The 144179-nt window shown below is 37.9% G+C and overlaps 4 protein-coding genes across 5 annotated transcripts; 3 read left to right on the plus strand and 1 right to left on the minus strand.

The window, feature by feature from the left end:
• The first annotated feature begins 18240 nt into the window (after positions 1–18240).
• On the plus strand, positions 18241–52440 carry LOC127806240 (DExH-box ATP-dependent RNA helicase DExH1). Of its 2 annotated transcripts, XM_052343392.1 has the most exons (16): positions 18241–18519; positions 18650–18795; positions 19306–19405; positions 19499–19714; positions 19829–19924; positions 32036–32311; positions 32545–32748; positions 32845–33000; positions 47340–47432; positions 47886–48100; positions 50241–50400; positions 50526–50799; positions 50882–51074; positions 51181–51367; positions 51560–51928; positions 52063–52440. In XM_052343392.1, the coding sequence occupies exons 1-16, from the start codon at positions 18241–18243 to the stop codon at positions 52192–52194; spliced, it is 3096 nt and encodes a 1031-aa protein (XP_052199352.1). In that variant the 3' UTR covers positions 52195–52440. The 2 variants fall into 2 exon arrangements, with proteins under 2 accessions (XP_052199352.1, XP_052199353.1); XM_052343393.1 differs by lacking the exon at positions 18241–18519 and having other exon boundaries at positions 18651–18795; positions 19302–19405.
• A 2241-nt stretch (positions 52441–54681) lies between these two features.
• LOC127806975 (protein virilizer homolog) lies at positions 54682–109638 on the plus strand. Its single transcript, XM_052344618.1, has 28 exons — positions 54682–55013; positions 55942–56030; positions 68581–68704; positions 71518–72180; positions 72347–72715; positions 72806–72910; positions 73020–73202; positions 80317–80458; positions 80552–80733; positions 80868–80953; positions 81044–81092; positions 81321–81387; positions 81479–81960; positions 82038–82137; positions 84332–84465; positions 86196–86263; positions 86346–86562; positions 86704–86919; positions 87837–87992; positions 88086–88139; positions 88245–88459; positions 88954–89023; positions 102050–102372; positions 105050–105233; positions 105816–107192; positions 107286–108116; positions 108207–108278; positions 108917–109638. Exons 1-28 carry the CDS (start codon positions 54939–54941, stop codon positions 108935–108937), a joined length of 6654 nt encoding a protein of 2217 aa, XP_052200578.1. The 5' UTR covers positions 54682–54938; the 3' UTR covers positions 108938–109638.
• Positions 109639–110520: 882 nt separating this feature from the next.
• Positions 110521–111776, plus strand: LOC127806826 (dof zinc finger protein DOF3.2-like). Its single transcript, XM_052344358.1, has one exon. It carries the CDS (start codon positions 110644–110646, stop codon positions 111481–111483), a length of 840 nt encoding a protein of 279 aa, XP_052200318.1. The 5' UTR covers positions 110521–110643; the 3' UTR covers positions 111484–111776.
• Positions 111777–122189: 10413 nt separating this feature from the next.
• On the minus strand, positions 122190–123918 carry LOC127805848 (E3 ubiquitin-protein ligase PUB23-like). Its single transcript, XM_052342656.1, has one exon. The coding sequence runs from the start codon at positions 123633–123635 to the stop codon at positions 122397–122399; it is 1239 nt and encodes a 412-aa protein (XP_052198616.1). The 5' UTR covers positions 123636–123918; the 3' UTR covers positions 122190–122396.
• Positions 123919–144179: the final 20261 nt, after the last annotated feature.

The following is a 144179-nucleotide window of genomic DNA, read 5'->3' on the forward strand; positions in this document are numbered from 1 at the left end:
TGATGACATCTCTTCTTTTTATATCAATTAGCTTTCTCCAGAGTCAATGTATATTCTGATATCTGATCTACTGATACACTACCTCTCTTTACTTTCTTACTCACTTGATCATTGGAGTGCTTACAGGTGTCAGCCTCCCCCCGGACGGACCCGTCGCCGGAACCCATGCCTCGCCTCCGATCATCCTCCTTTGGTCAGGAAAGAACATAAGGTATGCATAAATCGAAACATTACTTTAACACTTTATTTTAATATTTAGAGTAATATTTATATATTAATATATTATATTAATACAAAATGTTATTTTAAATGCCATGATTAAGTATCTAAATAGCATTTCATAAATTAAGCTCATGTCTTATTCACTATTTCTCCTTGCTACCTTATTCTCGTTTTCTTGTTATCTCCTTTCGTGTTACAAAAAATTATAAAAAATAAAAAAATAAAAATTTATGGGGCCACCATCACCAATGAAGCAAGCAAACCTCGTTCTACCATGCCTGGTCTTTATTTCTTTATGTTTTTTTTTACTAAATAAATATAATGCAAAGGTAGAGACAAATAAATTGATGCATGGATATAAAATAATTAATTATTATTCAATTAAATAATTTAAAGAAAACATTATTTGTTTTGGTTGGATTCAGCTATAGTATAACTTGGTTGTGGGTTCATCGCATTGTTTGTTGTGAACAAATCAAAAGAGAAATAAATAGATTGACAGAGATAAATGAAATGCACTAACGCAGCTATCATTATTATTGTAATAAATATATTGATAAATCATAAAAGTGAGATTGGAATAGACAGAGATAGAAGATATAATGATGAATGTCAAGGAGATATTTGGTATTTTATAAAATCTAGAGGGGGTTTATTAGGGAAATTCTATTTGCAATCATAAGTTTTGCTCTTTACAACCACTACAATTAAAATATTAAATTTTACTATTTGTAACCACATTTATTACTTTGTGCAACTATTTATATTCCAAATATACGCTCCAAACACTCATCCTAAAAAAACACACCCCACACGCGTCAAATCCTGTTCTCCTTCTTCTTATTCTTCAGACCACTCGTCGCAGACCACCGTCGACCTCTCGTTGTCGCCTACTTCACTTGTCTCGCCCACCATCTTCTTTGGAGTCCCCCGGAATCGTAGAACCAGGAAATAATTTTATTTAATCCGGTCTAATTTGATTTCATGGCAGAGGCGATAGAATCGCCAACGTTCGAAGGAGTGATCGCCTCCTTAGAGTTCCCCGAACTCCCGTACCACCAGAACATGGGCTTTCAGGAAGGGGGGGTAAGGGGTTCCCCGAATCTCACCCTTTGGGGGGTAACGAGGAGCCCCTCACTTTAGTCATTCCCCAAGGGTTTGTCTTTAGTCATCCCCTTGGAGTCTCTCGCTTTCTCATTATAATTGCATAAGCCAGGTAAGAAAATTTGAAGATTTAATTTGATAATGACAGAGGCGTTCAACCACCAACGTTCGGAGGCATCGAAAGCCACATTAATTCAAGAAAAAATGAAACTAAAAAAATATAAATTGATGATGTGTTTTAATTAGTTAATGAGCATATATTTTACATTTAGAAAAGGGAAAAGAAATAAGGTGGTGATGGTGGTTGCTTATAATTATAATATATAACTAGTTAGTTAATCACCATTTAGTGAATTGAATTCAGATATATATATATATATATGAAGTTAGTAGTTATAATGAATGTAAATGTGTTGAATGGTGACAAGAGAAGGAATGCCAAAATCATATGTTCACAAACAACTGCAACGTGGCAAATGTGTAGAGAATGTGGCCATGCATATGTAGTGGAAGGGATGGAGAGAATTAATTTGAACCCCAGGATTGCCCGAACCCTAAGGTTCGGGAAAGCCGAATGTGCCTGAACCCCGAAGTTCGAGCAAATTCGAACACCCCAAATCTTAGGATTTGGGGGGTTTGGAAAACCCCGAACTTGGGGATTCAAGGCATCCCCGAAATTTTGAATTTCTCGGTTCGGAGGCTGAAGGAGTCCCTGAATCCAACGATTCGAGACATATCGACTCCCTCGAATCCAAGGCTTTGGGACCCAATGATTCCCTCAAACTCGAGGTTTGGGTGACTCAAATGCCCTAACACTCAACCTGTATCGCTGGTTGAATCAATGTGATTAGATAAAAAAAAAAAAAATAGAGAGATACAAACAAAATTCAAATACGTCAAACACTTCATCTTCAGTTGATTTGTGTTGTTTCTTGTCGGAACATGAATACTTGTTGTCTTCTTCCTCAAACTTTGGCGTAAACATTTGCGTATAATAATCTTTCATGGCTGACAGTAACTAGTAATTGGCAATGACAAAGAGAACTGGGTTGAGCAATGTTTGATGTTGAATAATAGTGACTGCGTAATGCTTGGTATTAAATAACAGTGGTTGTGCGATCTTCAGTTATGGGTGAGTAGAGTGGCTGTAGTGATGGTGGGTGAGAAAGTGGATGCACGCGATTGAGAAGTAATGGTGGGTGATTGAGCGTTAAAAATTTAAATGAAGGGCAAATATGAGTTTTCATCTTAAGGTATCTTAGGAATATTAAAAGTGGGTTGTGAAAAGCAAAACATGTGGTTGCAAATAGAATTTTTCGATTTATTAATGACAATGATTAAATTGTTATAACTTTTTTACTCTATAATGTCTTTCGAATATCTCAAAATAAATTAAATGTCTTTTGAATTTAGTCTCATGTTATGGTATCATTGGGCATTGTATCGTGAGTAATGTATATAGTTTTTTATAAAATTGCACGTATGTAAATGCCTTCGTAAAATTTTAAATATGGATGAAATCGAGTATTGATCTTGAACTTAACTCAATTTTTGAGTATGATAAAATTATAAATAAATGAGTTTGAGCTTTTACCACTCATTTAATTCCAGTATTAACTATATTCATAAAAAACTATCTTTTGTCAAGCTTTATCTTAAATTTGGAATTGCGTATTATATCAAACATTACAATTTAATAATTGTTACAGGCATTTTTTGGACTGCTTTGGGCTATTGTCTATACTGCTTTGGGCTAGGAATAGCCTAATGATTAGGCCCAACATCTCAAAACCCAATGGACCAAAGGCCGAAGACATCTTAGCGAGATCGCATAATTGCTAAAGTACGAGCTTTGACTAGAATAGCAAGCGAGCTCCTAGCAATGCCTCTAGCTCGTTGGCTGACCCGATTAGCTCACAAAAATAACCATAAAGCAGGATAACTGGAGATAATGTCCACATATTTTATCCGTGGTAAATCAGGTCCTAGATAATTCGAAACTTTTTCTCCTGATTTTATGGAGATGACAAGGACAATTTATCCCTCACGATGTGACCCCCACAGATTTGAACTTTGTATAAATTGCAAACACCCTTATGCTATAAATAAGGGTCAAAAACCATTATATAGAGAAGACAAAATGCATATTGTTATTCTGCCAAAATTATAAGAGAATAGTTGTGGACTGGGCATCATTCTGATTAAACCACGTAAAAACTCTCGCGTGTATTGTCTGTTGATTGCGTTATTGTTTTCTTCCTCTCATGTTCGTGATTGTTCGATCAGTACGGGCCGACGAATCACAATCGACCAATTATGAACATCGACAATAACCAAATTAATTATTAACTTATCGTCTAATCAATTCAATAAATAACGTTCATAAACTAAACTATAGTACTGAACAACAATGACGAGTGGTTTTAAGAGTTTATGGTTTGAATCAATATGAGATGCATTTTCATAAAAAAAAACATATATAATAATTACAATCATGCTATAAAATAAGCAGATTTCATCGTGTAATGCTGAATAGATCTTAAAATACATTAAATGACATTGTACTACAATAGGAACAAACTTTTTCCAACAATATTAGTTGAAATATATGGTAAGAAAAACAAAGCTAAAGATACAAATTTAGATTACAAAAATAGTCACATATCAACAAAATTAAGAGTGTTTAAATTCTTACAGTGTTTGGTTTGGTTTATAATTAACCATACATTAGTCAACTTATTAATTTTAACCAAATGTTCAGTCTAATTTGATTTGGGAATGGTCAAAGTTTGAAAACAAGTTGAAAATTATTAGTGATGAATAATAACACAATATATATATATATATATTTTTAAAAATATATTAAACTAATAAAATTTAATGATTGGTTAGGAGTTAACCTTAATTGGTTTGACATTTGGTTCGGGATTCTAAGGAATTTAGGTTATGGTAGAGATGTCAAAAGGGCCGACCCGAGTCGGCTCACGGGCTTTTTAAACGGGTCGGGCCGGCCCTTTTACTAAAAGGGTCGGGCCGGGCTCGGGCCCATTTTCCATGGATAGGGCCCGGCCTGCCCCACGGCCCCCCTACAAAAGGGTTGGGCCAGCCCGTGGGATAGAGGACCGAGTCGGGCCCTTAGCCCATAGGGCCTAGCGGGCCGGGCCCAGCCCTTTTTTTTTTAAATAATACATATATAAATATCAAAATAATACATATATAAAAATTAGTTTTTTCTTTTTAAAACATTTTCTATCTTAATTCTTAAGTTTTAAATATTATTTCATCATTTTTTATTTCAAAATTCTATATGCCTTATAAATTTTCTTGTGAATTGATATGAAAAATAATGTATATATAAAAAGGAGAATGTTTATTTATAATTTAAATATATAAAAAATTTAACTTAAAATTTTGAAATAAATTGATGGTTATTATTTATATATATTGCGAAATTAAATTTTTGATATCCAATATTAATAATTACTAAAGAATAACAAAAAATAAATAAATAAATAAGTAAGGGCCTTACTGGCCCATAAGGGCCCAAAGGGCCACGGCCAAGGCCGTGGGCCCAATTTCTTTGGCCTAGCCCGGCCCGTCCCGAGGTGGGCCGGGCAGCCCGCGGGCTGCCTGGCCCATTTGACACCTCTAGGTTATGGTCCAAGACTAGACTCGATTGATAGTTAGTACAAAATTATTAAGAACTTCGATTTTAGGGTGTGCTTGATAGTATTTAGTTGAAAAATATTTTATTTTTTAATTTTCATAAAAAACAAAAACCACCAATCCTCTAGATAAAATTTGTCATGGAAAGTAGGCAAAAATATGTTTTAAATTGTTGTACCATGTAATTAAATTTTATAAAAAATAAGGGTGTGTTTGATAGCATTTAGAGTGTGTTTGATTGCACACATTTACTATAAAAATGTATAATTATTACACATATTTTATATGAAAATAATCAAACACTCTTAACTTTTCTATGAAAAAATATGCATGGTACGAGCATTTAAAATTTCTTTTCATGAAATTCATTTTCCAAGGAGGTGGGATGATTTTTGTTTTTTAGTCAATCATTAGCTAAAATTAAATTATAGGTAATGCAATCAAACACACTCTTACCATGGAAATTAGAGTGTGTTTGATTGCACATATTTACCGTGAAAAATATGTAATTATTACACATTTTCTATGGAAAACAATCAAACACTATTAATTTTTCTATGGAAAAATATGTATAGTACAAGCATTTAAAGATTATTTCCATGGAATTCATTTTCCATGGGGGTGGGGTGGTTTTTGTTTTCTAGACAATATTACCTATAATTTAATTTTAGGTAATGCAATCAAACAGACCTTTAGTTGAAAAGGAAAACATTTTTCAACTTGCATGAAAAACAAAAACTATTTCCCCCTATATTGAATTTTCTATAGAAATAAGCAAAAACATATTTTAATAGTTGTACTATGGAATTCAATTCCATGGAAAATGTAACGTGTCAAATAGCAAATATGAAATTCAATTCCTTAGATGTGACATTTTATATGCTATTAAACACACCTTGAGTGTGTCAAATAACAAAAATGGAATTTAATTCATCGTAAGTGATAATTTTCATGAAATTTTCATGTTATTTAACGCACCCTTGGTCTAAAGTCAATCTAATATTGTACTTGACCTTAAAATTTCAATCCCAATTCGATCCGATAAAAAATAAAACTAATTCCACACTATACTCAAATTGACGAGTAATGTTATTAATTTTTAGTAGAGATAAATAACGGTGATCTGACAACTTAGATGAACTATATGTGTTGGACAATAACTATATATCCACGTCCCTGTGTATCAATAGATAGAGTTAATATAAATTGTCACATCACTGCTATTTATTTTTGTTAAAAATTGAATAACATTATTTCAAATTGATAGATGGCACTAGAGCTATAAAAAAAGAAAAGTAATATTGATATATTACTGTGTACATATTGGGTTACATAATGATGTTAAAATGTCCATTAGCCAAGGTAGTAGATGAGACGGTAAGGCGCATAATTAAAATATTATTAATCTAAATTGATGAGGCAAAGCGATGAGGTGTGGGATATTTTTGTTATTTATGATGTATTATGTAGTTTAAAGTGCACATATACCTGTCGACGTTTGATTTCGGCCGACCGTGATTCGTTTTGGGCCGCGGTGAGTCAATCCAAAAATACCGAGAAGGAAGGAAGAAAACCCCTCCCCCGATGTTCCAAGCGTGTACACCAGAGTCTTTTACGTGGTTTGGCCAGAACGATGCCTAATCCACGGCCGCCCTCTGATTATTCTCCCAGAGTGGCGGTATCTGATTATATTTTTCTTGTCCCCCTTCCTTGCCCCTCATGGCCTCCTTTATTTCCATTTTTCTTGAGGGGCTTTTAGAATCTAGATAATATATAAAAATACAGTGTTTGTATAATGGGGGACAAATAGTTCTTACCGCCTTCGCAAGACCGGGAGTGGGATCCTCATTACGAGGGGCATGTGCTGTTACAGATAAAGTGATCGGACCCTACCTCTGACTTCTCAGCAGCTTTGCCGCTCATGCGAGCTGGAGGTTTTAGGCGAGCGACCTGGATGGTCCAGCGATCTGGAGGATATTTCAGGAGCTCGTTAGTCGATTGCTCCGAGCTCGTTGGGGGATTGCCGGGAGCTCGCTATACGCTCGCTTTACGAGTTCCGGATCTTTGGTGGAGGCTGGACCTTCCTTGACGAGGTCGTCCGGGCCTTCTTGGCCTTGGGTGATTGGGCCGGTCTATCGGACCGAGTCTAGCCCATGCGGGGTGATGCGGGAAATACATATAACATAAGCCCCTCAGTTCACGGCACGATCTTCGTGCTGGGAACTGACGCGTGCCAGCTGTTCTTCCATCCCTCCGACTTCTGTCCAATCACCTTAAGTCTCGTCGTTCCACGCAGCACGCTTTGTCGGCAGCGCATTTAATGCGCGCCCCCTCCCCATTTCTGCGCATGATTACACTCGTGGGACCCACAAGCTGTTGTGTGGCCGTTGGATGCGGAGCATGTTATAAGTCGTCATTCGATCCGACGGTTGGGATGGACCAGGCCGTCAGTACAAATAGTGGGGAGTGTCCACCCGCTTCTTCTTTCACGCTATTTTGAAACTCCCTCAAACCTTTGCCTCCTTGCTTTCTTTTTTTCTCTCTTGAGGCCTCCGTTATCACCGTGCTTTCAGACGTCTGCCGTTCTCGTCCGGTGCATGGTACGAGTCCCCATTCAGTCGTCAAGCGCAGCTTTTAGGTAAGTTTGTCGTGACTTTCTTCTTCTTCTTGTGAGGCCGTCCACCGTTGGTTAGCCGTCGGTGGTTTCTCTGGCTTCGTCGATCGATGTCGTTCTCATTTTTGGAGAAACGACATGATTCGGTTTTACGTTTGCTGGGCCTTTGGGTCTAATGACCTTAGGATTAGCTTTTCATGGAACACCGGGCTTGCGGCTGCAGCCCCTCCGCCCTAGGCGGCACCCCTTTTGCGAAGCGCTCGGCCTGGAAGACCTAGGGGATGTTTTAGGGTTTTTCTTCTAGTTTCTTGAGGTCTGGTTCGCGACTTGCGACCTGACTGTTCTCTCTTTTCCTTTGTAGATGTCCGACCAACACCGTGGAAATTCAGGTCAAAAGCGCTGCAATTATATCGTAGGAGAAAACGACACTTCGAGCTCCGAAGATTGTCTCATTATGGAGGGCCAAAATCTTGGGGGTGCGAGCTCGGGGTGCAGGGAGGTCGCCGTCCCGACCTCTCGGGAAACCGAGCTGAAGGTTCAAGATCAGATCGCTGGTGGGAGTGCTGATCTTGCGGTCTTCAAGAGATTCTCGTCCAAGGCCAAGCTTCACGAGGTGATGACTTGTGCTCAGGAGTTTCGTCTCCCCAGGACCTGCCGAGTATACATCCCTGCATCGAGCTCCCATGCAGCCTACCCGCCAGCCAATTTCATAGCTATTAGCCCCCAACACCTCGAGTCTGGCTTTAGGTTCCCAATAGCCCCGTACCTTCTCGCCCTCTTGAACGACGTCAAGCTCGCCCCCTTCCAACTAACACCGAATTCGTATGCCCAACTTACTTCTTTGGCCGTTTTATTCCTTATAAACAAACTTCCTCTCCCTTCGCCAAAACTGATAAGATTTTTATTTTCTTTCAAAAATGCCAAGGACGGGCTGTATTACCTGGCGGCTCGTCCTTCTCCGTACAAGGCCGCCCTTCCTCAGGGTAAAGCAAAGGGGAAGTCCAACGTGGGCGATTACAAATCCAGTTGGTTCTTCGTGTCTTGCCCTTCCCTTTCTCTACTTAGGAATTGTAGCTTCGCACTGACCCCTGGTAAGAGAATATGAGCTCTCACAAATCTTTCCTTTGTTCCGAGAGTGCTTGCTTTAACTTGCTCATGCTTTGATGCAGATTTTGGGGGGAAGAAACCGATTTTATCGGCCGAGGAGACTGATATCCTTGGCAAACTTGTGGCTGCGGAGTCGAGCTCGGAGATTCTTGAACTTTCGGACGAGCTACTTCGCGAATACGAGCTCGCCCCCCCTCTTGGCACTGAGACTATCGAGGGAGATCATTTCAGGGACTTGGGTGCGGAGATTCTCCCTTCCGGCTTACAGCTCGCTGAGACGAACAGTTCAAGAGGGGAAGCCGACCAAGACGATAATATGGTTGATCTCGAGCTCCTCCAACCTAAGCGTCATAGGGCGAGGTCGAGCACTACGTCCTCCATAACCCCGAGCTATAGCTCGCGGGATGGCAAGTCGGAGCAGCAGCAGCCGCAATCACGCCCTCAGCAGCAGCAAACCCAACAGTCGCGGGGGGGGCAACAGGAGCAGCGGCAAAGAACACTGCCCCGTCAGCCCCAACAGTCAAAGCAAGCTCATCTGCAGCTGGGGCATCGGCCCCCTGCCTCCCGAGACCATGGTTCGAGTGGAGCCCGTGGGAAGGAGGTCGCAGTGGAGGTTCGAAACGAAGATCGGACCAGCTGCAATAGGGGGAGGATATCAGGGCCAAACGGGTCAGGGTCCGTGAGAAGGAGCTGGCCGTGGAGGCCCTGCCAGGAGGGGTCTTTGTTGGTCCCCTCCTGGATTCCGTGCCCGACTTCCTGGGTCCGAACTCGAAGCCCTTCGACGACCCGAAGTTAAAGAGAATCCCCCTTTGTGATTTTGTCGCCCGTCATAGCCTGGTGGTAAGTAAGAATTCTTCGTACCTCGGTTTCTTAGCCTACTTTTTTAATGAGCTAACATTTCTTCTTTTGCAGACTTCTCTCGCTGCCGTGAAGCTCCGAGCTCAGTACAAAGATTTTGAGGAGCAGCTTCAGTCGGTGAGCATGTCCCGTCAGGCCGAAATAGCGAAGCTTGAGGACGAGAAGAACGCCCAAAAGGCCGAAATAACGAAGCTATCGGGCGAGAAGAAAGATCTCCAGGTCGAGCTCCTTGCCACTCAAAAGGAGGTGGAGGGTTGCTTGACGCGTCTGAGGATGGAGATCCAGAAGAATAAAGATCTCGACGAGGAGCTTCGCAGGTCGAAGAACATGTGGGAGCAAGCCAACTCCGGGCTCACCGGCGAGCTAAATGGAGCGAAGGCGGAGTTGCGGAGGGCTGAGGAGCGACTCAAATCAACCGAGGCAGAGCTTAGGGCGGCTAAGGAGGAGCGGACACGGGCGGATGATCGTGCCGTCCGATGCGAGGAGCTTGCCAAGAGGACCATTGACGATATAAGGTCGGAGGTCGGAGAGCGGATGGACGCGGCGTGTAGGGAGACCAGATCCGACACCTGCTCGGCATTTCTGTACACCCTTTGGGTGAACCATCCTGATATGGATTTCTCCTTCTTTGGTGCGCAGGCTGTCGAGGAGGTGGCTCGGTATGCTGCCGAGGCCGCGGAGGATGCTGAGGATGCCAGTCCCCTTGACTCGTTTTTGGTCGCAACGCAAGCCCCTCAGGTCGGGGCCGAGCTATCCGGGGTCGCCGTGGCTCAGCCTGGTGAGACTGCCAAGGAGCCTCCTGTGGAGGTTGCCGAGGTTTGCCCAGCCGGGACTGTCGAGGTCGATCTCCAGCCAACCCTACCTACTGAAGCTCGCCTTGTCGAGGTTGATCCTCAGATTTCTTCGCGAATTCAAGTTAACTCTGACGAGGCTTTGGCATGACGATTCTTGAATCATGACTTGAAAGTAACTTCTTCGTGGTATAACTTGAAAATTTCTTCAACAAAGCTCCCGTATTTTTGAAAGGTTCACTGATAAGAAACTTTTGAGTATGTAACTTAATAATAAACTGTTCGAACATAGGTCCAGGTAGATCCGGAGTTTTATCAGCTCGCAGACTAACGCTCTTTAACTAACTCGTTGATGATAGTTGTAATAATCAGCGCGAACACTCATACTTAGGCAATTTTCAGGAAACCCCGTTCGGCATATTTTGACGAAATAATGAGAGCCTTTCCGAGATATATGTAAAGTCGGATGGCCTTGTGATCTTGTCTAACATGTGGTGGCTGAGAAGCTCGCTACAGGGCGCGTGCCTGATAGGTCGCGAGTGCTTTATTTTTAGCCAAGTTAAGACGGACCTCAGCTGATAGGGTCCAATACGCAAAGTTTGCTAGGGTATGAGATTATACCATGACCTCGGCCGGCATGTTGAGGATTTAATAAGTTTTCAATAAATTGGGAGCGAACACTCAGGTAGGTCGCAGACCATGGCTTTAACCCAAGATAGGAGGACCCCAGCTAGTGAAAGTGTAGCCTGTACCACCAAGTTATATGTTCAGGCGGGTCATAGAGTGACCCCAGCTAACACACCATGGCTTGTTATTTCGTTAGACTTGTATGGCCCGGATATGTGTCCAGGTAGGTCGCGTTACGGCCTCAGCTAACACCCAGTGGCTTCTACAAGTTTTATTTGAACTGAGAGGGAACACCCAGGTAGGTCGCAGACCATGGCTTTAAGCCAAGATAAAAGGACCTTGGCTAGCGAACCCAAGCTCGGGGTTACTTGTGGAAGTGGTTGCTCAGTAGGTTCCAAACCATGACATAAAGTCAAGATGATTGGTTCTCAGCTCGCGAACCACGACCTGAGGGAGGGACCAAGGTGAATGCTCGGTTAAGCCGTTGACCGTAGCGCCGCAGCTAGGTTATTTAGGCCTCAGCTCGCAAACCATGGCTTCTCGACCCCTCGTTACGGGGGCATTCAATCGAATACCAATAAGAATAAAGTGCAATGAAAGTTCATAAATTCTGACCAGAATCATGAAAGTCATTCGTAATGAAAAAGACGGAACATAGGCAAGAACGATTACATTTATCTGAAGTAAGGACGAAGGTGTTCTGCGTTCCAAGCTCGTGGGAGAGGGAGACCGTCCATGTTTGCCAGATGATATGCTCCGTTATTCAAATTTTCTTTGATGATAAATGGACCTTCCCAGTTAGGACCTAAGGTGCCATCGCTTGCCGCCCGTGCTCTTGGCAGTACTAGGCGTAGTACCGGATCTCCGACGTTGTAACGTCGGATTCGGACCTTCCTGTTATAGTATCGTGCCACCCTTTGTTGATAAATGGCGATCCTCACGCGAGCTACATCTCTTGATTCCTCGAGCAGGTCCAGATTAGCCGCCAGTAGCTCGTTATTGCGATATGGGCTGAAGGTGGCCCTTCGGTGGCTGGCCACTTTATTCTCAGCGGGGATCATAGCCTCCGACCCATACGCCATTGAGAATGGGGTTTCTCCAGTGCTGCTTCGGGCTGTTGTCCGATAGGTCCATAGAACTGTTTACAGTTCATCCACCCAAGCCCCATTTCTAGCCTCAAGCTTTGTCTTCAGGGTCTGCTTGATTATTTTGTTGACTGCTTCGACCTGCCCATTGGCCTGGGGGTGATCAACGGTCGTGAAACTCTTTTGAATCCCCATTGATTCGCAGAATTGGATGAATTGCTCGCTGGTAAATTGGGTTCAGTTGTCCGTTACTATTTGCTGTGGCACTCCGAATCTGCAGATTATGTTATCCCATGTAAAAGCTTGTGTCTTCGCACTGGTGATCTGTGCGAGCTCTTTGGCCTCTGCCCATTTGGTGAAGTAGTCAACTGCCACTATGGCATGTTTGCATCCTCCGCGAGCCGTGGGCAGCGGCCCGATTAGATCCATGCCCCAAATGGCAAAGGGCCAAGGGCTGCTCATCTGTTGCAGGTAAGCCGGCGGAGCTCGCGGAACCTTGGCGAACCTTTGGCACTTCTCGCATTTCTTGACCGTCTCTATGGCATCTTGCTTCACGGTGGGCCAATAAAACCCTTGTCGGAGGGCCTTTTGTGCCAGAGAGAGTGCCCCTGCATGATTACCGCAGTGGCCTGCATGAATTTCTTCTAGCACAGACTGGCAATCGGTGCCGTCAATGCACCTCAGGAGTGGGGCTGAGAATCCCCTCTTGTACAGTCTTTCATCGTAGATGCAATATCGGGCGGCTTGAGCTCGCAGGCGACGTGCTTCCAGCTTGTCTTCCGGTAGTTTCCCGTCTTGCAGATATTCCAAGATGGGGGTCATCCATGAGTTTTGGGGCACCGTGATCAGTAGCATTTCATCTCGTTGTTCTGTGCTCGGGGTGGCCAAAAAATCGACAGGTATGTCCCCCAAGAATTCTGCGTCCCGGGCAGTTGCTAGGCGAGCCAGAGCGTCCGCATGAGAGTTCTGGGAACGGGGGATTTGATGCATTTCATATTTTTCGAAAGTGGCTAAAAGTTCGCGTGCCTTCTGTAAGTATGCTGCCATCTTCGTGTCTCTGGCCTGGTATTCTCCCCGCACCTGGTTGACAACTAGTTGAGAGTCGCTGAAGATCTCCAAGAATTCAGCTCGTATTTCCTTTGCCAGGCGGAGTCTTGCTAATAAGGCTTCATACTCGGATTCATTATTGGTGGCTAAAAAACCGAACCTCAGGGCGCAGAGGATTTTGTGACCTTCGGGGCTTATTAGCATAACCCCGGCTCCCGCTCCTTGTTCGTTCGATGATCCATCGACGTATAGTTCCCAGGACGGTCCTTTCAGGTTTTCCGGCTCTTCGTCAATTGGCCTAGTAAACTCGGCAATGAAGTCTGCCAACGCTTGACCCTTTATCGCCGTCCTTGGTTTGTACTTTATGTCGAACTGAGCGAGCTCAATAGACCATTTTAGTAAACGGCCTGAGGTATCCGGTTTTTGGAGGATTTGTTTCAATGGGTATTTGGTCAGGACTTCGATCTCATGAGCTTGAAAAGAGGGTCGCAGCTTCCTTGATGCCACTATTAGACAATAAGCTAATTTTTCGATTGGTGCGTACCTTGTTTCTGCATCGATTAGGCTTTTGGAGACGTAATAAATGGGGTGCTGCACCCCTTCTTCCCCCCGAACGAGGGCCGCGCTGAGAGCCTGTTGGGATACTCCTAAGTACAAGGTCAACCTCTCTCCCTCCTTAGGTTTGGCGAGCAGTGGGGCCCGTCCCATGTACTCCTTTAGTTGTTGGAATGCGAACTCGCATTCTTCTGTCTATCTGAAGTCTTTCTCCTTTTTTAGAAGCTCGAAGAACGGGGCACACTTGTCAGTTGCCTTTGAAATGAAACGGCTCAGAGCCGCAACCTGACCATTGAGGCTTTGCACCTCCTTCTTTCTTATGGGCGACCTCATGTCGAGTAGAGCCTTAATTTTGTCTGGGTTGGCTTCAATGCCTCTGTTGTTTACTATAAACCCAAGAAATTTTCCAGAGGCTACACCGAAGGCGCACTTGAGCGGGTTGAGTTTCATCTGATATTTCCTGAGGACTCCAAACGTTTCTCTTAGATCGGAAACGTGGTCCGTCACTTGCTCGGATTTTACCAGCATGTCGTCAACGTATACTTCCATGGTTTTTCCGATCAGTGTTTCGAACATCGTATTGACCAGCCTCTGGTAGGTCGCGCCAGCATTCTTCAATCCAAAGGGCATGACCTTGTAACAATAGAGTCCCCGGTCGGTTATGAACGAGGTGTGCTCTTGGTCCGTGGGGTTCATGGGGATTTGGTTGTAGCCTGAATAGGCATCCATGAAACTGAGGAGGCGGTGACCAGCCGTTGCATCCACGAGCTGATCGATTCTGGGGAGGGGAAAGCTGTCTTTAGGATAGGCCTTGTTCAGGTCGGTGAAGTCGATGCAGGTCCTCCACTTCCCGTTTTTCTTTTTTACTAGGACCGGGTTGGCCACCCAGACCGAATAGTGGGCTTCCTTGATGAAATTATTCGCCAAGAGTTTGTCCACTTCTTCTTTAAGAGCGGTATAACGCTCCGGAGTCATTGGCCTCCTCTTCTGGCGCACTGGCCTGTAGCCTGGATCTACGTTGAGCCTGTGTGACATGACTTCTGGGGCGATTCCCACCATATCTTCGTGGTTCCATGCGAATACATCAAGGTTAGCTTTAAGGAAATCTGTAAGTTGGGATTTTACCTCGGGGGCTAGACTCTTGCCTAGCTTGAGGTGCCTTTCCTCGTCTGCCTCGCCAACTGAGATATCTTCGAGCTCTTCCATGGGACCGGTGGGCTTTTCGCAGTCGACCTCGCGTGGATCCAGGTCCTCCCATCGGCCGGTTGATCGCGGGCCGACTTTTGCGATGATATTTACTTTCTTTCCCTTTGCTTCCATTTTCAGGGCGTCCTCATAGCAACGTCTTGCGAGGTGCTGCTCGCCTCGTACACACCCTACACCGTCGGGGGTCGGGAATTTCACCGTAAGCGACCTGGTTGAGGTCACTAGATCCAGGTCGTTCATCGCCGGCCTTCCGAGTACGACGTTGTATGCTGAGGGGCAGTCAATTATTAGGAATTCTGCCAAAGTAGTGGCCTGGCGGTTCGCATCCCCGATGGTGAGGGGAAGGCTGATCCGACCGACGGGAATCCCTGCGTCTCCCGTGAACCCATAGAGTGGCTCTAGGGACGAACTCAACTGTTCCGGTCCCAAACCCATCTGATCGAAGCATGCTCTGTACATTACATTTACCGAGCTGCCCGTGTCCACCATTATCCTCCGCACTTCGGAGTTGCCGACCTGGGCTCGTATAACGAGTGCATCGTTGTGCGGCCAATGGACGTCTCTGGCGTCTTCTTCCGAGAAAAACATCTTCTCTGGGATTGGGTTACCCCTAGGCCACTTCGCGGGAACCGACTGTTCGCCCGATCTCGCTAGCAAGACATGGTTGGCCTCTCGTATGTATTTGTCGCGGGATTTGTGGGAGGACCCAGCGAGGTGGGCCCCGCCATGGATCGTGTAGATGGTTCGTACAGCTGGTGATTGGTCGTCATCGGTGGGAGGCTGCTGCTGTACCGGCGGCTGGCTTGGTTGATTAGTCGGCCGCACCACGTAATCTTTCAAGCGACTTCTTCTTATCAGATCTTCGATGGCGTCCCTTAGGGCCCAGCATTCCGAGGTGTTGTGACCCGCCTCGTTGTGGTACGCGCAAAATTTTTCTTTGTTTCGGAATTTGTTTGGGGTTCTTAACGGGTTGGGCTTCCAGAATTCCTCTTTGTTCCTTTCGATGGCGAAGATCCTTTCTTAGGGGTCTGACAGGGCACAGTAGCTGTCAAAGCGCTGTGATCTATGAGGTCACTCATCTCTCTCTGCCTTCCGAGCTCACTTGAACACTTCATTGCTCGAGCGCTCCCCCCGAGCTTCTCTTCCGGCGTCTCCGTTGTGCCTTCTCTTATTCTGGCTGGAGCCCCCAACTTCTTCTCTCGACCCGACGGGCTTCTTCGTCCCGAAGGCGTCTTCCCATCGGATTTCCTTGGAAGCTTGTTCATAGAATTCCCCTAGGTCTTTGACCGGGGTTCGGTAGATGCTCTCGTAGAGCTTTCCGTCTTTTCGGAGGCCGGCGGAGATCGCCGTTAGGATACTTTCATCCGAGGGATCTTCGACGTTGCTCACCTCGCGCCTGAACCTGGCGATGTAATCCCTTAATGGTTTGTTTGCTTTCTGGAATACGGTGGCGAGGTGGCAAGGTGGCGCGAGCTGCCTCCTTAGAGCCCTGTATTGGTTAAGGAACCTCTGTTGGCACTCCTCCTAGCTGTTGATGCTACGAGGCGGAAGGCTCCTGAACCAAGCTCGGGGGATGTCTCCTAAGATTGCTGGGAAGGCGTGACATTTAGCCAGCGAGCTGGTTGTCTGTAGATCCATTTGCACGTTGTACGCATCCAGGTAATCATAGGGGTCGCTGTCCCCATTATATTGTGGCATGCTCGGGACCTTAAACCTCCGGGGCAGGGGTTCGAGCTCAATTTCTCTGGCGAACGGCGTCCTATCCCCACGGCCATTATTCTGGCTGCGGACTCCTTATCGTTCCTCCAGCTGTCGCACCCTCTGATACAGCTCTTCCACAGTTGAGTCCGGTCCTACTGATTGCTGGGCTTGCGATCGCCTGCTTCTTTCTCGGACTGGGGAGCGGTGAATTGGGGACGGATAGTTATCCCCGATATCTTCTTCCGCGGGTGGGTGTCTCTCCTCCCGCGGTTGGCGGACCCTGCGAGGCGACGCCGGTGGGTCGTGGACAGCCCGTGCTTGAGCTTGGGCCAGAATTCTGACCGCATCAGCGAGTTGCATTACCGTATTCTCCAATGCTTCCTGGCGCTGCTGCCAGTCCCGGATCGTCCCTGTCCCAGTGATTTGGACAGTAGGCTGGACAGGGACCCGTGGTGGTATGCCGGGAGCGTCTCCGGCGGGCGGCGGCAAAGGAGTATCGGCTGTCGGGGCAATGGGTCCTCCATTTGGTGGTAAGTCTCGTGGTCGGTCGTGGTGATTTTCAGGTGGGTCGACCGCCGCCTCGGAACTTCTAGTATTCCTTCCTCTAGCCATGGTTATTGATCAGAGCAGCCCCTTCCTCTAGCGCCAAGATGTCGACGTTTGATTTCGGCCGACCGTGATTCGTTTTGGGCCGCGGTGAGTCAATCCAAAAATACCGAGAAGGAAGGAAGAAAACCCCTCCCCCCGACGTTCCAAGCGTGTACACCAGAGTCTTTTACGTGGTTCGGCCAGAACGATGCCTAATCCACGGCCGCCCTCTGATTATTCTCCCAGAGTGGCGGTATCTGATTATATTTTTCTTGTCCCCCTTCCTTGCCCCTCATGGCCTCCTTTATTTCCATTTTTCTTGAGGGGCTTTTAGAATCTAGATAATATATAAAAATACAGTGTTTGTATAATGGGGGACAAATAGTTCTTACCGCCTTCGCAAGACCAGGAGTGGGATCCTCATTACGAGGGGCATGGGCTGTTACAGATAAAGTGATCGGACCCTACCTCTGACTTCTCAGCAGCTTTGCCGCTCATGTGAGCTGGAGGTTTTAGGCGAGCGACCTGGATGGTCCAGCGATCTGGAGGATATTTCAGGAGCTCGTTAGTCGATTGCTCCGAGCTCGTTGGAGGATTGCTGGGAGCTCGCCATACGCTCGCTTTACGAGTTCCGGATCTTTGGTGGAGGCTGGACCTTCCTTGACAAGGTCGTCCGGGCCTTCTTGGCCTTGGGTGATTGGGCCGGTCTATCGGACCGAGTCTGGCCCATGCGGGGTGATGCGGGAAATACATATAACAATACCTATAACATATTGCAAACAAAAAAGAAGAATAATGCTATTAGTACACTTTTGTGTATATTTTGGCCTACACAAAAGTGTATCAATGATAAAAATATTTTTCATGAGACGTATAAAGGAGCGCGAGTCGCATAGAGATGAGGGATATTTTAGTCATAATATCCCTTTGTGTAATTTAAGACATAAAAAAATGATGTACTATCTATCATGATTCAAAAAAGAAAAAGAAGAGAGCACACTTTCGGGTTAGATTCGAACCACCTGTCCACGGCATGCTATAAAGCATAAACCCCAGCAAGGAGGGCGCGATGTCTCTTCGCTTGTTGGGTGCCCCAACCACAACGCACGCCGCCTTCGCTGCCAGCTATAGGTATTGTCTTCTCTCTCGGATCCGCACTATTATGTCTCACCGCCCCAACTTCCAAGGAGGCCGTCGCGGCGGAGGTCCGGCTGGCGGTCGCGGCCGCCGTGGACGTGGCGGCGGCCGCGGCGGAGGAGGAGGTGGAGGAGGAGGAGGAGGACGCGGCGAGCAGCGGTGGTGGGACCCCGCCTGGCGCGCCGAGCGCCTGAGACAACAAGCAGCCGAGGTACCATTTCCATACAAGCGACCGCAGTGATAATAGTGCTGTCAGTTATAGGTTTTCGGTTACGAGTACGAATTGCAATTGCTTGTGTATCTGTTTGTGTTACCCTGAAAATGATGGTCGTGGTTTTTAGATGGAGGCCCTGGATGAGAACGAGTGGTGGGGCAAGATGGAACAGATGAAGAGAGGCGGAGAGCAGGAGATGGTATTCAAGCGTAATTATAGTCGGGCAGACCAGCAGATTTTGTCTGATATGGCTTATGAATTGGGGCTTTACTTGTAAGTTTACGGGGACGATCATATTTCTTTTTTGTTCAATACAGAATTTTCGTGTTTCAAAACCACATTACTCTTAGTCGTTACTTTCTAAATTGCAAGGTGGTGATCACCTGTTGTCCAGTCCGTAGTTTGTTTACTCAAGTACACGTGGCTATACTGTCATACCGTTTTCTTTCTTCTGTCTTGATGTAGAATTTTTGTTATTGAACAGAGGTGGAAGCAAAGAGCAAACCAATGTCCCCAAAATCCCAATTAGAAGATTGTATTAGTTAGGAATTCTAAATTATTTTCGGGAAAAGGGATTAGGGGCTAGGTTTCTTACCATAGCAGCTGATGAAAAGTCACCAAATGTTTGTTTGCTGCATGATTCTGTGTGTAGTGGTTTGCTTTCATCTGCATCAGTGCTTAAGTTCTCACTAATTTTTGGTCCTATCCTGAGATATTGATTTATTATGGTAACTGCAAGTAAAATTTCCTTATGAAGTTTGTTTTAACATTAATGGAAGAAAGCCATGCATATAACAAAGGGAAGACACTTGTTTTGAGTAAAGTTCCATTGGCAAATTACCGTGCGGATCTTGATGATGTTCATGGTTCCACCCAGAAAGAGGTACAAATATTTTTTTGGCACAACTTGTTCCAGGATTCATTGTTGCAATCTTTTCCCCCTTTGTTTTGCTTTCCATTTCCATCTATTTTGCAGATACGAATGACCACAGATATTGAGAGAAGAGTTGGGAGTTTATTGAATAGCTCAAAAGGGGCAGTGTCAGCAGACAATTTTCCAAGTGCATCCTCTCAAGGGTCTAAACAAGTAGTGCATGGTGTAGATATTACAAAGACCGAGTCTTCATTTGAAACTGATATTGACAAGGAGAGGCTTAATCTTGAACTTAAAGAAAGACAAGAGAAAATGAAGGTACATAAAACTTAGACCGAGTCCCCAACATGGCTGTCACTTAAACTGCAAACCTTTTTTGATTTGATTAATGCAGGTACTTTAAGAGTACTCTAAGTCTGCTATTACTTGCAGGCACGTGATAATGTAAGGGCAATGCTGTCATTCAGAGAAAAGCTGCCTGCATTCAAAGTTAAATTCAAGTTTTTAAAAGCTGTTGCTGAAAATCAGGTTGAATTTCCAAGAATTGGCTGCATTTATCAACAACATTATATTCTTCATTTGTTGAGACTCAATCCTGTCAACTTGCTATCAAGTTTTTACCTAATGCTCCCTAGATTTTTTAAAAATATTTGATAGCTCCATCTGATAAACTTCAAATTTGAATTACTGAGTAGCAAATCATTTGTATCCAGTCAGGGGGGAAAATGAAGACCAAGTGACGAGCAACATGAATTGCCTACTACACCATCTTGTATGTAGTCATAACATATTGGCGAATAAACTAATATATGATTGATCCCATAATGATCATTGAAACCCCCCCTCAATATTTGAACACAAACAGTTTGTAGCATTTGTAGATACTAGATACTCAGCCTAATGTTGACTATACATCTGTGGCATAATTAGATGCTCATAAAACTGTGGTTGCAATCAACACAAATATTTTCTAAAACTGTAGATTTATTTTATTTAACAAGTCAAAGCAACAAACCATAAGATTTTTGAATTCATATCTTTCCAGCAAGAAGACAAAACAGCAAGGCAACAAGCCAACCTGGTGTGTCAGTGTAAGGTGTTTGGAGGGATGACACAGTTTTTTCCATTATCAGCAAGTAACATCTAGTCATATGTTTAGTGTATTCATGACCTCATGTTAATATTATTCATAAGCAAATGATAAAAATTCTTCCTGCATGTGATATGGGCATGGCAGAATGAGTTGTTTTACTATATTACTGCTGTAGACTGTATTTTCCTGAATTGGACATTTGCATTTTACTAGTATTAACAAGTGAAAAGTTATGCTTCGGCATGGTTCATGCTAGGTTGCATCCGGGTTTGTTTAACTTTGCTCTTTTTATGCCTTTTTCTTGTTCTAGTTACCAGTTAATGGATCTTGCAACTGCTTTTTGATCAGCTCCACTACAGTCATAATATAGTGATTTTTGCATAGTGGCTGTGGGCTTTCATTTTAGTCCAATGGACAGGATTAAAGCTTAAAAGTGGGGGAAAAAATCTCTTTAATTTCTTTTTGGTAACCAAGCCAATAGCCTATTGGTCTGAAGAAAAGGTATCTGTTTTAGTTGGTGTATTTTATGGGAATACTAGATTTTTATAAAGCGTTGTGAAGATCAAGCTCCCACTTAACTTGATTTCTACATTAAAATAATGTTTTGATTTCCTCCATTTAGCGTAAGCTAAGAGGAGGTGCCATGCTACCATGTTGTACAAGTTGACTTCACAATATCAACCATCTGATGGAAAATGAGCATATCAATTATCTTCATTCACCACCATATATGAAACATTTTAATATGAAGATGGTGTTGGAACTTTATCTCATCATTCCCTCGCTAGAGGATTGCGTTAGGAAGTGCATTTGGCATAAAAATTTGCTACATTGTTCTTTCCCACGGGTTTGTAAAGTTAATGCTATTTTTAGAAGTCAATTGACATTATGAATGTCATGCCACTAAGTTAGGATAATGTGTAATTAATGATGAATTGATGATGATGATGAGTGTGAGTTGAGGGGAGGCTTTTGATGGTATTGAAGAGCTTATATTTAAATTTAAGATTAGGATATATCTCTTTTTCTTTTTTGGTTTTTGATGTATTCGATCCATCTGCAAGCCATTTTCTTAAAAGTTGATTGGTCATATTGAAGAAAAATGGTAAATGGAGGTGAAAGAGCTATAAAGCTAAAATTTGTCTCTCAACCAGTCCCCAACTTTTATTTAGATAGTCACCTTCTCGCAAATTGGAAATAAATTTGACTGCTAAAATGACCCCAAACTCAAACAATGCCCCTCCATACCCCAATGCTAGAGAACAACCCACAACTGGCTATATGTAAACCAATCGCCCCCAAGATCGACTATATTTTATAAACCATGGCTCTTTTCCAAGGGTTGTTAGTACTGAAGGGACCCTTAAAGCCGCTTGCCTATAAAGCTTATTAAAGAGGTGAAACTTCCTAATGCCTAAACCATCTCTATGAAAATATGATTACAAACTTAATTACAATTCACCGAGTTGCACTTAAACTTGTAATCATTTTCACTACAAGGAAAATGCCTTTCTTTTCTAATCTATTAATAACCCTATTCTATTGATAACTGAGGCAGGGTTCACCAAGATGGGCATTATAAAGGGTGGAATACTAGACTTATGTCATGACCCCAAGGATAGTTTAGTAAATATAATAGTAGGAGTTGGCATATACAATAATTGTAATTTCTTTTCCTTTTTTTTGTTATAGGGCTTTGTCCTATTCTATAGGCAATTAGGCTAGTTGTTATATTGCACATGGGAGCATGTGGAAGGCTGTTAGGCTATATATAAGCCACAATTGAGGTTGGAAGTATTATGCTTGAATTAATTGAGTGAATATTCTCATTTCTCTCTCTGCAATTCTCTCTCAATCTCTCTCTCGTTTCTTCTACACTCTCCCTCACTTCTCTTTACATTTTCCCCCCATTTTTGTCCATTTTTCCTCTCCAATGTTTTGTTCTTAATTCTATTCCATAAGATCCTTTTGATTGTCAATCCACTCCTAGGCTAAACCCTAGGTACATGACAACTTAGTATCAGACCTAATCGTTCCTTGGTTGTAAATTCAATCGTTCTCTGGAAGTTATAAGTAAGTTGGTTGATTTTTTATCGGTTGTAATTCTCGTTGCTGATACATAGCAAAGCCGGCGACCTTTGTTAATCGCAACAGAGCCAACGGTTTGGGTAGATGGATAGAGGTGGGTTGACATTAATTGACGAGCACACTGGAGGCGACGCAAACAGACGGTCATTCACGAGAGGTGGCAGTCTGTTGAAGGTGAAGTGGACAACCCAGAGGGTTGCAACTGTTTGAGGCAAGCGCGAGTCCATCAAAGGTGAAGCGGACGACCTAGAGGGTTGCGACTGTCCAAGGCGAGCGTGAGTCCGTTGGAGGTGAAGCGAATGGCCCAGGGAGTTGCGACTAGACCGGAAGACCATTCCGACCCAGACCGATAAGCTTCCTACAGGTGAGGTTGTGGTGTTGCAGTTTGATCGAGAATTCCGATCAGAGTTATGCGGGGTGTTGCTGCTTTGATCGAAAGGCATTGTGTGTGCTACGGTTTTGGTTGCCTTTTGACTCATGTTGGTGATTTTGGAATCCGAAATGATCGCTATTTTGCAGTGGGTGTCGCGATTTGAACTAGCAGTGAGTCTGGTGATTTTGGAATCAGAAGTGATCGCAAACCAAAGTGGCGTAGCAGATTCAGCGGATTCCATGTGAGAAGTTGATTCCTCCAACTTATCTAGCTTGTTGATTGTTGGTGCTTGAGGCTGTGAGCAAAGGGGACAAGAGGTTGATTTAGGCTTTGAAATTTGGTTAATTTTGTTTGAAGTAGGGAGGCGAAGTAGAGCGGGTGTTCTTCGGTTATGGAATTGCAATTGAGGCGAGTAAAAGGAATTGTTACAATGGGCGAAACAAAAGAATGTACAGAACTCCTACTCCTTGGTTTTTGCAGTGTTCTATTGGTGAGAAGTTGACCATGGGGAGAAGTTCATGCATGAGACAAATGGAGTCTCAAGGGCAGTAAAATAAGGTTGCATTTTCAAATGGGAACAACAGGAAACATGGGAAATTTGACCAGAAGCCTTAGGCATGGGAAAAGAAGTTGGGAAGGGGATCTGCCAATTGGACAAGGAAACAAGAAGTGTGGTACATGATACGAGCAAGGAATTCAGCCATATGTTACATGAGCAACTACAATAGTTTGCAATGATACTAACTAAGAAGTATCATTACAGCTTTCTCGGGGAATTCTTTGATGATTATTGTGGAAATTCTAACCAAGAGGAGTCCCTTAAAATGGGGCAGCCTAAGGAGAGGTTTGGAGATCGGGGCTTGTCTAATGTGGTGGAAGAGTTCAACAAAAATAGGCAGGTAGGGTCAGTGATGGAGTACCAATTGAGGTTTGAAGAGTTGATGGCCTTGATGCTCGATCATAACCCTTATTTGACAGAGGCCTATTTCGTTTCAAGTTTCATAATTGTCTTGAACGAAGAGTTGAGGCTAATGGTGATGGTGCTTTAGCCTAAGACTCTCAAGCATGCTGTTGATAGTGCTAGGCTCCATGAATTAACGTGGGAAGTGTTGAGGTTTGCCTAGAGTTTTATGATTGGAAGATTAGTGGAGCGTTGATGGCTTTCGGCTAGAAGCTAATAGACAGTTAGGGTTTTTTAAGCTAAAGTGTGATTAATGTAATCTTTGGGGGTCTAACTGTAATATCCCATATTTCATTAGTTATATGGGGGGTTCTGCCTCCTCTATAAATAAGAGGGCAAGGCGATAGTGTAGGATCATCTTCTCTCTTGTCAAGTTCTTGGTTACCATTGTGAGTACTTTTGTTCTAGAGAAAGTGAGGCTTGTGTATTGAGTTCTTGGGCTTTTTTGGAGTGAATAAGGGTTCTACTTGAGCAATAGGATTGAGAAAGGGCTTGGGTTTTGTACCGATCAATTTCTTCTCAAATAAAAGCTGCTCGATTGGGTTGTTGGACTACTGGATGTAGAGCTAATTAAATTGGCTTGAACTAGGATAAATCTACTGTGTCTCCTTTATGGTTTGATCTTTTCAATTCTGTTAATTTTCTTTCTGTTGTTCATTTTTTGTTCTTTTATTTACACTGCATCCGTGAGTGTTGGAGAGGGTTTCCTCGCCTAAGGGTATAATCTAAGAGTCCTAAGGTTAACAGGAAGCACTAAAGAAGAAACAAAGAGATAGAGATGTTGATGGAACAAAGAGATAGAGATGCTGATGGAACAACATGGGATTAGGCAAATCCGACTAAAGGACCAGCCATCGGTGCGGACGATGGTGTTGGAGCCTTTCCTTAGATTTTGGACTTATTGAAATCTGAGGAACAATCAAATTTGGAACAAAATATAGATCCATTAGATAAGCTGAATATAAAACGGGCTGGAGTTGAGAATTACAATGCCTGTAACATCTATCCTAGGCGGGGTCAAGATTGTGAAGGTTCACATGCAATTGAAGAAGGTTTGATTGAACAATTACGACCTGAACAATCTTATATTGGCTCTATGGAAACTGATCCTAAGGCTGATGAACTTGGACTAGCATTAAGGAAGAAGTTGGAGGTTGAGAAAAGGTACTCTTTCGATGGGATTTTGATTCTGAAGTAGGCTGAGCCGTCCTTGACTTGGGTTAAAATAGGCAACGAGAAGGCGAAGATAGCACTAGCTGGAGGAAAGATAAGGGGGATAGTTGAAGAAGCCAGAGGTTTTGTTGAAGGAATCAATACTCTCGCTGCTGTGTTGGTTTTTACTCCTACTGGAAAATTTAGGTTGCTGTCTATTGCAGGGTGGGATGAACCAATACCTGATTGTGTTCTTAAGGTGGAGACCAATCTTGATTGGACAGCTATTGTACAAGGTGAGTGTATTGAACTTGAACTCTATCAAGTTGCTCCTATTGAAGTTCTAGGCCAAATTACCATTGGGATTTATCTTGGATATTTAAGAACGAGGAAGAAGAAGAGGCCTAGAAGGAAAAAGAAAGAAGGAAAGATAAATCAGATAGAGAAGGCGAGAATTGGATGAAGTAATGGCTGCTTGCTGCAAGTTCTTGGGGACAAGAAAACTCTCAAGGAGGGGGAAATTGTCATGACCCAAGGAGCAATAAATGGGCATCATTGTAATAGGGTTGTAATAGTTTGTTAGAGTATTTTTCTTTTTTTGTGTTTTCCCTTTTTGTCTTATAGTTTAGGTGGTTAGAGAGCTTTATTTAGTAGCTAAGTGAGACTATATATATATTGCCTCAGCTGTAGGAAGAGGGTATTGGTTGCACTCTCTCTCTGCAATTAAAATACAATAAAATTTTTATATTTTTTTCTTTATTTTGGTGAGAGGTTTATATTCGTCAGTGTACGAGTGCAGTTGTAGTCCAAATTTAAATTTGTATTTTCTAGATGAGTTCAGGTCGTCCACTAAGAGATTTATTTATGACAAAAGAAAAAAAAGAATGTCTCTCACACACACACACGCATCGGGATGAATTGGTAACATGATTTTTTTGTGGATTTTTCAGATAACGGATGCTAGGAAATAAAACAAGGCCGAAATTAAAATAAACACTGAATGTAAGAATATAGAATTGGATAGCATTTGAGTTAAAACAATTTCAGCACCAACCCGTTGATCTCCAATTTTTAGCAGAAAAGATTAGCAACATTAATTTAATTTTAGATATGAGGGTTTGTTATTAAATACAAGTAGAGATGATGATAGTTTTAGTTTAAGCAATCTCCATACATGATATGTGGGATTCTAGTTTAAGCAATTGCCATAAATCCGATTGCAATTAATATACAAAGCAATTAAATTAATCATCCGGGTTTGGGTATGATAGCGTTTTCAGTTCTAGTAACTCCCATACTTGGCATGAAAGTTTTAAGTTAGGCTTACGCTTTAATCCAAACCTAGTGATTTCTCAATAATTAATACACACTTATACTGACATTTAAATTAATGTCACTCATTTAAAATGTAGTTTTTTTTGGGAATCATTGGTATTGGACACTGTCCTTACCTTAAACCAAGATTGGATTTAGCTACTAATCTTCATTTGAAAATTAATTGATAGGAATTTAAATGGCGTAATTTAAATGACAGGAATTAAAACAACAGAAATTAACCGACCATTTAGGCGGTGGATAATAAAGTAACAATAAATAATATGAGAATTCAAGAGAAGAAAGAAAAGGAAAAAGATCACAAGAGAGAATAGAAGAGAGAACAAAAGCAATTCTCAAAGAAAAATTCTAAGAACACAACTAAGTTTTCATTAAAGAATAATAGCCTCCTCACAAATGCACCTAAGTGAGCTATTTATAGCCCACAAGATGCAATGCAAACTACGCAATTTAAAATTATATAACTAGACATAATTATATCTAATAGACACTCATAAAACATTCACCTAATTAGTGGAAGAAAATTAGCTAAAAGACACAAAATACAAAAGACTTTAGGTGGTAAAGCACTCATAAAAATATAAAACAAAGAAAAGTCTTTTACAAGTTGGGCTTTTGGTTGGTCTTGGACCTTTTATGTGAAAAATGCTTGGACCTTTTATGTGAAAAATGCTTGGGCCTTTGGTTGGTCTTGGGCTCCATTTAATAGTTAACCCAAACAGTGTTTAAAAACGTGCTAGGCACTAGTCGTGCGCCAGGCTGGGGCCTAGTGCCTAGGGCGCCTAGGCAGGGCTTAGGCGGCGACTAGGAAAAATGGTTGTTTTTTTTTTCCTAATGAACTATCTAATGAACTGGTATTAATGTATTATAGATAACAACAAGCTTGCTACCAACGCAAGCTTGCAGCTGGAACAAGCAGCAAGTTGCTGCTACTTGCTGCAGCGAGCAGCTGTAACATGCATAGTGGAGGAAGACGAGATCGGGGGCAGAGGAAGATGGATACATACTGGCCAAGAGACAAGATCGACAGTGGCGGTGAACGACTAAGAGACGAGATCGGGAACGAGAGAGAGAGAGAGAGGGGCGACCTGCGATGAACGACCAGAGAGAGGAAGGGAAAGGGGAAATAGAGAAAGGAAAGGGGGAAATAGATCGGCCCAGGTTGCGCGCGACCCAGGCGGTTAGGCGCCACCTCAGCCGTCTAGGCAGCACTGTGGCCCGATTAATCGGACCCAGCACCTAGTGTGCCAACTAGCCCTTATTCGTCGCGGCCAATGGCCGCCTAACGCCTAGGCGGCCGCCTAGGCCGAATTTTCGAACACTGAAACCAAGTGCACTTGAAATATCCTCTAGACTCCATAATTGGCCCTTGAATTTGAGCAGCAATAATGGGTCATCCAACGTCTTCTATTTATGCTCCTAATTAATTGTAGAAGTCAACTTCCTTGCTCCATCTAAAAATAATATGTAATGCGAATAATTATTTATTTTAAGCATAAATATAAAACCAAAATGGGGATATAATTTATTAAGATTTAGGAAATATTAACCTCTCATCAGGCATGCTGAAAATGAATTGAATATTCTATTTCTCTCTAATATTTCTCCCACTCTCTTGGTGATCTCCTCCCTTATCTTCTTGTTATTCTCTCCTTCCCAACTGATCTCTTCCCCAAATTTTTCTCTTATTATTCTCAATCTTCCTTTCATACCCTAGCTCATCTCCAAGGTTCATGACAAATTGGTATCAGAGCTCACGGTTCTCGGCTGTAATTTCGATGAAAGTGGTTAGTTCGATTACTGTAAAATTAGCTACGGGAAGCAAGTTCCAACGGTGATTATCGGCTGTTGATAGGCGATTGTTTCAAATTCGATTCGAAGGATATTAAGATCGGTGGTGACTGAGAAATAGCAAAACAGTTCTTGCCAACTGCATCAATTAATCCTAAGCAATTCGAAATTGAAAGATGGAGCAGTGTCAGGAGGTGACAACCAGAACTTTGGCAATTCTTGTCTAATCTGGAAGGCGAAGCTGGCCAAGGAAGTTCCGACAGTGGCTCCAAGAAGATTGCAGTGGAGCCAAGGTTCTTTGGTCACATTAGTGATTGGGTGATTCGATTCCTGGCGATATTAAGGCGTGATTCTAAAGCAAGAACAGTGGTGGTGTCAAGGGCCGATTAAGTCTGGCACGTGGTGGAGTAAACCAATCTGGAGTCAGAATTGAAGGACGAAGCAACTCTGGGCGTGTGACTCCTAACTGGTGTTTAATTTGCGATTCTAGTGGTGGGCGACTTCAAGTGACGACTAGGCTTATGGACGTGATCAATTCTAGGCTTTCGATTCCTCTTACTACAACTAAATTCTGTGGAGTCTCGGCCAAATTACAAGAGGTGAAATTCCAAGATTGCAAGACCGATTGGGTGGTAGGAGGTGGACGAGCAATTCTGGACCTGATTGGGAAGGCTTAAGTCGACTTGGCTGGGCGGTGTTTCTGACGATTCATGTGATCCAGTGGCAGATTTGACGGAATTCGAAATTCTTGCAGGTGACCATCGGCTGCTAATTTCAGAGGATGTACAGAGCTCCTGCTTATTGGCCTTCGGCTTGTCTTGCTCGTGAGATTTCTGCCATGACGGACAGTGCGCGCATGAGACCATGGGAGCCTCAATTGTAGCAGAAGGATGCTGCATTTCCAATGGGCTATCCTGCTTGTGAGACCAGGGGAAGTAGTGCGCACACGATACGATTGGAACCTCAATTGCAGGAAAAGAATGCTGCATTTTCATCCAACAAAAATCATGAGAAGTTTGGGCTGAATCAGGAGGCACATGAATAGTTATTAGATCCTTGGGTTAGCAAAATGTGTGAGGAATTTGGTTGTATGATACGAGAGCAGTTACAGGAGTTTGCAAGGATATTGACCAAGAAGTATCACTACAGCTTTCCCGCAGAATTCTTTGAGAAACCAAGAAGAAATGTTTTAGATGACTAGCTAGGAAGTTCTCACCAAAAGATGATTGATTCTAACAAGCAATCATTAGGATTGAATTATTGTAACAGAGGATTCTTGGAGAAGGAAGCTGTGGAGAGCGAGTTTCTAAAATATTTCAGTGAGCAAAAAGAAGAAGGTGTTGCTGAAGTGGAGGAGAAAAATGTTGAGAGTGAGCTTCAGGAATATTTCGAGGAACAGAAAGAAGATGTGGCTGAATTATCAACCAAGACAGATGGTTTGTTTGTTGGGAAACCTCCATATGAGGACATTAAGGGTCTGGATTTCTTGGTATTTGAGTAGTCGAAATTGATAATTTTGAGTGTTCACGTTGAAAGGAAGACGATTAATGAGCTACATTCACATCTTCGAGTAGAAATTAAGTCAGCTAATGATGCATTCAAGATTGAATCCATCTTTCCTTTGCCTCTTTCAAATTTCTTTTAGGTGGAGGACTTGCTTAGGGACAAGCACCTTCTGTAGCTTCGGTCTGCTATTCCATCAAGCACTCACAGATTGGAACCTGAAGTTATTGAGGTCGAGTAGATTGCTTCTATTGAAGTTCTAAGCCAAATTATGGTTGGGATGGATCTTGGAAACCTAAGAACAAAGAAGAAGAGGCCTAGGAGGAGAAAGAAGAAAAGAGGAATGAAACAGATAGAGAAGGCTGGAATTGGGTGAAGAGTCATGGCTACTTGCCCCAAGTTCTTGGGGACAAGAACTCTCTTGAGGAGGGGGTAATTGTCATGATCCTAGGGATAGTTTAGTAAATATAATAGTAGGAGGTGGCATGCAATATACAATAATTGTAATTTCTTTTCATTTTTTCTGTTATAGGGCTTTGTTTTATTCTATAGGTAGTTAGGATAGTTGTTATATTGCACATGGAAGCATGTGGAAGGCTGTTAGACTATATATAAGCCATGGCTGAGGTTGGAAGGATTATGCTTGAATTAATTGAATGAATATTTTCATTTCTCTCTCTACAATTCTCTCCCAATCTCCCTCTCATTTCTTCTACACTCTCCCTCACTTCTCTCTACACTCTTTCCCCCATTTCTGTCCATTTTTCCTCTCCAATGTTCTGTTCTTGATTCTATTCCATCATATCCTTCTGATTGTCAATCCACTCCTAGGCTAAACCCTAGGTACATGACAACTTAGCACTTCCAATCAAACATAACCTCCCCCTTTTGGAATGTATTGCATCTTCAATGGGGCTAACCTCTTTATATATTTCTCCATTGCCTCATTTCACACTACTTTAGACTTGAACTTAGAACCTAGAGGGAGTGTAGTCGGAAGTGACCAACTTTGCAGCCAAGAATGTTGGATAGAGGCATAGAGCTTCATTGTTAGCTCTTGAGTCTTAATGTCATGGAAGATTAGCTCACTTTAGCTAAATTATGTTATGCTCAGACATGATTCTAGACAAAACAAAACCCCTCTCAAAAAACCTATAATTCTCTAATCTCACCCTCCAACAAAGAATAGTTTGATCTGTGAAGAAAAGGTGACACACAAAAATAGGTTCCCTCCATGAATAAAGCCCTTGATCAACCTTGAAATCTCTAGTTTCTTAAACATAGGACTAAGAATTTCAGCAGCAAAATAAACAAAATTTGGAAAATGGAATTCCCTTGGTGAAGGATTATAGAGTAATCAATAGGACCATTGAGACCCCATTAACCAGAATAGAGAACCTGACCTTGGAAATCCAAAGAGGAATCTTCTCTCTCATCTTGCGGCCAGACCCCATCCTATTAATGATGTAATTAAAAAAGGCCCAACAAACATGGCCATTGGCTTTCTCCATATCAAGCTTACAAATAACTACTGGGAGTTTACTGGCTTGTTGTGAATCAACCCCCTCCTTTGGAGCTAAGGTTGAGTCAAGAGTTGGGTGCCCACCAAAAAGGCATTTTGAGATTTTGATACCATGGTGCCAATATCCTTCTTTAATCTGGTAGCCAAAATTTTAGCTAGTATCTTATGGATGCTTCCCAGTTCCCACAAGGCTAATGGATCTAAAATCTTTTAGCTCTATTCTCCGCCTTTTTCCACTGTAGGAGCAATAAAAGAAAATTTAGATTTTTCTCAAACCTTAAAATGTTATAAAATTCTCCAAAACTTTCTGTTACATCCTATCAACCACTGCCAACTACACAGGAAAAAGCCATCCTAAATACACTTTGCCCTCAACAACTATTGAGTGCTAAAATAATGTCCTCTTCCTAGAATAGGCTTCCAAGCCTCTCCATTTATTCCTCTGAAATGTAGTTAAACTCAAACCCTGACAAGACAGGCCTATAATACTCCCGTATAGGTTTTATTGTTGGCTCTTTAATTTGCGTGTGTGGTGCCTTCTTGTTACCCTTTAATGTGGTGATCTTTACTTATTAAAAAATTGCAATGTAAAAAAGTTAATAAGTTAGTTAATTTGTTTACTTAATTGATTTAATGTTTCAGTTTTGCGACTCCTAATGTCTTTCTTGAATTGCATGACATTCGTCCTAATATTATTGTTTGATCAACTAATCATCAAGTTCATTGTATTTTCAGTGTTCTCACTTGTAATATTGCTCATTATTGTTAATGCTTTTAACCGAATTTCTACTTGTTCTCATTGGTTTTGTTTCACAAAGCAGGTATTAGTCGTTTCTGGAGAGACAGGCTGTGGCAAAACCACACAGCTTCCTCAATTTATTCTCGAGGAGGAGATATCTTCCCTACGTGGTGGCAATTGCAACATTATGTGCACTCAACCTCGTCGTATATCTGCTATATCTGTTGCAGCTCGAATATCCTCTGAAAGGGGTGAAAATCTAGGTGAAAGTGTTGGTTACCAGATCCGCCTGGAATCACAACGCACAGCTCAAACACGGTTACTATTTTGCACCACCGGAGTATTGCTTCGGCAGCTGGTAATGTGATGTTACTCATTCATGTTTTCTTTCTTTCATAAGCTCCTAGCCTTCATAGGATTATGTTACATAATTTTGAAGCAGTTTAAAACATTAATGGCTTCCTCACTTCTTTGGGGCAATAATTTTTTACTAGTGAATTGTCACAATTGTCATCTACGGAAGATCATAAGTTCTCCTTGTGTTCGTGAAATGCACCCTGACTTATTTTTTCTTTTTCCCTGTCCTTGCAGGTTCAAGACCCAAATTTAAATGGAGTAAGCCATTTGCTAGTGGATGAAATTCATGAAAGAGGCATAAATGAGGATTTCCTCTTAATAATTTTGCGTGACCTCCTCCCCCGTCGTCCAGATCTTCGACTTATTCTAATGAGTGCCACCATTAATGCTGATTTATTCTCCAAATACTTTGACAATGCCCCAACTATTCATATCCCGGTATTGCCTTTTGGTTCTTCATTGGTGTGACGTGTTTTGTAGAATGTTCAGTGATTTTTTTTAATGATTGATAACGTTCCTATGACATTTTGGCAGGGGCTGACTTTCCCAGTGTCGGAGTTGTTTCTAGAAGATGTGCTGGAGAAAACTCAATATAGAATCAAATCTGAATCTGACAACTTCCGAGGGAGTTCAAGGAGGAGGAAGAGAGAACAAGAGTCTAAGAAAGATCCTTTAACTGAATTGTTCGAGGTAGGATTTTTTTTATTTAACATATTACTTAGAAAATGTTAACTATAATCTATATTTCTTGCATATAACCATCCTAGTATTTAACTGGTTACAAGTAATGATGCTAACTTCAATGCCATTACCAATATTGGAGATTTTGTTTTATCTTTTTTAAAAGTAGAGATAACAAAAACAACAAGAACAACATATCAAGCCTTAATCTCAGTAGGTGGGGTTGGCTACATGAATTCTAGCTTGCCAGCCATGTCTATCTTTGGCCATGTTTTCTATAAGACCCTTATAACTTGTATCATATCTAATTTATGAAAAATGAATTTTTTTTTTGCCTCAAATTCTAGTAGATTGCTAATAAATTGTTGAGGTTCTTTTGTTGATTCCTAACATCCTATTTCTTACTATCTTTAGTCTTCTTGTGTGTACATGAGTGGTATAGAGCTGCTTAAGCTGTAGCGTTGGGATAAAACAAGCTTGGGAGGGTTATAACAATCACAAAACATTTGAAATGAGCTTAAACACACCATCTTGTGAGCATAAGAAGCCTGGGGAAGCTAAAAGGGTAATTTTAAAAAACAACTATAGGACTTGAACAACTACTTAGCAAAGAGGTAGATAAACAACTTTAAGAGGGTTTTGTCATGCGAGAATTTCTAATAAAGATTCCTATGAGGAGTGGATGGAATGAAACAACTATCTAACAAAGTGGTAGAGAAAGATCAAAAAAATATTTGGTGTGAGACTAGGCATGATATGAGTTAGAAGGGTCTAATAGAAGATAATGTGTGAAAAATGAATAAATTCTTCATTGCTTTGTATGTATACATACAAGTCCTTTTATAGAGACGAGGATTATACAACATTGGAAAGATTACTAAGACTAAACAATAGGAAAGATTTGACTATACACAAATAGGAAGTTCCCTAAAAATTGTAGGAAAGTTCCCTAAACACCAATTTAGAAATCTCCAAAAAACCAAAGATATGATTAGCTTCTAAACTAAGGACACTGGACACTTTGAGTAACAACTCTCTTTGAGGTGCTAGCCAAAGTTTCCTTATTTCTTCCATCAAGAACCAAGACTCCCTCTCAAGTGGGTGAATGCATATCAACCATTCCCAGTTTACATACCAACTCTTCGAATTGTTTAGTGGGTAGCCCCTTTGTCAAAAGATCAACTAGCTATTTTTATGAGGGAACATAGGGAACACAAATTAGGCTAGCTTCCAACTTCTCTTTTTGAAGTGTCTGTCTATCTCCATATGCTTGGTTCTATTGTGTTGTATGGGGTTATGTGTAATACTTATGGTTAACTTATTATCACAACACATCTTGATCGGTCCACTGCTAGCAATCTTTAGGTCTTCCAAAATAATTCTCAACCACAACAATTCACATAGCCCTTGAGCCATGGCCATGAATTTAACCTCAACACTAGATCTAGCCACTATACTCTGCTTCTTACTTGTCCATGACACTAAATTCTCCCTTGGAAACACACAATAACCAGTTGTGGAGCATCTATCAGTTAAACCCCCCGCATAATATGCATTCGTATACCCTGTAATATCCAATTCATTTCCTAGTTTGAACAAAATCCCTTTGCCAGGTGTGGTTTTCAAATAACATAGGATCCTCTTTATAGCATGCATATGTTCTTCTGTTGGACTATGCATAAATTGACTCACTAAGATAATAACAAATGCAATATCCGGTCTAGTATGTGACAGATAGATCAGTCTTCCTGCCAATCTTTGACATCTTTCTTTATCCACCGGTTGACAATTAGAATTTTTTCCCAACTGGATTTTGGATTCTATTGGAGTACCTGCTCCTTTACCTCCTAGCAACCTTGTTTCCTTTAACAAATCCAATATATACTTTCTTTGTGCTAGAAAAATCCCTTCTTTAGAATAGGCCACCTCTATTCCTAGAAAATACTTCAGTGCACCAAGGTCTTTGATCTCAAATGTTTTGGGAAGACTCTCGTTAAGCTGTTTTTTCTCTTTAAAGTCATTCCCGGTCACAATAATGTCATCTATGTGAACCAACTAGCAAAGTTGTCATCCTTCCCTCCATTAAATGTTTAATGAAGAGAGTATGATCTCCTCTATTTTTGATGATATCCCATCTGTTTCATAGCCTTAGAGAACCTGTCAAATCATGCCCTCGGTGACTGTTTAAGCCCATAGAGTGTCTTCTTTAGTTTACATACCTTTCCTGAAATTCCTTTGTCAAATCTTGGTGGTGGCTCCATAAATACTTCTTCTTCAAAGTATCCATGCAAAAAAGCATTTTTGACATCAAATTGTTGCAACTTTGTCATCCATAATGTGCTGCTAGGGCTAAAAGGATTCTTACTGTTGTCATCTATCATGGTCCTAGGGTTTAGCCTAGGACTAGAATGGAAATCGGAAGGATCCGATTCATTTAAGGTCAAGAACAGAATGTATAGAGGGGAGATTGAAGAAGAATGGGGGAGAAATTATAGAGAACGGAGGGAGAATGGCAAAAGAACGAGAGAGAGAGAGAGAGAGAGAGAGATTAGAGAGAAATCTTGGAAGAGAATTGAGAATTCAATATCAAAATCAGCATGACTTTTACAGAAGAAGGATCAAACTTATATAGCTTGAACCGTGGGTACTGCCATAGCATATCACACCCACTCTAACTAACTGATTTGTCCTATTCTAGCACATGGACACCTGGTAGATTCTGTCATAACAAACTAAGTAGCTAGAAAGAAAATACAAATAAGAGAATGAAATACTAAGGCAATACAAGTAAGTAATATCCAAGTCGATACAAAATTTGGCCGGAAAATTATACGTCTCCCTAGTTTCGTGACAAACTATTGCAACCATATTACCATGATGCTCTTTTATTGTTCCTTAGGTTATGACATTATCTTTGCCACGGGTGCAAAGGTCTCTAGGTAATCAATGCCATAGGTTTGTGTTAAAACCGAGTGCTTAAATTGTTCAAGAATCACTCAATAACCTCACTGAAAACAATTACCAATTCAAATAGAAAGTAAACAATTTAAACAGAATTGAAATAGAATAGAAAAGCAAACCAGATTGCAGAACACACGATATACCATCATTCCATTTTCATAGCACTACATCCAGCATCCAAGAAGAGACAAATCCACTAAGAATGTATGAAATCAGTACAAGAATAACCCTCTCTCTCGCCTCCACTTCCCTCTCGAATACAATCCTATAACCGAAAACAACAAGAACTATATTCTCACAGCTCTCTTTCTCACTTCTCACTGCACTCGATCACAAGGGAATGGGATGAATGATTGATTGATGATCTACCCAACATCCGCACCCTTCTATTTATAAACTAGGAGGGCGGAACTTCCTAAGGGAATATAACTAACTCATATAAAGTCTAAATTACCTTTATTACTAACAATTAGTTACATTTAAACACTGTAAGCTAACTGCCACCGATCATCTTCAATTTCTCTCTGATTTCTTCTAGACTTCTAGTCCAACAACTTGGGCAAAACATCACAAATCTCCACCATTTTGCCTCAAGTAAACCTGGAACTTCAGCATTCTTGTTCTGATCTCTTCCTGAATAACTTGAAAACATATCAATCAAAACACATCAAACTGTAACAACATTAAGTAATGAAGTAACTAGGACATAGGGACGACTTTTGTGAAAATATCAGCAACATTTTCACTTCCAGCGACTTTTATAAGCTCAACCTCCTTCTTCTCAAGGACTTCTCTTATAAAATGATATCTAATGTCAATATATTTTGTTCTTTCATGATGGCTTTGATTTTTAGCCAAATATATGGCACTTTGGCTATCACACTTTAAAATAACCCTCACATCATATCCTAGGAGTTCACTAATCAATCCTTTCAACCACAAAGATTCTTTAATAGCCTCAGTTATAGTTATATATTCAGATTCTGTGGTTGATAGTGCTACAACTGGTTGAAGATTAGATTTTCAGCTAATTGTAGATTTTCACTATTGAAATACATAACCAGTTGTTGATCTTCTCCTATCTATATCTGATGCATAATCTGTATCAGAATATCCTATAATGTTTGGCTCTTTAAAGTCATTAGCTCCACCATAAATCAAAACCTTGTTCATTGACCCCTTTAGATATCTAAATACCCATTTTACTGCTGTCCAATGATCCTTCCTTGGATTTGCCATGAATCTACTTATCACACTCATGGCATGTGCTAAATCTGACCTTGAGCACACCATTGCATACAGAAGGCTGTCAACAACATTAGAGTAGGGAATTCTCTTCATTTCTTTTAGGTTCTTTTCATCAGTTGGAGATTGGACATGAGATAGTTTGAAATGTTGTGCAAATGGTATATTTACTACTTTTACCTCTAACATATGAAATTTTCTCATGATTTTCTCTAAGTAGGCTTTCTGGGATAGCTGAAGTGTTTTACTATGTCTATCTCTATGTATTTCCATTCCTAGAATTTTCTTAGCCTCTCCAAGCTCTTTCATCTCAAAGGCTGACTTAAGTTTCAGTTTTAAACTTTGAATTTCAGCTGATGAGTGACTTGCTATAAGCATGTCATCTACATACAACAAGAGGTAAATTGCTATTTTAGTGGAAACATGCCTAAGATAGACACAACAATCAAATGAAGTCCTTATAAACCCTTGACTTATCATAAAGTAATCGAATTTCTTGTACCACTGCCTAGGGGACTGCTTTAGTCCATATAAGGACTTCCTCAACAAGCAAACCTTGTCTTCTTTGCCCCTAATTTGAAACCCTCTAGGCTGATCCATTAGGATTTCTTCTTCTAATTCGCCATGGAGAAAGGCGGTAGTAACATCCATCTGCTCTAGGTAAAGGTCTAGATGGGCTGTCATAGGTAGCAGAATTCTTATAGAAGTGTGCCTTACAACTGGTGAAAACACTTCATTAAAATCAATTCTTGCTACTTGGGTGAAACCCCTAACTACTAACCTAGCTTTATACCTAAGTTTAAGGCTATCCCCAGCTCCTTCTTTTACCTTAAGTAACCACCTACAGCCTACTATCCTTTTTCCCAAGGGTCTATCCACTAACACTCATGTTTCATTCTTTCTTAAGGATTCCATCTGAGCTTCCATGGCTTCCTGCCATTTCTGAGCTTCCTTAGAATTTATAGCCTCTTCATATGATTGAGGTTCTTCTCCAGCTATTTCCTCTGCACTTAACAGTGCATATGCTACTAGATCTGAAAAACCATATCTTACTGGAGGTCTGTTGATGCTTCTCTGCCTTTCTTTGCCTACATTATACCTATCTCCAATTAAATCTCCTGCTGTTCTGGATGAACCAGCACTGTCCATGTGCTGATCTTCATCATAACTTGATGAATCCCTAACTTTTATAGATTTATCAAGATTATCTTGGCTTGAGGATCCTTCACCAGCACTTGGCTGATCCTGGAAAGGTTCTAAGGGAGAATTGAATACAGTAACATCATCATGTTGCTGCTGTTCAAAATTTACAGCTTCGGCTTTCCTTTCCCTATCCTCATTTTTCTTTTCTAAATCGATAAATGAGTTTTCATTAAATGTTACATCTCTACTTATCATGGTTCTAGGCATTTCTTTTTCTAAATTCCACAACTTATACCCCTTAACCCCTGATAGATAACAAATAAACACACACTTCTTAGCCCTAGGTTCTAATTTACCTTGTTTTATATGTGCATAAGCTATACATCCAAACACCCTAAGGTGATCTAGGTTTGGCTTATGATTATACCACATTTCATAAGGTGTCTTAAAGACTAAGGCTGAAGAGGGTGACCTGTTTATTAAATAGGCTGCTGTAACAACAGCCTCTCCCCAAAATGGTTTTGAAAGCCTAGCATGGAATAACATATATCTTACCCTCTCAAGGAGGGTCCTATTCATGCGCTCAGCCAGTCCATTTTGCTTGGGATTACCTGGGGCAGTGAGGTGTCTCAAGATGCCACTCTTATTGCACAATTGGGTGAATTCCTTATTACAAAATTCTAAGCCATTATCAGTCCTAATGACCTTTAATTTTCCACCCTTTTGGTTTTCAATCATAGTTTTCCAGGTTTTAAATGCATCAAAGGTGTTGTCTTTTGATTTTAAAACAAAAACCCAAACCATTCTAGAGTAGTCATCTATAATAAAAAGAAAATACCTAGCTCCACCATGAGTTGGAGTTTGTCTAGGGCCCCATAAGTCCGAATGGACATATTCTAGTGGGCCTTTAGTGGTATGTAGTGCCTTCTTAGGGAATTTCACTTTCACAGATTTTCCATAGATGCAAGTTTCACATGTATCTAAATCTGCCACTTTTTCGGAACCTAAGATCCCTTGGCTAACTAATTCTTTAAGCCCTTGGATACTTATATGAGCCATCCTAAAATGCCATAGTTTTGAGAGCTCATAGGTCTTTTCTTCCCCTACTGCAACATCCCCACATACTGTGGAAGCTATCATAACAAAAATTCCATTTTTAAGGACTGCCTTCATACATACAAGTGATCCTCTAGCTACCTTGAGAATATCCCCACAACCACTATAACTGTAGCCACTCTTAGCTAGTTCTCCTAGGGAGATTAGATTCATTTTAAGTTCTGGGACATACCTTACAGCTGTCAAAGTCCTAATTGACCCATTAAACATCTTAAGCTTAATATCCCCCATCCCCTTTATACCACACTCTTGGTTATTTCCGAGTAAAACCTTCCCCCCACTCATGTCTTTATAATTCAAGAACCATTCTATGTGAGGTGACATATGGAAAGAACACCTGGAATCTAAGACCCATACCATTTCATCCGAATGTCTTGAAACCACAAGAACATCTAAACTGTCATAGTCTAACTCACAAGTTGAGTTTGAAAATTCTGATTTACCTTTGTCAGAAAAATCTTGCTTTCTTTTAGGATAATTTTTCTTTATATGTCCTTCCTCATGGTAATGAAAACATCTAAAAGTTTTCTTGCCATTTCTGGACTTCGATCTAGACTTTCCTTTAGCCTTAGGGTCTTTGATTCTACTTTCTGTTGTAATTCTTTAGAATTAAGGGCACCTATAACATCTTCTAAAGATATGGTATCTCTTCCATGCTTTAGAATGTCTACAAAATGCTCATATGACTTAGGCAATGAATGTAACAGAATTAGGGCCTTATCCTCTTCTTCATATAATATACTTAAGTTTTCCAAATCAAGACACAATTTGTTAAAAGTCATCAATATGATTTTGAAGCTTTTGCCCTTCTTGCATTTTGAAAGTAAAAAATTTAGCTTTCAAATATAGCCTACTCGAAAGAGATTTAGTCATATACAAGCTTTCTAATTTGGCCCACAAATCCTCGGCAGTTTCCATTTTGGACACTTCTCTTAGGACTTTATCTCCTAAACTCAAGATTAGGGTATTGAAAGCTCTTTCACAGATTTCTTGCCTTCGATTATTTGCTTCTAAACTTTGCTCGGCAGTGGCGGTTTCTGGGAAAGGTTTTTGGGGTTCTAAGGCTTCTTTTAATCCTTCAAAGGCCAAAATCATTAGTGCCATCAAATTTTTCAATGTCATACCGGGGGGGCCACGGAAGCTATAGTAGATAACTGTTCTATTGGTTTCTAAAGATTCTATGGGTTTCTTGATGATTCTTGATTGAATAACCTAAAACTCTGATACTAGATTGTTAAAACCGAGTGCTTAAATCGTTCAAGAATCACTCAATAGCCTCATTGAAAACAATTACCAATTCAAACAGAAAGTAAACAATTTAAACAGAATTGAAATAGAATAGAAAAGCAAACCAGATTGCAAAACACATGATATACCTTGGTTCATGCCATTTTCATGGCACTACATCCAGCAATCCAAGAAGAGATCAATCCACTAAGAATGTATGAAATCAATACAAGAATAACTCTCTCTCTCGCCTCCACTTGCCTCTCGAATACAATCCTTTAACCGAAGACAACAGGAACTATATTCTCACAACTCTCTTTCTCGCTTCTCACTGCACTCAATCACAAGGGAATGAGATGAATGACTGATTGATGATCTACCCAACATCCGCACCCTTCTATTTATAAACTAGGAGGGCAGAACTTCTTAAGGGAATATAACTAACTCATATAAAGTCTAAATTACCCTTATTAATAACAATTAGTTACATTTAAACCCTGTAAGCTAACTGCCATCGATCTCATCTTCAATTTCTCTATGATTTCTTCTAGACTTCCTGTCCAACAACTCGGGCAAAACATCACAGTTTGGGTGTACTCTTTAGCAACTAGCCAAGCCTTATACCTCTCTAAAGTACCATCTGTATTATTCTTTAGATTAAAGACATACTTGCAGCCCACAAGTCTAATTCCCTTTGGTTCAGGCACCATGTCCCAAGTCTAATTCTTTTTTAAGGCTCTCATCTTTTTCTGCATTGCTTGCATCCAATTTTGATCCTTTAATGCCTCAACAACTCTCTTAGGAATAACAATGGTATCCAGAGAGATTAAGAAACTTCTATGTTTGGGGGACAAACGATGATAAGAGAAATAGTTGGCCAATGGATGTTGTGTACAACTCTTGATTCCTTTTCTAATAGCAATAGGTAGATCCAAGTCATTAGGGACAGGATTAGAAGAGGAACTAGAGGGATAAGTGATTTCAATACTTGAACTTGGAGTGGATGTTGGTCCAAGAGGAGTATTTGGAATAGGCTGTGTTCTTCTCTTGAAGACATAAGGGGAACCTTTAAACCTAATCGGGGATGACAACATTGGCAGTGGTTGTGCTTCTTGTGGTTCTGGTCTGTCCTGTTCACCAAAGGGGGAAGTAGATGAGTCATAGATTTTTGGGTGTAACTTAAAAAGCAAATCTAAGGTAGGAAGACCACCACTTTGGTCACCACTAGTAACATTCTCCCCCTGGTGACCAGGATTAGAGAGGACCCAAAGAATGATTGAGCTTCAACAAATGTAACATCCTTGGACGCATATAATTTTCTAGTAAGAGGATAATAACATTTGTAACCTTTTTGAGTAGGGGAATAACCAATAAAGATGCACTTAAGTGCTCGGAGATCAAGCTTATCTTTGTGAGCTTAGAAATATGAACGAATGACACACAACCAAAGACTCTTAAAGGAAGGGGGGTATGAAGACCAGCATCTGGGAAATAAGAGGATATACATTGGAATGGACTTTGATGATTTAGGAGCTTAGAAGGAACCTGATTAATCAATCATGCAACAGTTAAGATTGCGTCTCCCCAAAAAAGTTTAGGAACATAATGATGAAGGAGAAGAGCCCTAGTAACATTAAGTAAATGTCACATTTTCCTTTCGGCCAACCCATTTTGTTGAGGAATATCCACACATGATGACTCATGGATAATCCCTTCTTGCTGGAAAAATTGATGCATTAGTGATTAAAATAATCTCTTGCATTATCATTATGGAATCTTTTAATGTGAGATCCGAATTGGGTAGAAATCATCTTGCAGAATACAGGCAAAATAGTGCTAATCGCATCCTTATCCTTTAAGAGATATACCCAAGTCATCCTTGTATAATCATCAATGAAAGATATGACCCATTTGGCCTTAGAACAATTAGGGATCCTAGATGGCCCCCAAACATCTGAATGTATCAATGAAAATGTAATAGAAGACAATTTATTACTTATAGGATAAGAAACTCTGATGCTTAGAAAATTCACACACATCACAATGGAGATTAGTGACGCTTAAACCCCTAAATGAAGTAGGAAACATAGATTGCATCAAACTAAAAGGAGGATGTCCTAAACGATAATGCTGAAGCTACATCTCGATCACAAGAGTAGGCTGTGATGAGCATGCAAGAATAGGTTGATCCCCTTTAGTGAAAACACTGCTTTTCTTCAAGTAGTACAACCATTCTATTCCTCAGCAACACCAATCATCTTTCTCGTGTCTAGTGCTTGAAACTCACATTTATGAGGAGAAAAAATAACATGACAATTAAGTTCTTCGGTGAGTGATGAACAAAAATTAAATTGTTAGAAATATTAGGAACATGAAGGACCTGCTGAATAGGTAATGAGGAATAGAGAGTAACATTACCTTGACTAGCTATAGGAGTTGTATTACCATTGGCTACAGCTGTTTTCTTGGAAATACTCATTGGTTTATAGGATTTAGAAACATTTAGATCATAGGTCATATGGTCAGTAGCTCTTGAGTCTAGGATCCATAAATCATTCCTAATAGTATGTAAGGCAGTAAGAGATTCATAATGAAAACAAGTACCTGCTTGTGCCAGTGAGTAGGTGCTATCTTGAATGGTTTTCGAAAATCTTTTTAGCTTACTGATTTCATCAGCATTCAGTTGGCTTAAGTCATAAGTTGTACCTTCTCAGTAATGGTTTCCTCCTTCTTGTTTACATTACAAGGCTGTGCTTGGTTTCTGGACTGTAGTTTCTAAAACCTCCCATCTTATTCAGAACAACCTCTTTTCCATGTAACTTAAAACAAGTTTCCCTAGTATGTTTAGTTTTTTTTGCAAAATGAACATCACAAACTCTCCTGATTTTGTGGTCTAGAATGTGGATCATTCCTTCCCTGTTGAGACTTGAACCGAGAGCCATCCATCTTGTTAGTTACCATTGGAGATCCCTCAGGATTAGTCTCATTGAACATGGCTGTTTTTCTATATTCCTCACTACAAATTATAGAAAACACTTCATTAAGTGATGGAAGTTTTTCTCTTCCAAGAACCTACACTCTCACTTGATCATACTCAGCATTAAGTCTAGCAAAAAACTCAACAACTCTATCCCGCTCAAATATAGAAGTAAGGATGGCTACATCTTCACTACACACCATCTTAGTATCTTGATAGTGATCTAATTCAAGCCAATATCCATTCATCTTATTATAATACTCATACTTAGTGACTGTCAAAGATCCCTGCCTTGTACTACTTATCCTTGTTTTTGTGCCAAAGATTACAGAAGCATCTTACACCTTAGAATAAGTATGTTTTACAGTATCCCAAATCTCTTTAACAGAAGATTCACATATAATTCTTGTTTATCTCAGGCTGCATTGAACTCCAAAGCCAAGACATGATCATTGAATCCTCAATATCCCGTCCAAGAAAATCTGGATATGAGATCTTGGGGATTGGCTTGGTTAAATAAGCTATCTTACCCATAGTTGTTGAATTGAGAATCAAAATCTTATTTTATGAATTGTGAATCGAGAATTGAATCAACTCCACTCGTAAGATTCGGTACATATTTTCAATTTTAACTATAAATAATATTTATCCATAGAAAATAAATAAAATATATTAAAATATAATATATTTTAATAAATATGATGGATCATGTGGCCAATGGGAAAAACGCTTGTCTACAAGGTAAGAAATGTGTCCACCATGATCAATTCTTTTAAATATAAATAGACAAATAATACTTCTAAATATATTTGTTAATTTTAAAATTATACCAAAAGTATATTCATGTTGCCTTTAAATTCAAATTGTTCCAAACCAACCCATTTTCAAAATAACAAGCTTGGAAAAAAAAAAAACTTCAACTATTAGGCTATTAATAAACTCCATTGTGCATAATCTTCACTAGTTATCAATCATTTTCAAGTTTAAGAGCATCATCATCATCATTTTCATCATATTCTTTGTCTTCAAACATAGCCAAATCCACTTGTTCTCCATCCTCTACATCTTCCTCACCATCAATCATTTCTAAATTCAATTCTTCTTCCACTTTGTCTTCAACAACTTTTCCTTTTTCTTTTCTATGTAGCTTCAAGTTCCTTGCCCCTATATCATATAACATATTAGAATTCAACTCAAACTTACACAATCTCAACTCAATCCCTCTCTCTCTCTCTCTCTTTTTTTTCCTCCCCCTCTGTTTGAGAGAATGGGTTTTTATGGATATTTTAGGTGTCTTAATTTTTTTGCTTGCGATTCTTCCAATTCGTGCAATTCATGTGATTTAGTGTCGATTCTTGCGATTCTATGTTGATTCTTTTACAATTTCGATTCACCATATAGAATCGACTTGTTTCCTATATGAATCGAGTCGACTCGTACGATTCAAATTATGAATCGTATGATTCTAATAACAGTGATCTTACCTCATCATTCAAAAACGTTTGCATAAGTTGAGACCACTGTAGATAGTTTTTACCATCAAGACAGTAGGAATGATGTATTCCCATCAATTCGCTGGATGAAGTGTTTCCCATAGATGGATCAAACAGAACACCATCTCCTTTTGTCACTGGAGTAGTGGTTTTCAAAATTTCTGACATGGTAGAGGAGATAAATGGTTGATAAACTAGAATCAAACCAAAAACAATATTGCGGCAATGAAGGCACACGGTTGTTTAACCGGATTAAGAAGATAATGAAGGTAGATCACTATGGCTTTGATACCATGTGAAAATTGAATAAATTCTTCACTGCTTCGTATGCACACATACAAGTCCTGTTATAGAGATGAGGATTATACAACATAGGAAAGATTCGACTATGTACAAATAGGAAGTTTCCTAAACACTATAGGAAAGTTTCCTAAAAACCAATTTAGAAATCTCCAAAAAACCAAAGATATGATTAGCTTCTAAATTAAAGATGCTTTGACTAACAACTCTCTTTGAGGCACTAGCCAAAGTTTCCTTATTTCTTCCTTCGGGAACCAACATAATGCCGTAGACAAAAATATCTAGTGAGTTAGAATAAATGTGGTCAACCCCACATGGTGGGATTAAGGCTTGTATGTTGTTTTCTTTTGCTCCCCAATCCTCCCATTGCTGGCGTCCTACATTGTTAGACTTCAGCAACAAGTAGATTGGGTTGGGAGGACTTGGCAGCAACTCCATTGGCAGTAAGGAGATGCATGGAAAGGAAAAGCAAAATTACAAAAAAACCAAAAATTAAAATTGAGAACTGATCAAAGTTATCAAATAACTAAGTTTTAACTCTTTAAATGAAAATGAACACAAAAATTAAAAACCAAAATTGAAAACAGAAAACTGGAAGCTTTATTAGATGTCCCCTTAATTAATCCCTTGACATAGGATGATCATTCTTTTTGGATACATATTTTTCATGTGGGATGTTCAAAATCTTTTTTGTAGAGAGAAAATCACCAGCAGCTAATTTTTATGTTTTTTATGCCTCCTGTACAACTGTTCACATTGTCATATATTACTCCATACTGTCTTATCTACCATATTTAGCTCTGGAAGACCAAAAGTCTGGTCTATCCTCATTTGATATTCTGGCTAACTGATGAAGATCATAGAAACAAATATTTTAGGAAACAATATTTTAGGTGTAAAAGAAAAAATAAATAGTGTTTTATTAGTTTCTTTATTTTATTTTGTTTCCTAGTTTCTTTTAATTTCTTTTTTCTTCCTATAATCCTAATTGGATTGGGATTATCTTTATAACCTTAGTTAGATTATATCAAGGAATCCTAGTTAGAATAGGTTTTTATCTATTAGTTGTCTATAAATAATCCTTTAGTGATGTATTGAAGAACATACTTTTATGAATGATGTTGAATATTGATATTGATTTTGAGTAATTGGGATTGCTCTTGTTCTTTGGTTTGGGTTCTGCATCACTAACCTTCTAAACTTCCCCAGCTGTTACTTTCTTTGTAAGACTGAAATGTGGTTGCCGTTCCAGATTCTATTTATAGTCCCTTCTAACCTTGTGTTGCTGTTTCTTCTTTTGCTCTTCTTTCTTGATGTCTGTGATTTTTTTTTGGAGGTGGGGGGTTTAGTGTTTACTTTCTGATAAAATAACAAGTAAATAGAAGCCCAAGTTATTTCACCAAGCACAAAAAAAGAAAAAAAAAAACACAAACTGTCCTTTGGGTTTTTGTTTTGTTTTTTTTTTTTTTTTTTTTTTTTTTTTGGGGGGGGGGGGGGGGGGGAGGGGGTGTAAACACTTGTTCTCATGTTGATATGTTTTTATACTAATAACTCTGAATGCTGATGAATTTCAGTCTTCTCCTGGCGAATATTATAGCTATCAAAGAATTCAAGTAGAGATGTGATATTGGAATTTAGAAGCATGCCAAATTCTCCTAAATAGTCTTAGTTTATTTCTTTATTCTAGAGAATGATTTATTTCTAGTACTTCATCTGCAATATTTGCTGGTGTGAAGTATATAGTTGGTGCTCCTATACTTGCACATGATTGAACTTCTTTATTTTCCAGGGAATATAGTTGAACTTCATGCTTTGGTTTGTTTCTTTGTCTTCCCCAATTATGGTAATCTTTTATCTCAAGTACTTATCTAAAGCTGTCTCTGTAGGACGTTGATATTGATTCTCAGTACAAAAGCTACAGCACGATTACAAGGCAATCTCTCGAAGCTTGGTCTGGCGCACAACTTGATCTAGGTCTTGTATGTGTCTCCATGATTCTTTCCATCATTTTTATGTTGGCTTGGAGTACTCTTGGTACCCATATTATATGATTCTCAACCAGCATTTTGACCACTGGGCTACAATGTTATTCAACTTTTTTGACACCAAGCTTATACAACCATAATAAATGAAGTCAGTGAAAGATTTAAAGTAGTGTGAGAAATCTTATGATTTTCATTTACTTACTGAGTCATATTTTTGTCTCTACCTTTTTGGGTTGCATGAATTACAGGCACTGTAATATGCCAGTCCATCAGCAATAGTTTGAAAAGTTAGGCTTGCAGATAACACTATAGCAGTGACCAAACTTGAGAACCCATTTTTTCTTTTAATTTATTTTTTCTTCTGAAAAGTGAATGAAACCCATAATGGTTAACCTGACATTTCCTATGAAGTAATGCTTTGCCTGAATGATATTCTATATCTTGTAGGTGGAATCAGCAATTGAGTATATCTGTCGTCATGAAGGTGATGGAGCCATTCTTGTATTTCTCACTGGATGGGATGACATTTCTAAGCTTCTTGACAAAGTCAAAGTGAACAGTTTTCTTAGAGATCCCAGCAAGTTTCTTGTCCTTCCTCTTCATGGTTCAATGCCTACCATAAATCAACGTGAAATATTTGATCGCCCACCATCTAATGTGAGGTAGCCATGTCTCCTGTTTAGGTTTATGGTCTGTGCCAGTTTCATAGTCCAAGTGCTTCTTTGATCTTTATAAATGAATTCATTTATTTTTATATTTCGTTCTTTGCTTGTGTATCTTCTTCACTCAAGTTTTTGCTGATTAGCCTTTTACTCAATCTTTCAGTGATTCTCCTACTTTTGAGTGATTCATAATGCCATACAGATAGAACTATCCAAGCCAAATTGTGGCAATTATTAACTGTTTAGAACTCATATCTCTTTGGTTCATATGTAGATCTGTATTTGCTCATTCATTTTTAGCCCTGCAGTTTGGTATGAACTTAGATCCTGGTGAATCCTAAATGTAATCAGCTGTTTGCTGGTGGTAGGTCGTTGGTTACTTTAATTCCAACATCTGGCCTTACTCTCTACTTGTTGCAATGTGTATTAATGGAATGTAATATGTGGATTTGGTATAATAAGTGATTGTTAGTACCCTAGGTCTTTCTGAGAATTGGACGGATCTTAACCTCATTTTTACTAAGAATTGAAACTATAAATAAATTGAGCAGATTACCATTATGAGATATTTCTACATGAGGAAAGCATGATAATAACTAAGTGGCAAAGTTCATATCTTCACAAAAAAAAAAAAAAAACCTCAGATTTTGAAAGCAACATAAGCCTAATTCCCCTTAAATAAAATAATATATATATTCAAAAATTTAAAAATTGAGATGTGTTTGTTAAAGGCATATGGATTGAAGGTGTACTTAAAAACCTATCCCCTCTCAAAAGAAAGAAGAAGAAAAGAAAACAATGAAAAATAGAGCTACAAAAGGTTTTTATTTCTGAAAATAACACATGCCCATATGATAGGGTAATAAACATACCGTTCTATTAGTAATTAGTTGTCTGACCTATTACCGTCTGATTGGATCATCTAGCTTTGAAATTGACCCATAACAGATGCCCATGCAAACATAGTGATAAATTAGTTCCAAAGATTTTGGTATCTGAAAGTAGGTCCTAAATTTTTAGAAGTTTAGAATCTTAGACCCTGCATAAAGTTTTTCCAAATACATACTTCAGAACTTGAAATTTATTTGCCAATGTTGCAAGTAGGGAGGGGATGATCATTTCATTATTAGTGGACTTTCAGGTGATTTCTTCCTGCAAGGTTCACCCCTAATGGTAGTTATCTTTCATTTGCTTATATTTGTACTTGGCAAAAAAGGTGGCGGAGAGGGAGAAGTGATTATAGGCCATCCGTCCTGTCTGGATTACCCAAAAGGGGAAAGATCATTTTTGTTTAGGCTCTGTGTTCAGTTATTATGTCCTTGACTTTCAAGACCATGTTTTACTCACCAAAGAAAGGAAGCTGTTTTTGAGTCTGCCCATTGGAATTTTATGAAATGTAGTGATTCATTTTTCTTTCCCCACAAAGATCTCTGAAAACTCCAACAATATTCTTGTGTAAGCTATTTCCTTTTCTGAAAATTCTTGTACAAACCTTTTCATTTACTTTAAGTCGTGGAACACTGACCATACTGCTATGACTATGGTATTATATCTTCTACAAATTCTTCCACATAAATTATTTTCATATTCAACCAAATCAATTAACTATCCTTTAAACTAGAATAATTTCTTGTTTAATTTCATGAAGTATTCCATGATTTTACTTTTTGTCATGACAACCAGGAAATAACCACAAATGCCTTTGCCAACAGTAATCCCGTTTGAAAGAGAATGGTGCATTTGGTGCCTCATATTTGAAGGCCATTGTACTTCCGCCAACAGTTGCTTCCATTTCCATTATATATTAAGCAGATGACATCAGTTTCATGTTAACACCTACTAATTTTTCAATTATTGTTTGATATATTGTTGTATGCATTTACTATTTATTTCTTATGAGTTTTAGGAAGCATAGACTGCTTGAATGCTGACATAAGATTCTGTTTTCCGGGGCTGATCTTTAAGGTTAATGCCAACTGAACATTTAACACCATCCTCAAATGTTATATATAATCTTGTAATCTTTTGGTGTATTGTTCTATGTTTTTCTATTTCTATTATAGTAGTGTCAGCAGATTGTTTCGATTATCTGAAAGCTTTAGAATTTTTTTGCAATTTAGTTCACTTTTATATTTTGCAGAAAGATTGTGCTAGCAACAAATATTGCTGAGAGCAGTATAACCATTGATGATGTTGTATACGTAATAGACTGTGGAAAGGCAAAGGAGACTAGTTATGATGCACTAAATAAGCTGGCTTGTCTGCTGCCATCATGGATATCAAAGGCCTCTGCACATCAGGTTTGTTACCACTGTCAAGGTTGAACACTATTATGCATGTGTAACTAAGTTTCCGAGAGTTATTGCTTACGAGTTTGGGTTTTCTTTTTTTCTCTCTTCTCCTTGTTATGGAAAAATGGTTATAGAGGCGTGGTCGTGCCGGGCGTGTGCAACCTGGAGTTTGTTATAGATTGTATCCAAAGTTGATCCATGATGCAATGCCCCAGTATCAACTGCCAGAAATTCTTCGAATGCCTCTCCAAGAGCTATGCTTGCATATTAAAAGTTTGCAGTTTGGAGCTATTGGATCATTCCTTGCAAAGGCTCTTCAGCCTCCTGATCCTCTCTCTGTTCAGAATGCAATTGAGCTTCTAAAAACAATCGGGGCTTTAGATGATGGGGAAGAGCTCACTCCACTTGGTGTGTAAACTATGGATGCACTCTTTTTAACAGTTTCCCAAGTCCGAAATCTTCTCCAAGCTCAATTAGTTTTTCTTGACAGGACGCCACCTATGTACGCTACCTTTGGACCCAAATATTGGGAAGATGCTTCTCATGGGTTCAATCTTTCAATGCCTTAATCCTGCACTGACAATTGCTTCTGCCCTGGCACACCGGAACCCGTTTCTCCTTCCAATTGACAGGAAAGAGGAAGCTGATGATGCTAAGAGATCATTTGCTGGTGATTCTTGCAGGTTAGATTATCTTCTAAAGGACATACTGCTGCTCCTTTAATAGCATTCTAATTTTTTTTCAAGAGCTGGGATTAAAGTTGGGGATATAAAAAAATGTCTCATGCAGTGATCACATTGCACTTCTCAAAGCTTTTGAGGGATGGAAGGATGCAAAACGTTATGGCAAGGAAAAAGCCTTCTGTTGGGAAAATTTCCTTTCTTCAGTGACATTGCAAATGATGGATGATATGAGACTCCAGTTTCTGGATCTACTGACAAGCATTGGCTTTGTTGATAAATCCAGAGGCGCTAATGTACGCTGTTGATCGAACTCTCATTTAAGTTTGATAGTATGACCGGCATAGTTGTACAAAATAATAACAGCTGCTGCCTCTCTGAAGTGCTTAAACAGCCAAATTTTTATAATAAAAGTGGATGCTCAATCCAGGAATGATTACTAAAACTTCTTATTGCCCATTTTAATAGACTTGTATGCATGTTTGCAGGCTTATAACCAATATAGTAATGATTTGGAGATGGTATGTGCAATCCTCTGTGCTGGACTTTACCCCAACGTTGTGCAGTGTAAAAGAAGAGGAAAGCGGACGGCATTCTACACCAAAGAAGTTGGAAAAGTCGACATTCATCCTGCATCTGTGAATGCAGGAGTTCATCTTTTCCCCCTCCCTTACATGGTCTATAGCGAAAAGGTGAAGACGAGCAGCATATACATCAGAGATTCCACAAACATATCGGACTATGCTCTACTAATGTTCGGTGGCAATCTCATTCCTAGCAAAACCGGTGAAGGTATTGAAATGCTTGGCGGGTATCTTCATTTCTCTGCTTCAAAGAATGTGTTGGAGTTGATACGGGTAATGTCCTATGGCGGTTTCTCTCTCCTTTTTCCATTCTCTTACCATTGCATGTGCAGTCAGTTTCTTTATTTCTTAACATTCTTACCAGCCTTGTAATTGACCAAGAGTTGAACTGTAAATGCAATTTGCAGAAATTGCGAGGGGAACTCGACAAGCTCTTAAACAGAAAGATCGAGGAACCAGGGTTCGACATATCTGCCGAGGGAAAGGGAGTAGTTGCTGCTGTGGTTGAGCTACTCCATGCTCATAATGTGGGGCATTGACATGTCTACTTCTGGAGGGCTCTGTTTCAGGAATGACAGCCCCGGGATATTTTCTTAATCATATGGTAGTTCCTACCAGTCTTGGCCATCTTCTGTAATAAGTCTAGCTTTTGTTGAGAAATGTAACATTGGTGGAATCACAGGGTTTTCCTTGGAAACACCGTTGTGCAACTGTTTTAATCTCTTTTGTTGTACCTCACTCGTATGCTCCTATCCTATTCTAATCCAATCTAATCAATTTAATTAGATTTGTACTGAATAGAAAGAGTGCATTTTGTGCAAACTCTATCAGCAGGGAGAAGATCTGGAGCTCAAAGAGGTGGGTTATGAGGTGAATCTTCTGTAAGTAATTTGTTTTTGTTTTTGTGTCCTGGTGGAAGTTAAGACCAAAGAATTAGATAGGGGCGTGCATAAGCATAAAAAAAATCAATTCGACCGGGCCCACACTCGTTAATTTGGGGTTTTTTGATTTAGGTGGTCAGTAACGGTTTGGGGTTTAGAAAAAGTTGAGTATGGGCGGAGGGGCAGTTTTTAGGGATGGCAATTGCAACCGAAATCGTGGAGAACTGAATTGAAACTGAATCGGTCAATGCGGTTAAAAATCGTTTGACTAGGTAATGGTTTGGTTCGGGGAAAAAATCGAACACTGTTTCAATAAGTATGGTTTGACTATGGTTTTCACTAAAATCAAACCAAAACTCGAACCAAAATCGAACCGAATGATGGGTAACCGAACTGAACCGAATATATATAATATATTATATATAATATAATATGTATAATATTTATATATAATATATATTATATACAATCCCGCCTACATGAGGCTAGCTCATCCCAACCCAATTGCCTTGCTTGCAAACCCTTCTCTCATTTTCTTCTCCTTCCTCTCTCAACCTCACTCTCACTTTCTCTCACCCTTGCTGCCTCTCGCTCGTTCGCCCGCCCTCACCCTTGCTCTTTGCATGTCTCTTGCTCTCGCTCGCCCTCGCTGGATCTCTTTTACTCTTGCTAGGGCTCGGCCCCTGCTGTCGTTTGCCCTCAATCTCTCTAACCTTTTCTGCCTTATTTCTCTTGCTCTTCTGCGCGAGCTCGCCAATCGCTCTCGCTCTCTGCATCTCTCTTGCTCTCACTCGCCCTCGCTAGATCTCTCTTGCTCTCGCTAGGGCTCGATCTCTCTCACCCTTACTGCCTCATCTCTCTTCATATTAATTTATTTTTTATATTTATAATTTTGTTAGATGGAGTTGGCTCATTCATTTCAGATGGATATGCATCAATTTACGAAAAATATATTAATGTTGTTGATGAAGGTATTAACTTTCGTAACTAATTTTTTTTAGCTTAAATTATAATTTAATTATGCACATATTAATTTATTGATCTTAATAATTGTAGGTTTAGAAATGTGATTTTATATCTAATAAGTTTTGTAACTTTATGCAAGAATAAAGTAACTTTATTAGAATTTATCTTTATTTGTTGTGAAATTATCAAAAAAAATTATAAATGCTATTTGTCTTTGTTTGTTGATATGAAATAAACTAAAAAAATCATGATTAAAGCGAAATCGAACCGAAATCAAATGGTTTGGTTATGGTTTTAAATTTTTAAAATTAAATGGGTAATGGTTTGGTTTTGGTAATTTAAGTTTGGTTTGCTTATGATTTTGGCAAAAACCGAAACCAAACCGAATCATTACCAACCCTAACAGTTTTGATTTCATGGTTCAATAAATTGATATGTAAAATTGATCGTTCACTTTAAATTGAAGTTCAAAAAATCTCTAGTAACTAATAATATAGTAATATACATGTTGATTATATTTCTATTATTGAAGGGTTTATAAACTTTGAATTAATATTATATTTGCTCAAAATTGTATACAAGGTATACAAAATTTGTAATTTTTAGAGATTTTTTTAATTTTCTATTGTATGAGAATGAAATGATTAACGATGTTAATACTTAAATTTATTATAATATCGTTATATAGATTATATTTAGTGTAACTAGATCATGCGATTTATATTGCATTACTAGTTTTAATAATTATAATTTTAGAGTTAGAAAATATGTTTATATAATTATTTTTAAGGGAAAATTGTTAAAATAAAATAATTTTTTATGTTTAATAAAATTGAGATGAGAATTATTATTATTATTATTATTATTATTTATATTTACACTATTATATAAATAAAAATGATATTTTAGTGTTATGAATTAATTTTTAAAATATGCTTAATATTTTTATTTAACAAATTAAAAATAAAATTAATGACCAAAATTTGACATTCTGATATTTTAAATATAAAATATTTAATTTTATTACTTTACTAACTCTATTTTTATTTAATTTAAATTTAAATAATATTAGGGGCTAAATAACAATTATTAATTACCATTTAATATTTTTTTATTTAGGCAGATGATAAAGTATAAAAGGGTTCACTGGTTTGTGCAAAAGACGAACCTATAATCAAACTATTTTCAACAGAACCGCCATTAGAGGCATCAGAGGAAGAAGGGGGAGAGAGGAGCCTTCCTTCACGAATCGTTGCCGGAGGAGCAAAGAAGTACTTAAATCACTGTGCTGGTGCCGTTTGCAGGTCCCGGGATATGCTATTGCTGGGTTAGGGCTATTCACGTTCTATGCAACTGTTGCTCCGACTCTGTAAAACCCTAGGTCTACATTCTTCTCATACCCCAATCGGCAGAGATTCGAAGAAGAAGCAAGTTCCATGGGTCGTCCCGAGCCCTGCGTGCTCTTCTCTCAGACGTTCGTGCATTCCCAGCTCGACGAGTACGTCGACGAGGTACCCCTACCCCTCTTTGCTCTTCTTCTTCTCTACTTTTGTTTTTTCGTTCATGGGCTTGGCATTCAATTCGGGGGCTTGACTTACTTTTGGCTTGCTGTTTGGTCCGACGGGTAAAAGGAGCGAAGCACACGAAAAGGAAAATTGGCAATGGGATTGGGTCTTGGGTACTGGACTGCCAAGGATACTTAATCGGGTTGATTTAGTTTCTTAATATGTGTATTTTTCAACATTGCTTAACGACCTGTTAATTTTCTAGTAGTAAGATAAAATTCATGTTATCCATTACGTAAAATTCATGTTATCCATTACGTATTTTTCAGTGTTACATGTTAGTAGCTATTATGTTCAAGTCTTTCTTAATTGCCCGAGGGATGTCAAGCTGAGTGGGTGGTGTTTCATGACATATAGCATTAAAAAAATAATGCATCCATGGAAGTGAAGTTCCCATTGATTAAAGATATTTTGATTAGAGTTGTTTAAAATAATTTAGCCATTTGCTATGTAGATTATTAATTTGAGCAAAATCATGTTTCAATAGAGCCAATTAGAAGAATGAATCACATAATTGACCCTAGTTATTGGGTTGGGGTGGTGGAATGTAGGGAATGGAGAATAATGGACAAATCATTTATCAAATTATTTTGGGTGGGTTCAGTGCTAATGGACTATTGGGCTCCTTGGGAACTGATGAGTGCTAAGACATTAGGAGATTATTGGAGAACGAAAAGAAGAGAGCTTAGTGGATAATGTAACTTTGAGTAGGCATTGGATCCTTATATGTATATTTATGTAGGTAAGATAAAGGGAGAGGTGCCTTTCCGTTTTTATACTTTATTTTTCTGGTTTCTCCTATAGAATATACTGTTAACAGGGTATTTGCCACTAACTAGGTTTTTCTTTTACTTATTTATTTTTTTCTTTCCAGGTTATATTTGCTGAACCTGTTGTCATCGCTGCTTGTGAATTCCTTGAACAGAATGCTTCTTCTACTTCTCCTGTGGTGACACTGATGGGGTATGCTGCTAGAAATATGAATTTTTATATTTTTCAATACATATTTGGGTCACTTTACAGCCAGCTGAGTATCTTTCAGTTAGAAAGATACTACCACATTAAAGTATTGAAGAGGGAGAGTTAAGGGTCCCAAAGTTGACCCCTCACCTTTTTTTTTTTTCCTTCTGTCATTACATTTTTTTGACTTTTGTCTCACTTTTTATGTAAAAGTGATAAGAAACATAGCCTGCAACAATTATAATGGTTCATGTTAGAGGCGTAGTTGTTGATTTGACCATGATCATTACTGCTTTTCTCTTTCTTGGCAGCATTTAGACTTGAAAATGTACTGTTGATAGTTGGTATATTATGTTGTTTTTGTTGAGCATGTACCATTTAAGATGATCTCCTCTGTTATGTTGTTTTTGTCTTGTACTGCCTCTACCTTCATGGATATTGGATGCATTTTGCTTATTGTTCTTATTTTCTTTTCTTTTTTTCCCCTTTGTTTTCTTTCTTTATTGTTTTATTTACTGCCTTCCGTTCATCTTTTGCATTTTGTGTCTGGCTAGATGCTTTAGCTTCTATACCTGGAATTGAGTCTAACTTGCAAACTGCAGCTATTCTCTTTCCAGAAAACTTCTCCTTTTCTTTTATTTATTTATTTATTTTTGAAAGTGCCTTTAAAGTAGTTAATCATTCCTTACTAAGACAAAGTAACCTATAGGCTTTATTATGAGGGGCTGATGCTTGGGACTTCCAATTAAATTTCTTATTTAGTTACTTCCCTTTGTTGGGAATATAATCTATTGAGTGCACATAGCAGCAGTTTCTCCCTTTCTGTACTTAGTTTGAACACTTCACATTAGTACATTATTGAATGTGTCAAAACCCTCCACAAAATAACATAATCTCTATTGCACTGAGGACAGCTGGCTGGGTGATTTTTGTAATGATTTTCCTTTTCTGCTAAGTGATCTATATAGTTTTTTTTCCTGTAAATTAAGTGATCTATAAAGTTGTAGAACCATATCTGCAATTATGATACTCATTGCTTGATTGACCCATTACTACTTAAAATTGTTGCAATATTGCACAAGAGAAATAGATTGACCTGTGATCCATGATTTGATAAATTGCCAGTTTATGATGTGCAGAATGGAGAAAGATATTTTCCTTTTATGCCTTGACTAGCAATGTTGGTATTTGAGGTCATAAAGATCTATTTTGGACTGCTTTATTTGACACTTCAAGAAAGAATTTAGATCTTTAGTTCCAATGTCATTATTCACAGCTTTTAATTAATGCTATCAAACTTAGTATACAGCTTAGTGGGACCTTTACTTGCTCAGTGCCATGTTACACTAATCTCCCTTTTTTCAACTGTTAACCTAGATCTCACCCTTTATATGATCACTCAATCACTCAAACTTACCCATCGAACTCTCTCTCTAATTCGCATATGAATAGCAAACAGAATACAATCAAGAACCAACCAAGAACTGCACAACACACACAAGATTTACCCTGGTTCGGTCTCAATGAAAGACCTACATCCAGCTTGGCTTTCGCCCCTGCTTTCTCCATTATCTTGAATATTAGTACAAGATTACAAGTGCACTCAAACACAACTCTCACCTAGCCCATAAACCTGAAAGCTATATAGAGTTGTTACAAGAAAGATATCCACTCTTCCTCACTGCACAATCTCGCCCCAAGACAGCTGTAAACTCACAATAGAAAGCACACTTGCAAGCCTATCTCTCGGCCCCTATTTATAAGCCATAGAGGGCGGGAGAGCTTCCTGACTGACTGCCCAAAACCGGCAGTTACAACCAATTCGGTCAGACCCTAACTTCTAGAAGAAATAACTGATAAAATACAACATAATATTTCCCTCACATTACAAACCCTAATCTAGTACAAATGAACTTTAACATCAACCTTCAAATTGTGGCAGTATTTTCAATATGAATTCTGTGGTTTGTCTGGTTTTTTGGGTATTTGGTTGTCTGACATCTTCTTGACCACTATGGTATTCTTGGTTGTGTTGGCTAATCAAGTTTAATCTATGTCTATCTGCAATATAGGACCTGCTGATATATATTTGTGCATACTTGATTTGGAAATTATGAGAACATCTTGAACCCATGGATAAGCTATGTCTCACACTATTCCTTTAAACTCTTGCATGCATGCTGTGCCTGTTATACCTTCTCATGGACATCTCTCTTCCTTTTTTTTTTTGGTAAATGCCTCTGTTGAGTATCAGCTGAGTTAACTCATAGGGAACCACGTTTTTATGGCATATCCATTACCGTGTTATGTCAGATACCAGCTTGTACTATATAACTGGGTACTTCTTATTTAAGATATAGGACTCACTCCTTGACTGAATAAATAAGTGTTAAGAGAGTTTTTTTCTTGTTTTCTGGCTTTAAAGTTGATAATGGTGCAAGGATTTGGTTCTGGTTGAATTAGTGGGGTGGCCCTATTCCATTTATGCCTTTCTCTGTGGACCTCTTTTGCTAGGCTAGGAATAGGTAGGTTGCTGTCAGCAAGGTTTTTCAGGCATCCTCTTTGGGTATTGCCTGGTGGTCTCTTTCCAGGAGAAATTTTTTTAAGTGTCTGGAACCTGGGTGTGACAGCTTTACAGTATTCTTGATTATTATGCTTAGACTGGTAAGATTGAGGAGTGTTGGAAATCTGTGTACAGATCTTACAGAATAAGAGCCTCTAGGGTTGTTTTGTTTGATTGCTGGTGCCTGTGGAGCTATTGTAATGGGTATTCTAGAATGGTGTGGTATTTTTTTCGCTCCTTTTTTGTACCTTGTTGCAGTGGATCATGCAGGTGTCAGTATTTGATTTCTGGTTTGATTGGGAGACAGACTTTCCTTTCATTAAGCAGTGTCAGTTTTTCATATTCTTTAGTTTTGTGTTATATGGAACTTGTTGAGGGAGAGGAAAAGTAGCACCTCTGAAGGCATGGAGCTCGCATGCATTTCCTTATGAATGCTCTACTTTCCCACTTTTTTTTCTTATTGGGCTTAGCCTATTGTTCTGTTTCTCTGTCTGGTTATTATTTTATTTTTTTGGATGAGCTGTTTTAACTTTTTTAGCCTATTGTTCCATATATTATTTTAGCCTACTTTCCCACTTATTATTTTAGCCTATTGTTCTGTTTCTCTGTCTGCTCTACCTTTTTTTTTTCTTTGTCAGCACTTCAGTTTCTGCAGGTTTTTTGCCATCTCTATGGTGTCTCTCTTTGATATTGTCAGTGCCGGAGGGACTGACCAGGACAATAGCAGAATTCTGGGAAGGAATTCTGTGATTATCGGGGAGAGAGAGAAGAGAGAGAGAGGAAATCAGAATATTCTCATTGATTGCCTTGGAGCATGGCTCTCTTACATATATATAGGCGGTTTAAGGGGTTCTTCTAGAAGGTACCCCTGCCATAGCACAACCTGTAACGGCTTAGGTACTCCCAATTTAGCATAGAGAAATTCTATTTGCAGCCACCCATTTTGCTCTCCACAACCACCTTTCAATATATCTAAAATACCCTTGTTTGAAAACCTATTTTTACCCCTCACTATTGCAGCCACTTTCTCCCTCAATGAACTGCCCGCCAGCCATATGTGGCCGCCCATTCATGTTGGAAACGATGCGGCGAAGGACGCCATATACGATGCAACAAAAACAAAAAACAGATGAAAATACAGGAGTAGAAGAATGCATACACAGACGCACGCATATATATCTATACACACATATGTACATACACAGTCACACAGAAAAGAACTCCCATCTGTTGGCTGCTCTTAGCATAACCTTTAGGTTGTAGGCCTTGATTTTCATTGTGTCTGTGCTGGAGGTATTGACAAGGGCGATGGCAGAATTTCGATGAGGAATTTGGTAGTTGTTGTGAGAGAGAGAGAGAGAGAGAGAGAGAGAGAGAGAGAGGCAAATCAGAATATTCTCATTGTTTGCCTTTTTGGGAGTGTGTGATGTAACGACTCTAGTACTCCTACTTAGCATAATGGAAATTATAAGAAATTTAAAGTAATAGACAATTCTACCCTAGGAGCATGACAATATCCCCTCCCTTAAAAACATTTTTTGTCCTCAAGAAATTACAATAGTCTGATCACTTGGGGAAATTGTGTGAGCAGCTCCGGTAGATACTCCCATGTGGTGTGATCTAGATGGCGGTTGGTCCATTGCATTAGCACTTGTGTCAAGGGTAGAGAGTCATGGTAGATGACTCTCTTATCCAGCATAGCCAATGGCTCTGTCGTCTCTGGAGGGTCTGTCTCTAAGGAGGGCAGCTTTGGACTGACTGAGTCATGGGGTCCTACAGACTTCTTCAGGAGGGACATGTGGAAGACCGGGTGAATTCCAATCCCTTCGGGAAGTTGCAGCCGATAAGCCACCCTTCCCACTTTAGCTAGCACTTGGTATGGCCCAAAATACTTAGGGCCTAACTTAGTTGGAGGAAGACCGATGAGTAGGCTATTGCTAGAACCTTCTCATTTTCAAATATACCATATCACCCTCCTCAAAACTCCTTTCACTCCTCCTCCAGTTTGCCAATTGCTTCATCCTGTTTTGTGCCACTGTCAGCTCCTTTTCGATCACCTGCAGGGCCTCTTGTCTTTGCCTCAAGTGTTGATCAACCGTAAGCTCCACATTAGAATAGTGCATCATTGAGGGTATCAATGGGGGCTTATAGCCAAACAATGCCTCGAATGGGGATCTCTTGAGTGAGCTATGGTAGTTAGAATTATAGCACCACTGGGCTAGAGGTAGGCACTAATTCCAACTCTTTGGTTTGGAGAAGTAGACACACCTTAGATAAGCCTCAAGACATTGGTTCACACGGTCTGTTTGCCTGTTTGTTTCAGGGTGGTATGTGGTTGACATGTGCAACCCAACCCCTAATCGTTTGAACAATTCCTTCCAGAAGTTGCTAGTGAACACTTTATCCCTATCAGAAGTGATGGATAAGGGTAGGCCATGCACCTTTACCACAATGTCTACTAACAATCTGGCCACATCAGGGGCTGTGAATGGGTGGGCTATACTAAGGAAGTAACTAAACTTAGTGAGTTGGTCCACAACTATCAAGATGGTGTTTTTACTTTTAGACCTTAGTAGCCCCTCTACAAAATCCATAGAGATGTGTTGCCATGCCTGTTCAGGTATCTCCAGTGGTTGGAGTAGCCCCAGGTATGGCACCTGTTTGTGTTTGCATTTTTGACATATAGGACACCCTAGCACAAAGGCAGTAACCTCCTTCTTCATCCCAGGCCAAAAGAATAATTGCCTTACCTTGTTGTAGGAGACGTTCAAGCTCGAGTGCCCTCTAATAGGCGATGCATGCAAGGCTTGCGAAATTCTTTCCCTAAGTTGGGGTCTTCCCCAATCACTATCCTCCCTTTGTACCTCAGTAGGCCAGCCTTTAAGGTATATCCCTTTTGTTCTGTTGGCCCAGCTATCAATTGTGTAATGAGGTCTTTAGCCTAGGTTGACTGCTCAGAACTCCCTGATTACCTCCTTTATCCAATAAGGGACTACCACTGATATGGCTTGGCATTCTCCTTTTTCCTCCCTGCTAGATAGTGCATCAGTTACTGTATTCTCTTTGCCCTTTCTGTACTGAATGGTATACTCTAGCCTAAGCAATTTGGTCACCCCTTTCCTTTGAAGCTGCGTGTGTTGCCTTTGTTCCCCTAGGAATTTTAGACTCTTGTGGTTTGTTCTAATGACAAACGGTATGAGGACTGCTATGAGCTCTTTGTCATATATGCTCAGCCCCAAATGTTTGAGAGCTAAGGCCTGGTTGAGGAATGCAATAGGTCTGACCTCTTAAACCAGCATTGCCCCTACTCTTGTGTCACAAGCATCTGTTTCTAGGGTAAAGGATTTGGTGAAATCAAGCAAGGCTAAAATAGAGGCTTGGACCATAGCTCTCTTCAGAGCGTTAAAAGCTGCTCTTGCCTTGTCACTCCATTCGAATCCATTATTCTTAAGTAGCTTAGTTAGGGGTTTGCTGATCACTCCATAACCCTTAATGAACTTCCTATAATCGCCAGTAAGCCCAAGGAATCCCCTTAACTCCTTAATGGTCTTGGGAACCGTCCACTCCAACATAGCAATGATTTTCTTAGGATCCGTGGTTACTCCCTCACCTGTAATTATGTGCCCTAGATAGTCCACCTTCCCTTCTGCAAAGGTACATTTGGACTTCTTTACAAACAATTGGTGGGATTTGAGGACTTGGAAGGTGGTTTTGAGATGGTTTAAGTATTGTTCCAAGTTAGGGCTATTCACTAAAATGTCATCAAAGAAGACTAAGATGAATTTTCGGAGATAGGGACTAAACACATGGTTCATTAGTGCTTGGAGCATTGGTTAGGCCAAAGGGCATAACCTGAAATTCATATAGTCCTTGGTGAGTACGAAAGGCAGTTTTGGGGATGTCTGAACAACTCATCCGGATTTGGTGGTACTCGGATCTGAGATCAAGGTTTGAGAATATGGTTGCTCTAGCCAATTCATCTAGCAAGTCATTGATAATGGGAATAGGACATTTGTTTTTTATGGTGTGGGAATTCAATTGTCTATAATCTACACCAAACCTCCAGCTCCCATCTTTCTTCTTAACAAGAAGAACAGGGGATGCGAAGGGGCTTTGACTAGGTTGGATTATGTTCTTGGAAAGCATGTCTTTAACGAGGCGTTCAATTTCTGTTTTCTGAAAGGGGGAGTATCGGTATGAATGGACACTTATAGGTTTTGTGTTAGGCTTAAGGTGGATGGTATGTTCTAAGAAATGGTTAGGGGGTAGGGATGAAGGTTCTAGGAATATGTCCTCAAACTCAACCAATAAGGAGTGTAAAGAGTCATTGAGGTTTACGTTGCTTGGGGATCTGGTGAGGGCGTTTAGCTTGAGTCATTGGTGGTCCTCTGTTTCGGACTCGCCATTCCCCCTGCCATCCTCATCCACGTCAACAGCAATTACAGAATGCAGTTGGGCTATAGCTCCTTCTTCATGCTCAAATAGGCTATTCAAGTGACTTCCTGAGATCGCCCTGCATTCTCCTCCTTCCATACATCCGGTCAACGTCAATCTCCTTCCTCCTTTCTCAAAGGTCACCTTTAGGGTGTTGAAATCAAAGATTAGAGGACTCACCGTCCTCATCCAGTCCACTCCCAATACGATTTGACACGCCCTCCTAGTTGCAGGATCCTCACGTCTGCTGAAAATTCATACCCCTACATTCTCCATGTAAACCCTTGACATTTGTACCTATTGATTATTTGGAAGCCATTGACCACAGTCACTGAAAGGGGTATGGTGGTCTGTAGCACACACGAGAGTTCCTTAGCTATATTCTCATCCAAGAGACTATGCGTGCTCCTACTATCAATGAGCACAATTAGCTTCTTTCTTCCCACCGTTCCTTTAATTTTGATCACTTTCTTTGAGGGTTGGCCTTTCAAAGCATGAAGGGAGATCTGTCCTCCTTCCTCTTTTTCTTTGGTGTTTCCCACTGCTTCTTGCTCCTTTGTTTCTTCCTCTACCTCTTCTTCCTCATCTTCCTGCCCCTCCATCTGCATTAACTGCTTCTTGCATAAGTGCCCTTGGGTGTACTTCTCACCGCATTTGAAACATAGCCCCATCTGTCTCTTTTGGTCCATAATGAGGGATCTCATGGGGGCAGCTTGGATGGGTGCTCTGGGTAGGTAACCCCCCTTGCTCATCTGGGAGCTTTCCCTTGTACCCTCCCCCCGGGCTCTGCCAACCTCCTCTGGCTCCCTTGGATGAGATCTTGTGTTTCCTTATGAGAGCTTCCAGGGAAAGCTCGTGTAACTGAGCCTTCTTTGTAGCCTGCCTCACGGTGGTGGGTTGTAACATCTTGATCATAGGCCTAAGTTTCTCGTTCAACCCACTGAGGAAACTTGACAGAAAATAATGCTCATCGAGTGTGGGATGAGCATGGTTGATCATGAACTTAAGCTCCTTGAACTGGGCTTGGTATTCTTCAACTGTTCCTTCTTGCTTTAACTTGTTGAATTGTTCCACCACGTCCGTTAAGCTGCTCTATCCAAATTGGGCACAAAACTCTTCTACGAACTCTGGCCACCACAACTCATTCCTCCACCCACTCCAACTTTGGGACCATGCATTTGCTACGTCATTTAAGTACGCAGCCGCCATATTTACCTTGTTCGCCTTCGCCACCCTTTAATGATAAAAGAAGCGCTCACATTTTTTGATCCACCACCGGGGTTTCTCCCTTTCGAACACTGGAATCTCCAGTTTCGGCATGGGAGTGTTAAGCTAGTTTGCCATGCTACCTCTTTGAATGGCCTCAAGAGCGAACTCCATCCGTTCTTCATGCTCCTGTCTTCCTCTAGCTTCGGGGATGATCAGGACGACAACTGCTCAAGGTGGGAAATCCAACGGCAAGCTGGCGTTGGGTTGTCTAGAGAAAATGGCCAATGCAACACTCAGCTGCTGGCTCAACCTTGAGAATTCCTCCCGTAAGTGTGCGAAATCTCCTCTTTAAGTTCCTTTCGACCTCTAAAACATCTACTCAAATACTGACTTAGATCTTCTTGGGTGTTTCTAACCCCTACTTCTACGATTTCCAATCGTTCGTCCACTTGTTCATGGCTTTGTCTTAACCCCATCTCTATGACATCCAATCCTGACTCCAACTGCTTTGTATGAGTTCCTTCCGCCATGTTTTTTGGCCAACGATCGTCGGCTCTGATATTAATTGTCAGTGTCGAAGGTATTGACAAGGGCGATGGTAGAATTCCAATGAGGAATTCAGTAGTTGTCGTGAGAAAGAAAGAGAGAAAGGGAGGGAGAATAGAGAGAATAGAGAGGGGCAAATCAGAATATTCTCATTGATTGCCTTTTTGGGAGTGTGTGGCTCTTACATATATAAGTGGTTAGGGGCCTTTTAGAAGGCATCCCCCTGCCCAACAACCTGTAACGGCTCTAGTACTCCTACTTAGCATAATGGAAATTACAAGAAATTTAAAGTAATAGACAATTATACCCTAGGAGCGTGACACATTGCAACTCTCATATCCAATCTGAATTAAGCAAGCAGAATATTCCTTAGAGAGACATTCAGCTGGAATATTAATTTGAAATTTATATGAAAGTAGGATAAAAAAAGTCATCCAGCTGTCTGCTGAGGTCCTTGATTCATTTTCTAGTGCCCTAAGTACTCCACCTTTCCTTCTGCAAAGGTACATTTAGGCTTCTCTACAAACAACTGGTTAGATATGAGGACTTGGAAGGTGGTTTTGAGATGGCTCAAGTTTTGGTCCATGGTAGGGCTATACACTAAGATGTCATCAAAGAAAAATAAGATGAATTTTTTGAGGTGGGGACAAAAAATATGGGTCATTAGTGCTTGAAAGGTAGCAGGTGCATTAGTTAGGCCAAAAGGCATAACTAGGAACTCATACAATCCTTGATGGGTGCGAAATGCTGTTTTGGGTATGTCTGGACAACTCATCTGAATCTGGTGGTAACCGGATTTGAGATCAAGCTTTGAGAAGATAGTTGCTCTAGCTAGTTCATCTAGCAGGTCATCTATAATTGGGATGGGGAATTTGTTTTTAATGGTGTGAGAATTTAGTTGTCTATAGTCAACACAGAACCTCCAGCTTCCATCTTTCTTCTTAACAAGAAGAATAGGAGATGCGAAGGGGCTTTGGCTAGGTTGTATTATATTTTTGGAGAGCATGTCCTTAACTAGGCGTTCAATCTTTGCCTTTTGAAATGGAGAGTATCAGTATGAGCGGACATTTATGGGTTCTGTGTTAGGCTTAAGGTGGATAGTGTGCTCTAGGAAGCAATTAGGAGGCAGGGATGACGGTTCCAAGAATAATTCCTCAAATTCAACCAATAAAGAGTGTAAAGTGTCATTAGGGGTTACCTTGCTTGGGGAATAGGTGAGGGCTTCCAACTTGAACCATTGGTGGTCCTTTGCCTTAGCCGTTCCGTCCTCTGTGTACTTCTCATCTACTTCAATGACGTACATTAAATGTAGTTGAGCTATGGCTCCCTTTTCTTGCTCAAATAATCTCTTTAGGCGGTTCCTTGAGATGGCCCTACATTGCCCTCCTCCCACACACCTTGTTAGTGTCAACCTCTTTCCTCCCTTTTCAAAAGTCATCTCTAGGTGTTGAAATCAAATATCAGAGGACTCACTGTCCTCATCCAATCAACTCCTACCACAATTTAATGCCCCCCTAGCTGCAGGATCCTTAGGTCTGTTGAGAACTCATACCCCTACATTCTCCATGTAAACCCTTGACACTTATACCGATCGATCATCTTGTTGTCATTGGCAACGGTTATTGAAAGGGGAATAGTGGTCTGCAGCACGCATAAAAGTTCCTTGGCTGTATTCTCATCCAAGAAATTGTGTGCTCCCATTATCAATGAGCACGATTAGCTTATTCTTCCCTACAACCCCTTTAATTTTGATTACCTTCTTCGAAGGGTGGCCTTCCAAGGCATGAAGGGAAATCTGTCCACCCTCCTCTCCTTCTTTTGCATTACCTCCCACTTCCATCTCCTTTGCTTCCTCTCTCGCTTCTTCTTCTTCCTCATCTTCTTGTCCTTCCATTTGCATCAATTGCTTCTAACATTGATGTCCGGGAACATACTTCTCTCCACACTTGAAGCACAATCCCATATGCCTTTTTTGGTCCAATGTGAGGGATCTCATTAAGGCAGCATGGATGGGTGCTTGGGGTGAGTAGCTTCCCTTGTTCATCTGGGAGTTGCTACCCTTATATCCTCCTCCCCCTGGCAGATCCTTTTGAGGAGATCTTATGCTTTCTCAGAAAGGCTTCAAGGGATAGCTCGTGTAAACATGCCTTCTCTGTTGCTTACCTCACCGTGGTTGGTTGTAACATCTTCACCATCAGTCAGAGCTCATCGTTCAGCCTACTAAGGAAGCTAGATGCAAAGTAGTGCTCATCTAATGTTGGATGAGCATGACTGAGTATGGACTTCAACTCCTCGAATCGGGCATGATATTCTTCCGCCGTTCCTTCCGGCTTTAACTTGTTGAATTGCTCCACTACATCCGTCAAACTACTCTCTCCAAATCGAGCACAAAACTCCTCTATGAATTCTGGCCATCTCCACCCATTCCTCCATCCACTCCAATCTGGAATTAGGAGTCTGCTACATCATTCAAATATGAAGCCGCCATATTCACCTTATTCTCCTCCGCCACTATCGTCGGTAGTGATAGAAAAAGTGTTTGCATCTTCTGATCCACCACCTGGGTTTCTCCCCTTCGAACATTGGAATCTCCAACTTAAGCATGGGGGTATTAGTCTGAGTTGCCACATTTCCCCTTAGCGTGGCTTCTACTACAAACTCCATCCGTTCTTCCCTCTCCGGTCTCCCCCTAGCTCCGAGGATGATCGGAACTGTAGCTGCTCGTGGTGGGAAATCCATTGGCAAGTTTGCATTGGGCTGCCTAGAAAATATGGCCAACGCATCACTCAACTACTGGCTCAACCTAGAGAGTTCCTCCCGCAGGTGTGGAAAATCCTCCCGTAAGTTCCTCTCCACCTCTAGTATGTTTGCTCGGATATGACTTATATCTTCTAGAGTGTTTCTGATCCCCACTTCTACGGTTTCCAACCTTGTCAACTTGTTCATGGCTTTGTCTCAACTCGGCTTCTATGACGTCCAATCGTGATTCCATCTACTTCATACGGGTGCCTTCCACCATATTTTTCGGCCAGTGATCGTCGACTCTGATACCAATTGTCAGTGTTGGAGGGACTAACAAGGACAATAGCAAAATTCTGCGAAGGAATTCTGTGATTACTGGAGAGAGAGAGAGAGAGAGAGAGAGAGAGAGTACAGAAAGGAGAGAGAAAGGAAATCAGAATATTCTCATTGATTGCCTTGGAGCGTGGCTCTCTTACATATATATAGGAGGTTAAGGGGTCCTTCTAGAAGGTACCCTTGCTGTAGCACAGCCTGTAACAGCTTAGGTACTCCCAATTTAGCATAACAGAATTAGGGAATGGACCAATCTATCCCTAGGAACGTGACAGATATATGCATTTTTTTGGGTTAGGGAAATAGTTTTTAATATATGCATTTTATTTGTAAAAAAGAATGCCTGGCTGCACCATTCTTTTGACTTCTCTTAACTTTTATAGTATTACATGGTTTTGATAATATTTGTCTGTCAGATTGCTGAATCCATTCAGAAATTGAGGATCGCCTGTTCCCAGTACCCCTCTTTCTCTGTCCAAAGGGGAGAAAGGGCACAGTGTCACTTGCGGTGAACTAGCAAAAAAAGATTTAACTATAATGATATCCCTTGGTGTCTATCAGAGATGCTGAATGCCGGAGTCTTATGTTTGAGTCCTGACTTTGTTTTTGCATAACCAAATTACAGGACCACCTGTTGATGGTTATTGTTTCTATTTTTTTTTTTAAAGTTATTGTTGTCATTATTAGCTTTTGTGCTTTATCTTGTGGATTCTTTTTCTTGTGCAGGGCAACTTCACCTCCATCATTTGCTTTGGAGGTTTTTGTTCAGTGTGAAGGGGAAACTAGGTTTAGGCGGCTCTGTCAGCCTTTTCTGTATTCTCATTCTTCATCAAATGTGCTTGAAGTTGAGGTATATGCTCCAATACGTTGCTGCTTCACTTGTATTTGACAACATGTCTAGTAGTAAGGATTCAGCACGTGTTTTTTGGTTTTTCTGTTTGTGTGCAGGCATTCTCTTTTTGATGACTTTTATTATTACATTATTATTATTATCTATTTACCATAATTTTGAGTAAGATGATTATTAGCACATATACTTGTTTGGTTAAAGGAAGATACCTTATGCATTCTTATTTCAGTAGTATAAAGCAACAAAAGTCACAAACGTTAATCCTACTAGGTGGAGTTAGCTACATGAGTACTCTCTCTCCTATCATCCTATACACGGCCATATCCTTCTTATTTTAGTAATATCTGTGTGTGTGTGCACGCGTGTGAAAATGCAAGGTTTTTCTCTTCTTCTCAACAAATATGACGTGTTTTTGTTATCACTTTGATGGTAATATAAATCACAATGTAAAAATATCTTCATGCTTGTTCCATGTTTGATGTACCTTTTGTACAAATAGGAGTCCTCTTTGTTTCATGATTTTTTCTTCATATAGATATAGGATCTAGGGGACAATTACTAGGCCACAACTTTGTTGAACGTGAACAAAGTTTTTGAGTGATTTGGGATATAAATGATGCTAAGCTTAAGTAACTAATCTGCCAGTCCTGGGTGGTGGATGCACTCTGTATTATGAATCAGAAGATGAAAGTCAAAATTGCCAGGAAACATGGTTCAATTATTGGAATCTGTTAATCCAACTCAGCTACCAGTTTCATAATAATTGTGACTTCAGCAAATCTGGATGATACCAGTCTGTGTGATTGCCTTTATGATTTCTTGGGATTGGGGTTGCTCAGTTATTAGGTCTGGAATGCTGTTTTCTTAGGTGTGATGTAGTTTTTGTGGCTAGAACATAATGGGAAAGCTTTTCTTTTTTTCTGCTCCTGCGTAACTGATAATAGATTAAGAAGCATGCCAAGGAGGTGGTGAACCCTTCACAGGGAAACACCAACAGACTACCTACAAGCACAATCATAAACAAAACTGGAAAAGAATGTAGGAAGAGCAAACAAATCCTTGCTCAGTCACTAAAACAAGGAGACAAAGATGCTTTCCCTTTAGATGAACCAACTGAATCTCAACACCTCTATTAGCTCTCAAATATTTTTATTTATCTGATAAAATAGACAACATTTTTATCAAAACATTATTCAGTTTTTGTTTTCAAAATTTTCAAAAACAATATCATTATCAATTGTAATGATTAGTTTCCATTTTTTTGACAAAAAATTATAATGAACACAAAACAAATAAAAATGAACATAAATAAATAACAACGAGCACTAAAAATAAACACATAAAAGATGGTAGCAAAATCAAACGGGTCTGCCCTAAGCAGTCTCCTGTTTGGGTATACTGAAGTCTAAACCTGCAAAAACCAAGTAGCAAAGCAGGCATTGCCCACTGCTTGCCAATTAAAGAGTAAAAAATGCTCCAAATGTCTAAGTTCCCTAATCACTATACAATATAATAACAAATGATCTACCAACTCCCTCTTTGTTTTTCACAGAGAACGCCAATCAATTACCACTAGACCTTGCTTCCTCAGATTATGTGAGGTGAAAATGGAGCCAAGAGAAGCTGCCCAAACAAGGGAAGACACCCTAGGGGGAGCTATATTTGTCCAGAAAGCTTCCAAACAATGGCTAACCTTTGTCACAAGCTTCTGAATATAAAGAACAAATAGAAAAGGCTGCATCACAATTGGCACACCCATCTATCCTTTACCTGCCTCACTCTAGAATGGTTGTGCGACAAGTCACACAGGTCTATCCAGGGGCCCAACTTGTATCCAAAAGGTTGAAAATTATATTGAGCGTTCTTTGGTTGTGTTGAATGGAACTATCATTGTCTCTGTTTTTTCATGAATGAGGAAGATAGTGCCTTTGCTTTCCTTCTTTTGTTCATTTTCCAGATGTGTCTGTTATTTGCCTCTGGAGATGTTGGATTTTCTTTTTTGATAGGATGATGGTTCTTGAGGTTCTTCTCTACTGTTTTTTATAGGGTTATGCAGCTTAAGGCGTTGATCTTTTGTATTTAATTTTTCTCATCAGAAGAAAAGACCTAATCTGCCACTCTTGGGGGTGGATGGGCTTTGTGCTGTAACTTCGTGAATGAAGCTCTAAGTTGTGTGTGGGCAGTTCAGTTCTTTTCCTTTGCTAACTCATGTATACGAGGCAACTAACAATATCATCCTGGCTGTCTTTTTCATTTCATTGATGATTTGACGTTTTCCAGTCATTATTTTTACTTGTGTCTTCTCTTATTTTTGATCCAGACATTGATGTTATGTATGCATATTTTATGTTATTTGTTCTATATTTAATATCTATTCATTTCTTAGACCTGTAGCCAAGACTGTAAGAAAAGCTCATGATAATTACAGTGTTCTGAATATTTTACTGGATTAGGAAGCATTTAATTTTATATGTGCATTGCAAGATAAGATATAAAATTCTGAATTTAATTATTGAAAAAGAACAAAAAAAGAAAATATGAATCCTGCATTAAAAAAAAACAAAAAGAAATTTGAAACACAAAGAAGAATAATATATAAGAGTCTGCGGAGTAAGCTACTTGAATGATATATCTGTTCAATAGCTTGTTAGGTTGATATTTTCTGTCGTATTTTGCAATTGTTTTTCGCTAATCTTTGCTACATCATTTAATTTTATGGTGCCAGTTCCTTCCCTTTCTTGTGGCTATATCTTTCATTGAGAATCTGCGACCTGTTTTTGAAGTTTATTGAAAGTAATACACACTTTTTGCAGGCTGTTGTAACTAATCATTTGGTTGTAAGAGGCAGCTACCGCAGCCTTAGCTTAGTCATATACGGGAACACAGCAGAAGACCTGGGGCAATTCAACATAGAAGTTGATTTAGATAGCTCCTTAACTGGCACTGTTTTTTCTATTGAGGGAAAGCTTGAAGACTTACCACCTGCACTGCATCCAACTAATCTGACAATTGAGGACTTGATATCTGCCCCTAAAGCATTATCACTAGAAGTTGGTGTATCAGATATTTCCTTTGAGATTAAGCAGTTATTAGGGTTGGCATTTAAGATTTTACAGTTGCCAAACCTTGGAGATGCAATCAATAAAGTTGTTAGTTCTGTTGTTTCAGTGGCTTCTTCTTGTGCCACTCATAGTTATTCCCCAGCAGTCTGTCAGAAACAATCTTTGTTGGAAAGATCTAGAACTTGTGAAGGACAGCTTCCTTATGTTATTACCGAGGCTAGAAAGCTGCTTGTGGACACTTACAACAGCCTTCAATATCAATCAGGAGACCCTTCAGCTGAATCCCTGTCAGACAGCCCGTTTCTTGAATCTGAGGATGATTTGATGAATCCCAAGCAGTTGATGGATTTTCTAACTAAATACTTCCCTTTTGATAGGACTTCTGGAGATCCTACAGATCCTCAACTTCCAAAGGTGATTTTAATTCTCTCTTCTTTATTGTTATTTAAGTAGAAGTTAGCCAATTAGGCATATCTTAAGTGATTTTAGCAAGTGTTCTCTGTCCATCTGCCTGTTTTCTCTTTGTGTGCATGTGTATTCTTGAATGGATGTGCCACTGATTTTGGATTTTGCTTCTCAGGACAAGAGCGTCATTCTGTGGTTAAGTGCTGCTCTTTTATTTTGCTCTGGGAGGGAGAGCTGCTTTCACTTTGTTAATAGTGGTGGCATGGAGCAGCTTGAATATATCTTATGTCGCAACATGCATAATTCTCGTGCCATTACATTAATGTTACTTGGAGTCGTGGAGCAGGCTACTAGACATTCAATTGGTTGTGAAGGATTCCTTGGTTGGTGGCCTCGTGAAGATGAAAGTGTTCCATCTAGTACCTCTGAAGGTTATAATCAATTATTGAAGTTGTTATTGCAGAGACAATCTCATGATATTGCCTTGCTGGCAACTCATATACTCCATCGTCTGCGTTTCTATGAAGTTGCTTCCAGATATGAGGTATATGCTTATGGTAATTGTGTCTTGACCATCCTGGCCTTTTGTATGATTCTTGTTATGCTGACTTATTTGTCATTCTTGTTTTGGAAGTCTGCAGTGTTATCTGTTCTTGAAAGTATTTCGGCTGATGGAAATGTTAGTAGTTTCACTTTAGGCAAGCTTACAAGTGCCAAATCCCATCTCAAAACTCTTATGGTTAGTTGAAAGCTTTTTATTCTGTCTATTTATTTTATGATAGGCTAGTACTTATTTTTAATTAAATCTGTCATGTCTAGTGTTTTTTTTTTGACGTTTGTTGATGCAGAAATTGATAAGTTCACGTGGTCCAATTGAAGATCCTTCCCAACTTGCTCGTGCAAGCAGGTCCTTGCTTCTTGGCGAAACAGAAGGAGTGTTGTCATACAAAGCAACTAATAGCTTGATTACTTCATCAAATTGTTGGTTTTCTAATTGGGATATTGACTCACACCTGCTTTCTCTTCTCAAGGTATGCTTTTATATCTCTTCTTTTATTAAAGAGGCTAAAAATGGGATGTTGGCTCATATTTGCTCTCTTCTCAAACCATAATGTAACAGTTACTATTCCTATTGTTTCTTTTGCATCTCTTTGTTTTTGTAATAATTGTGGTGTTTTTATTTATGATGATGTACTTTAATTTAGATCATGCATGCTCACTGGGTAAGTCAATGTGTTGAATTTTTCTTTATTTCTATTATCCCCTTTATTTTCCCCTTTCCTGTTAATTTGCCAATCATATGTTTTTTTTTTCTTCTAATTGGAAGTACACCACTGTTTTCTTGAGCTATACGATCATTTTGTTTCAAGCATAGTTACAGGGTTCTGTGATCCAGATCATGTGTTCTGAATAGCTGTTCTTTTGCATCCCTGGATCCCAGAATGGGGATCCCAAGCAATTCCTTTAAAATGATTTAAAACTAGGGAAGAAATTTAAAGCCAGAATAATTTTTCAAAGAAAATTAGAGAAAAAGAAAGCTTGCCTACCTCACTTGTATATTCTATTGCATTTTGAATTATATTCAAACCTGACATCGTTTGCATGGTATTCTTCCTTGCACAAGTTAGACGAGAACATATTAAAGAATTCAAATCAAAACAAAATTAATCAACTTCTATAATAGCAAAGAATCAATCTAACTAATTTTGATCTGAGTACAACTATAAAGTATATCAAGACCTGAAATAACAAGCCAATTAAGCCTATGCCCTGTGTACCACTTAATTAGCATGCTAATGTATCCCATACCTATTCCTAATTCCTTTCCCACAATGGGAATTTACCACATTCTTGGTAACTATGGTTTCAAGCAAACATGAGGAAAATTCACTTTTATGGGAGAAGTCTACATATGTTTTAGAATTCTCTCTGTAGATATCTCTGAGTTCCAGGTCCTGCAAAATAGCTGGAATGGTGAGGCTAAAGATGAGTATCAAAATTTAACGTTGTTCAGTAGACCATTAGGCTGTCCATTTTGCTAGACTTGTAACCTCTCGTTGTCTATCTACAAATCTCTAATGAAGGGCTATTTGATGCCATAGGCCTGTAAATGTATAACAGTGTCATGTGATAGATGCTATCTTTCCACTTGTAAACTATGCTCCATAGTTATTGAGTTCATATGGCCTTTTTTTCTTTCTTTTTTTTTTTTTTGTTGGGAGTTCGGTTATTGCTGGTCTTAAGCTTGTCATGGTTCTGTTATCCCACATCTTATGTATACTTGTGATTCATGTTTCACATGTTGTGATCATGGTGGATATGTACTTTTGGATAAGCAAACGGTAATAGGGGGGAAGCATATGCAATGCTTTCTTAATTTTTGTTTTTGGGAGCTACGTTACTCAAAGACTTCTGGTGTGCCATTTGGAAGAGATAAGTTAGTCAACCTTGCCTTACCTGATTGATGGTAATCGTTAAGCTTTAGCGCTGGATGCACAAGTCATTACTTTCATTAGCCCATTGATTAGAATGCCCATGAGAAATGGCTCAAAATTTACTAGCAAGTCAGTATTTTAGTCTTGACGATTAACAGCGAGAAGCCGAAAACCACTAAAAGCCTTAATCCCACTGCATGGGGTCAGCTATATGATATCTACTTTTCCAACAATCTTTGTTTATTGTCAATCTTTGTAAGACTGTTATGTCTCATGTCATCATGTCAAGTATAAGGGCTTTCCAATTCCACCAAGGTCCCCTGCTGTCTTTCTTTGTTTCTTTTCTTGCAAACTTCTGTCATTCTATTCACTTGCCTTAAAAATGAGTGTTTATTGGTTTTCTTTTCCCATATTCAAATTATCTTAGTCGCATCTCATGCATCTTATTTTCTATAGGCACATTTTTGACTTCATTGTGTACATTCCCGTTCTAACTTTGACCCCCTCCCTTCTTTTTTTTTTTTTTGGGGGGGGGGGGGGGGGGTTATGATTGCACATCCATTGTAATATCCTTATCTCATGCATCTGAAAATCATTTAGTATTTTCTGCGCTTCAACCGGAATCATTTCTCCTTCATTAATGGTCACCATAAGCCCTTTAACCACCACTGGATAGATGCAGCCAGAGTGTCTTGGAGAATCTACTATATCTCGCTCGTTGCTCGTAAGAGTAAGGAAATTTTCTGACTGCTGTTTGTTCACATTACTGGTTTGTTTGAGAGGAGCCATGGCGATCTTATGACTACCTTAGGTAAATATCACCACATTATCTCGTCCCCTAAAAGTAGAGTCAACATCATACTGCCAAGTACGACCCAAAAGAATATGGCAAGCATCTATATCAATGACATCACATACCACTTCATCCCCGTAATGTTTGCCAATGGAGAGTGGTACCTTACAAGTCTCAGTAACCTGAATAGAAGGTTCCCTCTTCACCCAACCAAGGGAATATGGACTGGGATGGTTCTCAGTTGGTAGTTGTGACAAACTTACCAACTTCTTGGATACAAAATTCTCATAGCTTCCATTATCCACAATCACCTCACACTTTATTCTTGATGTAGAACAAAGCGACCGGAATATGTTATGTCCCCTTTCTTTTGGTGATAAGAGGACTCGCTGCAACACCAAATTCAGCCTCTCTAGTCCTTCCTCAACAGCAAATTCGGCTCCCTCATATTCACCTTCATCCACCACCTCTTTTTCCACCTCTTTAAGTTCCTCACGTCCCATCAAATTAGCTTGTCTTTGTTCTGGGCGGTTGTTGGAGCGGTGCCTAGATTTTTGGCTTCTGTAGCAGATATCTATTGTAGGTCTGACATATGGGTTATCCCTTTGAAGTGGAGCTTGGCCTTGCCCTCTGTTAGGAATCCTATTGCTGCCTCCTTCTGTACCGGCCTTATTCTGGGAACTGGATGAACTGGCAACAACTTTTCCTTTGTCAACAACGCTCGTCGATGATTGTTCTATAGGGGGAACAACCCTTCGATAGTTGGGGGTTGGACTGTCAGCTCTAATCATCTCAGCCTTCAGTGCTGTGTTAATGGCTTCCTACAAAGTCCAAATATTTTGCAACCCAATTTTATCTTGTAAAGCGATTTTCAGTTCATTAATATACCTGGCTATTTTCTGATTTTCAGATTCGGTTAGATTGTTACGCTCGGCTAGCCTCATGAATTCATCGATGTAGTCCGACACTGACCGATTGCCCTGTGTGCATCCCAAATACATGCGTTACAAAATTTGCTCATAGTCAGCAGGTAAAAATCGGTCCATCAAAAGCTGTTTCATCTTCCTCTAGGTTCGAACTTTGCTCTTTCCTTGTCTCTGGCGAGTTTTCTGCAACTGATCCCACCATACTGCTGCTGTTGATTTCAAACGAAAAGCCACCATCTTAATGACTTTCTCCTCTGGAACCTCCATGATCTCCACGAACCGCTCCACTTCCATCATCCAATATAGGAACTCTTCAATCCTCAAGTTTCTTGAGAAAGGAGGGATATCCGCCTTAATCCTATAATCGTTGAAGGCGTTTCGATTTTGATGGTTGCGGTATGTGGGCAGATCCTCGAAATCTTCTCCGGAATCTGACACGTGACTGCATGCCTCCTATTAATCCCTTGTTGCCCCTCAACATGGGTGCCCATCTCGAGATGGTTTCTTCGGTTACATTGTGGATGGTTACTGTCGTGGGCTTGAGGAGGGTTATCAACATTGTTTCCGACGACTTGCAACAATAATAGACGAATCTCTCCGAGTTGTGTGGACAGATTGTCAATTCGCTAGTTTTGGGCATCAAGTTCGGCCCTTAGGCAGCAATTTCATCGCCCATGGTAGATTCAATGGAAAAGGATAGCAATCAACGATACGGAGACGGAGACACCATACTCTGATAACACTTGATGCATCTAGAAGTAAAGGTTTCAAGCGAAAAACCTTAAGGAAACATAGAGAATTGGATTCCACCAGCAACTAATTAGGGTAAACTCATAAGTTTATTGAAAAGAAAATCTGTCTTTCAAGCAAGAGAAAAGTGTTTAAATACTTCCTAGCATCAACAATCCTAAAAGTAATTGAAAAAGCCCTAAAACATAAAGACTAAAATAGACATTAACTGTAATTATAAAATTAAATCAATTAAAACAAAAACTAATGGAATCTAATGACAGTTTTGCCCCTCATGGTCGTGCCTCCCTTTCTTGTCCCTAGGGTGTTGCTTCTTTTGGTCAAATTCTTCTTCTATTTGTTTCGTTAGTCATTCTACTTCAAATTGAGAAGAACGTTTAGAGAGAGAGAAGAACAGAAAGAGGCGTGAGAGAGAGAAGGATTGAGCGGGAAACAGAGGATTCTGGAAAATATTTCTTCGATGCTTTTCTATTAGGTTGGATAAGTTTTATATATTAATCCAAGCAGCAGTTAAGTTGGAGAAATCACAGTACAACTGTGAGTGGTTAACTTCTAAGTACAACTACATATAATTGCTACTACTAATGCTATTTAGGTACAAACAATTAGTTACGTGACAAATTGCCCCCCCTTAAAATTTCTTGTCCTCAAGAAATGCAAGGACCTCCTATAAGAGTAGACTCCACAACTTCTGAATCTTAGCCTTTTCTATTTCTTCTCTTCCACAGCTTGTATGGAGAAATCTTGAAGAAATTCTGTAATTTCTTTCTAGAAATTTGTTTACATGCTCCCATCTCCACAATGCCACCGAGAGTTACCTTCTTTCATTCCTTCTTGAAAGTAACCTCCAATTTATTGAAGTCAAATATGATTGGACTAAATATTCTCACCCAATCCACTTCTAATACAATATCACATTCTTCTAATTTTAATAGTCGCAAGTCAGTGATAAATCCTGCTCTTGTATTTCCCAACTAAAATCGACACACTTGTCTTCGCTGTATATTTTATTGCCATTTGTCACGGTAACCGATAAAAGAGAAAGTATTCTTTAACTTACAACACAAGTCATTAGCAGTGTTTTCATTAAGAAAACTGTGTGTAGTATCGCTATTAATCAACATCATCAACTTCTTACCTTTTGCTTGATCCTCCACTTTTATGATTTTATTAGAGGGATACCTTTTTAAAGCATGCAATGAAATCTCTCCTTCAATCTCATCAGCGGCTTCTATTTCTTCTATTAACTCTTTTTCTTCATTTCTACCTTCCAAATGCAATACTTGTCTTTTACAATTATGTCCAAGAGAATATTTTTCTCCACATTTATAACAAAGTCCCAGCTGCCTTTTTTGTTCTATACTAGAAGCTTTTGTCATATTAGGTTGATACGAAGGTGATGGATCTTGGGGGAGTTATTGCAAAAATTTTCCTTATTGGTTACAGAATTGAAATTCCTGGTAATTGATGAAATCTGTGCCTCACCTGTCTCAGTTTCTTTATACGTAATTATGTTCTTTATTATCAAAGCTTCTACTATAAGCTTTTGCAATTTAGAACTTTTTGCGGCCTGTTTCACTATCCTTGTCTGTAGCATATTCATTGTCGGCCTTAATTCTTCACTCAAGCCAGTGATGAAGCTAGAGACAAAGTAGGCCTTGGTTAAGTGAGGATTAAGATTCAACATCAAGGATTTCAACTCCTTGAACTTAATTTAGTAGGCTTGAACCAAATTTTCTTGCCTTAGCTTGTTAAATTCCTCTTACCACATCCATGATGTTCTTGTCACCCAATCTCTCGCATAATTCTTCCACAAATTCTGTCCATTGACAGTTCTCTCTTAACCGGATCCAACCTTGGAACCAAGCATCAGCAACATCGTTAAGATAAACAGAAGCCAGTGTGATTTTCTGCTAATCTAGTATGTTATATAGAGTAAACATTTTCTCACATCGCCTAACCCACCACCTAGGATTTTGGCAATCGAACAGAGGAATCTCCAACTTAGGTATTGGAAAGTAAGGCTAATTCGTGACAACCCGTACTTCCTGCCTTCTCTCAACCACATTCTCACCAACTACTGTTGGTTCTACCTCAAATTCAGAGGCTCTAGCGGCTCTATGGATCACTCCATTCCCTGCTAGGAGTGGATCCGATCTCTCTTTTGGAGGAAATTTAGGAGGAAGACTTACTTGAGGTAACTTTGAGAATATCAGCATAAAGCCATCTAATTTCCTCACTAATCCGTCCATAGAGGTCTCCAACTTCTGATCTAGTGAAAGAATCGCCTCATGATTTCTGCTAGATCTAGCTTCTAGAGAATCGACTCTAGCCTGCATATTTGAGATAGTCACATTCACTTGTTGCAATTGAGACTTGCTTCATTCTTGTACTGTCAGCCATGCCGGAATTGTAATCACAGATGGAATTGAAGGCCTAAGAAGTGCTCTGATACCAAATTGTCAGATCTTGGGATCTGGCAAGGTGAATTCTTAGCCAATTGGCGAGAACTATGGCAGAAAGTAGGGAGAAATTGAGAAGAAAGTTCAGAGAGAGAGAACAGAAAGAGGCGTGAGAGAGAGAAGGATCAAGAGAGAGAAGGATTGAGCAGGAAACAGAGGATTCTGGAAAATATTTCTTCGATGCTTTTCTATTAGGCTGGATTAGCTTTATATACTAATCCAAGCAGCAGTTAAGTTGGCGCCAACAAGGCTGCCAGTTCAAATTCAAAGTACAACTCTGAGCAACTGCATATAACTGCTACTACTAATGCTGTTTAGGTACATGACAGTGATCTGGGAAATAAATCTTAAAATCTCCCAAGCTCAACTGAATAGAAAGCTTATGCAGGAGTTTGTACTGGGATTACAACTCTAAATTATGAAATTAAAATAAAATGAGTAATTGGACTCGAGTCAAATAAGGACCCCTGGACCAAACCCTAGAATCACACTTGACAACTCTAGAAATAACCCAAATACCTCTAATAGCAACCTGATAATAAAATATTAAAAAACCTACTGAGCAGCTACTTGTGAAATCATCAAATTTAATGCGTAAGTTTATCATGAACACCACATATTAGGGTGATTAAACAAAGTTCATTATTTGCTCCTCTGATTTCCATGCTTGGCTTTCATGAAGGCAACAGCCCATGCTTCCTGTTTTATCCTCTAGTTGTTTATTCATGTTGTTTGATTTTTGTACCTGTGCAACTAACTCCACATATACGTGTTATCAGGAAAGGGGCTTCTTCCCTTTGTCAGCTGCACTGTTATCATCTTCTGTTTTGCGAGCTCAAACCGGACATGCCATTGACACATTTGTGGATATTGCATCACATCTTGAGGCCATAACTCTTTCGCTTCTTTTCTGTCGTTCAGGTTGTGTGAGAACTAAGAAGTTTGTAATTTGTTTTCATGGTTGCTGGCCTCTCTCTGTCTCTCACAGAGCATTTTGTAATTCTTTTCTCTCAGGATTAATCTTCCTTCTACTTCATCCTGAACTCTCTGCTACTATAATTCTGGCTTTAAAGGGTGCAGATTGTCAGAAGAAGGAAGAGCCTATTCAACTTCATTATGCGTCTGTCCTGATATCCAAGGGTTTCTTTTGTCATCTGGAGGAAATTGGAATGATTGTTGAAACACATTTGAGGGTGGTTCGTTCCGTTTGTCATGCTAATATTACCTTTCCTGTTTTGCTTTTTTGCCTCACTTCCCCCTTCCCTTCTTCTCGTTTGAGTTCTATTTTGTATGTAGCAAGTTGTATGGATTTTGTCATGTTTGCTTGCAGGTCAATGCCATTGATTGTCTACTTGCATCAGATCCACATGCTGAAGAAATTTTATGGGTGTTATGGGAGCTTTGTGTTATTTCTAGGTGAAGCTCTGAATTCTTTCCCTACTATTTCTCCACTGTAGCATGAAAACTTTAGGAATCCTTTTATGATAATCTTAAGATGATTTGCAGGACTCATTGTGGGCGCCAGGCTTTGTTGGCTCTAGGGCATTTTCCAGAGGTATTATCAAATTTATTATGCTAAATGGTGTGATTTTCAAATACTTTTCCATATTTGCAATTTTATGGTGACTTGCAATGTAAAGAAGCAAAAATATGGATGATAATTATATCTTTATATTGTTATTATCCTCCCATTATGATGTCTCCACGCTGTCATTGCTATTTCATTAATTATCTAGCGTGTGTAGAGTTCTTGTTTGAATCTTTTCCTGTGTTCCTTTTGTAGGCTATTTCAATTTTGATAGCAGCATTACATTCTGCCAAGGAATTGGATTCAGTTACCTCAAATAGCGGTAGTCCAGTAGTTTCATTTTCAATTTTAATATTAATTGTCCAGTTGTCATTGATTTGCATCTTAGCTGTTTGGAAATCTTGATTTTGCAGGACATCCACCACTAAATCTGGCAGTATTTCACTCAGCTGCTGAGATTTTTGAAGTCATTGTTACTGATCTTACTGCATCTTCCCTGGGTTCTTGGATTGGAAATGCTCCAGAACTTCACAAGGCTTTGCATTCCTGTTCACCAGGGTCCAATAGAAAGGATGCTCCTACACGGCTTTTGGAGTGGATAGATGCTTGTATAGTTTACCATAGAAAAGGAGCAATTGGTCTTTTACAGTATGTGGCTGTGTTGGCTTCTGGAGGAGATGCACATATTGCTTCTACAAGCATTCTGTCATCAGATACAATAGATGCTGAGAATATTGTTGGAGATTCTTCCACAAGTTCTGATGCTAATGTTGTTGAGAATCTGCTTGGAAAGCCCATTTCTGAAAATAGCTATCGTGCCACTGTTCTTCGTGACTCTTCTGTTGCTCAGCTGACAACTGCGTTTCGAATTTTGGCATTCATTTCAGAGAATTCGGTATGATTTTAATTTTTCTTCACCTCTAGTGATGTAAATGAATCATTAGCTGGCTAAATGTTATCCCATTTTTGAAGGCTGTTGCTGCTGCTCTGTATGATGAAGGTGCTGTAGTGGTTATCCATGCTGTTCTGATTAACTGTACACTCATGCTCGAGAGATCCTCCAACAACTATGGTCAGTACAGTATATCACTGATGTTGAATTATTGGCCTTATGGGTAATGCTTATGCAGGGACTTCAATGCTTTTTTCATCTTGAAATAACTTCTTTTGACATTACTACTATTTGAAAGTGTAACACTAGTTTTGAACCACTCCTGGTTGGTTTTGTAGTTGTAAGATGTGCTTCACAACACTTATTCTTCCGATTTATCTTGTAAAGGTCTATATCCAGATGGTTGTGAACAAATGCACAAGAACAAAAACAATCCCAACCCTTAATCCCACTATCTAGTGTCGATTACATGAATTCTAGATCTACATCTGTCTCTATCTATGACCATATTCTCTATGAGGCCATTATAATCCTATATCATGTCTAAGAGGGTCTTTGGCGTAGCTTATATTTTGGTCAAATGGGGCTTATAAACTCTTCAAGAGCTTATTTATTTATTTATTTTTTTCAAACTGAGGCAAATCATGAAGAGCTTGTAAGCTCTTCAACAGCTTGGTTGGTAAGTTGGTTATCTTGTAGCTTATCTTTTCGTAGCTTATAAGCTACCTCAGAATAAGCTGGTGCTGAACAAGTAAATGTTCAAGTTACCTTCATTAAACCAGACTCTTTATCCAAACACTTTAACAACTTATTAGCACATAAGCTCTTAGAGCTTATAACCTTTTTATGAAGAGCTTGTAAGCTCGTATGATTTAAGCCAAGCCAAAGGGCTAAGCTCCTATGATTTAAGCCAAGCCAAAGGGCTCTAAGTGTTTCCATTAAGCTCTCTTTCGCTTTGCCACTCTCTCTTTTGCTATAATTTCTCCCATGTCATCCACTCATCTCATAGAAGTTTCTATCTTTTTTTTTCCCTCATGTCAAAACCATCTCACTCATCTCATAGGAGCTTGTATTGTTTTTTCCCTCATATGTCAAAACCATCTTAATTCCAAGCTAGAAAAAAAAAAGAACTTTGAGACTTAATCGCGACACCCACAACTTAATTTTTTATGGGTGCCACTTTGCAACTTTAGTGTCTGACATCGTTTCTTATTTTGTATTTTCTTGTATGACAACTCTATCTACGTAGCATTTTTATCTCAACTACACATATTTTGCACATGTTGGCACTTTAATTCCCAAAATTCTGAGCCATACAACAAAGATGGTCTTATAGCTGTCCAATAAACTTTTCTTTTAGCCTTTAGAATTTTATGATTGCATAAAATGCTAGATGCACTTTTCTCTTTAGCCATCCTGCTTTGATCCCGTGAAACATCCTCCATAATCCCCTGCCTTCCCCCTTCGAACAATTGATCCAAGATATCAAAATTGATCATTTTTTGGAATAACTTGATCCCTGAGATTCTAAGTTTTATGTAAACATAATGAAAATTCTCAGAAATGTAACACTATCAAAATTAATAAGCCATAATTTCATACTTAATGGAAAACATTCCATTCACATAACAGTCTCACGCTGTACAAAAAATGATAAGTTTAATCCAATATAAAAGAATTCATAAAGACATAAAATAATAAAAAAAAATTGTCCCTTGTGCACTAGGATCCTTTCTTTACCAGGGTTAGGGAAATGTCATATTTATATGCAGCCTTCTATTTATTTTTTTGCAAAGAGGTTGTCTCCATAAGAACTTTGATCTCCTGGTCACAAAGGAGCAACCTTACCATTGATACTAAGGCTCATCCTCCATAAAGACATAAAATAAACCAAGAATAAAAGTGTCATCTCAATTATCAAGTCATCAATCATCGTCTAATTCAAAATCCCTGAAAATACACTCAAACAAAAAAGTAACTGTTGGAAGATAAAGAGGAGATGGGCTCTAGGTAAGGGCTATCAACAAGCAATTATTTATTTATCAAAACTAATCTGTTAATTAGTATTTAAATATTGGAAAATCTATTCCTAGAAAATAGGAGATAAGTAGGAGTTTTTCTTGGAGATTATTTAGGAGATTTATTGTATATATATTTCCTTAAACTAGTGAAGAGAGATACGGTGGAATCAGTTTCATTCCATACGAATTTCAGCAGTAACATATCACTAATGCTCAATTAGACCCAACTTCCATCTCTTCATACACCTAACACATGCTTAACTTTATGTTATTTTTATTGAATAAACAAAATTCATTATGATTAATTCAGATGCACTATATGAGCTTGTTCTTTTATTTGTTTTTCTGAACAGATTATCTTGTTGATGAGGGCACTGAAAGCAATTCAACTTCTGATTTACTGATGGAACGCAATCGTGAGCAGAGCCTAGTTGATCTTCTGATTCCTTCTCTGGTGTTGTTGATTACACTCTTGCAAAGATTGCAGGTGTGCTCTAGTTTGAATTGCCTATTGTTAATTACGTCAATAATGCCCTCAGTTTGGGCTCTTTCAACTTAATTATATGCATGCCATATGTTATAAGGGAGAGGGAGAAAGAGGCTCTCTGTTGATTTGCGTATATTGAAATTTAATTCATCTTCAATATGCTAATTTTCACAAAATGCGAGACTAAGACACAATTAGCGGTTGATTCACAAAAAATTCTAAGTGTTGGAGAATGGATAGGAAATGTCTCACTTTTCATCAACCAAAAGATGTTTAGGTTGTTGTACTTGCATCATGACTTACAATGGAGCCTCAATGCTACCAGAAACTCTAGGCATGGCTAAAACTAAATTACAGCAGTTACCAGAAATGGAAAATTTTGAACTATAAACAGACAGGTCCTACTGACGGTAGATATTTCAGAATGCAAAATTACAATGTTCTACTCATTTTAGGTATTTCACAATGTAATATATCAGTGTTCTCTTTAAGAGCTAGAGGTAGAAGATCTACAAGGAACTGTAAATTATAAATCTGGAGGTAGAAGATGCCTCTTTATTTATATATTTCTTACATACACAAAAAGAAAAAAGAACACATGCAGAAGATAACAGAGTTCATTTATTTATTTTTTTGCTACTAGGTACCATTGATCTGTATAATTGACATCATTGAAGCCTTTATGTTTCCTATCCTTTCAAAAGAGTGTTAAAATTTTCATTATTTGGCGAGATCACTTGGATTCCAGTGTATGATCTGGCTGCATTTGGGTGTTTCTTCTTGCATACGCCCTGAAATGCACCTGGCTCCAAAACAAATGATTTACTTGTGTATTCTGTGCTTGTTTTAGAGACTGCAAAACTTATCTCTTTTTTTGTTTGATCATGGAGTAATCTCAAATGTGTTTTTCATAAAAATAGTTCAAAGAAATGTTTTCTGGGTCTAAATCATCAGGCACAATTTCTTTTGACCATGACATTGACTTTGTTTGAAGTCTATCCACTTGTTTTCGAGGCTGTCTTTGCACTATTACATCATGAGGCCACAGTGATAGGAAAGAGACTTGCTAGTTACGCGACAGGAAAGAGGCTAGTTTAAAATGCTAACTTCCCCATCCAATAGTGTCCTGTAACCTCTCAGCATCACCATCTGTAACTCAATTGTCAGGGTCCATTCCTAATGGCCAATGCTTGCAATCTCCACCACCAACTCCCACTCCACCATCCACAACACCCCATCACCCCATTGCCATTGCCCAAATCATGCTTCTGCCATTCTGTCACTATACCTCTTCCCTGCTGTTGCTATGCCAATCACCTAACTTCCACCACAACCCCACCCCCTTCTCTTAAACAGTTGTTGCCCAACCCAAAACTGCTATCACACCACCATGCCTCTTCCCTGCCATGCCTCCTTGGGGACGACCCCCCCCCACCCCCCACACACTCCCACCCCCCCCCCAAAAAAAAAGAAGGAAAAAAAAAAAAAAAACCACATGCAAACAAAACCCAGAAGAAACCCGAGTCCACACCATAGTGCTGCCAATAAGCAATGATCAAGCAGACACACTGACTGTTTGCCACTTGTGTGGCATGGAAGGACCCCCAGCGAGCACTTTTTTCTCTCCACTGCAGTTTGCCTATTTCAAATTATGGTACTATGACTGTTATAAAGATTGTTGCCGTTAAATCATCTCATTGTGGGAGTGAATATTTCACTGTCATGTTTAGGAAGCCAAAGAGCAGCACCGGAATACAAAACTGATGAAAGCCCTTCTACAATTGCATCGGGAAATGAGGTAAGATGAGATGTTTTCTTTTTGGTTTCATATGGCATGACAATATTTTGTGAAATAAAATTAAGTACATTTCTTGCTGCAGCCCCAGGTTAGCTGCCTGTGCAGCAGAGTTATCGTCTCCTTATCCTGGTTCTGCACTTGGTTTTGAAGCTGTGTGCCATCTTCTTGTTTCGGCACTTTCTTGTTGGCCTGTGTATGGCTGGACTCCTGGCCTTTTCAGCTTTCTTGTTGACAGTCTTCATGCTACTTCGTTGCTGGCTTTGGGTCCAAAGGAAGCATGCAGTTTGCTTTGCCTTCTGGTATTGGGATGTGTTGTTTTCAATTCTCTAAGGACCTAACATTCAAATATGTATTGTCTGATATCAGCATTTATTTTGTTTGTAATTTACATGTAATGTGAAATGTGACTTTTTGTTTCCAATTATTTTTGTTAATGCAAGAATGATCTATTTCCTGAAGAAGGTTTCTGGCTTTGGAAGAATGGAATGCCCATGTTGAGTGCTCTTAGAACATTGGCTATTGGGACATTATTAGGGCCTCATAAGGAGAAACAGATTAGTTGGTACTTGCAACCTGAACATGGTGAGAAGCTATTGAGCCAATTCACACCACAAGTTGACAAAATTGCACAGATTATTCTACACTGTGCTGTCAGTGTAAGTGATTCCCCCTCAATATGTTTACTCTTAGCTCACCGCTCCCTTTTTTCCTGGTTGCATTCTCATTATCCATTGCTAAGGCAGAGTAACTTCTTATGTTTGTTTGTTTTTTTTGGCTTGCGGGGCTGGGTGGGAAGGGGGTTTCAAGTATGCCATTTATGTATGATCAATGCTTTTATCCCCAGCAGATGAAATTCTAATATGCTGATTGTTTCTCTTGAGGCATTTTCTTTGATTGAATTCACTATGTTTGGAACAGGGAATTTTGTAAATAAAGGAAAATGAAAAGAAAATAATCAAACTTTTGTACATGCACTTCAGATGATTCATTCACTTTTTGGACCCTTCCCTCAGCAGTTACGTTTTTTCTACCCTTTGTTGTCATTCCAAGGATGCACATCTCTTTGCTTTTTTGTTTTATAACAAGAAGTCACGAACAATCTGAAGCCTTAATCTTTCTATTCTTTTTCTTGTTTTTTTTTTTCCCTCGAGTTCGAGACATTAGGTTGGATACTTCAGTTTCTGGTCAGTCTGCATCAGACTTCAGGAATGGTCCTGGTTTTAAATCACAAGAAGCTTTAATGCAGTTCCTTCTCTCAGCCTAATTTTATCTTTATGTGTTGCTGGAATTACAAGCAATAGGATTCAGAATCTAAGATCATGTTGCTGTTAATGTTAAATCTATTGTGTTTATTTTGCATGAAAATGTGTGTTTGAATGTCAAAGGCATCCTGCAGAATACTCATGTTTACCCCTATATTAATGACAATTTTACATCATGGTACTGATGCTCCTTGAATGGCCTGACTTGGCAGTAAGACTGAAGAAGTCTTGACAAGAAATCCTATTTAGAAGATAACAGTTTTAAACTTACCTTGCTTGTATGTCATGATAATTTGATTTTTGTTGAGCAGACGCTGGTAGTCCTACAAGATATGCTGCGAGTGTTTGTGATCCGTATTGCGTGTTTGAATGCTCATCTTGCTTGCATACTTCTACGCCCCATAATATTGTTTATTGGTGATCGGATTTCTGAATCATCTTCATTATCGGACACAGATGCATACAAGGTAATAGCTGTTCTATCCATCACAATTTCTTCATTACGGGGAATTTTCTGCTTTTTTTTTCCCTGTTGTTCTTACTTCTATTACACTTTTCAGGTTTACAGATTGCTTGATTTTCTTGCTACTCTATTGGAGCATCCACGTGCCAAGGTTTTTTCCCCCTCTCATTGGATATTATCCATCTTAAAATTTTCTTTATTTGGAAATCAGTTAATGGACAGAAGTTCTAATTTTCTAGTGCTTTTTTTTTTTCAGCCACTGTTATTTAAGGAGGGTGCTGTTAAGATGCTTATTAAAGTGCTTGAGAAGTGTATTTCTGTTGCTGATACTGATGGGAAGCAATTCTCTGACAACCGTCTTATTTCTAACTGTGGGTTTCCTCAACTAACTTGGTGTGTCCCTGCATTCAAATGCTTTTCGCTGATCTGTGATTCTCAGACATCCATGCAATATGTTGGAATGCAGGACAGGTGAGTTTGTTTTTATTCCAAATTGTTATGCTTTCTTCATTTCTTTTTCTTTTTTCTTTTTTTTTCTCCTTTCCACCTTTTCTTTACCAAGTATAAAATATATTTGACAAAAAGGCTACAGTAGATTCTGCCCATCTGCATAGGGAACAAAAGGGAGACTGCATCCACACTCTAAAGTCAAAAGTATTGCAGTGTTTTTTCTTAGTTTCTTTTTATTTTTTATTTTTGGGTGCATAATTGCGAAAGGGAGCAATGTCCATAGGGAGGAGGAAAAGGAAAAAGAAAGAATCAAACCATAGAACTGATTATCTACAAAAAAAACTTTTCTGTAAACAAGGCAAAAAAGGATGGACAAAAGTAGGATCTGTCTTTTGACTATAAAAATAGGGAAGAGGAGTGTTCCCTTAAGAAATGGATTTTGGCTCTAAAAAGCTCTTTTAATACTTTCTCTTCCATGGTTGATATGCTTTTATATTTATTTGGTGGTTTTTTAGGCATGATTCTGAAAACTTGACGGCTGGAGATTGTTCCCAGATTTTGTCCTATCTCCTTAAGCTAGGCAAGGTAAATTCGTTCTTCATTTAGTTGTGGGTATCACGTTTGAGAGGGTGTTCTATTTGTTTATTGATTTTATCATTCTGATGAAGATCTATCTATGATGATCTGTTTATTCAAGCTAATAGGCTTCCAATGTGCTTTCTATTTAATTTCACTTGTTAATTTTCTTGGCATGACCTATTTTCCACCCTTATTTACAGAACATGTCTTCTATTTGTTTGTGCCATCATTAAAAGTAGTATAAGACACCAACAGGGAAGTCATTAAAAGGTCTTGTTCATCCAAATTATTCAGATTTCTGTGAAGTCATAATAATTTTGCAATCACTTTCAACATAATTAGGAAATTGGAGCTTTGCTCTTGAATCAATGGAAGGTAGAGGCTAAGAAGCACAGATAAACTCACATAATGGGGATATGACAAGATACGAATGTTGGTGCATGCGGAAGTATAGTGGTTTTAGAAAATAAAACTTTTGAGAGAGCCACAAACGTTGGATGATATTGGAGAGCTGTAGCCTTTTTTTTTTTTTTTTATCAAAATCCCCTATAGGCTTCTTATTTCTTTTCTCTTTATATAGAGCCAAACAACCATAAAGGCTAATCAAGGCATTTACAGCAGTTTAGGAATACAAGAAGATTCTTAGAGAATTAATGCTATAAATGCTATATTGGAAAACAAAAGGACTCTACTATAAAGCCTTTCTTAATACTTTAAATGCTGTATATTTAAATGCTTCTAGAAACCACTTTAGATGCCCCTTGATATGCTGAAAATCATAAATTATCTTAATCTCACAAATTCCCCTCTTAATTTGTGATTTTCAGTTGAGCTTTGAACTTCACGAACTTTTCTGAACTGATTGCCTTGGTGAGCATGTCTGCTGGCTGCTCATTTGTACTTACAAACTTCAGTTGAATTTCACCCTTCTGTACTAAATCTCGAATGTAGTGATGTCTGAATTCAATATGCTTAGTCTTGGCATGAAAAACAAGATTTTTTGTCATAGCAATAGCAGACATATTATCGCAACAAATTACCATAGGCACCTCTTGCTTCTGGCCTAGGTCAGCAAGCAACTTTCTCAACCAAACAGCTTCACAAGCTGCTTCCATAGCTGCAGTATATTCGGCTTCTGCTGATGATAATGCTACAGTTTGTTGCTTCCTTGAACTCCACGAAATAATGTTACTTCCCAAGAGAAACACAAAAGCCGAAGTGCTCTTTCTATCTTCCAAGGATCCTGCCAAGTCCCTGTCAGTGAATCCATTCAAAAAATACTCTGATTCTTTATTATACCTGAGTCCAAGTTTCTTGGTTCCATTAAGATATCTCAGCACTCTTTTCGCTTCAGAATAATGCAATGTGCTTGGGCTACTTATGAATCTGGATAGCATACTTACCGCCTGCATAATATCCGGCCTAGTGTGGGTCAAATATAACAAGGAACCAATTAGATTTCTATACAGCCCTTCATCTACCTTCTTGGACCCATCATCAACCTTCAGCTTCTCATTCTATGCCATTGGAGTGGATATAGATTTTGAATTCAGCATCTGAAACTTTCTCAGAATATCAAGGGTGTATTTTTCATGGGAAATGAAAATTTCCCCTTTTCCTTGCTTGACTTGTATGCCAAGAAAATACTTCATAACACCCAAGTCAGTCATTTCGAATTCATGCATCATTGACTGCTTAAAATCAGCAAGTAACATCAGGTTATTTCCCATGTAGATCAGAAAATCTACATATAAACATATCACCATAAAATTCTGTCCACTCCATTTCACATAAAGTGATGGCTCATTCGGACTTCTATGGAAACCACTTTGCTGAAAATAGGAATCTATCCTGCTGTTCCAAGCTCTAGGAGCTTGTTTAAGGCCATATAAAGCCTTCCTCAGCCTGTAACTTTTTCTTCTTTACCCTTCAGCTCATAGCCTGCGGGCTGCTCCACATAGACTTCCTCTTCAAGCTCTCCATTAAGGAAAGCTGACTTCACATCCAGCTGATATACCTGCAACTCTAATTGGGCTGCTATGACCAGTACCATTCTGATAGTTTCAATGCGTGCCACTGGTGCAAAAGTTTCATTAAAATCCACATCGGGCTGCTGGACATACCCTTTTGCAACAAGCCTTGCTTTATTTTTCTGCATGCTTCCATCTTCATTATACTTGGTCTTAAAGACCCATTTCAGGCCAATCACTTCCTTTCCTTTAGGAAGGTCAACCAGCTCCCATGTTCTATTCTTTTCTATTATTGCAGTCTCTTCATCCATTGCCTTCAGCCACTTGTCTTCTTTTACTGCTTCTTCGAATTTCTGTGGCTCACAAGAAAAAAGAGTAAATTCTGCACTTTCATTGTTTGAATAACTCTTGAAATCTCCATACCTTTCAGGAGGTCTTCTAATTCTACCTGATCTTTTTAAATTAGGGACTGGAGATGGAGATTCTACTGAACTTGTGGTTCCAGAACCTGAAACCTATCTTCCAGAAGTACTTCCAGCTTCTGTATTTGCTGGATTTTGTGTCTGATCTGCCTCTTCAGTCTCTGTACTTTCTGCAGGACCAGAGTCAGTCACTTTAATTGAGTTTTGAGAGCTGGAACTCCATTGCCACACTGCCATTTCATCAAATATAACATCTCTTGCAACAGTCAACTTGTTAGTTTGGGGATTAATCAATCTATATCCCTTGGATTCATCACTATATCCAACAAATAACAACTTTTCTCCTTTTTCATCAAACTTATCCTTGTTAGGAGATTTATTCAGAGAATAAGCAGGGCAGCCAAATACTTTCAAATTACTTACATTTGGTTTTCTCCCACTCCATGCTTCATAGGGAGTTTTATTCTGGACTGATTTTGTAGGGGAACGATTCAAGATATAAGCTGTTGTGTGCATAGCTTCAGCCCATAAGCTGTTAGGCAGTCCTTTTCCTTTTAGCATGCTTCTAGCCATCTCCACAATCATTCTATTTCTTCTTTCAGCCACTCCATTCTGCTGCGGGCTGCGGGTTACTGTAAGCTGCCTTTGTATCCCTTCTTTCCTGCAATACTCCATGAATGGGTGGTACATGAACTCACCCCCCCCCAATCAGTCCTCAAAGTCTTTATTTTATATCCACTTTGTCTTTCTACAAGAGCCTTAAATTCAAGAAATACACAAAAGGCATCTGATTTTGCATGAATAAAATAAACCCAAATCATCCGAGTATAATCATCAACAAACAACAAGAAATATCTCTTATTACCAAGAGAGGGGGTTCTTGTTGGGCTGAATATATCAGCATGTACTAACTCTAGCGGTGCTTTGGCTCTCCATACTGCTTTTGGAAATGGAAGACGATGCATTTTCCCAAAAATACAGCCTTCACATACATGATCTTTCTGCTCAATTCGGGGAAGTCCCTTCACCATCTCCTTTTGCTGCAAAAGCTGAAGTCCCCTCTGATGTAGATGTCCATACCGCAAGTGCCAAAGTAGGGATTCCTCAATGCTTTCTTCCTTGAGAGCCATGTCATTAGAATATGACATTGCAAGTGGAAACACCTTGTTTTTGGTCATTTCAATTTTTGCCATGACCATATTCTTCTTCTTGTCAATAACCTTGCACTCATTGTTTTCAAAATGAATTTGATAACCCTTTTGAACAAGCTGTCCAACACTTAAGAGATTGTGAGCCAAATTTGGAACGTAAAGTACATCATGAATATACCTTTTCTCTCCCGATTTAGTATGGACAGCAATGACTCCTTTGCCCTTAATTCTTTCTGCCTTGCCATCTCCAAGGATGACAGAATTTAAGACGCTCTCATCAATCTCCACAAAGAGCTCCTTGTTCCTTGTCATGTGATTACTGCACCCGCTATCTAGGAACCATATTTTATTCTCCTTGCTTTCTGTACTTAAACAGGTGTAAAAAACCTGTTCTTCATTATTCTCCTTAGAGAAATTGGCCTCAGATTTCTTAGCGTTTTGATGCCAGCAATCCCTTTGAGAGTGATTAGGGATTCAGCACTTTTTGCATTTGTGGTAACAATCAATAGCTACATGATTGGTCTTCTTGCAAATAATGCAATAAGGGCCTTGGTTGTTCTGTTTTTGAGGCTGAAAGCCTCTACCTTGTCCATGGCCTCTTCCACGGCCTCTACCTTGACTTTCTGGGACTCTTCCTTGCTAAAATTGGCCTCCCTTCTTCTCTTGATCATTCCTTTTTAGATTCACCTTGGATTGAAAAGCCTGCTCTAAAGATTGACTTGAAGACTTCTTGATCCTTTCTTCGTGTGATTCCACAGAACCGCTGAGATCAAACATAGTGATCTTTGACAAGTCTTTGGATTCTTCGATGGCAGCTGCTGCATGATCAAATTTAGGAGGTAAACTCCTAAGAATCTTCTCCACAACCTTCTTTTCATCTATCTGATCTCCATAGCCTCTGATTTGATTCACAATCTCAGAAACCTTTGAAAAAAACTCATTTATTAATTCAGAATCCTTCATGAATAAAGTGTCAAAACTTTTCCAAAGTGACTGCAACCTTGTGGAAACAACCTTGTCGTTACCTTGGAACTCCTTCTTCAATGTTTCCCAAGCAACTTTGGCCTTTGTGATACCGTAGATGCGAGGGTAGATGGACTTGCTTACGCCTTGATGTAGATATCTCAAGGCTAGGGCGTTCTTCTTTGTATTCTTCTTGTATTGGGTTTGATTCTCTACAGTCCATGCTGTATTTGAGCCTGCAGTTGGTGGTTCTTCATAGTCCTCTTCAATCAATTCCCACAAATCTTGAGAGATGAAGAAGAACGTCATTTGATCACTCCAATATCTATAGTTTTCACCCTTAAAGATGGGAACTTGGCTTTGAGAGTAGGAGAACATAGTGTTTGATGTAGATGGAGGATTGAGGCCATTTTGAAATTGGAATTGGGATGTTGGCTCTGATATCAAAAATTGTTTGTGCATGCAGAAGTATAGTGGTTTTAGAAAATAAAACTTTTGAGAGAGCCACAAACGTTGGATGATATTGGAGAGCTGTAGCCTTTTTTTTTTTTTTTTCATCAAAATCCCCTATAGGCTTCTCATTTCTTTTCTCTTTATATAGAGCCAAACAACCATAAAGGCAACCATAAAGGCTAATCAAGGCATTTACATCAGTTTAGGAATACAAGAATATTCCTAGAGAATTAATGCTATTAATGCTATATTGGAAAACAAAAAGACACTACTATAAAGCCTTTCTTAATACTTTAAATGCTATATATTTAAATGCTTCTAGAAATCACTTTAGATGCCCCTTGATATGCTGAAAATCATAAATTATCTTAATCTCACAATAAAAACATAGACATGGTAATTTGGAAGAGTCGGGTTACTAGCTGTTTTTGCGTTAATTGCTACTTCATCGATCTTATTGATTACTGTACCTGTTATGACGCAGCGTGTAGCGCGAGTGTGAAGAAAACACACCAAAATAAACCCTTGAAAGAGCAAACTTCAATGGCCGAAGCTTGGCTTTCAAGAAGACGTAAAAACAAGACTGTTTTGCTAAGAAAACCCAAATAGGTTGCTGAAATTTGATTAAGAAAAACTTGATTACAAACTCTAGATCCTAGGCATATTTATAGTATTTGACTAATCTAAATCCATCTAATATTTGGAAAACAAAATCCAACTAGAATTCTAATAGAAATAAATCCTAATCCAACATGAAGTAGAATCCTAAATCAAGTAGAAACATGAAATTGAATCCTAAATCAAGTAGAATTCTAAAAACTTAAGAAGTATTAAAATAACATAAAGTAGAATCCTAAACCAAGTAGAATTCTAAAACTTAAGAAGTATTAAAATATTGTTCCGGCATGGTCGGGTCGGCTTTGGGCCGGGTCTTGATTGGTGATCGCATCATTCACCTCCACTTGAGAAGAATTCGTCCTCGAATTATGATCTGGGTATGATAACTCAACGTCCGGCAAATATAAAGAAAGATCAGCAGCATTGAATGTTTTGGAAATACCCATATGATTTGGCAAATCCACAACATAAGCATTATCATTGATCTTCTTTGTAATCTTGTAAGGACCATACTTCTTTGGCTTGAGCTTGTTCTGTTGTCCTGTAGGAATCCGTTCCTTCTTCAAGAATATCATGACTTCATCTCCAACCACAAATACCTTGTGCTTCCTATGCTTGTCAGCTGCTGCCTTGTACTTCTTATTCGCCTCGTGCAACTTTTGCTTGACATCTTCCTGAACTGCTTGAACGTGTTCGGCTAAGTCACTAGCTGCAACACTGAAACCTGGTGCCTTTGGTAATTTTACCAAATCCAATGCATGATTAGGAACTTTCATGTATACGATAGAGAATGGTGATCTTCCTGTTGAGCTATGCATGGCGTTGTTGTAGGCAAATTCCGCTTGAGCTATGACTAGGTCCCATTGTCTTGGCTTGTCTTTGCAAACACTGCGAATCAGATTTCCTAAGGTACGATTCACCACCTCTGTCTGTCCATCAGTCTAGGGATGTGCTGTGCTACTGAAATTCAAAGATGAATCGAACATTCTCCACAAGGTAATCCAGAAGTGACTCAAAAACCTTGTATCACGATCTGAAGTAATAGTTTTAGGGACTCCATGTAGTCTAACAATCTCCTTGAAAAACAGTTTGGCTGTAGCTACTGCATTTGCCGTCTTCTTGCATGAGAGAAAGTGCGCCATCTTGGAAAACCTGTCAACCACTACAAAAACAGAATCCATACCTCGTTGGGTTCGCGGTAGACCCAACACGAAGTCCATAGACAAATCTTCCCAAATAGCATTGGGAACAGGCAATGGCATGTAGAGACCAGCGTTAGAAGAGTGCCCCTTAGCTGTTTGACATATATAACACCTCGCCACAATAATAGAAACATCTCTCCTTGCTCTTGGCCAATAATACCTTCCCATAACAGCTTCAATAGTCTTGTCTCTGCCAAGATACCCTGCTAAGCCACCACCATGCAAATCCCGAATAATTTTTTCACGAAGAGACGTGCAAGGGATGCACAACTGATTTCCCTTCATGAGAAACCCATCATGCACATAGAAATCTCCTGATGGTTGCTGAGACATGCATTGTTCCCACACATGTTTGAAATCCTCGTGTGTCGCATATAATTCTTTCAAGCACTCAAACCCAACAATCTCAACACTAAGGGTCTTGATCAAATCCACACGCCTACTCAAAGCGTCTGCCACTCGATTGTGCTGTCCCGACTTATGTACAATTTTATATGGAAATTTATCAATAAAGCAGACCATCTAGCTTGCATATCACTCCTCAATTGCCTTTGGCTACTCAAGTACTTAAGAGCTTGGTGATCCGTGTAAAGAACAAATTCTTTGGCAATCAAGTAATATTCCCATATCTTAAGAGCCCTCACTACTGCATAAAACTCCTTATCATAAGTAGACCATTTTCTCTGGCTTCACACAACTTTTCATTGAAAAATGCAATTGGTCTATTCTCTTGGGACAACACAGCACCTATACCCACTCCACTCGCATCACACTCAACCTCAAACAATTTGTCAAACCTTGGCAAAGCTAAGACAGGAGCGGTACATAATTTATCTTTTATCAAGGTGAAACTTTGCTCTTGTTCTTCACCCCAATGGAACTTTCCTTTCTTTAAACACTCAGTAATTGGAGCCACAATACTACTAAAGTGTTTGATAAACCGTCTATAGAAAGTTGCTAACCCATTGAAACTTTGCACATCACTGACATTTTTAGGAGTTGGCCACTCTCTAATAGCTCGCACTTTTTCCTTATCTACCTTTACGCCCTCTTTACTTATAATAAAGCCCAAGAACAACAAGCTCTCACTCATAAAAGTACACTTCTTCAAATTAGCATAAAGTTTGTTTTCCCTCAACACACACAACACCTCTCGAATATCCCCCTCATGCTCATTAATAGACTTACTGTATATCAAAATATCATCAAAATACACCACAACGAATTTACCAATGAAAGGGCATAATACTTGGTTCATTAGTCTCATGAAAGTGCTTGGTGCATTGGTTAGTCCAAATGGCATGACTAACCACTCAAACAACCCATCTCTCATCTTGAAAGCTGTCTTCCACTCATCTCCAGGTCGAATTCTGATTTGATGATAACCACTTCTAAGATCAATTTTGGTAAAAATCACAGCCCCATCAAGTTGATCAAGCATGTCGTCGAGCCTAGGAATTGGAAATTTGTACCCAATAGTAATTTTGTTGATGGCTCTACTGTCAACACACATCCTCCAACTCCCATATTTCTTTGGTGTCAATAATGCTGGCACTGCACATGGATTCATGCTAGTCTGAATGTGCCCTTTTCTCAACAATTCCTCTACCTGCTCACGCAAAATCTCATTCTCCCTAGGACTCATCCTGTAGTGTGGTAGGTTAGGCAAGCTAGCACCAAGAACCAAGTCAATGTGGTGTTGAATATCTCTCATAGGAGGTAGCTCATTAGGCAACTCCTCAGGAACCACATCATGAAATTCCTCCAACAATCCCTGCACCTCCACTGGAATTTGATTCACCTTTAGTAGCTCACTCACACTCTCTCCCTTGATAATCAATAAGTGAACCTCTCGAGTATCCTTACACTCCCTCACAAACTCAGTGTGTTTATGTGTAATGGTAAGAAAATTTCGCCCCTCCACTTTAGAAGCTTTGGTTTGATTCTTTTCCACTATGGATAACAAAGTATAACGCACACCTTCTTTCTCAAGCTGATATGTGTTCTTCCTACCCGAGTGCTTAGCATTCACATCAAATTGCCAAGGCCTCCCAAATAAAATATGGCAAGCATCCATATCAACAATATCACAATAGATTTTGTCGGAGTACTTACCAATAGAGAAAGGCACCTTGCAACGTTCATCTACATGTATGCCACCAACTTCTTTGATCCATCCAATCATGTAAGGGCTTGGATGTTTTTCAGGAGTTAACTACATCTTTGTCACCACGTCTCTTCCTATAGTGTTCTCCTGACTTCCACTATCAATAATCAACTCAAAGATTTTTCCTTTCACCGTACACCTCGTGCGAAAAAGCTTATGCCGTTGAGTAGTATCTTCATTCTTTTGAAATAGCATTAACTTCCTCACTACACAGGTATATTGCCCATGTCCATAATCTTCTTCGTCATCCTCCCCATCAGGCCCGCAATATACTTCCTCTTCAGCAACATCTTCCTCTTCCTTTTCTACAATGTTAACTGTTTTCCTCCTTGGACAATCACTAGATCGATGCCCAACCTCATTGCACTTGAAACATTTTAAAAGAATAGGCTTTGCATAAGGATTAGGGGATTTTGGAAGATTAGAAGTAGTACCTCGAATATTTCCCCCCGTTGTAGCCTTATTAGGGTTGACTGTATGGGGTGGATTGGAGGGTTGCGCTCTTTGAACCGACTTGCCTTTATCAAAAGCTGGTTGTTTATTTTCATTCTCACTACACCGACGATAGTTGTCATTACGAGATCTCTCACTCAACATTAACTCAGCCTTTAAAGCTAAGTTCCTTGCTTCTTACACACTCAGAACCATCTGAACCCCAATTTTATCACGAATAGCAGGCTTCAATCCATTCAAGTAACGAGCTGCTTGTTGTTGTCACTTTCTAACAATTGGTTTCTCTCCGCTAATCGTAAAAATTCAGAGGTATATTCATTCACACTCTTCATTCCATGTGCTCATCTTTGATAAGCTACAAACATATATTGTTCATAGTCAGGGGGCAAAAACTTACCTCCTAACAGTTGCTTCATTCGTCTCCATGTCTGAATTGACTGTCGACCTTCCCTCAATCTCTTTTCTCTTAATCGCTCCCACCAAACAGATGCACCGCCCTTCAACCTGTAAGCCACTAACTTTACTTGTCGTTCATCTGGGATCTCCATGTATTCGAAAAAACGGTCAACCTCAGTGATCCAATCTAGGAACCCCTCAATATCAAGATCTCCACTAAAGGTGGGAATATCAACTTTTAGTTTATACTCATCGTTGCCCCAGTGGTTGTGCTGATGCGCATTCCTCCTAACCCCTCTACCACCAGGGTTAGCTATTGCTCGACCAAAATCATCCTCTTCATCGCTATCTTCAATCACTGGTCTTCTAGGATTAACAAGGACATGATTAATGGGTGGTCTTCTCGCTCCGGCTTGATTCACCCCATTATTCAGGTTCCTGTCATCATCAACTCGTAGTAATGTGCCCAATTGGTTGCTATGTTGCTCCAATCGTTGCTGGATAGTACGAGTTACTTCCCGCTGTTCTTCGATTGCTCTCCAAACTGCAGACAACCCCTGATCACTTTCACGAGGTTGGTTGCTATCGTTACCTTCAAGATTGACCATCTGATTGGTTGATTAACCGCTCTGATACCACCTGATGCAGCGTGTAGCGCGAGTGTGAAGAAAACACACCAAAATAAACCCTTGAAAGAGCAAACTTCAATGGCCGAAGCTTGGCTTTCAAGAAAACGCAAAAACAAGACTGTTTTGCTAAGAAAACCCAAATAGGTTGCTGAAATTTGATTAAGAAAAACTTGATTACAAACTCTAGATCCTAGGCATATTTATAGTATTTGGCTAATCCAAATCCATCTAATATTTGGAAAACAAAATATAACTAGAATCCTAATAGAAATAAATTCTAATCCAACATGAAGTAAAATCCTAAATCAAGTAGAAACATGAAATTGAATCCTAAATCAAGTAGAATTCTAAAAACTTAAGAAGTATTAAAATAACATAAAGTAGAATCCTAAACCAAGTAGAATTCTAAAACTTAAGAAGTATTAAAATATTGTTCCGGCGTGGTCGGGTTGGTTTTGGGCCGGGTCTTGATTGGTGACCGCATCATGTTATATTTGCTTCTCCTGATGGTTGGCCGAGTAACAAAAATATTATATTTTCTTGTACATCCTTTTGGATTGGATTAGTGTTACGGTTGAGACTTGTAGACCTCAAATTCATAAAATTTATAAACGTAGGACCACTAAGCCCAAAACTGAATAGGCTTATTCCTATTCCAGTTTTGATTAAGGTTTAGAGTTATTCTTGTTCCTATTTTATGAGTTTTTCATTACTACTAGGAGTCCTTGTATTGTAGGGGACTTCAAATTCATTGCTAGCTGTGTCCTAGTTGGAGTCTTCTAGGGATTGCTTATAAATATTCTCTTGTAAGTGAATGAAGGGAATCAGAATAATAAATAACCTTTTCCGCATTCTTTGTGTGCAAGAGATCGAAGGGTTCTCTTTAATGAGCCCTAGCTTCAACATGGGTTGGCAAGGACAGAAGTCTTTGAAGGGATTAGCTGCAGATTTAGCTAATCATCAGTGGACTCAATCTGAATTTCATCTGGCACTGATGAGGAAGATGATGAGAATTATAATGCCAATGATGAAGATGGCTTTCTTAATTTAGACTAAATCATTGGATTAAATGATCCCCTTTGTTCTCTTTTAGCATAATTTTGTCTCTTGACAGTATTATCTAGTAATTTAGTGTCATGTACCTGGGGTTTGCCTAGGAAATTGGAAGAAATTGAGGGGGAATCAGACTGAAAGGGAGAGAAATACAACAAGAATTGGTGGAGGATTTCAGAGAAATCAGAGATCAGGAGAGAATTTGTAGGGAAATTGAGAGATAATTGATGAGAGGGAAATGACTGAATTCAATTATCATTCAAAACATGTCCTACCAACAGATTTCGGTAGCTTTATATAGCTACTCTACAGAAAATAACAAACTAACAGAAAAATACAACCAGAGGAAAATACAAGTAAAATGTAAATTAGGCTAATTACTATTTTAGCCCTAGTAAACCCTTGGGTCCTGACATTTAGTTGTAGTTATTATATTATCTCTTTATTTCTTCTAATATTTGTGCTTTGTTTTGATTGAAGGTGTGCTTGCGCTTTATGCTTAGGTGCTAGAAAGCCTTTGCACTTAGGTGTGCTTAGAGCCTTTAAAAACACTGATTTTGATTTGCAAGGTTCATAAACAAATTGGAAAATCCAAATTGAGTAGAAGAAAAGTATTCTACCTGCTAATATTTTCGTACATATTGGCTAGTGGTTGCATGTTTCAAGCAATTGGCATATTCCCATGAATGAACTTTGTCTGTTCTCCAGTTGTCTGAAGAATTTGTAGTTCTTATTAAATTAAAAAAGAAAACATGACATAAGGACTGCTCAATGAGTGTCAGTCTAGGACATGTTCTAATCCATGTTTCTTCAGTATAGGTATCAATTGAGTTTGTTGACATTGTACTCTTTAACAAAACAAACCATCCTACATGCTGCAATTAGTTAGCTTTAAATGCTACTGCTGCAAACTATTCTCTGTACTAGCAGTGGATGACTTATCCATGAGCTGTATTGCTGCTTCTTTTGGTAGCTAAGAATTTTGTGCCTTACAGCTCTGCCATTTCAAGAGTGTCTGGTCTGTGCTGATTTATATTTGCTCTCATGCAGCCTCAGTATCCATATGAAGACATTTTTTTGTTTACTGTATTTTATTTTCTTCTTCTCGAGTTGTAAGTGCTTGGGTCTTTGGGACCATCTTGTTTATTTATTTATGAGTCACAATATTCAGGAACCTGAAATGTGTGTTACTTCTTCTGCTTGTGACTTGTCATTCGGAGTAGCCTCGTGTGGATTTCTTGTCAGGCATGCACTTTAATTTATCCACATGTGGAAGTACATTTCAGATTCCCATCATTGGAAGTTCTAAAATTTTTATTTTGTTGTGAAATAGTTCCCTTCCTATGTCTATTGGGGTTTTAATATGGGAAGGCATTATTTATTTATATTTATTTTTTGGCAAGTTTGCTTCTACTTTTTCTATGTATAATTGATTTTTTATCCGAGAAGGAAAACTTTTAGGCATTTTTGCTTTCTTTCTATGAGTTACGTTTGGTTGGTGAATTCTGTTTCTTTGCACAGTGCTGTGTGATTATTAATATCCTCTTTTCTGCAGGTCCTACCGGTTGGGAGAGAATTACATGCTTGTTTATCTACTTTTAAGGAATTCTGTTCTTCCAGTGAGGGGCAAACTGCTTTGCTATCTATTTTCATGCATGCCCAATCTTCTAGAACTGAGGAATATGATTCTGATGGTAGACATGAAACCGATGGAAATCTATTCAATGCACTCGAATGGAGGAAATCACCCCCTCTACTATGTTGCTGGATAACATTATTAAGATCTCTGGACTCAAAAGATGTCATCCCTGATTTTGCTATTGAAGCTGTTGGAGCATTGTCTTCTGGTGCACTGCAGTTCTGCATTGATAGGAAAAGGTAGTTTTCTTTTTAAATCACGGTCACTCCATTTAGCCTTTCCTTTCCTTTCCTTTTCCCATTTTTGTACTTCTGATGTTCAGTTTTCTATTAACTAGGTTATGCTACACAGTCATAGTTTCTATTAACTAGGTTATGCTACACACAGTCAATACTTAATAAGAAAGGCCAGTATAAAAGTACTAGTGTACATTTAGACCATTCGATTGTGTGTTCTGTTCTATGAAAAACCATCAAGTCTCTGTTTTCATATTTTACCACATCTAGTACTAATGAATTGGGGAAGATAGAAGGACAAGTAGATTATGTTTCTGGTGCTTTTTTATTTTATTTTAATTTAACTAACAGGGTGTGACCGAAGTTTAATTGTGATTTAATTATTTAATAAATCTGAGATCCATCTTACATGGGCTCTTCTAAGTAAGAATATACAGGTGTTCATTTTGTGCAGGTGTTCAACTATGCTTTAAACTATGTATTATGAATGAAATGCTCTAAGATGCATTTTGCATTTGGTTAAGAGGGGAGAAAAAGGAGAAATATAAATACCTTAAGAAAATGGCACCTTGCTGTGTCGTCTTGTTTTCAGATATAAGAATTACACAGATTTTGACACTTTAGGTGCATCAACTCTTGACCTGATTTCCATGGCCAAGTACTTGTAGACAACAAACAGAATGGCATTTAGACTAAAATCGTCAACTGCCCCTACTTAGAAGAGACCGGAAGAAAACAGAGGTGGAATTACCCAAATTTGCTCTTTCAGCCAGATTTTGGAGAAACATAATTATGCATATCAAAATGAAGTAGAATGCATTTGAAGCTAAAAAGAATTGTCCATATTGGACCAAGTGTTGTTTGTTGGTCACTCACATCATGCAAAATTGCAAATCACTTGGGGAACATGAGGATTCATTGCTTAGGTAGACATGGATGAAACATATCTATATTTGGAATAATAATTAAGACCTGATTATAACATGAAAATAAAGCAGATAAGGTATAAATATACTATTCCTGCATCCTTAGACATGCTATTTTTTAGAGAAAACTGAAGCTTTCAATTTCCAAGTGAATAAAATTTGTTGAAACTGATATTAGGGCATCTTGTTTACATTATTTCTCTGTATAAAATATGGCCCTGTTATTTTTTTTTCCCATCTTTTGACCTACTTTTTTGGTATAAGAAAATATAGAGATTTTTTGTGATGAATGTAAAAATATTTATTTTTATGTTTTTCTAGTAGGAAATTTTTTATTTACATCACAAACGAAACGAATGTATTTATCAATAAATGCATTTGTCTTGCATTGTGTTTAATTATTAGCGGTGCAGTAAACTGTTCTTTTCAGGTCCAGTGTGTAAACTCTTGTTTCTTGGATTGGAAATCTATGTTGTGTTGGCATTTATTTTAGAATTCTTACAGAATGCTTTACAAATATTTGAAGAAAATATGTAGGAGGCTTTATTTTTTTACATAAAACATATATTAGTATTGCTGGCAGATAGGTATGTATTTATGAATTGTATGTACCTAGTAGTTTGTACTTAAGAATTAAATTGTTGGGATCTTATGCTCTTTAAGATCTTGAATATTGTGACAATAAAAAGTTTGTTTCTAAGTTTACAGACATACAGTTTAGGTCTTATTTATGTTAAACATGGTGACAATAAATTCACCTTGGAGTGATTAACTTGACCACTCACCCTAGGAACTTCCATACTTGGCAGTACTGGTCCTCTTTGATAAACTCTTCCAACCATTATCTGGAAGGATGATGATTTCCCCGCTGACCACTTGACTTACAAAGAATGATGCTTCTTAGTACATTCCCCCTAACATACAAACCTGCAAATACTACTTAAAAGGGGTTATGTAAAGATCCCAAATTTCTAGGTACCTAAACTGCCCCCAATAAGAGTCAAATAACCTCGTCCATTTGTATTCCTCAAGAATTCAGGTTGAAGCTTCTCAAAAGTTTTAATGCCAAGGCTAAAATATTGAAAAGTGATCTGCTGTGAGAAGGCTAGACATAGATTCTTAATGAAATTGGGGCTAACTTTTGGATAAACATTGCCTTTCTAAGATGCTAATTTATGATAAAATATCGACACCACTGGTCCAAACTGCCTAAGTTTTTAAAGCAAGGTGCCTGGTGGGAAGCTGATTCTATGCCTCAACATAGCTGGAAGGCCCAATGGACCTTCTGATCCATTGGGATAAGTTCAATTGACAAGCTTGCAGGTAAACCCTTTGAAGGTAAGAGGATGCATCTAAGAAACCTCAATTTCTGCCACCTCAAAAAATGTCATAGTGAAGAGTAAATGAGATACTATGACAGAAACACCTTCCTGTTGCTTGCTTCGGAATGATTGAGAAATAGTTAACAACTTTTTGTTCACAATCTTTTTCTTTTTCCATTACATGTACTTATCAAAAAAATATGTTACACCATGTAAATCTCAAAATTTTGATACTGTTAGGCTTTTATCCATTTAGATAGATTAGGTTTATTTTTCCAGACATTTCCGTGCATTTTCCAATTATCTGTTTTACTCCGGAAACATTTTTGACCCTTATTGTTTCCATGCTAATCAAAAGCAACACATAGGAATGGGCTTTTGATCCTTGCATTCACCAGGCTAACTCTTATGTTTTGCTGTTCTCTTTTTCAGTTTGAACTTGGACAGGGTTGTTGCACTGAAATTTTTATTTGGGATTCCTTATGGTACTGGTGGAACTGATGATTTCCCTGAGGATAACATTAAATATATAGAGGATTTGACGGCTTCTCTGGGCTCTAAGATAGGTGATGATAAATATCCAGCTATTTCTGATATGGACTCAACTCTGTATCAGGTACAGTTGATTCATGTAATTTGCTTCCTCCCCCTCACCCCAATATGTGTGTGCATGCACGCACGCGTAAAGTACAGTAAACAAATTGTTTTTAGGTTACTCTGGCATGAAGTTAAAGAAATGGAACGTGTTAGGTTTGTAAGACATAACTTGTGTACCTCAGTGGAAATCTAGATATGACAGTAATTTGTCTTTATAATAAATGGGTTTACGGGATCAGATAATTATACAATGGACAAGCTTTTGATTTATTTTATGAATTTTTTTCATTTGAATAAATACATGTGGGAGCACTGAATCAAATACTTTTAGTGAACTACTATCCCCTGGCATGTGGGGCACAAAAACGCAAGGGGAAATAAAAAACAGAAGCTCTATCTAGTTGTTATTCAGTTGTAGGTAAACGTTGTTACTTCCATGCTTTCTGTGTAAGGGTGGTCCTCTGAATTGTAATGCAAGTACATCCTCTATAATTATGAACATTCTGATACTTAAAACACTAAAATATGAGTGTTTATGGTAACTTGATTTTCTCCAAAGTGCTATGTTTGGATACTCATCTGGATTATCATTTATGTATAGGTTGAGAAGTCTGCAAAATTATTACTCTCGTTGTTGCAAAATCCTCCTGGCTCAGTAAAAGCAGATGACATTATTTCTAGCGCTTGTCCTTCTACATCAAGCACTTTTCCAATTTCTTTTAAGATGCATAAGATAGCTGATGGAAGTGCTGGAAAGGTTGAGGATTACAACTTAGGTGGACTTGTGGAGAAATATCTCTGGGACTGTCCTGAAAATTTGCGTGATAGGCTGTCACAGAATGCCCTTCCATTGAAACGGAAAATGCCCCCTGTGGAGGGTGCAAATAGGCGTCCAAGAGGTGACAATGCTCCCGCTGAGACTGCTGCCCAAACTGTATTCTCTCGTGGATCTGGTGGCTCTGCAGCTCCTTCTGGCCCTGTACGTAGGGATACCTTCAGGCAGCGCAAGCCTAACACCAGTAGGCCCCCTTCTATGCATGTGGATGATTATGTTGCTAGAGAAAGAAATGTCGATAGTAGTGGAAATTCTAATGTGATTGCAGTACCCCGAGTGGGATCTAGCAGTGGGAGACCTCCATCTATCCATGTGGATGAATTTATGGCTAGACAAAGGGAGCGCCAAAATCATCCTGTAGGAATTGCAGTTGGTGGTGATGTGGCACAAGTGAAAAATACACCCACAAGTGACATTGATGCAGATAAAGGTAATAAATCCAGGCAATTAAAACCAGATCTTGATGATGATCTTCAAGGGATAGATATAGTCTTTGATGGCGAGGAGTCAGAATCTGATGATAAATTGCCCTTTCCCCAGCCAGATGATAATCTTTCACAACCTGCATCTGTTGCACTAGAGCAAAATTCACCTCATTCAATAGTTGAAGAGACAGAGAGTGATGTAAATGAAAGTAGTCAGTTTTCTCACTTGGCTAATGTGGGTGAAAACACTCAGAGTGAGTTTTCTTCAAGGATGTCAGTTTCACGTCCTGAGATTCCATTGCATCGGGAGCCAAGTGTTTCTTCAGGTAGAAAATATCTTGAGCAGTCTGATGATTCGAAGAATGCTCCAATCAAGACCTGTTGTGGGTTTGATTCTGACGTAGTGTCAAGTAGTTCTGGCTATTCTGCTGCAGCTTTTGGTAAAACTTCTGCACCATCTGTAAAATTACCAATTGACTCTAGGATACCTCCACACTTGCATTCGAAGAAAGGTCTTCAGCAAACTGGTAATGTACCATTAGCTACTGGTTCCCAGGGATTGTATGATCAGAAATTTCAACCACCTTTGCCTCCAATGCCGCCGCCACCAACAATCTCACGTGTACCATCTCAACCCCTGGATCCTGTACCCAGTCAGTCATCTCCCTTTATGAACTCTATGGCAGACGTGCAGGGACCATCACCATCGGTATTTCATGTAAGTGAATGCCTTCTGTTCATAATTCTTCTGCATGCTGTGTCCATCTAATTTGTCTGCACATTCAGCATCACCAATCTCCTCTTCTTTCAGGTCCAGACAGACTATCTATCTACATTGAGCAACAATTCTGCTTCTCTGTTATCTTCCAGTCTTATGCCAGATTCCAAGTATGGTCGAACTTCGATCTCTTCAGCTGGTGGATTTTCCAGGCCTCCCCCACCACTCCCTCCTACACCGCCGCCTTATCTGTCCTCCATGACATCTTTGAAATCTTCAACATCACAATCGTCTGGTTACAGTCAAACTGGTATTGGAACTAGTGAGCTTCTTCAGACCTCTACTGCGCCTTTAAATGACCCTCGTTTGGGCAACATTTCTGCATCAGGGGCCATGCTAACTTCTTATCCACCACCTCCACTAATGCCACCCTTGCTTTTCAGTAGGCCAACTTCAATACCCTTGAATATTTATGGAAGTAGCCCAACACCACATCAGGGGGAAAACACTGCTAGTATCTCACAGAATCTTCCTGTACCTTTACCTTCCATTCAATCCATACAATCTATTGCTCAATTGCAGCCATTGCAACCACCACAAATTCTTCGTCCTTCTCAACTGCCTCAGCATGTCAGACCACCTATCCCTGCTTCACCACAATCGGAGCAAGGTGTGTCTTTGATGCAGAGCCCTGTTCAGATGCAATTGCAGCCATTGCAGATGCTGCAACAACCTCAAGTTTCTCCTCTTCATGTATTTTATCAGCAGCCACAACATGAAGGCTTTTCACATTCACAGCAGCAGCGTCAGCAAGTTGAACAAAGTCAAGTGCAAATTCTACAACAGGAAGGTGATGGTGCATCCCAGCAGCCAGATTCTGGAATGTCATTACAGGATTACTTTAGTTCTCCGGAGGCTATTCAGGTATTTGGAAAACTGCCACCAGAATTTTTGGGATGCTTTCAAGTTAATGTTTTGTTGTTCTGGTGATTAGCCTTTTATTCTTCATTGCAGTCTCTCTTGAGTGACCGGGATAAACTTTGCCAGCTTTTAGAGCAACACCCAAAATTAATGCAGATGCTTCAGGTTCATTACTATTAAGCATTCCCCCCCCCCCCCCCCCCCCCTCTCTCTCTCTATATATATATGTGTGTGTGTGTGTGTGTTCCCCCTCTCATGCATATGATTTGTATAGCTCCGCCTAACCAACATCACTTCACCTACTTAGTTTTTTCCTCTACAGTTTTGTGCCATAAGCGTGGGGTTTAAACCTGAGCTCCCTGAAAAAATTGTATAATTGTCTCTGTGAATATTGCGTCTGATACGTGCAAATTTACCTGTTCCTACTTAGCAGGTGGTTCATAAAAGGGGTGAGTTTAATGTGCTACTTGTTTTAGTTGACTGGAAGAAGCGAATTGGCTCTTCCTTTCTTACCCTACCCCCAACCCCAAAAGGAGGGCGTGGCATTAGAGGCCCAACCAGCATGCTACATTCACCCTTGTGCTGGATCATTTTTTGATTCCTCTTTATTGCCTCATCTGGTCTCCTAAATCTTACTGTTCTTAAATCTTACTAGTTTCCTTCCTACCAAGTTAGATGCAAATTTTCCCTCTGTACATGTAAAGTAATTTCCTTGAAGTTTCAATGCCTTCAGAACCATTGGGCTTCTTCGGTAATACCACTATACTTATGACCAAGACTTACTCATTTCTTGTGGTTTTCAGGAACGGTTGGGCCAACTGTAACTACTTTATGTTGACCCGACGCTGTATCCTTGGCTTGATCTGCCTACTTGAGCCTTCGCAGATAAAGCTATGGCCAAGATTTGTTCGATTCTTGCTGATTCTTATAACAGGTTGTATCAACCACAGCTCTGCTTGATGGAACTCGTGGAGCCTGTTCAGATCACTTCACATTTGGAGTCAACCAAATGGTGGGTGGTGTCGACCATAGCCACTTGTTTCAGTATTGGTGTTACGTTTTTTATGATTGGTCCGGCATTGGTGAATGCTGGGGAGGGCACCATGTAATGTACACTAAGATTTTGTTAGTATGGCTGTATATTTTCCCATGGAATTGTAAGTAAATTGTTACACGTGCATCGAGGGCTGATCGGTTCCTCAAACTTTGTTGTGTATTTTGATTAACTGGCAATTCTTGAACTACCATGCAGTATTCAGTGGCTTATTTCAGAAGCAAGAAAGGAATAGAAAATTTGAAGGATCCCATGATCCAAGAAGCTTGCATTCCAAAGGGACATTCCATCTTACGTTGAGAGTGCATTTTTATAAAATAGTTTGCATTGGACTTTGGAGGCCGCAGTGTCTGGGTGTTGAGTTTGCTGCTTCTAATCTTCTATTTGTAATTTATTTTAATAACATAGATAGCTATGTGTGAATTTAGTGGGTTCATTAATTAACCTAATAAAGTGACACTTTATGTTTCACTTTTTGATTAATCTAATAAATTTTAAAATTTAATATTTAGTGGGGGTTTTTTCGGGATTGCTGGATACCTACACTGCTGGCTTAGTAGGGAGGGGGTCGACTGTATGCTCTGCATCGGTGGTTGCCTCATTGGTGCTCGTCTTTGGGTGTCAAATTTTTTGTTGTTTTGCTCATCATCACCTAACCTTGACAATTTTGCATTCTTGGGTTTAAAAATTTATTTTCCCTTAAATATTTAAGTTTATTTTCATTGTTTGCTAGTTTTTGTCTCTATGTTTTTTTATGAGGCCTAGGACATGCTCGGTAATCGGTAGACGTTTTGCGGTCCTAGTTTAATGCAATTGTTATTTATAGAAAAAAATATTAAATTTATTAAATTATAATTGACTTTGAATAACCTAATTACAAATTCTAATATATATATGTGTATGTATATATATATATATATATTATACATTTGAGATTTGTAGGATTTTGAATGTTCCCCACCGCCTATTCCCTCCCCCTCTCATCATATGCATATCCCACCTCACAAGGTGATATTCTCCTCCATGTAACACATGGAAACCCTAAAAATTCTCATGAACTTAAATAATTAACCCATTTTGGGATGTTCTTTTTTGCTGGGTTTTTGTCGTTTGATTTCACAATTTTAGTAAAGAAGATCAATCTGAGTTTGATCTACGGTAATCATACAAGAAGTGGATTTAAATATGAAAATACAAGCGCCATCCACCACTCTCCACCTTGTCACTTAGGCAATTTGAGGGGATATTAATCCATTTTCACTCTTAACATGCCTGCCAATGGAAGCAATCTAATTGGCCCAATCGAGGCCTTTGCCGCCCCCCCCCCCCCCCCCCCCCCCCTCCCCTTCCCCACCAATCCGTGCCACCACGTGCGACATCCTCTTATCAGCCTAAGGGCTAGTTGCCTCCGGCCGCCGGACCATCGTCCTTAACTGATACGTACCTGCGGGTGCACAAACTTTTGTGCATGCATACATGCGCCTCCAATATAACCCTAATCACTTCAGCAATTTTCTCTCACTGATCTCATCCATTCATCCATCCATCCAATCCTCTCCTCCAAAGGTGGTGATGGAGAGAGGGTGGAAGCCTAACGTCGAGAGATCTCCGAATTGCCCTCGTTGTGGCTCATGCAACACCAAGTTCTGTTATTACAACAATTACAGCTTGACGCAGCCTAGGTACTTCTGCAAAGGTTGCAGAAGATACTGGACCAAAGGTGGCTCCCTCCGAAACGTCCCTGTTGGGGGCAGCTGCCGGAAAAGCAGACGAGGCAAGTTCATTCGTATATCCACCGATCATCGCCATCAGAACCATCAAACTCATCACGCCTCCAGCTCCAAGGGTTTTTCTTATGAATCCAGCATCTCGTCTTCGAGCATCGACCTTGGGCAAGTTTATATCAACTTCTTGAATCAACCATCTAAGCATGCAGCTCATGATGAAACACAGACGATTGATCAACTTCCAGAGCTGCCAGGCGAAGTTGACCGGAGTATGCATCTAGATCGTTACAGTGTTCATTCACAGCCTGACAATGGGCTTTTTGGGGCTTTGGAAACTCAAAACGGGCTTGTTGGTGGGAGGTATTTCTGCGGACTCGATTCAATTCAGAAGCAAGAAGTAAGGAGTATTAGTGATCAGTTTACAGGCGATCGGATGATGATGACCGGTAATTGTGAGTTGCCGCCGTTACCCGGAGAAGAGCTGGTGGCGCCGCCGGCTATAGGGTGGCCGAGTCCTGGGCTGATGCTCTCTCAAGTACAGTGGACTGTGAATTACCCTCAACTGGGTGCATGGGATTGGGCCAGCTGATCATCCCCAGAATAATTCAGACCTTAATTACTGGTAATAAGAGCTCGTTTGATTTACCCAGTAATGGAACCCTTTCCAGGGATCAAAGAAGAAGAAGAATTTGAGGTCTTCAATATGTTATTGTTCAATTTAATACATTTAATGTATATGAATAATGGTAGGAGTCATAACTGATGACGGTGTCATGAATTATGTGGTACTTCCTTTTTGGTGGAGGTTAAGAAGATTATGTGCCCTTGTCTTCTTTGTCTAACATCTCCTCTAACGAGGATGTGACACCGTCATAAATGATAAGTCATAACTCCTAATATATATATATATATATGTGTGTGTAAAGATTATATTTTGATACATTGGGGAAAGTTCCAGTCAATGTAATTACAAAAACATGCTTATGAACTTCAAATAATTAATAAAATGTCAGCCCTATTTTCACCCTTTAATTTGTGAAGCTTTAAACTAGAATGAAATGTGAAGGAACTGCATAAATATAAATGTGTGTGTATATACATATATATATAATGACACGAGAAAGTTTGAAAAACCTTGTTATGTCAGTTCTAGGATGCTCACATATAGAGCCACCACGTAAATCATGGGGCTCTTGGATGCAGGCCACTTAAGTCACTAGATTTGGAGACATCTCGACCATGCACCTAGTGACCAACCTAGCTAGCACTACACCTTGGGCCAATATATTCCATCCTCCTCTCGAGTCCGGCTCCTTGCACAACTGTGCCAGGCCTAACACAATAGCCTAGACAACCCAAAAGACCCATCGTGGTAACATGGTCCATGCACTAACGTTCAAGTCTTACATTTTAAAGCACAAAAATCTACACCATTATTACGAGATAGGGGAATGTGTGCACCCATGACACAAGCAGACATAAGACAACCCTAGGGACAGGAGGAAAGTTCAAAAAATAGAAAGGAGATAATAACGCTCATGGCAAAGAAAGAGAGATTCACTCTCTCTTTAAAAAAGTTGTTCTTTTTCGTTATACTAATTTGAGTGTCGAAAGGCTTTTTCAGGAACGCTTTGATAACCCTAACTCTGTTTTGCAGGCATGATTTTCTTTTCAGACACAACAAAGATGGTTCTAGTGTTGAACTTAGAAGTGCCTATTGGCAAGTGTTAAGATTTTGAATTTTTCATTAATTTTGATAATCTAGTTACTAATTAATTATTTTTATTTAAGAACAAAAGTAAAGGCTGAAAACCTGAGGAAAATATATTTTGATTATTATTCAGCAAAAAAAAAATGTTTTCATATAAACCTGGTTTATTTAGTTCTAGTTATAGTCGCAGTTGAACCACCTGTGAAACAATATTGTCTCACCACATATAGGTCATAGGGTGCCATAATCTAGCTACTAATTATTTTCACTTGTTTTTCTATTATTAGAACCCGTAATTATTATTCAATTATTGAGTGTGTGTTAAATAAAATCATTTATACATACAATAACTTTCAAATAAGACCCAATAAAAAAATATACAAAAATTTGTATGTTGAAGTCGTAGCTAATTGTGAATTTGAAGCCATTTGTTTTATAGATGAAATAATTATAACTTATATGATGTAAATAGTTTAAATTTAACTTAAGTTAAATAGAACTTGAAGGGTTAAGTCTACTCGAAAATCTAATCTAAGACTACTTAAGCAAATGCCAAGTAGGGCTTAGGTCTAAGCTCGTAGTTAGCCTGCCAATTTATCTAGAAGATCAAATTTGGTCATCAACGCAGCATCATCCTGACCTATATTGACCTTTCAAGTTGTCTATGTAAATGCGTGGTATATATCCAAGAATTAGGTTATGCATTTATTACATCACTAGTACATTTTCCGAGGATGGCAATTGATTTATATGCATTAGAGAACTTATTGAGAGATCAAATCCATACTTGTTTTTTTTACAAGAAGAGTCATTTTAGACAAATTTGAGCTCGAGAATTACTAAGATTAGCTTGTGGAATTAAGAACTCAAAAAAACACGACTATATCATGAATTGGATGATGATCAACACTAAAAAACCTCACCACCATAGTTAATCACCAGTTTTCATGCCTAGATTAATATATGTTTGATCAATTAATTTAATCCTCATATTTATTTTGATAATTAATTATTAGGTAATGCTAACCATTGTTACTCTGAATGCATTTATAGCATATTATTTTCAAAATCTAAATAATTTTATAAACAACTAACAAATGTATTATATTTTAAATTAATTAATTAATTAATAATATTATTTAAATTTTAAAAATAAAACATAATAAAAAACAAAACAATTGGAGGCAAAAGCTTCTCATTAAAAGGCGTCAAATTGCGAGTGCTCTATCGCTTGAAGCTTCATTTAAACACTTGGAAATTGGGACTGTCCCATTCAAGCATTGAGTAAGCCATGTTGCCTGCTTGGGGATTTGGAAGGATAATTAATAATTAAGCAATTGGAGGCATATATATATATATATATATAAAATGTTTTGGTTTCATCTAATAAATTCTGTATTTTTTCTCGAACCTTAAAATTTAAACTCTAAATCATAAAATTAATAAATTTCTCAAATCTTTTAATATTTTTTTTAAATTTTATTAATTAATAATTTATAACTTTTAATATTGAACATTTAAAATGTTTGGCTCGACCTAATAAATTTTTTGAACTTATTTAAGACTTCATATTTTTTTAAAAATTTTAATAATTAGCAACTTTTAATATAATATTTGAAATTTATATTTAGGTAGGTTACTGCATTTGAAGGTATATATATATATATAATTAATTAATTAATTAAACAGCTGCATTAAACTTTGTGCATCGCGTGATCCCAGAAGGACTGTATGCCCATGATCCAAGACACCATGCTACCTCAATCATCTTAGGGTCAAAAGATATTTAGAATAATATTAATTAGAGTAGTGCTAAAGATAATAATTAAGTAATAATAAAATATATATATTATTTTTAAATATAGTGTACTTATTGTATTTTATTTTTAGTAATTAAAGAATTTTATTAGTTGATTAAGTTATTATACAGTACACTTATTATCAACTAATAAAATTATTTTATTATTATAAATAAAATATAATAAATACACTTTATTTAAAAATAAAAGTATTTATTATTGCTTAATCATTACCCTATTAATTAATTTCTCAAATTATTCAACTCAGATTTTTGAACAACAAAAATCTTCCAAGTCAAAACGATATAATATCACACAAAAATATTATATAAATACTTAAATTTAATATTTATAATAATATTTTATATTAATATCTTATATTTTGTGTCGTATATCATGAAATATCGATCCAATAACCCTACTTTTCTATGTGTATTTTGTATAACTCCATGCTAAATAAGCCAATTATGTATGATGATTAGGGATTTTTAGTATTACATAATGTTATATTATGCAATAATTATTGTCTAATATTATATTCTTTGTATTGTGTTGATAACGGAGTGTGAAGTTGAAATTATTAATATTAAAAATAAATAATAAATATGAGTCTTATTATAATTTATTTTATTTTGTTTTTGTAAAAAAACAAGAGGTTTGAGTAAAATATTAATTAACCTACTTTTAGAAAAGAATTTGTTGTTTTAATATAAAAATATATTTATAGTTAAAAATGAGTAGAGCTAACTCGCGAGACATTTATGATTCAACTCGTTAACTAACTTAATATATATAAGCTAAGTTCATGATTTAAATGAGTTGATCAAAATATAAAAAAAATATAGCTCATTAAATAAATGAGTTGAGTGTTTGATTTATGATGGGTTCAACTAGTTTAGTTCATGAGCCAATTTAGTTAAATTATGTGTAATATGTATAAGGCAAATAGATTAATATATTTTGAACTTAGAATTAATTTTCAATTTTATTCAGTTTTAACCTTTATTTTAATTTGGTCATCAAATTTTAACTTTTATTTCAATTTTATCTTTAATTGAGCAAATGTGTGCCCTAGCTTACATGGTGGCTAATGTGACAGTTGATGTGTCCAATAATGGATGCATCATCAAAATGACGTTATTTATTTTATCATTAAATATATTAGACTTCCAATACCAAGTGTCGTGTTTTTTGTCTTGTGCTTCAATTATTACTTATTATCACTCTAAGAATTAGGAAACTTCTCAATCAAAAAACTAGTTACAAACTCTTCTTGTAGGATGATAGTTTTAGCCTTAAGACCTTCGATCAACTTATGGTGTTCATTTATTTGCCTTTTGATCTCTTTTTCATCAACGTTTACTCTAAGAATTAGGAAGCTTCTCAATCAAGAAACTAGTTACTAACTCTTCTTGTAGGATGATAGTTTTAGCCTTAAGACCTTCGATCAACTTATGGTGTTCATTTATTTGCCTTTTGATCTCTTTTTCATCAACGTTTACCATTTATAGTAGTTCCCAATTGCAAATTTCCCTTGAGCAACATCTTTTGTAGTGAATCAATATAGTTGCAAATTAACCATTTGGAGTAGTAGAAAAATTGACAGTGGTGCAATGGTTGCAACATCCATTAAAAGATCCATATCTATCATTCCGATTGTTATAAATAAAGGATTCAAATCGAATAAAACAATTACTTAAAGCGTGCTAGACACTAACCTAAAGGATAGATTCCACCTCTCGTAGATAATATGTCGGTACAAAAGTTAAAAATGGTTGCCCCCCAAGTTTCAACAAGCATTTCTCACTTGCCTCTACTAACAAATTAATGAGGAACTCAAGAATAACTTAAACCCAACAAGCAAAAGCTTTGAGAGGGAGGAGAGGAGCTAGAACCGTGAGAGCAAGAGAGAAAGAATTCTTCTTCTTTTTCGCCGTTTCAAACAATGAAGCAATAGAGGGTATATATAGGCTCTTTAGTACCAACCATATTTTTGAATATTCTAATAGAAAAAATCAAAATTGCATAAGTAAATTTTCAATTATATATAAGTGTTTGAAATACTCTCTATTTACAATAACTTTTGCATTCAAAGATGCTAATTAGACCTTAATCCACATATATACAACCTGTTAGTTTGATTAAATTTTATTTTCTTGGATTAAAAATATTTGATTAATTTAAGAGAGATGAAAATATTTAAATTTATAATTTTATACTTGTTAAGAGATGGTAGTTGAAAATTTCAATTTCAAATATATAATTGTACTTGGGGGCTCAAGCGGCATGACTCATTGGCCCTTTAAAAAAAAAACATGCTTTTAAAAAGATATTTATATAAAATAATTATAAATCAGCATATATGTTAATATTTTAGTGCTTTGTTTGTAATTTTATACATTATACTTTATAACATATATAGCTATAGGTTTGCATGTACTTTACAATTTTTTATTTGTCAATGTTTTGAGAGAGTAAAAATAATTTAAGGTATTACTTAATATAAGAAATTCTATTGTGATCTTATGTATTATCATTTTAGCCAAATATAAAAAAAAAAATATTTTTATTACATTATTAATTTTTTTCAAGAAAATTAAAAAATAATGTGATTCTAAGCATAGCAAGTTGAACACATGGCCCAAAAGGCCCATTTCCAAAAAGGCCTACAAGGCCCAAAAAAGAGTCTTATAAACAAAAAGATTTGGGAGATCTTCTTGAGCAAAGGGTATATAAGAGATCCTCTCGATAGACTCGTAAAGAAGGTCTCGAGACACTCTCAAGCAGTCTCTTATGAGGCATTCCCCTAATATATATTTAACTCAAATCGTTGTTGTCGTCGAGATCTTCTCCCTAAATGTCACGACAAACAATTTTGAGATTATTGGAGACATTGCTACCTTTTACTTACTGCCTCTATAAATAAGAGGTGACTCATCTCCAGGTATGTGGCAAATGCTATACATAGAACTTTTTGCATTCTCTTATGATTTTCAACGACTCTAGCTTAAGCATCAAAGGGTTTGCGTGAAAAATACCTTATGTCCTTTGACAAACTTTTTTTTTTTTTTAAACAGAAACTCGATTGTTGAAAGATGATTTCGTGACATCTAAATTTATTGTTATATCCAAACAACAACAGTTACAGTTTGGTTTCTCTTTTAATTTCTTTTTAAATTCTATTAATGAAAACTAACACGATATATATTAATACAAACTTCAAAATCACTTAATTGTCAAGATTGTGTTAATTTTAATATTAAGTTATTTTTGAGTTCATATTAATGTGTACTACGTCAATTTTTGTAATTAACAATTTAATGAAAAATCAAAAAGAGAAACTGAATTATAATAAAAATCAGAGTTGAGTGGTTATAATAACAAGAATTAAAGTATAGTGAGAAGTTTGTTGTGAATTGTAAAATTCAAAAACTAATAATGTAATTTGCTCTAGATTGTTATTCCCACTATCATCATCTTTTATAAAGTCTTATGGCTTAAGCTTTGTATGCCTTGAGGCAATCTCTTTTGCAATAGTCGTCTCTTAGCTTTATATATATATATTACAACTGTGACTTGTGCTATACACGTCTAAATAAAGATCTATATATTAGGTGATAATTGGTGATTGTGGTCTACTTTTATATTTTTTTAAATAAAGTTTAAAATTAGTAAAGTGATAAAAAATTAAATAATTTAATTTGCGAGGTGGTGGGGTCAAATATTGGTGATTAAATTTTGTCTTTAATTTTTTAAACAAAAAATGTAAAGAATATTTTGAAATTTCAATTTATTGACATAGTTTTGTAATATCAAAATACCCTTCTAAGATTTCTTTGTATTAATTTTTATTTTTAATAATTTTTAATTTCAAAAAGTGGGCATCCTATTTAGTTGTCCATAAAGGTATTTAAATTTTGGCTCAAATCGAAAAACTTGGTTCTGTCTAAGACCGAATAAGTTTGATTCAATCTTCTCAGTTCAAAAAATCTAAAAATTCAACTTTCGATTCGATTGAATCCAATCTTGGTTTTAAGTCATGACTAAATACATTACTATATATATATATATATATATAGCATTATTATTGTATTGTTATATCAAGACGAAATTGTGTTGTATTATAGCATTAAATACTGCTATAAGAGCCTGTTTGATTGCACTTATTTTTTATGAAAAATGAGTATTTTCCATCTAAGTTCTAACTTTGGTAGTGTTTAATTGCACTTAGAGGGTGGAAAGTAGGGTGGAATTTCAATTCTCATCCCACCCCCTAAGAATTCTAATTCCTCGATTTAAAAGAAAATCTCCACTTTTTGAACTAAGATGGAATTCGAATTCCATGAAAAATAAAATCTGTTTGATGAAATTTCCTAGAATTTGGATGGAAAATAAATTGCATCCTCATTTTTCACCCCTATCAAACGCATCCTTATTTTCTAGGGAAATTAAGTTCCTATTTTCAGTCACGTGATGCTCTTTTCTAACTTTTGGGTGAAATGATTTTCCTAGGGGGGGCTTGTTTTTCATTTCCAGACAATTCAATCACCACGCGCACAACACATTCACTTCTGTCCACCTCGATTTCTCTAGTTCCTCTTCCATTCGAGCCGGCTTCATCTTCTTCCTCTTCGTCGCCATCCATCGCCAAAGTCGAGCCCCGACTCGAGCTTCGTCGCCATCTCCGACTTCCTATGAGTCGCCATCCATCGCTGAAGACGAGCTTAGTATTGGGCTTCATTGCCATCTCCACAGGAGAGAGAGAGAGAGAGAGAGAGAGAGAGAGAGAGAGAGAGAGAGAGAGAGAGAGAGACTCATAGTGACGGCGGCAACGTTGCAGCTGACCTAGATGGCGACGATAGGGTTGGAGGAGCCGATGGTGCAGAAGATCGACGATGGGTTGAAGGAGCCAATGGCGAGGATCGACGATGGCGAGAATCTGGTTGTTGGCCATGGTCGCGGGAGATCAACGCTGACCTAGAAGATCGACGATGGGGTTGTCGGCCCGATCTTCTGCACTTTCAGAAACGCCTAGCAACGGCGATGGCAGGAGGGAGACACGGGAGAGAGACAGAGAGGGTGAGAAAGTGGGTTTGGGGGTGAGAGAATGTGAGATCGTGGGTTTTTTAATTTTTGAGTGTATTTTTATTTTATTACTATATTTCATCACAAATTAATAAATGGAGAGTGTTTATTATTATTTTTAATTTTTTGTGATAAATAAAATGTATAGAAATGAAAAATAAAAATTATCAAATTCTATAGAAAATATTACTAATCAAACAGCAGAACATGGAAAATAACATCATTTTCTAGGTAAAAATTTATACTAATCAAACAGCTTAAACTTCTAATTTCTAGGAATTTATTTTCCCTTCAATTCAATTATTTGGAATTCATTTTATTTCTACCAAAATTCTACCATTGTAATCAAACGCACCCTAAATATAATAATATTTACTTGACATAAATATATATAGTAATATATTTTTATTGTATGTACGTATATACAGATCAAACTAAACTAAACCAATTCAACTCGATTCGATTTAGTCTTTATATGGTCTACTTTAATTCAAAATTTTTATTAATTTCAATTTCGATCAATCCCATTCAAACCTCTCCTAATTGTGTGATCCCATACGTACGTGGGAGTCTCGATCCATGGTTTTAGTGCTTTTCTTGTCTAAGCTACTTTAATTAAATTAAGTTCCCAATCAATGACTTAATTAATTAGTTATCACTAGAGCGCAATGTCTATGGTTTGTAATTAGTTATGAACACGATCATTTACACACTTCATTATTGAATCTCTCCACCAACATGCATGATTTCTTTAATTAATTTGTGAAAAGCTAGCGACGTATGCAGCTGATTAATTAATTAATTTATATATAATTATGGGTGGTTAAGAAATTAATTTTGAACCTTACCCCGATCCCGGCGATTGGATCAACGTCGAAATCAAATCATTCACAAACAAATAAATAAATCTAACATTTAGATTATCGAGTCGTTTGCGGATTCGAGCCGTCCAAGCGTCTAGCCTCTAATTCGTGATACGCGACATGCGTCTGTTGGCAAGGAGAGCGGAATAGAAATGTTAGCTCCTTCTCCTTTGCACGACTTGTGTATAGATGGAAAAAGAATGTTCTCGTTTCGTATTGATGTCAAAAGAATGAAAGGAACTAATGATTGATTAATGGGCCGGGTGACTACTAGTCTTTGGTCCTAAAAGGAAGAAAAACCAACCATAAAAAAGAAGGCATGATCATCGAAATTTGAAAGAGCAATGGACCGCTGCTTCTTCATGATCTTTTATAATTAACATAATAATATATATATATATATATATGGCGATTAAATTAATCAATGGTAGAGGCCCCTGGTTGCCTAATTAATTAATATATTCTTAATTCAACGTTGGACTCTAGTCAGTCTTCAACATCCTTAATTACTTACATGTTAGAACAACTTAGACTATATATATATTTTTTGTTCGTATGTGTTCTAGAAGGTAATTGGAATAATCTTCCCCCTTTTTTTTTTTTTTATGTGTTCTAGAAGGTAATTGGAATATGTATTAATAATTTGGTAATTGGTGTTGGGTTGGGTTTCCTCCTAGTTGGAGGATGGCCCAATAATGGTATGGTAATGTTTGGAGTGTTTCGTAAAAGAATGGTCCAGTTTCTTTTACTAATATTTTTATTTTATGGGACTAAAATATTATTAATAAATTAGAATTTTTTTGAGCCTCTTAGAGTATAAAATTTGTGCATAATAGGTGGAGAAAAAAAGAAGAAAATAATAAAAGAAAAATGACAACTTTGGGAGAAATTCAGATTTTCGTTCTTGCTTGTGCAGTTGTGATTAAATAGCCGATCAAATTGTCATTTGTGCTTGGATTGATCTGAAATTTTGAGGGTATGTTCGAGACTTCTTATTCTAGGATCTGGACGATAGAGATTTGATTTGGTGGCTGGAATTCTTTGTTTCTTGCCTCTTGTGACTGTTGAGAGAATTTTATAATTTGAATTTGGTGAAATTAGTGGAATTTTTGGATGGACTTCGGTCCCGTCGTTTTTACTCCTCATATTAAGGGATTTTTCACGTAAATTAGTTGTCCCGTTTACTTTTGTAATTGCACTTGGTATTTGCCTAATTATTTTGTTTTCTCATAAATTTTCACAAGTAGAGATTTGGTATATTGATCCCATCAATTGGAATATGTATATGGACAAGCTTTATATATATATATATATATATATATATGATAACAAGATAATTTTTTACAGGACTCTAACGCTAAGGTTAGTAAGGAATAGGAGCAGTAAATTAACATGCAGTGAACATTTATGAGTTAGATGATGGTTTATTTGCTAGGGACTTGACTTGTATATAAATGAAATTAAGGGGTAGCTAGGGACATACAGATTTATCTCCAAGATTAATGTGTTTTAATTAGGCTAGTGACGAATCTATTGGATCGAATTGAAATAAACCCCAAGTTCTACTTATGGTCAAAATCTTCGAAATTATGATATTGGAGTTGAATTTTGTTAATTTATTTCTTGAATCTAAGTTAAATAATAATAATAAAAAAATCATCATCTTTCTATCTATTATTACTTATCAACAAACAATATACAATTTGTTACTTTTCAATAGTATAATAATAATAATTCACGTGTATTATAATTTTTAATAATTAATAGTCTTAAACTCATCTAAATCAAGAACCTTCAAGAACATATAGATTTTGAAAATGACTGGGACGAGGTACAATTGGTTAATTCTTTAATTTGTAATACACCACAGACTATATATATATATATATATACATGCTAGCTGCTTTAATTGCTTCAACAATTTTACTTCAAAAATTAATCAGGCAACACTATTTGTTGTTCCCTGGATTAAATCCTAATGTTCCAATGCTAAACCAATTAGCACTATATTATGTACACAAATGCAAACCTCTCTATCTCCCTCTCAAGATGGATAAGAAGAGCGCAAGGTGAGTGGTAGACATGAAGAGTCCTTCCAAGCCCTAGCATGCAGCTTCAGGATCTCCCTGGCTTTCTCCTTGGCCTTGTTGCCAGCATCCAGCTGAAGCACCAGGCACAGCTTCGCCACCACGCCCAGCTGCAGCATCTCCTCAACCACGCTGGGACTCGCCGAGTACTTGGAAACCGAAAGCAGAATCCTCATCGCCATCTCACTCCCCACCCTCGAAACCCTAAGTATCTTCTTGGATACCACCGCCAACCCCGCCCCGTGCTTCAACAGCTCCGCTCTCCCTTCCGCGCAATGGCAGAGCAGATCCAACACCACCAGGATCATCTCGCTGATCCTCTTCTCCGGCGAATCGACGAGGAGATCCACGAGAACCGGCACGGCGCCGGCCTCCACTGCTTTAGCCTGGTTCCGGGCCCAGGGAATGGCGTTGATCAGGAGCTGAAGAGAAGCTTTTGAGGCCTTGGACGATATCTGATCGTGCAGGAGCTGGATTATCTCGATGAAGAACTCTGGTTTCAGGTTTGTTAATAGCGGGTATTCAGCGACTTCGAGGATCGATTTCATCAAGAAGACTGCGTAGGCGCGGGACTCGTAGTCTCCTCTTTGCATTACGCGCAATAGGGAGTCGGTGAATCCGCTATTGGAGAGAGACTTGAGGCTGGCTTCGGACGGCCGGAGATTGTAGAGAACTCTCAGGGCCTCGTTGCCGGGACTTGTGAATTCAAAGGCATCGTCGCATGGTACTTCTTCTAGGGCTGAAGCATTGGTTTTGAAGCTGACAAGTGAAGCTAGGAAGTCGACTGCACCGGCGGATTCTATGCACCTTTTGTTGGCCTCGCTTGCGGAGCCAATGGATTTGAGCTCTCGGAGGCAATTCATCTGTTTCTGTGGGGATTTTGCGCTGTTGAGAAGCTTCAAAATCTGGGCTTTGTTGACCGGAGGCTTCGGCGTCGGGAACCTTTCGATGCCGTGGGAGGCGTTCAGGGTGCACCAAGACTGGATCAGCCGGCGGAGAGTGTGGTTTGGGGTTAAATCTTCTGGGTCCGAAAGAACTTGTTTGGTTACCGGGCAAGTCTTGTTTTTCCCGGAAAATATCCACCTTTCTATTGATTCCCTCTCGTACGTGATTCCGGTGGGGACGGTGACCGGATCTTTCATCATCTCTAGAGAGATGGGGCAGAGGAAAAACGGTGGAACTTCGATTTCGTCCATTCGAAGCGATCAAGAAGATGAAGAGTACTCGATCGAAACCTCAAAGCAAATATATATCTGTGTGTGTGAAAGATGGATTCAAGAACCAAAGCGATGGATCATATATATGTGGAGAAATTGTTTGTCTGGATAGGAGTTGATGATAGGCTTGGAGAAGCAAAGGGTAGGGTTATATACATGGGGCTGTGGAGATAAATTCAAAGTCAAAACACGAGAAGGGGCCGTGTGGTGTTTGGGAGGAGAGAAAGGGGATAGTCTTTTTGTGAACGCATTTGAAGGGGCTCAAGGATGTCAACTTTACTGGGTCTGGTCATAATTGGATGTGCGCTTTCCGCTTCGGCAATTAAATCTCTTTGTAAATTGCCACCTCCTTTGACTTCCTCTCTCTAGGAAGAGGGAAACTCAGATGTTTCTCTCTCTAACTCGTGCTCTTATTAATGGCGGCCAGTCATCGCATGCACAAACCTGATACCAATTTTGCCGCCGACAAAGCATCGTGGAAGAATCGTCCGAGTCTTATATATTGGGCTGCTGACTGTCACTAACACGCGCACAACACACACACACACAACACACTTTGGGGACTCATCGGGTGTTGATTAGATTTATTTGGGTGTTAATATTTCTAAAAATGTTAAGAGTGTCACTCTGTACGTACTAATGGATTATATATTTATATTGATATGATATATAATATAATCTATCATTTTAATTAAATGTCACAATTGAGTTTTCATGTATTTTATTATGAGTTAGATTTAACATTTAATATTTACTAAAATAATTAAAATTTGAGACCTTGATCATCTAAATTTGAAAACGGAACTGAATTCCCTAATCATGATATGGGTGGGATGAACATTAATTCTAGCTAGCTTTCCACAATTCAACTCCAAAAATGAAAAATAAGATAAATTTATTATTATGGAAAAATAATAAATTACTAGTAAACTATCTGCAGATTCTGCATTTTTATTACACAATGGAGAGCATTATTTTCCTGCCTAATCATCAATCCTGATCATCTACGTATACAACAAAACTATAATTGCAAGTTTCTTTTTAAATATAAATTTCACTAAGCACGCTTGAAATTTAATAAAAGATCAGATTTTTGATATTTAAGAAACGGCAAAGACCTCATCATTTTATAAATTTTAGTTACATTTTCTCGTTAATTAGTGTCATTTCAAATTGTTATTGCCAATAGGGGTGTGTAATCGGTTATAACCGAATTGAACTGCCCAAAATTATGAACCAAACCGAACTGACCAGCATATAATAACCAAACCGAACCGAACCAAACCGACTAACCCCACTAACCGAAACCTAAATCATGATAACCGAACCGAACCGAAAACCGAACCAACCAAAAATACTAAAGAGACCAAACATCTGTTATTGCCAGCCACCTGGTCGGCTGGTGATTCCAATGATCGGAACCGATCATTGAATTCTCCCAACCATGGTGATTCATATATCAAAAAATGATTTTGATCGGACTGTTGATTTTTTGTAGATTAAAAAATTAATTCCATAGTTAACAAACTCAAACAAGTTTCTGGAAAAATAGAAGTTGCCAAAAACTTATCGAAAGGCGAGCACAGTGGTGGAAATCGGATGAGAGAGAGATGCACTCGTCGTAGGTATTGAAGTCGGCGTTGCTGTGTGACTGTGTTAGAGGTCCAAGTCGGCATCAGATGTAGAGAGGAAGCATCGCATCGGCGTTAACGACGGCATCGGAGAGGGTGATGGTGCCCCCTGTGCAGGAGAGTCGGAGACGATGAGGGTGAGCAAACGGAAGGACCAAGGATCGGTTCGGTCCTTTCGCCTTCTGGGTCTTTTCTTCTCTCTGATCTACGAAGTACGAAGCCTCGAAGAGCAAGAGCCTTCGTCTTTGTCTTTGTTTTCTCCTTCGGCGACGACGACGTCTTCTCAAGCGGCCAGATCTATGATGAAAATGAAATGAAATGGCGAGGGAGAGGGAGATGAAGAGAGAGAGTGACGAAGAGAAAATGAAATGGCAGTGAGACATGGGGTGCTGCGCCCGCGTGGGGGTGGGGGGGTCATGGTTTGGTTCTCGCGGGGAGGGGGGGTTTGGTTTATTCCACGGTTCGGTTCGATTTTGGGCTATTTTTATCAAAATAATCGAACCAAACCGAAGAACCGATTTTTTTAAAAATAAAAACCGAAACCGAATCGATTATTATAGCTAACCGATTTTTTGCACACCTCTAATTGCCAAAATATAACAATCAGAATATATAATGCGAGAATGTGGAGTTTTACCCGCAATCAATCATTGGAAGTACACAGGCGTAGGGGTGCAAATGAGCTAAGCCGTTCGGGCTCGGCTTGACTCAGCTCATCTCAGTGTTCGACTCGATAAAAGCTCGTTCGACTTCGTTCGTTAAGATAAACGAAACGAGTTTGAGTCTAACTTTAAACTTGATTTGTAAACGAGTTGAGATTGAACTCAGTAAAGTTCGGCTCGTTATCTCGCAAGTTGGTTCGAATAGAGGTTCATGAGCTGGCTCGATTATAAGCTCGTGAACTGTCTCGAATAGAGGCTCGCGAGCTAACTCGCTTATAGGCTCATGAGCTGGTTCGAGTAGAAGCTCTCGAGTTGGCTCGTAAATAGGCTTGTTTACAAATACATTAATAAAATTATCAAACTTTACTTTATTATAATAATATCCTAATAAGAATGTATTGATAAAAAGATTTGTTGTGACTTAAAAATTAATCAACTAATGTATGAATTTAATAGAATAATTATCATTTTAATCAAGTAAGAAAATGTTTAGTTGAGTAACAATTAAAAAATATTGTACTCTACTAATTTTTTTTAATCAAGTGAAACCTAAACATTTAAGTGATTAATTGATTATATACTTGTTTTATTCAAATATATGATGGAATAACATTAATTAAATAATCAAATAGTTAATTCTTCTGTCACATGAAACAAAACAAAGTATGTGATTCTTGAAAGCTTTTGATGTGTTGGTATTTTCTAGGTTGATATATGTGATTTGATATATAATTATGATTACTGATTAATATTACAATTTCAAATTGTAGGTAGATATTTGGAGCAACTAATTTGAAGTTGAATTGAAAATATTTTTGTCGTGCTGTAATTTTGATTATGTTTGTATTTTGAAAATAACTAGACAAGTAATTTGATTATCTTTTTGTACGACAAATAATATTATGTTTATTGTAATGTGTGAAACTATTATTACTTAATTATTATGTTGATGTTATATTTGTTGATTATCAAGTTGGATTTATTTAGTTATTTTTGTTGATTATCGTATTGATATTTATTTTTATTGTACATCAGTTTATTAGGTTTTTTTAAAATAAAACTTTGATAAATTCAAACCCGAGCCCAAGCTCAGGTTAGGGCTTACTTGAGCCTAAGCTTGAGTTTGAGCTCTACTCGTCAATCAAATTGACGAGCTGAGCTCAAGCTCAGGTTATGCTAATCGAGCTCGAGTTTGAGCCAAACTTCTAGGCTTGACTTGAACTCGAGCATGAACCTGTGATATATAAAATTTGTCAAGCAGAGTTAAGCTAAGAGAACCTCAGCTTGGCTAGACTCATTTGCACCCCTACATAGATGTTCTAGGAGGAGATAAAGGCTCCAAGACAAAGGGTCATCCGGGAGGAAAAAAAGCCTCCGAGAGAAAGGTCATTTTGGGAGAAAGTAGAGGCTTTGGAAAAAAGGGTCATCTGGGAGAAATGATAGGCTCTATGAGGAAATGGGGGCTCTAGAAAGAAGGATATGCTTTGGGAGAACTAGTGTTCCGGGAAGAAAGAGAAGCTATAAGAAGACTAGTGCTTCGGGAAGGAATGTTGCTCCAGGTGGAGTTTGGTGTGCTCCAGGTGGGCTAAAATCACATATACAAGTTAAAAGGCACGCGATGATTCCTTACCCCCATAGGTTTTCCATTGCTTAAGTCAATACCGAGTAGTAGAATTTGCTCCAGGTGGACATTTAATTAAGTTCTTTTACGTGGAATGTGTGCAAAATGGGTAATTCAAATGATGAGGAATGATACTTCGTATGAGTGAAATCAATTTACCTTACGTGGAAAAAATCCTTTTCTTTATCAAGAAGTTGGGTATTTATAAGCACAAGTCCTGAGTATAATATCTCAATAGCCCAGAAAATGATAGTATATATCGAGGATAAGTAAGGAAAGAAATAATACCAGTTGGATTCATTTTAGACTTAATGTAGACAAAGAACTCCCGGGTTAAGCGTGCTTGAGCTGGGGAAGCTTAAGGATGGGTGACCCCTAAGAAGTTCGCGTAGGTCCATCAAGGTAAATTGTTTTAGTCCTTCCTATAACTCGATGCGGGATGTTACATTGAGAATCTCGTACTAGCTAGCCATGTGTCGCGTCACGAGAGTGATAGCTGTTAGATGGGCACGAGAGGAATTCCCTTGGAGGATTTACGTAGCCTAGAGAATGGTCTGGGTAAAGGTGAACCTCACGACTGGTTGCCCAATGAGTAAGGTTGACTCCCCATGTCGATTTCCTCCCAAATGAATTGCATTATTTACCTCAGTTTTACTTCGGGTGGAGTCCATCCAGAGCATGGGCTCTACTCAGGTAGATGCTTCATTTTCTTCTTGCTTCACCCGGGTAAGTATACCCGTTCAACCGGGTGGAAATTAGTTCCGCCTAAATGTTCCGAGTGAAAAATATTTCTACTTGAAAGGAATGGCACAACATAAAGATGTTAAAATTTTTCATATGATGAAAATACTCTCACATTTTCTCCCTACTTCCTTATTTTATTCTCTTATTGAGAACTAGCCAAATATTGGCTATATGTTTGCCTCTATTGCTTCGGTTTATGATGGTTTAGTCATTGTTGAAATAGAGAAAAAGATGAAGAGATCGACAAATTGTTAGATATTGATTAGTTGGTTGGATAGATGAAGAGCTTAAAGAGAAAGAGAGAGATAATGTAAATGTATTTTTGTCATATTAACAATCTTAATGATGATGGGGAAGTGTAGATAGAGTTATAAATTTAAAGGAAGTTAATGTCATTTCTAAAATGTTAAGGGTATTTTTGTCTTTTTGCCAAACCTCAAAGCTATTGTAATTTACCTCTTCTTATTTTTGTAAATTGACCATACTCTTATTGAACTTTGTCTTTTAATCCAAATAGTTTCTGAACTTCAAAATTTACCCAATCAGTTTCTAAACTTTCTAAAATTAATAATGATACCCCTTAAAAGGGCTAAAGTTCAGGGAATGTCTTAACTAATTTTAGAAAGCTCAAAAACTGATTGGAGTAAATTTTAAAATTCATCATGAGACTAGAGTTATGCCATTATCCATGTTGAGTGCAATCTTGGATTGAGGGCCTACTAAGTATCCTTGCATGACTATGTATACTTGTTCAGTTATCAATCCCATAATATATGAATTTGTCAAATACCCACCAAATATGCCATCTAATAGGGTAGACATTGTCCTCAATTTAGGAGGTAAACATTGACCAAGCATTAAGTCACAAGGTAATTCCTTCCATCCATCCATTGTTGAAATATTCATAATATTGTCAGTTGCATTAATTAAGTTGAATTATTGTTCAAGGGATGTCGTTTTTGCTATCATATCTTACTTAACTCATTGTTTAACTTATGAAGTAATGCACGATTAACTTAGAAATGGGGTGTAATATGGGTTGGAGGCGGGAAGTGTTATCCATGACCCCAAATCCAAAATCCCAAACTCATCTCTACAAGTTTTAGGGTGATCGTTGTTGTTTCGTTTCGATCTCCTGATTTTTTGGTGGTCCGGGATTTACTTTGACCTTAGTTAATTTGTAGTCTATTTTTATTGTATTTTGTTTTATATATTTTTTATTTATAAAAAAAAAGTTTTAAGCCAAACTCAAACTTGATTCGGGAGAGAAAAATCAACTCCAACCCATCTCTACAGGGTTTGGAGGTCTTATGGGAATCAGTTTCTCAAATCACACTAAATTAACCCTAAACTTGTCCTCAACTTTATTCAAACAAGTGATTAATTAAAATAATATTAAAATATGAATTATTTATAACATCTAACTAAGATATCTATAATTAAGCATTATGAGAAAATAGTCAATGTAAGATGGATTTTGAAACAAATTAATAAAATTCATTTCAAAATTCTTCTCAAATCAAAAATCTACCTCAGAATCGACTATTTTCTTGTACTGGAGATTAAAACATCCAAAAAAAATATTGCAAACTTAAAATTTAATCAAAATAACGTTTGTAATGTTTTTTTTCTTGATTTTTAATGTATATTGATCATTTAAAAACTTGATAATTTATTTATAAGTTGAAATATAAATAATAATATGAAATGCTAATATATAAATAATGTGTATATATAAAAATTTAATCAAATTGTCATTCCTAATATAACTTTATTTAACATTTACAAAGTTAGGTATAACATTTAAGCTCTTCATCCCATTTAATCTAAAATTACCATAACATGAAATCACATCAAAATTTAATAAAAAGGCAAGTGAGAGTGAGAGGCATTGACCATCCATTGTTGCTTCACAAAAAGGCTGTCTCTAGCTTAACAACCATTGACATAGAAGTTAAATTTACTTGTGGATGAGGAGGTAAGCTGTGTTCAAACAATTGGCCATGTGCACGCTGATAAGGATGGATGTGTTTAGAACCACACATTTTACTTATAATATAATGAAAATAATGGCATATAGATAGGAGGTTTGGGGTTTAGAGATTGAAGTTTATTACAGTAGCCATTGACATAGAAGCCAATGTATATGTGGATGAGGAGGTAGGTTGTGTTCAAACAATTGACCATGGGGCATGCTGATAAGGATGGAAGTGTTCAGAGCCACACATTTTACTTATAAGATAATGAAAATGTTATCTGGATGTGGGGTTTTGATATTTTGTATAATGCTTAGCATTAATGTGCTCAGAACCACACATTTGTGTAACACTTAGAATTGTTGCATGGTTAACAATAAATTAATCACCTCCAAAATTAAGTTATTAAAGTCACAGAAATTTGCAACTGACAATTTCTGAATATTTTCTTTTAGAACAGCTGCATGTATTTTGAGAGGAAGAGAGATGGATAAGAGAATCAATTTTGTTCCATTGACATAGATTCACCCATTTATATAATGTGCAAAAGTACGATATATCTAGCTACATTAGAAAGTTGTACTTTTTTGCTTTAAGTATAAGGCTAGAACTATTTGTAAATAGGTCCTGTCTCTTTATAAAAAAAGCATAGATAGTCATTTTTCTTAATTTTAAATAAAAAAAGTATGGCCAAATTCTTTTTTTTTTTTGGAACTTAATTTACATGAAATATCTATCACCCCTGAATTTTAAATTTGAATTATTGAATACTTAGCATTTATAATTTAAACTTATTGATTACCTAATTTGATTTAGAATAACGCATGAGTTACATATGAAGTGAGTTAGAAAAAAAAAAGAATAATTGAATGAATCGATCATTCCTTCTGCATTTCTCTTTATCTTTAGCCGTCGTCTTTGCTCCTATTAACCCAAATGAAAGAATTGAGTCTTTAGTTGGCAGGTGCCATCTCGACCGATCTCGATAGTTACATGTTAGGTGAGTTGAAAAGAAGAAAAATAAAAGAAAGTAAGAACAACAGAAGAATCAATTGAAACGATCCTTTTTTTTCGCCTTTCCCTTTACTTTCTACTATTATCTTTGTTCCCGTATCCTGTTTCTCGTTAACCCAAATGGAAGAACAGAGTCTCTCTGTCAACTGTCGCCTACTTGACCGATCTCAACCCTTCTTCTTTGCTCTAAGTGGCAACTCGTGAGTCATGAGTGACCCACCCTTCCTCTTCTGACTAGTGACTTTCAATCGACCAACATTTTTCATTCTTTTTTGCCCTAACTAGCGACCTACAAGTAGCAACCAACCCATTCTTCCCATTCTTCTTTGCTCTGAGTTACAACCCTCGATTGACTCACGCTTTTCCACTCCAACTAGTGGACCACAACTTATTTATTGATGAGTTTGTAATTCAGTAGTCGTTGATCATGGTGTTTTGTTATTTTATTATTTTTATGTGATTAATGCATGTTTATTATAAATTTAATATTAATTACATAATTAATAGATATAAATTATAAAAATTAAATATTTAATATATTAAATTTAAAGTTCAAGAAATAATAGTCATGTCATGTAAAATTCAAGAAGAAAAAGTAGGATTTGGCAAAAAGAAGCTATCTCCAAAGAAAAATACGGGTCTGACAGCTTGTGGCTGTGAGTGACTATAAGAAGCCCACTTCATTTTTTGCAGTTCTTGCCACTTATATAAAGCTTAATTTACAAATTGCATTGTGTTCATTGACCTTTGAGCTATATATATATATATATATATGTCACATCGGATCATTAAATGAAATGTTGAAAAGAAAACAAATTGCAATGCGTTCATTGACCTTTGAGCTATATATATATATATATGTCACATCGGATCATTTAATGATCAGGTTGAAAAGAAAACAAATTAATAATGCATGGTGACTAGTCTACCATTGTTAGCCATGGGATAGGGAGGTGCCTACCATCCTATTCAAGGGCTTTGATATGTTGTTTTTGATATGTCGATGGCGTTTGGGTGAGTGGTAGGGGTATGGGGCCCAACCTTTTTCTGCGTTTATTTGTATCGCGCAAGGATTAGGTTATTGATGTTGGATAACATAACATTTCATTTTTATTAAAAGAGAGTAGTTGTTGCTTTTAGGGGTATAATTTGGTAGATCTGATGATCACGTTTGAAACTTATTCTGTCATAATTAAAGTGTTGCTTTAGGATTAAACTCGAAAGCCACCTGATTTTTTGATTAATCTCTTTCGCCATATTTTAGGACTAGTAGGTGAGCGTTCGTGATGAGGCGATATAAAAAGAAAAAGAAGTGGTTGTTATTTTTTACACAATTGAATAATTTTTAATTATTTTTATTAATTCATGTATATTAACAATTAATTAATGGTCTTAAATTTCTATATTTATCGATAATATAAATACACATTAATCACTATTATATTATTTTTTTTAAACTAGTAAGTTATAATTTAGGTGGTTTCAAGTATACACTAGTTTTGTTATGATTTGAAAGATTGTTAAACTACTATTAATGGTTTGGTTTGAAAAACACATTCCAAACCAATCATTGCCAATCCTAGTTGTATCTATACAGTTTTAAATTAGGGCATATATCGAGTCTCATAATGAAAAACTAAGAAAGATCTAAATAATTAATAAAAATATACAATTCTCTTAACATTAAGAGAATATGTATAACCGTTAGGAAAAATCTTTATCAACATCACATTCTAAATCCATTTAGACAAAAAAATAAATTCTTTAAGGATCACTTAGAATACATAAGCATATTCATAGCGCAAAATATCATTTCACATGAGTATTGATATTTGTAATGTCAATCTCTAGTTATTAAACCATCTAAACTATAGGAATAAACAACGAATACTAGAATCAACCATCAATTTATGAACTTCCCTGAGAATTATGTTGGATTTGATCGTCCAAAGTTAACAATCATGCTATCATATTTTAGTAATATAAAATTCTATAAATAAAATATTTCAAATTTTTAAATGTATTTTTTAAATAAAAATTAATTATCTTAATAAGATTTAAACTTATGACCTTAAAACAATAACTGATTTTCTAAATAATTTTATCACCATACCAATACTCATTTTATTTAAAAAATCAAAAAGTAAATTATTATCATCAAATATTTATTGTAATACCCCATTTCTGTATAAGATCACTGCGTGATTTAGATGAATTTAAAATACCAAAAAGTGGGTTTAAAAGTAAAATAAATCGTCGAATGGACCGAAGAGAGTACCTCGGACCTTAGATAATTAAGAAAAATGGTATAGCATCATCAAGTAATATAAGTTATGATTTTTGGTAATGAAAGAAATTGGATCGGGATCAGTTTTCGGTACAGCTATCAATCGGGTTAAGAAAATCGAATCAACGTAAGAGACGTTCGAAAAGTCAATGGAACGTGTCAGTGACTAATATTTTATGTATAGAACAACCCTTAAGTGATTTCGGGTTAAATCAAGTGGATTTAGGATCAAAACGATCAATCGGGCCTAAGTGCAATTTTCTAAATTTGCCCGAGGGAGGTCAAAACGGTAATTTTTTGAAAGTTTCAAGGGAGAAACGAAAATTACTAATCTTGAGGGTCTTAGTGATAGTCCTAGAAAGATCAGGGGCTTGAGGATAAGAACCAAAATGCAAAAAAAAATCTCAAGAGGGCCAAACTGTAATTTTTGAAAATCTGCCAAAGCATGGCAGATCTGGTCGAGATTTTGGCCTGAAAAACCAGAGATTTGGGTAGCAAATCTTATCAGGGCATGGCCAAGGTTGGTCTAGGAGGCGTGTGGGAGAAGTTTTTGCCAGAAATTAGCCACGTGGGGGTCGGTTTTGGCCTATAAATAGCCAAGGGTTTTGGCCCAATTTAGAGCATCAAATAGCTCGGTTTTGAGGGCGAATTGAGGGAAGCCAATGAAGGGCTTTTGATCCTTGAGGTAAGAGGAGAATTTCTGGTAAGTTTCGTGAGTTTTCGATGTGATTTGAAGGGGTTTCGGAGGCTCGTCGGAAAAGCGAGGCAGACCGCCGTGCCGCGCCTGAAACTGCTCGATCGGAGGGTTTTTCGGTGTGGTTTTGGCCGGGGGTTGGTGCCATCGTGATCAACTGGAAGAGAGCTTTCAGCTGGTGTGATCGGGGGTGAATTCCGGTACCGGCCGGCAACCAACTCGCCGGAAAAGAAAGGGCGCGTGCAGTACACGCGCGGCTGCCACGCGCAGCACCACTCGCCCGCGCGTGAAGGCGTATGAGGGATCAGGTATTTTTGGATTTTTTTATTATTTTCATAAAATTATTTTATGAATTATTATGTAAAAACATTTGACAAAATAGTTGCGTAGATAATTATTTTGGAATATTAGTGAAAAAAATGGGAGAAAAATAGGAAAATGTAAGGAAATTAAGGAAAAAATTATAATTTTTGGATAAATATGATGATTAGGGAGCCTTACGGCTTAAGGTGTAGTGACTCGTGCGAAGTTCGAGATAAGCATGCAAATCGAGGTGAGCATGCAAATCGAGGTATATCGCTCTTTTTGAGGAAATCAAGTTGGGTCTAAAGGTGAGTGGTTCTATCGAAAAACTTGTTTGTGGCATAGTTTACTGTGAGTGTTCATCCCCATGGCTAAGGTTATTGATGGTTTTCCAAATGATTATTTACACCTGTATTAGATTTCGTACGGTAAATTTCATACACTGAGATGTTGATTTTATGCATGTTATGATTTTTCGGCATTAGCATGTTGTGTTGTCCATGTGAGACGTGGGTTGTTAACCTGTGACATAGCCCTCAAGTGACAGCACTCAGGATGCGTGCCAAGGGTTAATGCTAGTTGACCCACTTGGGACGGGGCTGAGACGGACTTCACCCTGCGGTACTCAAGTGGCGGGGCTGAGAGTGGATACCACGCCAATCGTTGGCTCAAGTGGAAGGGGCGGAGAGTAGAAACCACCCCAGGTTCCTTTGAGAAATAGCATTAATATCGAGGTGTCGTTGATTCCGGGGATAGTGCTGATGTGACACTCTCGGGGCTAGGGTTGCGTTAGGTTTTAGAATGTTTTTGAGTTGGAGCGTAATGCCTAACAATGACAATGGGGTGATTCCCGGGTTCATATGTCAAGGTTGTCTCCCTTAAGCAGGATTGTGTTTGTCAATGGGTCGATGTGGTCGTGTCGCCTTTAGAGAGATTGCATTTTCTCCGATTAAGGTTAAGTGCTATGTGGGATTCTCTTAGGCTGGAGCATGTCAGGATTTATCGGTTTTATATATGATTTTGCATATCTGCATGAAAATGTTTTTGAACTCTCACTTAGATGATTCAGCATCTAATTTGGATTATGTCCCTAAAATATTCAAATGTTCCAGGTGAAAGCAGTGGCGCCAAGGGAAAGAATATTATCGAGATGTAGCTGTTATGTTTAGTTTTCGTAGGTTTTAATCTATGATTACGATGTTCAGAGGTTATGTAATATTTTGATATTTTCATGTGAAACATCAATTTGGTTATTTAATTATAAAAGAAATTTGTCGGTTATATATCATCGAGGTTTCGATCTTGCTTCCGCTGATGTGATTGATAATACATGTCTTAGTCTATTAATTTTTTAAATTTTGATATGCTAAGAAGGTATAATCGGGATTGTCGGGAGATAATTATGATGAGAGTATGTATATCATGAGACTTATGTTGTGTGTATGATGTTGAAAAAAAAAATATTCCCAAAATCTCAAATTACGCAAGCTTGGGACGCTTGGGATCACTAATGCTATCTTTTATGTTAAAACGATGGTTTACGTTATGAGTATGCTTCTAACACCCTAAACTATTAGTTTGGTGAGTAACATGAGATTGTCACCATTACTAATAATTTTAGAATCCAAAGCCAGCCCAATGCTTAGGAAAGTGTTTTTTCAGTCGATTGGAAATGTGTTCATCAGTGCAATTATTCAAATATTTCCTCTCCCTCCTATGCATAGGTGTACAGTTTTAGTTTTATTTTTATTTTTGTTCGTCATATTCTTAATTTAAGGTCAAACATATATTTTTATCTTTATAATTTCATCTGTTTTTGGTATGACACTTGAATATTTTGTTATTTCAATTACACCATTAAATCTATATTTTCGAGTCAATTTAATCCTTATTTTAATTTTTTTTTTTGTCAAATACATATTTTAGCTGCTGTACTTACATGTTTTATTTATTTAGACATTTAAATTTTTTATTATTTTAAAGGCACATCTAAACTCTGCAATTTTAAATTAATTGCACCTCTAAATTTTTATTGTTTCAATTGTACCATTAAACTATACAATTTCGAGTCAATTGTATATTTCGACAAATTTATCTAGAACAATGACTTCAGTGGTGTAATTGAAATAACAAAAGGTTTATGCATGTTTCTGAAATAACAAAAAATTTAAGTATTTAAATAGAAAAAAAATCGTACAAATACAGGAATTAAAATATGTATTTTATCTCTCTCTTTTTTGCGTAATAACTCGAACTTTTTATTATTTCAATTATATTTCTAGATCTATATTTTTAAGTCAATTTTAACTCCGGCACTTTAACGTGAATAGAGTATGAAGTGTACTTTGGTATCTCATTTTATTTTTTTTTATACATAAAAATATAATAGTTAAATTGATTAAAAAATACATCTCCAAAAGTATAATTAAAATAATAAAAAAATTAAATTATTATATGAAGAAAATGTCAAAATATAAAGGTTAAATTAATACAAAAATCATGTTCAGTAATATAATCAAAAGAATAAAAAATTTAGTTGATCACATAAAAAAGATGGAGTAAAAGTATGGGAGAAAAATATGAATTTTGGCTTAATTTAATGATAACTAATAAAAGTGTTTAATGTTAAAAAAACAACATATATTAAATATAACATTCTTTTTTTTTTGGCAACCAAACAATTTATAAATTAATAGTAACTTTTTCTAATCGACCAAAGGCCTTTGGAAGAAAGAAATGTCAAAGCTGGGAGGCGGCAGCCAATTTATCCATCAGGGTGACATGCATTGAAACATGCAAGGAGAACGGTACACTGATGGAGACATGTCAAATAATAGTGAGTGATCCCCCAACCCCTCCACCCCCACACGACCATGATACAGTGTCAAGGTATTCAGAATTTTATATAAATTATTAGAATTTGAATTAGTGTGATAATTTAAAAAATAAAATTATTATTAAAAAATAATATTTAGTTGAAAGATAATAATAAAGTTGAAAAACAAGTCTTGCATGGATTGCGTCTATTATCTAACTCTAAATATGTATATAGATTGTATTCGCATTTGAAGTTACTTGACGATGTATCAAGGGAGAAGGTCACTTATCTTTAAGAATTAGTTAGACAAAATTTGGACATTCTAAATAAAAAAAAATAATAGTGACTGATATCAAAATGGATTAATTAGTTGTCAGGAGCAAGGGTATTCAGATTTTAGCATGCACCGAAGAAAATTTAGTTTAGTCTTTGATATATAATTTTATTTTAATTAATTTTTGGTCCGAGTGATATCTAAATGAATTGATTAGTTGTCGTGGGTAAAGGTGTTCAAATTTTAGTATGGATCGATAGAAATTTAGTTTACTCTTCAATGCACAATTTTATTTTAATCGATTTTTGGTTTGATTATTAAGTAATATCTAAATGAATTGATTAGTTGTTGCGAGCAAGGGTGTTCAAATTTTAGTATGGATTGATATAAATTCAATTTAGTCTTCAATGCACAATTTTACTTTAATTAGTTTTTGGTCTGATTCAGTTTTGAATCGGTTCAAGATCGAAAATTAGTTGAAAATAAATAATATTATTTATTAATAATAAATAATAATATATTATTAAAGTATAAACTAGTTATTCTTGTTTACATTTTCTATGAAATTTTTTTATTTAAATGATATATATATATATATGAATATATTTTAAAGATGTTATATTAAAATATAAGAAAATATATTCTTAAAAATTCTAATCCCAATCTTGATTTAATCCCATTTAGATGGAATGAACACTCCTACTTGTGGGCACTTAGTAATTAGTAATTAATAATTGATATTATAATATATATATATATAAATAAAACTTCTGGAAAGTTCTAGATTTCGATCAATTAGTCTCTTATAGATTCATGCATACGGAATCTTAATTTAAGTCAAAATTTAATATTAATATATTGTGGGGTATAATATTGTAGCTGTGTGTACTTTTCTTTCTATCCAATTAATTGTATTTTTTTTATAAAGTCAGAGTAGCCAGGGAAGACTAAATATTTGATGTGCGGTGTGTGGGTAGTTGACAACCATGCTATACAGCTAGCTAAGTAATACCTTCCAAGAGAGAAAAAATGATAGATGATGGGCTGTCGTACTTAGCGGATTAGATTGCATGAGAACAAGAATACAAAATGAACGTCTCCAGCGCAGCTGGTTAATTCCTCGCCTCAAAAGTTGTTAGATAAATGAAATATCAAATTTGTACAAGTAAATCGTGAATTTGATTCTCACTTAATAAAATATTACACCTGTGATTTATTTTTTTTATCAAAATTGAGGGTACGAGTGACAGAAACTGTGTAAAGACGGTCATTCCAAGTGATAAAATTCTCAAGTTTTTTTGGTAATGGTTGGGGATCAACTCTTAGTAGAGGCAAAAATACCATATTTGATGAAGATTGATCGTGTGTTTATTTAGGAGTATATAAGCTTGTGATCACATTCGATTTATGTATCTAAAAGTTGAATCAGGGGAAATGTTGATGTAACATCTCGTATCGAGCGATAAGAATGACCAGAACAACTTACTCTTGATTAGCTTACGCGAACTTCTCAGGGGTCACCTATCCTTAAACTTTCTCAGCTTCAGCAGGCTTAACCCGGGAGTTCTTTGCCTACATTCAGCTCAAAATGTATTCAGTTGGTGTTATTTATTTCTTTACTTATTCTCAATATATACTACCATTTTCTACACTTTTGGGGTATTACATTTTCCCTCATTAAGCACATGACATCCTCGTCATGCAACCTTACAAGTAGTTCTAAATCTTCTCCTTTTGGGGGGTTACCATCCTAGAAGCCTACTAGAAGCAACTCCTTGTACAAGCCCTCAAGCCCCTACGTCATTCCCCGCTCTCATCAGACTGCCTTCACCAATGGTTGGCTTTGATACCACTTATGACATCCTGCATTGAGCGATAGAAAAAATCGAAACAACTTATCCTTATAGGTGTAACATTCCGCATCTAACGATAAGAAAGATTGAAACAACTTATACTGATGGGTCTACGCGAACTTTCCATGGGTCACCCATCATTAAGCTTCCCTACCTTAAACACGCTTAATCTAGGAGTTATTTGCCTGCATTATGTCCAAAATGTATCTAGTTAATATTATTTTCTTCCTTATTTATTCTCGATATATACTATCATTCTCTGGGCTCTTAGGGTATTACAATGGGCATACGCGAACTTCTCAATAGTCACCCATCCTTAAGCTTCATCAGTTTAAACACGCTTAACTCGAAAGTTTTTTAGCTATATTCAATCCAAAAGACATCCAACTGGTATTATTTCATTTCTTACTCATTCTCGATATATACTACCATTCTCTGGACTCTTGTGATATTACAATTGATCTCCTCCAGAATTAGGTGGGCGAAGCCATGACACTTGGGTCATCAAAAATAAAAAACATGAAATAAAAAAGAATAATATATTTTAAAAAAATAAAAAGTGAAAATAAGAAAAAAAATGTATGTATAGAAAAAATATAATGATTGTTTTATAAATATAATTTTTAAATAAAAATTATAAAAAATAATTATTCGATTAAACATAAATATAAATTCTATCATCCATTTAAGTAAATATATATATAAATTGCTTCTATATCTAAATGGTCGCTGAGCAGTAAAGAGTAAAGTGCTTTTATTTTTAACTTGATTATCGAATGAAAATACGTTTTTAATATTGTGAAATAATTTTAAAATATTTTTATAATTACAAAAAGGGTTTGGAAACATTTTTAATTTTTATTATAATTCAATCTTTTTTTAAAATCCCCCAATCATATTTAATTTAGTAGAGTGGGTTCCTACTTGAATGTTGTGGGGACCTTTTGTAGCAATTGCCCCGACTCTTCTTCAAAAGGCAATACCTTTTGCGATTTTTTTAATTTTTTTTTAAATGCTAAGCAATGCCCTCTCGCACGTTTATTAAGAGTAAATTGGCTTGATCTGTGCTATGAATATTTAATTATTTTGAATTTAGAGTAGACATCTACCTAATAATACTGTCACTGACACTGACGCTCGACAACGATACAGCTCGATTCTTTTTTCATTTTTCTTATTCAAAGGTATTTGCAAAGGTTAAGTACATTGAATGGAATTTGTAACACTTTTTTATTAATAAGATCCTCTCACTACCGGACCATTAAAATATTTAAATTATGAAAAATATTATTTATATTCTTTGATCTACTTCTTAAAATACACAATATAATTAAAATGACAAAAATATCCTTCACCTAAGATAGTGAGACGAAGCGGTGAGACACGTAACTAAAATACCCCTCACCCAAGGTGGTGAGACATAAGAGGTATTTTAGTCATTTATGTGCATGTAGTTCAAACTATAGTTCTTGACTAGGTTAGATAGAAATGGAAACAGAAGATGTTTCTGATAAAAAACGAAAATGTAAAAACGGACATTCTTTTAAAAAAGTAAACATAAATAAGATTCGAAACAGGAATGAAAAACGTTTCAAAAATGGGGTGAGCCATTTTCGTACAACATAAATTCTTGATGTACAAATAGCATGGTTAAATTATTGGGTTCAACTTTCATTGCTTTGGGTTTGACTATTCAAATTCTATATCTATCAAATGGAGGGGCCTTAATATTAATATTAATTCAATAACCTTAAATTAGTGTCTTATCAAAGGTAATTAATTAACAAAAAGAGCCAAAGTCACGTTGTAAACATGGTATAAAACTTTGAATAAAGACACATTGACTCTAATCGTTTACCCAAAAGCAAATGCACTTACTTGATAAAGACCCGCATATTGGATGACAAATTATAAGTGAACTTTGCCAATGGTTTGTCCAACGAGACATGATATCAAAATCAACCAAACTAACTTCCATCTATTTAAATTTACTAGGAAAATCAAAATCATAGTGCGTATGAGAAATTTTATCATAAGTAGAAATTGAAAAATGAAAAAAATCCTAATGGAATTATTATCGATAAATAATCCGTTTAAAATTATAAGTTTTGAGTGATTATATAAGGGATATAAACAAGTTAAGTTTAGCTTCAACAGACTCGATTCGTTTACTTCTAAAAACGTTTTAGAGTCAACTTGTTTATGAGTCGAGTTTTATAAATAATGTTCAAACATAATTCCTGAATAATTTCTTATATTCGAGTTCGGCTCATTTAAGATAAACGAGTATCATTTAAGGTAAAAATTGTGTTATGCAATATTGTGTATGATTTTTTAGTAAAATGATAAAAAAAAAAAAAAAAATCCATACAAAGTTTTGTTTGTATTACAAAATTATATATTTTAACTATTTTTAAAAATTTCAAAATAGTGAGCCAAGGTGACTATATATAGTTTTGAGTGGCATCTCCCCCAACCCTCAGGCCCAACCCGAATGGGTCGTGTTGGGTCAACACAACCAACCATCGTTTTGCCCTACGCTAGTTGAGTCATGCCAACCAACCATGTCCAATACAATCCAAATAAATACCCTTAAATGTAATTGGTAATTGTGGAAGACCATATAAGATTCAAATACCGACGAGTGTGTTTGATCTTAAAATTTGATCACTGCTCCCCTTCTAGATACGTTAGGCTCAGTGTCAGCTCAAGCCATAGGCTTCTAAGCCTTATGTCTAGGACTCAAAAAAGAGACACTTAAAAATTATTAATTCTGATAGTTAATTATTTAATTTTATTATTTTTATTTTTTGAGATGCAAAATTAGTAATTCTATTTTATAATGATTTTTTTATTTAAATTCATGCTTTATTTATTTTGTTGTTCCATTTGGACTAAAAAAAAACCCCAACAACTTCCTAAGTTCACATATTATTTTTTAATATTAGGTCATAAATAATGATGTGCTATTTAGATAAGGAGATTTCCTAACTCTCAAAGTCTGTAGATTATTTTTCAATATTAGGCAATGAATAGTGAGGTGCCATTTAAACGAGGAGGTTCCCCAACTTACCAAATTCACATATCATTCTCTAATGTTAGGCAATGGATAGTGAGGTGTAAATTAGTAAAGCAATAGGAAAAAAAAAAAAGAGATAACGTTATTTTAGGAGGATAATTTGATAAAACAATTTTTTGGATGGCAAAAATTTTATATAACGAATCCGCATTGATCTGGACATTAAAGAAGAAAAGTAAAATTGTAAAAGTAAATACATGACTTTTTAATTTTCACAACCTTGCTATGACTTTTTATATTTTTTATTTATTCAACTCTTGCATTTTCAAATCTTTTTTTCTTATCTATACAATCAATTGAAAAAAAAATTAATTTCTAAACTTGAATACAAAAATTTAATTAGTGGTTTTACATATAAAAAAAAAGTAAATTTTAAATGATTTTTAATATTTATTTATGTTATTAAAGAGTTATCAAAATAACTTTTATTTAGGGTCGCAAATATTTTTAAGCTTGCTATCAAAGCTTCTAACCGCTTGAATAACCATCCTTGTCGTCTAACCCAATTTCTTTTCATTGAACCCAATTGAATAGAAATCCAATCCATACTAATTCTCGTTCGGAAGCAAAACAAAAGGTGTTGGGCTTTAAGAAAATGAAGATAGAAATGAAAAAATTGGATAAGCCAATAGCAAGGACCTGAATTTAGGTCTTGGGTATTGACCCAGTTCAGCTCATGTGAGAATTGGGCCTTACATTGGGTCAGATTCATGCTCAAATTGAAATGATCCAATTAAACCTTACCCAAATTTGAACCAACTTTAGAACCAAATGTGTGTGTGTCTATACAATTACATCTTAGTTTTTAGGGTTTTTTTAAGTAAAATGAATTAGTTCGAGTGCAAGTGTTTCTCGATTTATTGTAATCGATAGAGGTTATGAGTTTAAATTTGTTGGCAACTCAATATAACTATTTTTCATTTTTCTAAACACACTAGATAAAGGGTATTTTAAAAATTTAATTTATTGACAGAGTTTTATAGCGTTATAATTATAGTTTACATATCAAATAAATAGTCAATAGTATAGATACTAAACCATAGTAGATATATATTAAATTCTCTTTTACACTATAATATATATATATGCCCCAACTAGTAGGATATATTCAATTGATCGATGGGGGGTAATGTGATTATTGTTTGAGATAATATGATCACTGAGACATGCTCTTGGATACAATATTGACTGCAGTGACTTAGGATATAAAATCGCATTGGTGCATATTAAGATTTATACTAACTCTTTGGGTTTCTTTATAGAGATATGATGTTGTTTGGAATTGGGATCCATATCTTCACTTGCTAGCTCTCAAATTACGGGGCTTTTGTTCCTTTGGGGGAGTTTTGATAATCAAGTTAGTGTTCGAATTTTAGAGAACAAGCATGAGAGGAGAGTAGTAAGCAGGTTAAGGTCTTGAGCCCCTCTTTTACTTTTAGAATTATTGGACTTATATAGCATATGTCTTGAATGGCCTAAGCATGATTTTAACTAACTTATTTCCTGTGACCCCGGAGCATGGCTTCGATTGGTATCTAGCCTATATCTCTCAGTCCATTTCAGATCC

This window comes from Diospyros lotus, chromosome 7 (assembly GCF_014633365.1).
Source record: "Diospyros lotus cultivar Yz01 chromosome 7, ASM1463336v1, whole genome shotgun sequence".
NCBI classification, from domain to species: domain Eukaryota; kingdom Viridiplantae; phylum Streptophyta; class Magnoliopsida; order Ericales; family Ebenaceae; genus Diospyros; species Diospyros lotus.

Excerpts from the sequence above, each read along its gene's own strand:
- LOC127806240 (XM_052343392.1), top strand. The coding sequence starts at position 18,241 with ATGTCTCTTCGCTTGTTGGGTGCCCCAACCACAACGCACGCCGCCTTC. Across the intron at positions 32,749-32,844 it reads CCCCAACTATTCATATCCCG|GGGCTGACTTTCCCAGTGTC; the intron begins GTATTGCCTTTT and ends ACATTTTGGCAG. Across the intron at positions 50,401-50,525 it reads CAAAGGCCTCTGCACATCAG|AGGCGTGGTCGTGCCGGGCG; the intron begins GTTTGTTACCAC and ends AAATGGTTATAG.
- LOC127806975 (XM_052344618.1), top strand. The coding sequence starts at position 54,939 with ATGGGTCGTCCCGAGCCCTGCGTGCTCTTCTCTCAGACGTTCGTGCAT. Across the intron at positions 86,563-86,703 it reads GCAGTTTGCTTTGCCTTCTG|AATGATCTATTTCCTGAAGA; the intron begins GTATTGGGATGT and ends TGTTAATGCAAG. Across the intron at positions 108,279-108,916 it reads AATTAATGCAGATGCTTCAG|GAACGGTTGGGCCAACTGTA; the intron begins GTTCATTACTAT and ends TGTGGTTTTCAG.
- LOC127806826 (XM_052344358.1), top strand. The coding sequence starts at position 110,644 with ATGCGCCTCCAATATAACCCTAATCACTTCAGCAATTTTCTCTCACTG.
- LOC127805848 (XM_052342656.1), bottom strand. The coding sequence starts at position 123,635 with ATGGACGAAATCGAAGTTCCACCGTTTTTCCTCTGCCCCATCTCTCTA.